This window comes from Cetorhinus maximus, chromosome 18, assembly GCF_964194155.1.
Source record: "Cetorhinus maximus chromosome 18, sCetMax3.hap1.1, whole genome shotgun sequence".
Lineage (NCBI taxonomy): Eukaryota > Metazoa > Chordata > Chondrichthyes > Lamniformes > Cetorhinidae > Cetorhinus > Cetorhinus maximus.
In genome coordinates, this window is record NC_135896.1 from 12,014,964 (window position 1) to 12,159,142 (window position 144,179).

A 144,179-nucleotide genomic window follows, 5' to 3' on the forward strand; every position below is an offset into this window, starting at 1 on the left:
CCTTTTTTGAATTAAACAAAAGTGTTGGGAGGGGGGGACAATAATTCCCTGGTGCATTCTCCATGGCAATGCTTCAACCAATCAGCCACCCTTTTCTCATGCAGTTTAAATTGTTGCAACCTTTGAAATTTGGCATTCTTACATCTATCCTGATGAGTGCAAGATGAAACGCTTCGCCAGCATTTATCTTTTATCAGCAATACTGAAGTTCTCAGCACCTTAATTTTAAAATTCTCATCCTTGTTTTCAAATCCCTTCATGGCCTTGCCACTCCCTATCTCTGTAATCCCTACAACCCTCTCGAGATATCTGTGATCTACTAATTATGGCCTCCTGCATCCCCAATTTTAATTGCTCCACAACTGGTGGTCATGCTTTCATCGTCTAGGCCTTAACCTCTGGAATACCCTCCCTACACCTCTCAACCTAATTTTTCCTCCTTTACAACACTCCATAAGACCTACCTCTTTGACCAAGCTTTTGGCCACCTGACCTAATATTTTCTTATGTGGCTCGGTATCATACTTTGTTTTATTATGCTCCTGCGAAGCGCTTTGGGATGTTTCATTACGTTGAAGGTGCTATATGAATATGTTTTTGTTGTTGTTGTTGATATAAGAAAAAAACTTTTTACATAGTGAATGGTTAGGATCTGGATGCACTGCCAGAGAGTGTGGTTGAGGCAGATTCAATTGTGGCTTTCAAAAGACAATTGGATAAGGATATAAAATATCTGCAGGTCTATGTGGAAAGAGGATTGGGACTAGCTAAATTGCTCTTGCAGAGAGCTGGCATGAACTTGACCGGCCACATGGCCTCCATGTGTGCTGTCACCATCCTATAGTATGATTTTAAATGGGGTGCAGGACAGGGAGATCTGGGCATGTGTGTACACAAAACTTTGAAGGAGGCAGGACAGCATTGTTAAAAGGGAATATGGGCTTTTGAATACAAAAGCAATTAAGTTATGCCAAGACTTTATAAAACACTGGTTAACTTAAGAATATAAGGAGCAAGGAGTAGACCATATGGCCCCTCAATGGCTCTGCCATTCAATACGAGCATGGTTGATCTTCTGCCTCAACTCCACTTACCCACCCACTCCCCATGTCCCTTCATTCCCTGAAAGACCAAAATCTGTCTATCCAAGCCTTAAATATATTCAACGATGTAGCATCCACAACGCTCTGGGGTAGAAAATTCCAAAGATTCACAACCTTTTGAGTGAACAATTTTCTCCTCATCTCAGTCCTAAATAATTAGCCCCTTATCCTGAGGCTATGCCCTCGCGTTCTAGTTTCCCCAGCCAAGGGAAACAACCTCTCAGTGTCTCCCCTGTCAAGCCCCTTCAGAATCTTGTATGCTTCATTGAGATCAGCTTTCATTCTTCTAAACTCCAGAGAGTATAAGCCCAATTTAATAATTTCTCACCCTGGGAACCAATCTCGTGAACTTTTGCTGTACTGCCTCCAATATATCATTCCTTAGATATGGAGACAAAAACTGTGCACAGTATTCCAGGTATGGTCTCATTGTACTATTATATCAAGACTTGCTTATTCATTTACTCCAATTCCCTTGCAATAAAGACCAACATGCCACTTGCCTTTCTAATTACTTGCTGTACTTACATGTTTCTGTGATCCTTGTATGAAGCATCAACGTTTACAAGTTTCACACCTTTTAAAAAATATTCCTTTTTCTATTCTTACTGCCAAAGTGAATAACCTCACACCTCCCCACATTATAGTCCATCTGCCACCTTGTTGCCCACTAATTTTACGTGTCTATATCTCTTGGCGGCCTCTTTGTGTCCTCCCCACAGTTTACATTCCCACATAGATTTGTATCGTCAGCAAATTAGATACATTACTCTTCGTGTCTTTGCCTAAGTCATTAGTATAGACTATAAAAAGCTGATGCTCCAGCACTGATCCTTGTGGCATTCTACTAGTTACAGACTGCCAACTTGAAAATTCCCATTTCTCCCTACTCTTTGCTTCTTGACCATTAATCAAACCTCCATCCATTCAAACAAATTACCCCTTTCTCTATGAACCCTTATCTTTGCAATAACCTTTTGTGTGACACCTTATCAAATGCTTTTGGAAATCCAAGTATACTACATCTACTGGTTCCTTCATCTATCCTACAAGTTAGATCATCAAAAAACTGTAATAAAATTGTCAAACATCATTTCCTTTTTGTAAAACCATGTTGATTTTGGTTAGGCCACAGCCTCGAGTATTGTGGACAATTATGGGCACCACACTTTAGGAAGAATGTATAGGCCTTGGAGAGGGTACAGAGATTTACTAGAATGGTACAAAGGATGAGGGACGTCAGTTGTCTGGAGAAACTAGAGAAGTCGGGATTGCTCTCCTTAGAGCAGGGAAAGTTAAGGGGAGATTTAATTGAGGCGTTCAAAATCATAAAGGGTTTTGATAGAGTAAATACGTTGAAACTCTTTCCAGTGACAGAAGGGTTGGTAATCAGACACACAGCTTTAAGGCAATTGGTAAAAGAACCATAAACAAAATGGAAAAAAAATATTGCAATAAACATTTGAGTGTCATCATTGGGAGCGGTAAAACCAAATCTGGAATTCACATCATGGACACTCACGCACAGGGATGAATGGTTAATGATGAGAAACAGGATTCCCCTGGTGCTAAATCCAATGACACTGAAGCTAATTGCGGTGTCCTTACTGCTGTCTCAGACAAGATCAACCAACTGAGCATAGATCAAGCAGCATTTCCAACAGGTTTGTGATCTGTATGACACACGGCACAGGTTGATCATTCACATTTATCCACCAAATCACTAACAGGGTTAAAATTGATTGTATAATTATTAACAAATTGCCCATGCCATTACTCACTCTGAGGAAGAGGATATGCTGTTTTATAACTAGGTGTGTTACTAACATGGTTTCACATGGAAAGTGTGGCAGAATATAGGTGTGATACATTAAGGAATCTCGCTATGTGCAAAATGGCTGGCACATTTGTCTACATCACAAAAATCAATGCACATCGAAAACTTTGCAATGTTTCTAAGTGACTGTATACAAAGCTTGAAATAAATAAGTAATTCTTTGCTGCTTATATCTCTTACATATATCACAATGATTAACAAGCTTTGACAAATCACAAGTATTAGAGCAATACTAATATTAACAGGTTCCCATTTGATTTATTGCATTTATTGTTAAAGTTCTTTGTGGACTAAAGTTGAGCAATCTCAAAATTATTCGCACTTAAAGAGATCATTAGGAAAGCTGCTGTGAGGTAAAAAAAATTATGCTGGTGTAATATGAGTAGTTTTCTGAGGTTATGGTTAAGAATTTAGGGCAGCTTTAAGGATAGGGGCAGCTTGATTCAGTGCCTGTGGTCTTGCTAATGATTCAGAAAGCTTTGAGTTCAGACCCAACAGCAGAGAACAAAACCTAGGCTGACACTTCAATGTAGTAGTGAGGGAATGCTGCTTTGCCACAGACCTGCTCTCATGAATGCCTAGTCTAGGTGAATGTAAAAGATCCCATGGCACTATGTTAAGGACACTGAGCTCTCGAGATATTCTGGTTGTCATCGTTCCCTCGACTAATACAATGCTGAGGATGTGAATGGCATAGTCTTTCTTTACTGAGAGAATACTACATTCTCAGAGGACCATCTCTCAGATGTGCAATGGAAGCAAGAACCACCTGCCAGTAATGTCGAATATTAAAGCTCCATGATACTATTCTCCTGTATATTGGCCAACATTCCTCCCACAACCAATCAGAGGGTATGGTAGCCTAATGGTTATGACACTGGAATAATTACCACAGAACTTGAGTTCAAATCTCACCATGACAAGTTGGACAATAGAATTCAATAAATTTGGTAATTTGTGGTCCATCACCAGAAAATGACCATGAAAGCTGCTTTTGGTATGTATGGTAATATTCTAAGAACAAGGAGTAGGCCATTTAGGACTGAGATGAAGAGGAATTTCTTCATTCAGAGGGTGGTGAATCTTTGGAATTCACTATCCCAGTGGGCTGTGGAAGCTCAATCATTGAGCATGTTCAAGACAGAATTTGATAGATTTCTGGATACTAAAGACACCAAGGGATATGGGAATAGAGGGGAAAAATGGCATAGAGGTAGATGATCAGCCATGGTCTGTTTGAATAACGGAGCAGGCTCCATGGGCCAAATAGTCTACTCCTATGTTCCTAGCTATAGTCCACAGAAAACCATTGGCATGTCCTTCCATTAGAGAGAGACAAGTAGTTATATAGCTTGAGGGCATCACTCATCATTAAGCCACAAGTAAGGCAAGGAGTCAACCCTCCATGAACTACCACAGCCAGTACAGAGATTGAACCCATGCTGTTGGCATTATTCTGCACCACACTATAGCAATCTAGCCAACTGAGCTAACCAACACCCCACTAAAGTTGCTTTAATATTATAGAAAGGAAGATTTGCAAGGACATAACACCTTTCATAATCTCAGAGCATCCCATTGGCTGTCCAGCCAATTAAGTATCTATGAAGTGTAGTCACTGTTGTAATGTAGGAAATACAGCAGCCCAATTTCTGCACAGCAAACTCCCACGAACATCAATGTGATAATAACCAGATAATCTGTTTTAGTGATGTTGATTAAGGGATAAATGTTGGACAGAGTAATGGGGATAACCCCAACCTCACCCCGGCTCTTTTTCATAATAGTAGCCATGGAGTTTTTTACATTCACCTGAGAGGGCAGTCACCTTTGTCCTGAGCTGGTTTGTCAGTCTAGATCAGGGGTGTCCGCCTCTTCACTCACTAAATATTTTTCTCACTCAAGGGGCCCGGTGAGCAAAATTTTGGAAAGGTCAGGCATTGGAAATTTATCTCACTACTAATCAAAACAACAAAAAAAATGTGCATTTTTAGGAACAAGCTTCAAATGGGAAGACTAATTTATCAGCTTACTTTCTCGTCACTTTATTGAACACTGATTTAATGAGATATCTGGGATCATTTTTGCTTGCACCAGTAGTCAATGCCTGCCAGCAAACCTGATGCAGCAATCCAAAATATTCCGGATACATGTCCGTCTGTCAGGAGTGATCTTGATTTTGTTTTCATATTTTTTCATTCTTGAAAACAGCTGTTTGCAGCCTAATGCGCTGCCAAACAGTGCAATGAGTCCAAGGGCATGTTTCGATAGATTTGGATAGCACTCTGAGGGAACATATTGACTATAAAATGTCAGAAGGTCATGGTCTGCGAAAGCTCTCTTCATGTCACTGTCATTTTGGGTCTCAATTAATTCCAGTTGGAACATGTCGTAAGAATCAGTGGCATCGGTTCTAAATGGATCTGCAAACAGCTTCAGTTCATCACAGTGTTTCCTGAAATCTGCAAATATTCTTAGGCTGCCGATCAGTGAAGAATAATTTTCATGGTTTACTATCTCAACATAACTTATGAATCCTCCTCCTATTTCAGCTACCATGCCCTAAGAGGGTGTTGGCGACCATGGACTTCAATTGGATTGGTCCATGATTGCACTTGGTAAAGTGCTAGAGTGGTTTGCTGTTGCCTAGTGTAATATAGCTGATCAAGAAACTCTACCACTCTTCCCATCTGCTATCAGGCGTATTGGAAGGATTTAATCAATCTGTTTTGCTATGTTATGAATGCTTCCACAGCCATGGAGTTCTGAAGTGGGGCTTGAATCCAGAGCTTCTGGCCCAGAGGAGGGAAGGTAGGAAGGCTACCACTGCACCTCAAGGCCTCTAACCTTGTTGATAGCATTACGGAATGGACAACTTTCTTCATAATCAACTGTTTTGGAGTCAATTCTAACTTCTGAATGAACGCTTGGACATGCTCATACAGAATGTTGACAAATTGTTCCTTTCCTTGTAGTTTCACGTTCAAGTCTGCAAGATACTTGGTGATGTCAACTAGGAATGCCAAGTCATTAAACCACTCATCATCATCCATGAAGCTCACATCTTTTCCTTTGTTTATCATGAAGGTTTTTATTTCTTCAAGCAATGACCAGAATCTGGCTAATGTGGCTGCCCTGGTGAGCCAGCGAACATGGCATCATAATCTGACCCTATCAAAGGCTAAGATAGGCTTGGAGCTGTCTGTGATTGAGACCCTTGAACCTTATGAAATTGACTGTAGAAGCAACCTTTTCGATCATATGTTTCATCTCCAGGGTCTTTGAACACAGCTGTTCTTGGTGAATGAAGCAATGGTGTGTGATGACTTCATGAGACGGTGATTTGAGCATTAGGCTAACGAATCCATGGTGCTTGTCTGTCGTCACAGGAGCTCCATCAGTTGTTAAGCCACAAAGTTTGTCCTCTGGAAGATTGAATTTCACCAAGACACTTAATTAAAAATGTCCTGTCCCGTTGTTGTAACTTTCATTGGACGTAGGTCCAGCAGTTCCTCAACAACTTCAAATGTTCGTGAAAAGATTGCCAGTTCAGCTGTCTCATTCACATCTGTTTTTTCATCTAGCCCTAAACTGTAAAACTGACATGCATTGAGTCTTTTGATCACAGAATTTTGAATGCTAGGTCATCTAATCTTCTAGCAATAGTTGATGTGAAAGGCTGGTTTCCCTGATGTAAATATGCCCAAGCAGACTTTCACAAATTCCCCATCAGGCAATGGTTTCCCTCTCTCGGCTATTGTTATAGATGTTGCCCTATTGATTCTGCTCAATAAAAAAAAAAATTGGTCCAAGAGCCTTTGGAGTCTCGACATTCAGCATTAATTTTCCTTCTCTTGCCTCTAATCAAGGGAGTTGCCATCTTTGTTTTGATTTGTACTTTGGGTGGCTGTTATTTTAGATAGATATTTGAAAGATTTTGAAGTCGATCGAGTGAAAAACTCAGGTGAAGAAGAAAAGTCTGAAACTCACTTGGCCTACATTCTTCAGTACCCGTCGGCACAAGTTATGAGAGGTTGGCAGACCAGATAGAAACCTTTGGCTGATCGGACCCTGGGATAGGGCGTATGTTGAACAACCCTAATTTATGTTATGCGTTATGTGCCTGTCTCCAGAACCAGGGTAAGCAACCGTCCCTTATTTTACAGCATTGCCCCATATTTGAGGCCACGGTCCTGTCTCCCGGGCTGCCCGGACACCGCTTCCCATTTAAGGTGGTCCTTTAAATCTTGCACATGCACAGTACCTGCTCTCCTCAGTTCTACAACCACCCACCCCCATCAGCTCTCACAGCTTTGGCAGTCCCTCCCTGCTCTCATAGCTCTGGTAGCAGTCCCCCCACTCTAACAAACTCCCAAACCAGAGTGTCTCTTAATCTTCTCTGCGAGAGTTGGTCACCTTGTACAGAACAGGATAAAAGCAAAATACTGCAGATGCTGGAAATCTGAAACAAAAACTTAAAATGCTGGAAAAACTCAGCAGGTCTAGCAGCATCTGTGAAGAGAGAAACAGAGTTAACGTTTTGAGTCCATATGATCCTTCTTCAGAGCTGAAGAGAAGTGGAAATGTGTTCAAATTTATACTATTTAAGGGGGGTGGGGCAGATGGAGCTGGATAGAAGGCCAGCGATAGGTGGGGACAAAGGAGGGATTGACAAAGATGTCAGGAACTGAGGAACAAAGGGACTGTTGATAGTGGTGGTTAGTGCTAAAAAAGGTGCTAATAGTGGCATAAAGATAAAGCAGAATGTGATTATAGCAGGGGTAGCATTGTGTGAAAGAACAACATGGAACAAGTGACAGATGACCCTGTGGGGGATGGCGGGGAAGAGGGGGCAGTGGCGGAGAAAGAAAAGGATAGAAAAGGGAATAAAACCACAGATAAATGAATAAAGATAAGTGGATAAAAAATAAAATGAATGTAGAAAAAAGGGGGTGAGGATGGAGGAGAGAGTTCATGCTCTGAAGTTGTTGAACTCAATGTTAACTCCAGAAGGCTATAAGGTGCTGTTCCTTCAGTTTGTGTCGGGCTTCACTGGAACATTGCAGCAGGCCTAGGACAGACATGTGGGCAAGAGAGCAGGATGGTGTGTTGAAATGGCAAGCGACAGGAAGGTCTGGGTCAAGCTTGCGGATAGACTGGAGGTGATCTGCAAAGCAGCCACCCAGTCTGCGTTTGGTCTCTCCAATGTAGAGACCGCATTGGCCTTTCCTCTTCCTTACAGATGCTAAGGAATGCAAGCTCCAACAACTTATTGATACCAACGCCCATCCAGGACCCTCCAACCCTTCCCGTCCCTCTGACCCCATCCCGTCTTCTAATCCCAGCGCTTGCCATGTATTCACCATACCCTCTGACCTTCCCCTCTCTGATGCTGAATGTTCTGTACTCAGCTAAGGACTCAGTTTCATACTCTTGCGTCCTCATCTCAATGAATTTCGGGCTCGGCACGATGCTGAACTCTTCTTCCGCTGCCTTCGTCACCACGCTCACTTCTTTGGGCAGGAGTCCTCCCTCCGTTCCACGGATCTTTTCATTTGCCTCCAGTATTCTCCCTCTGGCCTCTTACCTGCTCTCGCTCTTTTCTTTGAGAACTGTCGGCATGACATCGGCAGCCTCAATTTTTCTGCCCCTCTCACCCACTCTAACCTGTCTCCTTCTGAACTTGCTGAACATATCCGGTCTGTCTGCAAGCATAACCCAAACCTTCCTGTCGCTAGCCATTTCAACACACCATCCTGCTCTCAAGCCCACATGTCTGTCCTTGGCCTGCTGCAATGTTCCAGTGAAGCCCAACGCAAATTGAAGGAACAGCACCTCATCTTCCGAATAGGCTCCTTTACAGCCTTGACATTGAGTTTTCTATCCTTTTTTTTCCCCGCCACTGCCCCATCCATCCACAACAGGGCCATCTGTTACTTGCTCCATGTTGTCCTTTCACACAATGCTACCCCCTGCTGTAAACACATTCTGTTTTCTTACTTATATGCCATTCTTAGCACCTTTTTTTTAGCACTAACCACCACCATCAACACTCCCTTTGTTCTTCAGTTCATGACATCACAATCCCTCCCTCCTTTGTCCCCGCCTTCGCTCCAGCTCCACCTGTCCCACACACCTCCCCCCCCCCAAATAAATTTTAATCACATTGCCACTTCTCTTCAGCTCTGAAGAAGTGTCATATGGATTCGAAACTTTAACTGTTTCTCTCTCCACAGATGCTGCTAGACCTGCTGAGTTTCCCTCCACCCACCCAGCATTTTCTGTTTTTGTACAGAGCAGGGTTTGAACCCACAACCTTCTGACTCAGAGACAAGAGTACAACCAATGACCTAAAGCTGACACTCTAGGAACTAAACAGTAGGGACTTTCAAAACTAAAGCAGAACCCCAGTTAAAGCAGCGAGTTCCGCCGGAAGGATTTGTAAGGAGCTCTTTCCGGAAAGGTTTGACACGATGACGTCCGTTTTTCTAGCATTTCCTAAACGGGCGATGGCCCAGGGAAGCAAAAAAAAAAATCATGACCAGCGTCTTAGATCACGGATCAGTCAATTACTGCTTAAAAGCAGAAAAAAGATAAATCCTTCAGCCAACCAATTAAAAGAAAGAAATGGAAAATAAAACTTCTTGGTGCGCGTTCAGTCAGCCAGTGATTAACATCTCGCAGGCACCGGAAGTAGGGGAGGGACAGGAGTGAGGTCCGATCAGCAGCGGGGCGGAAGTGCTTAAACGTCATGTCAATCGGAGGGCGGAAGCGTTGAAACGTCATGGCCGTGAGAGAAGGACAAGAGACAGCGTGCGGGGCGGAAGTGCCGAAACGTCATGGCGAGGAGATGGAGGGGTGAAGATAGAGACAGCGGGGCGGAAGTTCTCTTGACGTCATCGGCGAGTAGCGTGCGGTGCGGATAAAGGGGAAGGAGGAGGGGGGGGAGGGGATGGGGCAAAAGCGGCAACGACGTCACGGTTTTCTAGCATGTTCTGACGGCGACCGGATAAAGACTTGAGGAGACCGGCTGCGGGACGCTTTGGTGAAGAGGAGCCTCTGTGGCCGGGGTCTGTGATCTGTGGCCTAGCTGTCGAGCTTCCATCCCCCCCAACCTCCACCCTCTCCCTCCTCAGACAGAGCGGGATCGCCCCCCTCCCCGCTTTAATTCATTGCTTCTGCTTCCACCTTCACCACCACCACCACCCCCCCCACCGACCCCTCCCCCGGAGCCCAGCCGCACCGACTCATCTCACTGTCACTATGGCCAAGTGGGGACAGGGAGACCCGCGGTGGATCGTGGAGGAGCGGGCCGATGCCACGAATGTCAATAACTGGCATTGGTAAGGGCAGAAATAACCCATCTGTGGCTCTCCTTATCTTTGTCTCTCTCGCTTCCTATTTATCCTTTTCTACATTGCCTCTATCTACCTTTATCTCTCTTTCTGTCTCCCTTTTTCTCTTTCCCTTTCTCCCACCTGCAGAAGCCCTTTCTCCCTCGTTCTCTTGTTCCCTTTCTCTCTCTCTCTCGTACCCTCCATTATATAATGCGTGTATTTTTATACATGTTATTTTTTTATGTAAGTATACATTACATTTTACACTTTTCATTGAAGTTTTTAGCATTTCTTTGCTAAGGAGGCACTTTAAGGTGGCGGGGGAGTTGAGAATGCTTTGTCTCAATGCATTTTCTTTTTTTGTTGCTTTGGTTTAAATAATTTGGATGGTCTGCAGGGGACTTATCGCTGTCATATTTTCTATTTATAAAACTTTCTGGGCCCTCTGCCACCTTTTTTTTGTTTAAATATAACACGAGTTCTGTGGTTGGCATGTACATTTTATCATCTTTCTCTCCTCGCCCCTCAGTGCTTTGAGGGGTTACATTTTTTTTTTGCAAAGGTTTGATTTTTCTTTTTTGCAACACTTCTCTCAAAACTTGGGAAACCTGGGCTTAAATGTGGAAGATCTTAAGCAGAAGAGATAAGTCTGGTATTTTTTTTCAATTAGTCTGTTGAAAGTAGAACAGGCGTTGGATGTTGAAACGGAAAATAAACTTAGGGCTGATTCTGGATGTGCTTCTTCATGCTGTCCTTCACAATAACTTGGAACTAGCTCCCAGTTAGATTAGTGTAGGTGAACATGTCTGAATCATTTCAGAAGCATGATTGAATGTTACAGTAGGGAGAGTTGTATGCAGTTTTTGGATAGGAGAATCAAGATAGGTATGGACACCCTTTCTCAGTTGTACTGTTAATTTTCCTTCTTTCTTTTCCCTTTTGTGTCCCCACTAGTCATCCTGGTTGTTGAAGTGGGGCAGGGAAATAATGTGAATGGAGAATATGCATTTAATAGCAGGAGGAGGAGGTAAACCATGCATATTCAGAAGCAAAATACTGTGGGTGCTGGAAATCTGAGCTAAAATAGAAAATGCTGGAAATAACTCAGCAGGCATGGCAGCATCAGTGGAGAGAGAAACAGAAGGTCAGTGATCTTTCATCAGTTGCTCTTCTGGCATTCTCTGTTTTTATTATATACCACACATATACCTGACAAGAGTTTCCCTGTGATGTCCTTAGTGTTGTATATATTTTTCTCTTGCAAATAGTGATCTAGTTTTTGTTTTGAGATAGTATGGCAATTGAAGGAACTGGAAGTGTTTTCTGTCCTGAAAAAATGCCTTGAATGGTTTAGTTGGTAAGAATATCGTTGGCTAATGTCAAGGGAAATTTAAGGCACTGTAAAGGAAGCTAGGTGCCTCTTGAGTTTGGGGAATCATAATTACTTGGGACTCCTGATGGTTATCCATCTGAGATTGGGTGTACCTAATGACTTGGCATTGATCCTGTTCACTGCCAACACTCTGCTGTGTGACATGCTTGGCCCAGGTTTCTGTGACAAATGGCACTCTTGAATAAAGCAGTAGATGTCAGCATGTGGGTCCTCTCTGTTGGGAGAGGGGCAAAGGAGAAGATTTGATGAGAAGGAGTTAAGTTTAGAATGGGGAGGATTGTACTGTTACTCTGCATGAATCAGAAGGTTACCTTTTTAAAGTTATTGAGTTGCAGTATTGATTTTCACATGTGCTGCAAGGGGTGCCTGTCTTGATTTCTTCATTTTTATATTGGAAGTTCTGAGAGATAACATTGTTTAGTTGAGGGAAAAGGGGATGCCTGTTTTCTTGCCTCTTTCTAATGCGAGTCAAAGCTTCATGAAGCGTAGGGGTTCTGAGACCACAGAACTTAGCTTCTGTGCTGGTTCTTTTGTTAGATCCATCTCAAACTAACCCTATTGCCCTGCTCTTTCCTCACATCCTTGTATCTTTTATCTGTTTCAAATATTTATCCAGCGTCACTGTTATCAGGAAGGTGTAATTATGATAGCCAATTTTATGTACTGTTTACATTCTGTCACTTAGTAGTACAGAACTTGAATATTGCTGAAAAGCGAGACAAGTTGCTGAAGCTTTTTGTCTTCAAGACAAATGTAGGAATACCAAATTTCAAACAATCGCAACAATTTATACTGCAGGAGCAAAGGGTATTGATTGGCTGAAATGTTGTCATGGAGAATTATAGGCTCCGCAATCTCCCAGGTAATTCAAAAAAAGGTGCAAGGATTGAACATTTTTTTGTAGAGAGCAGGTCCTTCTGTATAAATGTATTTTGCTTCTAGCAAGTATAAATTAACCATGTTGCGAGCTCAATTGATTTATCTTAAATTACTTGTTAATGTAGCTATTATTACAATCAGGATTGTTATACAAATACTGCCCCATCACGAAATTGCATCTATCAGTTGAGGTTTTGCAATCACAGGCCAGTTGGGTACGGGTCTGTACTCTGCCTATGACAAACAACCAAAAGAACCTGCTGTTTGACTCGATCAGCCAGTTGTTGGGCCGTATGTGGCACATGCCTGGCATCACACCAGTGTGAAATACATACACAATGTTACTCAATTGTATGGTAGGCAGAATCCTTTTAGTGAAAAATCCCATTTGCCACTACATTGTAGCTGTGTGAAGCTGCTTGCTTAACCTGTTATTCAAATTTGAGATACTTTGCCTTTCCAGGGTCATTTGAGATAGTTGGGAACTTTTCAGGTCTGAATTTTAAAAAATTCATTCATGGGCATTGCTGGTTAGGCCAGCATTTATTTCCCGTCCCTATTTGCCCTTGAAGGTGGTGGTGAGTGGCCTTCTTGAACTGCTGCAGTCCATGTGGTTTCAGTGGTGGTGGTGTTCCCATGTGTCTGCTGCCCTTGTCCTTCTAGCTGGTAGTGGTCATGTGTTTGGAACATAACAAACAATGATCTGATCAGGATAGCTTTGCACTCTATTTCTGTGTCAAGTGTGCGAGGTGAGTAAATGGCTAGGGCCCTGAAATGCAAATTGTTGTGATTGTTTGAAATTTGGCATTCTTGCATTTGTCCTGATGAGTGTAAGATGAAAAGCTTCGACATGTCTCTTTTTAGCAATATTACAGTATCATTATAAATGGAGAAGGTTAATACAAGTGCACATAGAAATAAGATTTAATATAAGGGCACTTCATTTTAACCTACATTGGCCGAGTAGTGGATAGTGCAGAGGATAGCCATAATCTCCAAAATGAAATAGATGGGTTGATGGAGTGGGCGGTTAAGTGGCAGATGAATTTTAACATAGAGAAGTGTGGGGTCATACATTTAGGGAGGTCAAACAGTTACAGGGATTACACAATAAATGGGAATATACTAAGAGGGGTAGATGAAGTGAGGGATCTTGGCGTACAAGTACACAGGTCCCTGAAGGCAGCAGTTCAAGTAGACAAGGTTGTAAAGAAGGCATATGGAATGCTGTCCTTCATTGGCAGAGGTATAGAATATAAAAGTAAGGATATAATGTTGAAATTGTATAAAACACTGGTGAGGCCACAACTGGAGTATTGTGTGCAGTTCTGGTCACCACATTACAGGAAGGACGTAATAGCTCTGGAGACAGTGCAGAGGAGGTTTACAAGAATGTTGCCAGGGTTAGAAAAGTGTAGCTACGAGGAGAGATTTGGATAGGTTGGGGTTATTTTCCTTAGAACAAAGAAGGCTGAGAGGTGACTTGATTGAGGTGTACAAAATTATGAGGGGAATAGTTAGAGTGGACAGGATAACATTGTTTCCCTTGATGGAGAATTCTAGAACCAGGTAGATTCAAGATAAGTGGCAGAAGGTGTAGGGGGCACATGAGGAAGAACTTTTTTACGCAGAGGGTAGTGGGTGTCTGGAATTCGCTGCCCAAGTTGGTGGTAGAGGCAGAAACTCTAAACTCTTTTTAAAAAGTACCTGGATCTGCACCTTAAGTGCTGTAAGCTGCAGGGCTATGGGCTGGGTGCGGGAAGGTGGGATTAGAAAGGGCACCTGGGTGTCCTTGGGCTGGCATGGACAAGAATGGCCTCCTTCTGTGCTGTAACTTTTCTATGGTTCTAAATGAGAGTTTTTATATATTTAAAAAAAACTCTTGTCCTGGATAGATCTGCTGAAATCAGGACAAAGCTGAGCAAAGCAATACTCCGCTTATAGTGGAATGCTGTGTTATTGGAAACATTCTTTCATTTGCTGCAGTAGATGACAGTTTTGAATGATGAAAACAGCTTGTATAAACTTTGACAGATTGAAGTTTTTTCAGAATGTCAAGTTCTGTTCTCTTCTGTACTTGAGTTATGTAGGATAAAGTGTCATATTTACTGGCAAAATATTGCACACTCTCAGTTGTACTTGGTGAAAGCTTCAAAACTAGCATGTATAGATTGATTCCAAGCTTCAGACTCTAGTAATTAGGGATGATCTTAACCTTTTCGTAGTAAAGTTGATCTTCAAATTCATCTACAGGACAGAAAGAGATGCCTCGAATTGGTCCATAGACAAACTTAAGTCACTGTTGCTGGCAGTCGATGTAGAAAATGAAGAGGGAGTGTGCAAAGTGACAGAAGTGAGCAAGATTGATGGTGAAGCTTCAATTAACAACAGAAAAGGAAAACTGATTTTCTTCTTTGAGTGGAACATCCAACTGTCATGGATAGGTGAGTGTGCAAAACCACACTTACTTTGAAACTTTGACCAAAACAGCTCATCCTGCTTATACAGTCTGTAGTACAGCACTGCAGACCAGAAATGTTTGACTCCTACCTGTTAACTGACCTCAGCCAGGGCAGTGAGGATGTTGCAGTATCCTTGGGAGGGATAGAAAACAGTAAGCATTCCCCATTCTTAATCACTTTTCAGTGACTTTGCATGTGTGTGAATATCAGTGAAGACATAGTTCACCTAATATATGGCCATTCTGACAGTGGAATAACATACTGACTTGTGGCTCTTGAGTAATAGCCATGTGGGCATGGTACCATCAGATGACCAAGACCTGTAGAGCAATGTCCAAATAAAGAACTAAAGTTGTGTGCAGAGGAGAAATTAGTGACTTGGAAGAGGGCAGGGAAAAGAGATTTGTGCTTTCACCTGCATTCCAGTCAAGACTGTTGGCCCATTTCTTGCAGTAATGCATGTTATTGGGACATAGGTTTAACCTGCCTGTTGTCTGTAAGTGTGTTTAATGCTGCCCCTACATGCCCAAATTATTTCCTTTTCCCAGTACTGACATTTTCACCTTGATCTTAGTTTGTAAAATTAATTTTTTTCACCCAAGAAGAATGTAAACAAGGTCAATGTCTTTCTAATTTTATAGCTGAATTTGCATCTTTATTTAATATGGTTTAGGTTAACCCACCCCCACCCCCAACTTCATCAAGTATTGTGTTGCTTATGCTGAGGCATGGGTGCTGACAGCTATTTGGTATATTGATCAAGTTGTCATACAGTAAAGACTGATTCAGTGTACCTGTGCAGAACTACCAATTAAATCTATTGGATAGCATTCCAGCTGTTAATATATTCAATTGCCATTCAGAAACAAACCTATGGTGGAAAGGTGATGAATTCGGTCAGAAAATTCCACGACAGCAAGATCCATCAGGGACAAGTTGGACCTGAGCAGGAGATAGGGGGATGACATGAGGTGTTGTATGGGGGGGGGATGAGGTTAGAAATAAGGAGGTAAATATAGGGCTTAGCTGATCTATGTTGTGTACACCTTGACGAGAACTGTATTGACGGACCTAATTTAAGAATAGAGTGGAAAAAATAGCCAGATTACTTCCCCCTCTCTCACCTTCTGAACTTGATACAGTTTCTGCCTGCATACACTTCCTATTCTTCTATTATAGGAACTTCAAAGACTGGAATTAAATATAAAGGAACTGTGGAGATACCAAACCTCTCGGATGAAAATGATATTGATGACATAGATGTAAGTTTTAATATAGTTGTTATTCCTATTCTAGACCATTTTGAATAGTTCTTTCAAGAGTCAACACAGACAATGGGTCAAATGGTCACCTGTGTTGTAAGCTTCAGTTAGCTTTGCTTGAATGAGGCATGTGTCAGAGTATGCTTCAAACTTTTCCCAATGCTCCTGAAAAGCATGTTACCATCTTTCCTGGCTTTCCTCATCTATTCCATTTTTATTCTTCTCTCTTGCCCCCCTCCCCCATTTGGGATAATCAGGATTGGAACCAAAGAATGGGAAGTTGAACCAATCCTTTGTGCATTGGAATCATTGTTGTCCAACATACTGCTGCAGATTTTCTGAAACTTGACTCTGTGTTTAATACATCAGGATCTCCTAGGTGCATTCAGCTTTATTAAATGTAAACTATAACATAACCTAAAAATAGAATTCAAATTGTGCACGAAAAGAGCCCTTTGGGACTTTTTAAGAAGCATTTTAATTGTATGAAACTAGGTTATTTCTGCTCTCCAGTTGTAGCTCTAAGCTTGAAGAGGCTAGGTGCTGTTTTACATTCTATTTTTAGTATTTTTTTTAAAAAAAAGATGAGCCCCAAGTCCATTTGATTTTTAAATCTAAACTTGACCTCTTTTAACTTTAATAAAATGAGCATTGATAAGATTTTTTTTAAATGTTTTTAAAAAATGTCTAGCTGCAGTATCTTTCCGTTGTGCGGCCTGGTAAAGTTCGTGGCATTTATTCAGGTCAAGATTATGAGGGGCATGGACAGGGTGGATAGGGAGCAGCTGTTCCCCTTAGTTGAAGGGTCAGTCACAAGGAGACATAAGTTCAAGGCGAGGGGCAGGAGGTTTGGGGGGACATGAGGAAAAACATCTTTACCCAGAGGGTGGTGATGGTCTGGAATGCGCTGCCTGGGAGGGTGGTGGAGGCAGGTTGCCTCTCATCCTTTAAAAAGTACCTGGATGAGCACTTGGCACGTCATAACATTCAAGGCTATGGGCCAAGTGCTGGTAAATGGGATTAGTTAGGTAGGTCAGGTGTTTTTCACGTGTCGGTGCACACTCGATGGGCCGAAGGGCTTCTTCTGCTCTGTGATTCTGTGAAGTTTTTCTCTTAACTATTCTTTTCTTGCCCAAAAATAATTGCCTTAAAGTGCAACTGGGAACATTAAAGGTTGCAATAAAACATTGTAGTACATTCGTTCTGTGGCAGGGGTCATCCTTCTGAAGTAATGACATAATGAATGTTGAGATTTGTGGTAGTGTTAATGCAGGAAAAAAGTATTTGCAAGGAGTTGGCAATAAATGCGATTCTATATAAAGGATTTAGTATGGGTAAATGCTTTTGGACTCTTGTAGGTAATTGTAGAGTGTTTGTTTTCGAGTCTGTCTGAATGAATGAATATTTGAAATTTTTCCTCCAGGTTATTGTTGGGCTAGCAAAAGATGAGCCTGACACAAAGTTGTTGGCTCTAATGAAAAATGATGGTGCAAAAAAGATCAGGGAGGCACTTCTCAACTACATTGATACACTAAAATTAGGTAAGTATAGAATGAAACATGTTGGAAACCTTTCACTCCAGTAAAAGCATAATCAACACTCCAATTAACCTGGGTTTGAAACACATCAAATGTTGCACGTTAATGTTTATTGGTCAAACTAAACATGCTTCTTTAAATTGCATTTTTCTCAATCTGAAGCATTTTTACACATCCTTCTCAAGCTGTGTGAAACCCATCGTTGGTTCAATTCTAGAACTTGGGCTTGAATCCAGCTCAAGATGTAACTTTCTTTGTGTACGTAGGTGCTAATCCGTTTACCTGCTATTGAATACCACTGCAAAATATAATTATACTCATCCGAGGGGAGAAAAAAATTGTCTATCTTTTAAACTAGGGGAGATTACAGTTGTTGGCATGATTACTACCACTGGGGTTTATTAACACAGAGTTATGCATCATCTAATTTTGTGCTTATATAGCACCTTCAACATAATAAATGTTCCAAGGTGCTTAAATATTTTAGGGATAAGGTATTGTAGATGTATGGGTAGTGGGATTGGGTTAACTTTGAGTGTAAGTAGTAGGATTAGAAATAACCAGTGCTATACATAGTCTCCTGTCATGTAGAAGACTCCCAGGGGTATAGTGGAAAAACTTCAGGGATGTCCTCAAAGCGTCCTTGAAGAGGTCAAACATCCCTGCCAACTCATGGAATCCCTGGATTGTTACTGACCGAAATGGAGGAGGCTCGTCCAGGAAGGCATCAAAATAATTGAGAGACTTCGGGAATGTACAGAGGCAACGTTGACGCATTAGAGAGCGCACAAACCTCCATGCAGCCCATCTATCCAATCCCTCAAGCACTACCTGGCCCACATGTGGCAGAGTCTGCAGAACACATATTGAACTTATCTGACATCTCAGCACCCATCAAACTGGAATGGAAGCAAGTCATCCTTGATCCTAAGAGACTGCTGAAGAAAAAGAAGCATAAAGACTTAAGTTTTGAAATGCTTTTCAAAAATGGAGCAGGGAGAAAGATGGCAGGATTAGAAAAATGTTGTAGGACTAAAACAGTAAGGCCACATCGCTGTACATGAGGGTGTATAAAAGATACGTAGGTGACCATAGTTGGGATGTAGAGCAGGAGGAGGTCACAAAAGCAGTAAGAGGTTAAGCCGTCAGACATTTAAAAGACTATTTTTGATTCATTTGTTTTAGGAGATGGAGAGTTAATGAATCATGATGGATGAATATAAAATAGAAATGTGTCGTGTTTGTAATGAGTAAGTTATTGGATTTGAAGCCAGTTCCATGATCAAACAGGCAACAATGGTTGGCTCTGTCTGAATAAAGACATAGGATGCATTTAAGCTAGGAGTTTTGACAGGGATGAAATGGGGTAGTTTAATTTTGGATCTTAATCCAAGATCATTTGGAAAAGCTTCCCCACCAGCAAGGTTAAACCAACCAGCCTGTAGTTGCTGGGTTTCCCCTTACACCCTTGTCCAAAAAAAGGTGCAACATTTTACAATTTTCAGGTCCTCTTGCTCCTCCATATCTGAGGACCACTGGGAGATTATGGCCAGTACCTCCTGAAATTTCTACCCTTGCTTCCCTCAGTAACTTGGGTTGCATCCCATCTGGGCCTGGTGACCTTTGCTTTTAAGTACATCCTGCCTATGCAGTACTTTCTCTTTATCAATTCTGAGCCCACATTTCAACTACCAATATAAGGGGAAAGCAATTTACACTGAGAGTAGAGAGTGCTGATTGGCTGGCAAGTGGACTCTGGTAGAGGTGTTGCCATGGAGGATGCACCAATTGATGGTGACTGATAGTTGACTGCCAAGCATTGTTTGAAACATAAACCAGGCAGCTTGACCCTAATTGATCAGGGCATTGCCCTGAGGAATGAATTTGCGAAGGGCTCTCAACTATTTTGTGTACACATTACACCTGTTTCGGCTAAACATGTTCCTTCTTTCTGCAAAGAACAGGGCCTTGTGTATTAACATAGCTTCCAGTACACACCAATGTGCCACATTGTGAGCCCGACTGACCATCTTAAATTGGTTGTCAGCTTAATTCTCAGTACCGAGGATTACTTAGTAAATGTTGTCCAATCGTGGAATTACATCTAATGATGGACACTGTTTTGAGTTTTGCAAGCATGGGCTGGTGGGTATGGTCTGTACCTTGCCTGTTGCAAACAGCGGCTGGGACATGCTGTTTGATATGATTGGCCAGCCTTTGGGATGTCCAGCCTACATACCTAGCATCACTTTTTTTGGCACTGAAATTCATTTACCACACTACTGATTTGTGTGATAGGCAGAACTTCTTTTTGACTTGAAGGCAGCATCCTATTAGTGGCGAATGCCACACATTTCTGCTGCGTTGTAGGAGTGTGAAACAGCTAGCTTCACCTGTTGTTCAGCTCTTTGTGATATCTTGCCCTTTCAGGTAATCTGAGGTAGACTGGGCACTTAAGCCCATTAATGAGTTTGTGAGATATGCAGCACATGATGGTCTGATCAAGGTAGCCATTATCCCTTGGCACCCTATTTCAGCATCAAGCTTGCATGGTGAGCAAATGGCTCAGACCCTATTTACAAGGTTGCTGATGAGACCAACCTTATAGGGTGTGGAACTGTAAGACTCCCAATGTGTATATTGACCAGTGAAGGTAGGCTTGCAGTAGACAGTGGTAGAGAATCCCCAAGCAGATTTCTCAACTAACATGTCAAGGAAGGGGAGTTAATCTGACTGCTCCTTTTCATAGGATGGAGCCCATTATGACATATAAGGAAATTATTACATGCAGCTGCAGATTTAAATATAGCAAACGTATCATCCACATATCGGAGTAATGCGAGGGGTAGCAGGTTAGATGTCATTCCATCAAAGATGCGTTTTTCATGGAACCCAACAAAGATGTTTGCAAGAGCTGGGACTAGAGGAGATCCCATGGCAACACATCTATTTGGGCTTACATGTCTTCATTAAAACTGAACTCTCAACTGCTGGGGTCGCTGAGTTCATAAGTTCAATGAATACTGTATGGGCTGCCCAAGACACTCACCAGTGTTCCACTTAAGAAAGCCATAACTTACTCACTACATCTATCTTTACCAAGAAAGAATATTCTGCAGCGCTACATCAAGGCGATCTCTAGACCTGCCACCATTGCATGAATCAGTATTCATTGAGCTTATGAATTCGGCAGCTCACGCAGCTGAGTTTAATTTGCAGACAACATGTTTAGCTGAAACAAGTGCAATGTGTACAAAAGAATGGCACTCATTGGTCAAGGCATTGCCCTGAGGAATCAGGGTCAAGCTGCCTGGTTTAAATTTCAAACAATGCTTGGCAGTTAACTGTAGGTCACCATCAATTAGTGCTTTCTCCCTGGTAACGCCTCTACCAATTGGTTCTCTTCTCATACAGTATAAATTGTTGTTTTTCCCCTTATTGGTATTCTTGCAAAGAGTCCTGATGAGTGCAAGATGAAAATATTTGCTATGTGTCTCTTTTTCAGCAATACTCAAGTTCTGTACTTTCAAATGACTATTTCAACTTTTTTTTTCATTCATTCATGGGATGTGGGCTTCACTGGCTGGGCCAGCATTTATAGCTCATCCTTAGTTGTCCTTGAGAAGGTGGTAGTGAGCTGCCTTCTTGAACTGCTGCAGTCCATGTGGTGTAGGTACATCCACAGTGCTGTTAGGAAGGGAGTTCCAGGATTTTGACCCAGTGACAATGAAGGAATGGTGATGTATTTCCAAGTCAAGGTGGTGAGTAACTTGGAGAGGAACGGCCAGGTTGTGGTGTTCCCATCTATCTGCTGCCCTTGTCCTTCTAGCTGGTAGTGGTCATGGGTTTGGAAGGTGCTGTCTAAGAGCCTTGGTGAGTTTCTGCACTCCACCTTGTAGATGGTACACTGCTGCCACTGTGCGTTGGTAGTGGAAATAGTGAATGGCACCACACCCACAAACAATCGAGCAGGCTGCTTTGTCCAGGACAGTGTCAAGCTTCTTGTGTTGTGGGAGCTGCACTCACCCAGGCGCTCTTAATGTGATTTTGGCGGCAGCATGTTTCTTGGTAAAGGTAGATGAAAATTCATTGAGTACCTCAGCTATGCTTTGCCTCCTTGCATTAGTCTCCCTTTTTGTTCCCTGATCAACTCCACCCTTTCTTTTACTAGCCATCCACCATATGCTTATTAGAATATATTTTTGGATTCCTTTTGTTAGCTGCTAGTTTGTTTTCCATAAAGAGGCAGAGATTTGTTGTTGATAAAATACTGAGGGGGAAAACTCATTCTTTTTTTAAAATCTTACTTTTATTTTGAAAATGCTAGCTTCCCCCCAGTAGCTTGGGTTTGATGATGGGGGCTTTCACTTAAATGCTATTGACATCAGTTTTGGTGTTAACAGACTAGTTGGCACTTTGAGCAATAGTTTATGTATAGGTTTAAGCAGGTGTCAGGATAATGACTGCGAGTGGAAATTTTGATCAGAATTTTACTGGCTCTGTGGCAGCTGGAATGGAGGTGGGGAGTCCAGTAAATTGGTATGTCTGCTTACAGCTGACTCATCATTTTCCTGCCACCAACTAATGTTTACAGATGGAAGCGGTGGGATGGATAAGTAGCGGACACATAGGTGGGCAGTTAATTAAGTTGTTTAAACAGCCAATTGTCAGGTACTTTCTGACTTTTTTTTTTACACTTTTTTACCAATGGTGCATGGGATACTCAAAGTTTTGCCTTCTCAAATGAGGCATGATCTCAGCAGCAGCTGAGTTGTGGACAGAACTGGCAACCATGTGAAGTTGCATTGCTATCAGATTTGGAGGGTAGGGTCAAATAAAGCCCTAGTGGAAGGGTGTCTCCCAGGTCCACAGGAGCCACTAATTGGGACAATGTTCATTAGAGGCTTATTGTAGTAGAGGTTTCATTTGGCTATGGGGCTAATGCTTTCAAACTTTGACTCTTCCAATGAGGAGGAGAGCATCAATGTTGCAGCCACATAGAGCACCTGTGCAGTGGCTAGGGGAGCCCCATTGGTTTGAGGAAGCCATTGGATGTGGAAGAGGTGGGGTCAAGAGGGCATCCTCATGGTCACAGTGCCCAACTCAAAGGGTGGACCATCGGTCTCGGTGCATCGTGATGTCAGAGCACTAATATCTATAAAGAAGGTGATGGGAGAGGTGTCAGAGCTGTGCAGTACGCTGGAGAGAGAAGTTGATTTCGATGGGAAGTGGCAGATACCCAAAGCCTATCGGGCTAAAGGTTCGCTCCAGGGATCATCTGGAGATCTCATGTGGCATCTGTCAGCAGCTCATTGCTTCTTAAAGGAGGTTATGGATGATATGAAGTGTCATGTTGGACAATATATCAAGTTCAAAGCGATCAGGCCAGGCCAAGAGAACAGTTTACTTTGGGACAATTGATTTCCCCTGGTGCAAGGGTTCATTGACTGTACTAGTAGCCATCAAGATGCCTTTGTGAACAGGAAGTTCACTCCCTGAATGTTGTAAGTTGGTTGCAACCACTATAAGCAGATCATGCGGGTGTGCAAGTTTTCCAGGAAGCTGTCACAACTCTTACATCCTCGTATAATCCCAGTTGCCTCATCTCTTCAAGCCACTTGAATGCGTTCATGGCTGGACACTGGGGAACAAAATGTACCCACTAAAGACATGGCTTCTGTATTACGTACACAACCCTAACACATGGCAGAGCACACACCACTGCTATATGAATAGAGCGGCCACCATTAAGCAGGCCATTGGCCTTTTGATAACGAGGCTTAGATGTCTCGATAGATCTGTCGGAGCCCTTCATTAAGCAATCAAAGATGTCCTGCATTGTCGTCTGTGCATTTCACAAACTGGCGCTGTAGAGGGGAGCAGCACCCGAGCCAGAGGAAGACGTTCAAGCCACACCCTCTGAGGAGGGTGAGCATGAGGGTATTGAGGTGCCAGCTGAAGGTGGCACTGCAGGGCCATCTTACTGGGCAGTGATATGTATGGCAGGGTGACTCAAGACTCTGATCAGCAGACGATTCACATGGGGATAAGTGTAAGGGGCCACCAAACCAAGAAATTATCTCCCCAGAGACAGCCTTACTTGACCCTTCAAGAGAGGCACTTTCCATCCCTCTGTACCTGTCAACATTGCCTGTATTGACAGCCACACTTACCTTTACAGAGCATCCATCTATTTGATTCCACATCTGGTCGCTGTGAACTGGTGCATTAAAATAAATATGTTCATTATGCATTGAATGTCAAGACCTTTAACTCTCGTTAAACATTAAAGATATCAATTTAATTAATTATCACCCAATGAAACCAAAGTGCTAGTCTATGAATTTACATGCTTACAGTCACCTCTAGAGCGCCTGGAGTTGATGTGGGGCCAGTCTGCTGTTTGTCTTGCTCCAGTGCATGAGATGGCAGTGGCTTGTGTCGTTTTGGGTGCCTTAACCTACTGGAGCCTGGCACATTTGTGGCCACCTATATCTGTGAGGGGCCATCTCAGTCACCAGATCAGCAAGTAGCATTGGTGTCACTGCCAAAGGAACTGAGGATCTGCCTTCATCTTTTGTAGTTCCTTGAGAACCATTTCCTTCAACTTGCCTCCTCTCAGCTCTTTCAGGCCCCACATGCACTCCTGTGGGTTGCTTGGAGTTGTTTAGCTCCTGGCTGGCAACTGAGGTGCTTGGCTGGCCCTCTTGCCCATCCATCACTCCATTGATCTCAAGGATGAGTTCATCCTGTAGAGGTCTGTACATAAATTCTGCATCCACATGGTGCTATGCTCCATGTGTCTCCATGAGGGTTGCCACTCTCAATGGTGGATGCCATGTCATTTCAAGAATGGTGCCACTCATGGCATGGTTGGAGTCTTCGGCACAGACAACTCCAGCATTTGCACAAGAGACTGCTTTGCCTCTGGACACCGTGCTGCTGCTAAAGCATCTGCTTTGCTGATGACACCCAAGGTTTGCCATCTGCTTGGAGCTGAGCTTTGCTGGATGCCTCTTCACTTCACTTCAAGGTGAAGTGCCCCAAGCTGTCACTGCCACCATTACCACCTCGCCATCTGCAGTGCTCCCCAGGTTGTGCATGTCGAATGGGTGGCATAAAGCTCACCCATGTGAGTTTATCTGTGCTGCTGGAAGGTGCGCTTTAATAAAGTGATGCAGCGTCTTGAGATGGTGTTGCATTCTCTGAGCTTTCCAGTGTAGTAGGAGCCCTCATCTCTTTCTCGTCTTTATCTGTTGGAGAGAAATGATTTGAGTGAAACAGCAGCTCGTTCAACCAACTCCTGGAGCCTCTCCTTGATCAGGAGCTTCCAGTGGCATTAAAGGCCCACAGAGGTGCCACAGTCAACTTGTGGTCTAGGGACTGAAGGATGCAACCAACGTTTCATTCATTGTCCAAAGCTTCCACACCTGCCTTGCCCTCAGTGACGGGCTTTCCTGCTGTAACCCATCTGATGTCCATGGCTGTCCCTCTGCATTGATGTCACTGCAGTAATGAAAGGCTCTCCACCTGCTGTGCATTGAGTGTGATTTTTTTTCATGAGGACACAAAGCAGTCAATGCTGCTCGTGCCCATCTGTGTTGATCACTAAAGTGGCACTGTGCTGCTGGAATGGCATGATTACATCGCTGTTCAGCCATCTCCATATAGTGATGGGGGAATCCTGACCATGGAGCATGGAGGCACATGAACTGAGCACCTCAGCAGGGATGTCAGTGCCTGGTGTTTCCCTGTACATGGGTCTACCATCTCACCTCCCTTTTTTCATGGGTGCTTTTTTAAATTCGTGCTGGGCTTCCAGTTTGCAATTCTAAACACCACTCTCCTTTCCAGACCACCACAAGTCATTAAATCTCTTCCTGCAAAGGACCCAGATTCTTGAAACAACCTCTCGGTATGTCTGCCACCTCCAGCCATATCAATCTTGGTTCGGCTTGCTGGTGTCCACCTGCCTGCTTGAAACAGGGCATCATTCTGCCTCTTTCTCTTATTGCTTGCATATGCCTCCAGGGAGGCATTACAGAATCTTGGAGAACCTTTCTATGTGTTGAAGCCATCCCTCTGCTGTAGACCTTCAGGTCTGCAGCCTGCCCAAATGATGCATATGTGCCTTTTAAAAATGGTGCCTCAGTGAACTGCCAGCCTTGCGCTCCTCCTCAAAATCGCCAAGGAAATCTGGCAACCTGTCTGTGTGTGCTGCTGACCTGACATTGTCCTCTAGCCAGTCGGTAAAATTCAGGCCTTAGGCAGTAGAAACAGCTACCAATCTCGAAGACACTCTTCTGCGTCTTAAACACATTCAGCCACCGAAGTGCCAGTCATGGCTCGATGGTACCATCTCAAGTTTGAATTAGGTTATGTGTTTTTCCCATTCGAGTCTGAGCACAACATGTAGGCTGACACTTCAGGAGGTACCAAAGGATTGCTACATCGATGGTTCATCATTCAGGTCAAACGTTAAACCAAGACCTCATCTATCCCCTTGGGTGAAAATAAAAGATCCCATGACACCTGAAGTAGTTCTCCTTGGTGTTGTGGCCAATATTTATCCCACAAATGGATTATCTGGTCATAAATCTCATTGCCATTTGTAGGAGTTTGCAAATTGGCTGTCATGTATCCTACATTACAACGACCATTAAATTTAAAATGACTGACTGAAAGGCACTATATACATGCAAGTTTGTTCTTCCTCTTTGTATGCTAGAATTCACCATCACTTTTGGATTTTATTCTAGAATTCACTCAGGGAATGATTTTGCCAACAGTTAATGGCGTTGAGAAGGAACCATCACAGTCCAAGCCCAAGGTTGATCTGCAGGCCAAGGTAAAGAAACGTTAACTACTGTTGATCTTCAAACTTGAACTTGTAGCTGACCGATAATATTTTAAGTATTCTTCAGTCTCTGTGTCCTTCATGTATCACAGTGATGCTAGCTGGAAAGATTAGTTAGGCGGAATTAAAATGTACTTCTATTATTCGTTCACGGGATGTGTCGCCAGCAAGGACAGCATTTATTACCCATCCCCAATTGCCCTTGATAAGGTGACTGAGCTGCCTTCTTGTATAACTGCAGCCAGTGTGGGTATACCACAGGGCTGTTGGATAGGGAGTTCTAGGATTTTGACCCAGCAAGAGAGGGCAGGTGATGGTCCCATGCACCTCCTGCCCTTGTTCTTCTAGGTGGTCAAGGTCACTGACTTGAAAAGCCTGTTGAAGCTTTGGTGAGTTGCTGCAGTGTATCTTGATGATGCACGCTACTGCCAATGTGCTTTGATGGCAGAGGGAGTGAATGTTTGATTGTAGATGGGATGCCGATCAAGTCGGATCCTGTTCGAGCTTCTTGTGTTGGAGCTGCATTTATCCCAGAAAGTGGAGCGCGTTTACATCATGGTTTGATTTGGGCCTTGTAGATGGTAGGCAGGCTTTTGGAGAACAGGAGGTGCGATACTTGCTGAATTCCCAGCCTTTTGAATTGTTCTTGTAAGCACAGTAATTATGTAGCAGGTCCAGTTCAGTGACACCCAGGATTTTGATGATAGGAGATTCTATTTCTATTTTTTTATGGGATGTGAGTGTTGCTAGCAAGGCCAGCATTTGTTGCTCATTCCTAATTCCTCTTGAGAAGATGCTGGTGCACCACCACCTTGAACTGCCACAATCCATGCTGTGTATGCTCACTTAGGGTGTTAGTAATGGTAATGCCATTAACTGCCAAGGATGCATCTTTCAGGCAAGGAAACTCCAATATCATTCCTATTCTGTTACCACTGGCTAGCTATATTGTAGGGTCTTAATGGAGAAAGCTGGATGTAGTATAACATTAATTCAGCTAGAGTGGCCCAAAGAACTTAAAGAATTTAAATTGCCATTCATGTGCTCAGGGCCCATACATCACTGAGATGTATGCGCAAGACTTCAGAATTGCCCAGCAGCCAACACGTGTTTTGGTCCTATTTTAAAAGCCGGGGTCTGAGGTCAGTGCTACCTAAAGCTGGCTTTATTTGATATTCAGTTTGTTCAACTTTAATAGTTTATTATTGGTTAGTTGCATTGATTACTAATAGGCGATAGGTGACTGCATAGTCGATTACTTTGCATAGAAGCCTGGACAACTTTCTCCCATCACCATATGCTCTATTTTAATTTAATTAATTTCTCTTCAGATCCATACAGGACAGTCACCCAGTCAGCGTACGTCAGTTGGGGTTAAGATTCCAACTTGCAAAATTAACTTAAAGGACTATTTCATGACATCACCGGAAGAGCTATACAGGATCTTTATCACACAAGAGGTAAGTGTCAAACAGCAATGGGAGTCGGAGTGAAGAGATTCACTGTTCGAGTATTACTCAATGTTGGTTCCTCTTGTGCACCACCAAGTGGCTTGTGATGGTGCTGTGGCTCAGTTCATAGCACCCTCGCCTTTGAGTCAGAAGGTAGTGGGTTCATGTCCCACTCCTGGAAAAAAAAAAGTCAAGAACTGTGAATGTACTCAGAGTTACATAGTTGTTGGGAAAGATTTATTCCAGACCACACCAAGTGGCTTGTGATGGAGGAGCATGTAAAGATTTTAAGAGCAGCTGTCTGGTCTGTCACCTTGGTCAGGAAGAATCATAGAACAGCATACAAAAGGTGAAGGCCATTGAGTTTGTGCCAGATCTTTAAAAAACGATCCAGTCAATCCCACTCCATACTTTCACTTTCCAAGTGTTTAATTCTCTCTTTAAAGGCTTCTACTGAATGTGCATCTAGCACCCTATTGGACAGTGGATTCCAAAGCCTGACCAGTTGTTGCATGAAGTCTTTTCCTCATGTCATTTTCCTGATTCATTTTTGTTTTGCCCATTGCCCAAAATCTGTGTCCTCTAGTTATCAACTCTTCAACCATTGGAAACGTTTTCTTATTTACTGTGGCTGAACCCTTCTTGATCTTAAACACCTATTAAATCTTCTCATGTTCTAAGGAGACCAACCCCAGCTTCTTCAGTCTATCCACATAACTGTATTTCCTCATCTCTGGATCTGTTCTAGTAAATCTCTTCTGTACCCTCTCTGAAGTTGTCTTGTCCTCAAGTGCAGTGCCCAGAATTGGACACAGTACTCCAACTGGAGCTGAACAAATGTTTCATATTAATTTATCATAACTACTTTGCTCTTGTATTCTATGTCTCTAATTACAAAACTCAAGATTCCATTATACTTACTGCCACCTTCAAAGGTTTGTGCACATATACCCTTGGGTCTCTGTGTCCTTGCAACTGCTTTTAAAAATTATACCAATTACATTTTGGTAAGAAACAATAAATGTTATCACCTTTTTTGAGTTGAAATTTATCTGCCATGTTTCCACCCATTTCACCATTCTGTCTGGCCTCTTCCTCACTATTTACTGTACTTCCAAGTTCCACGTCGTCTACAAATTTTGATATTGTGCCCCTGGGTTTTATTCCAGAATTCACTTGGGGATTGATTTTGCCAACGGTTAATGGAGTTCAGAAGGAACCGTCACAGTCCAAGCCCAAGGTTGATCTGCAGGTTGATCTCTCTTCCTGCCCATCACCAATTCCAAATCATTAATGTATATGAAAAATAGTGGTGGTCTGCGTACAGAACTCTGGGGATTTTCACTGTATATTTTCTTCCAGTTCAAGAAAAATGCTATTTACCACAACCTTTCTATCCCTTAGTCAATTTTGTGCTAATGTTGACCTTTTCTGTCCAAAAGACTACAATTTTGCAAAAAGCCTAATATGTGATACTTTTATCAAATACCTTTTTAAAGGCAATATGAACTACACCGCCCTCACTATCCTCTTGTTTCATCAAAAGTTAATCAAACACTATTTACCCTTAACAAATCCATGCTGGCTCTCCTTTATGGTCTATGCTTGTCTGTGGCTGTTAATTTTCTCCCGATGGAGTTTAAAGATTCTCAAATATCTGGAGTGGGTCCAGAACCCCCACCCACTGACCCACAGGTGAGAGCACTACCACCAAGCCATGGACAGAAGTTTGATTTGTTGCATCCTTACCTGCCTCCTCCCGCTCCCTCCCAGCACCAGGGAAATCTCTCCTCTCCTTAAGCAAGTTTATCTGTCCTTGGGTAAGGAGACCAAAACTGTCCACAGTACTCCGTGTGGTCCCACTAAAGCCCTGTAATAATACTCTTGCACTTCAATCCCCTTGCAATAAAAGTCAAAATACCATTTGCCTTCCTAATTGCTTGCTGTCACAGAATCACAGTGCAGAAGAAGCCCTTCGGCCCATCGAGTCTGCACCGACACGTGAGAAACACCTGACCTACCTACCTAATCCCATTTACCAGCACTTGGCCCGTAGCCTTGAATGTTGTGACGTGCCAAGTGCTCGTCCAGGTACTTTTTAAAGGATGTGAGGCAACCCACCTCCTCCACCCTCCCAGGCAGAGCATTCCAGACCGTCACCACCCTCTGGGTTAAAAAAAAGTTTTTTTCCTCACATCCTCCCTAAACCTCCTGCCCCTCATCTTGAACTTATGCCCCCTTGTGACTGACCCTTCAACTAAGGGGAACAGCTGCTCCCTGTCCACCCTGTCCATGCCCTCATAATCTTGTACACCCTCGATCAGGTCGCCACTCAGTCTTCTCTGCTCCAATGAAAACAACCCAAGCCTATCCGACCTCTCTTCATAACTTAAATGTTTCATCCCAGGCAACATCCTGGTGAATCTCCTCTGCACCCCCTCCAGTGTAATCACATCCTTCCTATAATGTGGCGACCAGAACTGCACACAGTACTCCAGCTGTGGCCTCACCAAGGCTCCATACAACTCCAACATGACCTCCCTACTTTTGTAATCTGTCCCTGCATTTAATTGTTTTTTTTTAAATAAGACCATAAGATGATCTTATTAAATGGTGAGAAACTTTTGTTTTTTTCTCTTCCTACCAAAGTAGAAGAATAGCTTCACATTTCCTCACATCATGCCTCCATCTGCTGCTGCTTTTCCCATTGACTTAGCATATCTGTATTACTTTGCAGACACTGTTCTCTCAGTTTACTTTCCCGCCTAGCTTTGGGTTGTTGACAAACTTGGTTACATTTATGCCCGGTACCTTCATTTAAGTCATTAATGTAGATTGTAAATAGCTGGGACTCCAGCACTGATCCTTGCAGCATCCCCCTAGTATAAGCCTGTCAAACTGAAAATAACTGGTTTCTTATTCTTCAACTGATCCTCCATCCCTGCTAATATATTACCCCAACCCCATAAGTCCTTTGAAACAAAAACTGAAAATGCTGGAAAAACTCAGCAGGTCTAACAGCATCTGTGGAGAGAAAAACTAATAGTCATACGGACTCGAAACATTAACTCTGTTAACTCTGTTTTCTTTCCACAAACACTTAGATCTGCTGAGTTTTTCCTGCATTTTCTGTTTTTGTTTCAGATTTCCAGCATCTGCAGTATTTTGCTTTGACCCATAAGTCCTTTCTTGTGCAATAGCCATTTCATGTGACACTTTATCAAACGTCTTTTGAAAATCTAAATATACTACATCCACTGATTTCCCCTTTATGTACTGTTACTTAGATTATCGCAAAACTCTTATTAGGTTTGTTGAACACAATTTTCCCTTTCATAAGATCATGTTGACTCTGCCTAATTATGCTATGATTTTCTAAGTACCCCGGTTACCATTTCCTTAATAGATTCCAGCATTTTCCCAATGACCATCAAGCTAACTGGCTTGTAATCCATGTTGCATCTAAACTGCGTGGATGCATAGCAATCTGTAACACAGCACACAGGGAACAAATGGGCTGCACACAACCAATATTTCTTTTTAAAATGCATTTATGCATGGCTGCATGGAACAAAAAAATTAGAGGGAATATTGCCTGTAGTCCCCTGTTTTTCTGTGTCTCCTGTTAAATTTGCTACCTTTCAATCCATTTCGACCATTCCAGAATTTTAGTAGCAAATATTGTTCTGAATTAAATTTGAAATTATGGACAAAATATTTGGGTCAACTTTCTGGTAGATAATTGAGATTTCAAAAATTTGGAAAATGAACTTGTTCCTCTCTGATATTCTAATTCATTCACTCTCTGAGCTATATCCATTACACACTTGCTGATTACAATGTGCGAGGGGAGCTAGACACTCGTTCCTAAGCTGGATAAATTGTTCTAAGGCTTAAAAACTCTATTGTCCATTTTCTAATTTTAGCTTATTCAAGCTTTCACACATGCACCAGCAGTTGTTGAGGCTACTAAAGGAGGAAAATTCCGACTGCTTGATGGAAATGTCAGTGGAGAATTCTTGGAACTGGTGAGTATGTGTATTTAAAACCTTGCGTTACAGTTTTGAGGCTTTCTAAATGTGTGGGGCCTAGAATAGAAGTTGAACTTTCCATGCATCATGACACTTAAAATCTAAGCTGCAGTTACACATCTGGCAGCATGTGCTAGTGACCACCATGATGAGTGATGCTGTCTAATTTTATGTTCCCAAACTGATGCAAGGATCATGAGGTAACATTGAATAGATTCGATAGGTAAGCAGTGTAATTTTCTACAGTCACATTCATAAATTCAAATTCATGGATGGAATAAATTCAAATTCATGGATGAAATACTCTTCAATCAAAAATATAATTGAATTGCTTTTCCTCACATCCAAGAACCTCATTTCCTTTATTTACAAGGCATAGGATCTTCCCAGGCTCCTGTTACCTGGATGAGCTATTGCAACAAATGTTTTTGTTTGTGGGCTGCAATAGTGGGGAAATTTGGGTCTACTACATCTGCTAATGAACCCTTCACATCATGCCACCAGACAGTTTGCAATAAATTGCATCTAACTTGCTTACAAAGGCAATAGTGGATTGTATCCTAAGAAGGGAAGTAACTTGTGCTTGAATGATCTCAATAACACCTTGACTTTATGTACAATTGTAATAGTGGAATCCTTAGACATAGTCTGACCAGTTTTCTCTCTCTTTCGCATGAATGAGGAGTTTGTCCAGCTTAGTTGTCAATATTTTTATTAGGGGGAAATTTAAAGAGTGTACCTGACCTAGGCATGTTAATTCACAGTAAAACTGGCATTGCTTAAACCTGAAGAATAAAACTTTGGTTGCTGTGGTTTAGTGATTTTTGTTTTTGTGTTTTTGTTCCAGTGTGAAGGATATTCAAAGTAAGTACTTGCTATTACTGGTAGCATGTTATCAAAATACTTACGATCTAATTTTATTTACCAGGTTTCTGAGCAACGGATTGTTATGAAGTGGAGATACAAGTCATGGCCAACTGGTGTGTTTCTCTCTGCATAGTTAATTGTTGAATGTAGCTATATCCTAAAATGCAACGATTAGATTGAAGTTTCTACTGGCTAAAATAAGTCTTCAATGCATTAAGAATTCTGTGCCCTCTAACTTTTATACTGATTCTATTCCAGTTAATATTAGGGTAGTTGAAATTCCCTGCTATTACTGCCCTAATTGTTTTAGCATTTCTTCAATTTACCCACATATTTCCCTTTGACTGAAACTCTATAGTACATTCCCAACAGTGTGATTTCCCCCCCATCTTGTGACCTCATCTTCATGCTTAAACCTCCTGTGACTCTCTTTTCCCCCCCTGACCCAGGAGGACCTTCTTTTAAAATGCATTGCTCTAGAATCGTCTGGCCACCCCTCACAAGTTAAATTCGGATATATTTGAAATGTATGGTGTAAATGTGGATTCCTTTAATTTGTTTCATTTGACTATTTAAAACGGTGTCTTGAAAAATCTCTCTTCAGTTTTGTCTGTTTAATGAAAACCTTCCTAATTGCCACTGCCTTATTTCCAGAACATTATGCAACTATAAAACTAGTCTTCTGCAGCAAGAACGATGGAACAGAACTTCAGGTGGAGTGCAAAGGTGTTCCAGTGGGCGAGGAAGATCAGACAAAATCAGGCTGGCAGCGTTACTACTTTGAAGGCATTAAGCAGACTTTTGGATACAATGTACGACTGTTTTAATGGGATGATCTCTCTGAAAACTCCTAGCTAACTTATGAAATATGGAAAAGCTTTAGACCTTTTTTCATTTCACTGTTCTGTTCATTCTCTTTTGTTAGCCCAGCCAACCTGCAACTATGACAATGGATACTTTCAATGGAATGTCTTTTTTCCAGCAGCCAAAAAACTCATTCAGTTAAGTACAGCCTTAGAGTGGGAAAGACCTTTTTTCCCAATCCATCTTGAAGAATGAGAACATTGAACATATTAATTGTGAAATTCTAAATGAGACCAACATGAGAATTTCCCACTGTATGTTGTACAGATGTGTAAAATACTAGTTCTCGTCACCAGTGTGACTTTTTCAGCACTAACTGCAGTATACTGTAAAGTATGGGGTTTTTATGGATTGAGCAAAATGAAGAGTGAATGAAAGAAGATTGGAGAAGTTTCTTGCCTTCCCTTAAGCCTATTTCTCTCCCCCTGCCCCCCCCACCTCAAACCCACACTCCCAAACAATAAACCTTTCACTCTATCTGCAGTGTTTACCTACATCTGCAGTATATGCCTACCCCAGACTCTGAAATGGACACTTTGTTTAATTTTTACAGCTGTTCAGGGAAAGCAGACCTCAGATCAGCCATCTGTTTGCATCTTATGCTTATCCACTGATATTGAACTCAGTATAGCAATGTGACAGTGAAGGGATCAAATAAAAGCTAGGAGTGGAAGAAAAACTTTACTGATGGTTGCAGTTTTTTCAAATGTGATTATTATAAATGATGGGTGGATTGGGTGCAATGCATTCTACTGATATGTAACTGTTGTAACACTGTGGCTAAGGTTGTTTTCCAGTGAGTTAAGAATTCACTGTATATAAGAGATTGAGCCACATGAAAGTTGGTCAGATAGCAAAATGGGTCAATTTATTCATCTATCCTGGTCCATAAAAAGCAATACTGCATCCTTCTAAGGAACTGCAAGGGAATAAATGCACTGTAATTTCCTAATGTAACAATTTCTAAAAATTGGCTTTTTATAATGGTAGAACACAGGGCAGTCCGAAGATTGGCACTGGAAATAATGCCTCAGAATTTGCTGGAGCAGAGCACCTTGTGTGCCACATTAAACTTTTTTTGTCGCCCTACAACTCAAATTTTTTAGGCTGAAAGTTGCCAGAAGTGAGGGTTAATAGTGATAGGCTGAGGGCAATGCAGCATCTGGGATTTGGCGAACAACAGTATCTCTTTAAACCAGTGAGGATTGAGAAAGAAATGGAAGCAACTCAAGGGAATTTGGTGAATTAATAAATCAAGGAGGGGAGAAAGATTGGATTAAAGGCAGGGTGGAGGAAGACAAAGGAAAATCAATCATTTACTACCTGTAGGAATGAGATTTCACAGTTTAAATTGTTCCCTATGTGGACTAGAGCAGTTGATTAATGTTGCAGGAATATGTGTCTCAGCATTAAATTATTTGGGCTGTACTAGCTCACACTTCCTGTGGAGAGTTTAATTGGCAGTGAATGCACAAAATTCAACTTCTGTTGAGTTGAGGGTGAAAACTAAGTGCCATATGTATAAGCTAGTCATCAACAAATCCAATAGGGAGTTCAGGAGAAACCTCTTGTGGATCTTTGCACAAGTAGTTGAGGCATATGGCATTGACTCATTTTAAGGAAAGCTAGATAAACACTTGAGAGTAAGGAATAGAATGTTCTGGAAATATTCAGCAGGTCTGGCAGCATATGTGGAGAGAAGCCATTAAAACTTTCAAATCAACTGGAAAAAGTTAGATACAACTGGTTTTAATCAAGTGCAGAGGCTGGGGAGAGGGGGTGGGGGGGAGAACAAAGTCTGATAGGTTGAAGACAAGATTAAATGACGAGGGATAATGATGGAAAGCGATTAGGCACTTTACAGCCTTCTGGACTCAACATTGAGTTTAGCTATTTTGGGTTGTAACCTCTGATCTGCCTTTTTGCTTTTGGACAGCAGCTGTTGGTAATGATTTACCTCTTCCATTTACATTTTCTCTAGACTCACCTTCTTGCTTCTTGTGGAGGGGGGAAAACCTATTGCCTTGCACCATTATCCCTTTTTGTCATTTAATCCCTCCTGTCTTCAACCCTATCACAGATCTTTCCTTTGTTCCCCAACCCATGCCCTGTTGAGCTAATGAAACTGAGGTTAGGGTGAGCTTCCATTTTCTTGAGGCTAACAGCAAAGTGATCAGCAACTAATGGCCATTCATAACAGATGAGAGATTTCTTCCTCTCCACATGTTGCTGACTAGGGTGAGCACTGTTCAACTCATTATTGTATCAGCAAATTCTTGGTTAATTTCATTGTAAATTAACAGCTGATCTGCTCAGACTATAAGATTTCATTTGATAAGTGACTTGCGCGTGTGCTTTTTGTGAAATTAAAGTTCTAAGCCTGATCTTTTGCAGTTTGCAACAATGCATTGGCAGATACTGGGTTAAGTATCCGTGCTGAATTGTATGTGTACCAGAACAATAGGTGTAGGCTGGTTGTCCATCCCCATGTACATATTGCACTTGTCACAAGTTACTTTATTAAATACAATTTCTACTTAAACATTTGTGTGCCTTAGATTTCCAGTGTCTCAAATGTGCCAATTATGTTGAAGTGTAGCCTTCATATTAACTATAAATTTAGTGTTAAAGGACAGGGGGGGCCCCTGATGATAAAGGATAACATGAGAACAGTTGTGAGGAGTCTTGGCTCAAAAGAGCGGGAAGTAGAGTCAGTATGGGTGAAGGTGAGAAATGTCAAGATCAAAAAATGCTGGTGGGATTTTATAGCTACTGTTAGAGGGAACCTATGCTGTATGACAGTATTAGTTTAAAGACAAGAGGAATTTATGAAGAAGACAATGTGTTGATTGTGAGAAACTCAAATTGTCTAATGGACATAAAATTGGCAAAGGTAGTTTGGAGGGTGAGTTCATGAAATGCATTTGAGACTGTTTGCTAAATCAAAGTCATGGGGACAAAGTCATTTTCAATTTTGCTTTTCAACATTGTGTATTGTGATAGTTAAGGGATCCTCTGGGAAAGAGTGATCATATAAAATTTCACACTGGTTTTAGATTTGCATACATCACTCAAACTCGGCACTGAACTTGGCTAATTGCATAAGTATGTGTTCGATAAAGTAGTATGGGAAACTAGAATAAAAAGTATGGTAGATAAGGAATGGTGAACATTTAAAGAAATATTTCATAATTCTCTAAACTACATTCCATGAAGAAATAAACACAGGATTCACTCAGTTAACTAGAGGTCAAGAATAGTATTAGATTAAAATAAGCTTAATACTGCAAGGAGAGCAGTAAATCTGAAGATTGGGGGAGTTAATGGTGAGAGAAAATCTAATGAGAAAATTAGCCAGAAATATCAAAAAAATAATTTAAGAGCTTCTATAAGTATGTTTTAAAACAAAAGTCAAGCAGTGAAAGTAAATGGGGGCCCTTAGAGGCTGAGACAGAAGAAATTGAGGAACATGGAAATGGCAGAGATGTTAAATATTTTGCGCCTGTCTTCACAGTAGAAGATACATAAAAACATACCAGAAATAGTGGAGAATCAAGGTTCTAATGGGAGGAACTTGAAAGTAATTATTAGTAAAGGGGAAAAATACTGAAGAAACTAATGGAACTGAAAGCTGACAAATCCCCTGGACCTGATGGCTTATATCCTAGGGCTCTAAAAGAGGTGGCTGCAGAGATGGTGGATGTATTAGTTGTGATCTTCCAAAATTCCCCAGGTTCTGGAACAATCCCAATGGATTGGAAGACAGCTAATGTAGTACTGCTATTTAAGAAAGAAAGGAGTGCAAAACCATGACCATAGCCACTTAACAGCCTTTAAATCTAATCATTGACTTCCCAGCCCCATGGAGGTGGGATTGCCCCCAGCTTTCCGGCAAGGGGCTATCAACCATGCTTCAGCCCAAGTCAATTCTTGGGAGAAGGATACTGAGTGTACTGAAATCTCACTTGCCATATCATAGTCAAGGCCTCTGCAATTCAGTACAACCCCAGCTAAATTCTGCAACGTGAGCAGATTCTTTTGTCCAGGACAAAATAAAAACAGAATTACCTGGATTTCCAGCATCTGCAGTAGCTTTTAGCTTTTTGTTTTTATTCTTTTGTCCAGGGTTTGGGGATGCCTTAATATAATTTTAAATCACTTGATCGTGTTTTACATTTATGCTGCAGCATAAATGTAAAACAAGTTTTGGTTTAGCGTTAACATTTCCTACATAAATGGTCAGTATTGCTCAATTTAATGTCACAGTCGGAAACTTTAGCTAGTAAATTTTTAAGTTATGTTTAGGCTTACCCACTAGATGGCAGTGGGGAACTTTTTAAGTGTCTTAGTTTATCCATATTTTTAAGGTAGCTTTTTAATAACTACAGATTTTTCAATTTTCTTGTACCCTAATTTTCCACTGGTTGAAGGAGAGCAACTACAACTCCCTCTGACTGACAAATTAAGGGTGATTGCAATAATAAATTTGTCACCATCAGGAGTAGGCATTGTCTACTTAGGCTCACCCTGTGCCAGTAACTAACAAGTCGAATCAAAAAGATGTTTACATGAAAGCATTCCAACAAAAAAGTAACCTTAGCTCATGATAGTTTAGTTTTTAATGTGGCAGGGCATCTGCCTTTAGTGAGAAAAGCAAGGGCATCTGCCGTTAGTGAGAAAAGCAAAATACTGTGGATGCTGGAAATCTGAAATAAAACCAAAGTGCTGGAAATACTAATCCGGTCTGGCAGCATTTGTGGAAAAACCCTTTTTGCCTTTTGTTCCATGAGATTTTTGTCCCACCCTCTACCCTATCCCCGACCATCCTTCCTTTCTCTCCCTCCCCTCTTTCAGCAGCATAAAACGCATCACGTTTCTACCTTTCAGTTCTGAAGTGTCATATTCGACTCAACATTAACTGTTTCTCTCACCACAGATGCTGCCAGGCCTGCTGAGTTTCACAGCACACTTTAAATGAGATTTGTGTTTTAGTTTTTAAAATTTATTTGTGGCAAGTTGCTGGAAGTGTAAGTTGATACTGGCCTCTGGGACCTAAGTAAACAGGGCAACCAATTGGTGTGGAAGGAAGCCTAATTTAGAGTGGGTGAATTCAGTGTCAAATCAGCTGCTGAAGAGAGAAAATAATTAATTCCTGAGGGAATGAGCCTCCACACTGTAACAGTTAATTTTGAGTACCAGAGAGGTTAATTGGTAGCAGTTAAATATTTTGTTAAAAGGGTATGCTCATAATCATGACTACTTTCAGTGGCAAGTTTAGTTTGTATTCATTGCGCAAATGCAGCAATTTTAAAACATTCAATGCATTTTAACAAAAAGCTACTTTTATTAACCTAGTGGTAGAGTGGCACAATGCATACAGCAACTTATGGATATAGTCATTTAACAGTGCATCATCCCACCTGGAGTTGCTGTACATTTATGCAGAAATAATGGTAAGTAGCATTAACCTCACTTATTTTGACAGCAAAAGCTGGACCAATGTTATTACTAGTGTCTGCTCCATGTCAACTGTCTGCTCCGTGTCAACTCATTATACGCATGCTAGCATACTGCTTTTCAAGCCCAACTGGTCACAGACAATATCAATGAAGAAAGGCAGACCACTCGGACAGTTGCACATTTTCCTGTACTTCTGAATGGTTGACCTCCAAGAAGGTCCTCTGACTTACCAATTGGTGGCCAAAGATTTGATGTATAGAGCTGAGTGCAATTTAGAAGTTTTGCCTACCGATTGTGGCAGGCAAACCCCATTGCACCTGGTATTTCCAGGCAGCCTTCCATCCTGGGACTAACCAGGCCTGACTCTGTCTACCTTGAGATCAAACAGGGCTGGACTGTTTTCAAGTATACGTGTTTCACCCTGAATATTGCATCCTTCCTGCTCCTCTTACCATTCCATCTCTTACTTACCCAGCTTCCACCCACCAGTGCAATCTCATCTTTCGTATGGTGCAGTGACTATTATTGCAGCACTCCCAGCTGTACCCTACCTAGTATTTTGTACAGTTCTATATAGGGTTGCATTCACTGCTAATCACCAGAGCCTGTGCCTTTAGGATGTACACACACATGTACACCCCCTGAGACTGGGAGTGAGCCAGATATATGCCTGCCGCAACCCCCCCCCCCCCCCAAAACCTATCCATAGACGGGGTCAAGTGAGGAGTAAAACCAAGGCTGAAAGGCAACTTGCTTCTGACCCCCACTTGTGTATGAATTCCGACAAGGCCAGCTGGGAGTGTCCACCAACAATGGCGGACACATGGTCAGTGTTAGTTAAACTCAATTCCTTACCTTGACCCCGGTGTTCTCCCCCTTCCCTGGTGATCAGGACTTGGGGCCTCATCTGTCTGTATGTCTCTATTGCTGCTTCTTAAGTGAAAAGGTGAAATGATTTTATTAGTTAGCTCTGCTGATTGGCACTTTTTAATGGTCATTTGAATTTTAAAAAGTGTAATTAATAAAATTTATTGCTTTGACATTGTTTTCTTCATACCTTAACGTTTTTTGAAATTCATGTTTAATATTGTGGCAAACCAGATCTCGGGCAGCTGCTGCTGGGTTTCTTGCTGAAGGGGATTAAGAGGCTCACAAGTCAGATTGCCTTTTGGAGGGTTGGCAATAGAAATGGGGAATGCTCAGCACGCCTGGTGACATCTGTGCAAAGAGAAACAGAGGTCAGTGATCCTTCATCCAAACTAGTACAGATAATGGACTTGAAGCATTGACTCTGTTTCTCTCTCCTCAGATGCTGCCTGGCCTGCTGCGTATTTCCAACATTTTCTGTTTATATCTCCAGCATCTGCAGTGCTTTCCTCTCCCATTATATGCTCCATGCAGAGCATTTATAAGTGTGGTTAGTTTCAGTTTAAAATGAGAAAATATTTATCACTCAATGCAAAGTGCATTTTTTCCTGTTAACAAAACCTGCTTGTGTGGATAGAAATAGCACATTATTGCAGGCAAGTTGGTTGGTGCTAATTTACTGGAAGGTTTTGCCATTTTTAAACTTGGAAGTGAAACCAGGAATCATGCGCCAATAGAACGTCACTGTTAGTTCAAGATATTCTCATTTGTACATAGGATTGTTGTTTGAAGTGCTTGAGTATCAAGTCTTTTGGATTTTGGTGCCTGGATATTGCACAGGGCCAGGTTTAAAGAAGTGGAACTGGTTGCATAATAAACTGTGGTTGTAAAGTAAAACACACTGAAACCTAAGATTTTGATGGGCTTTATAAATAGAGACATAGAGTACAAACGTCAAGAAGTTTTACTAAACATTTGTAAAACAGTTCGACACCAATTCTGGGCACCCAAAGGATATGAGGGGGGAAAGAGTTAAAAGGGAGACTAAGGGTGGGATAAGGGACCCAGAAACACGAGAAGCACTGGGGCCCATGATTTCTCTCCCTGGCCTTGGTTCTGGGATCACCTCCCAGCTTATACTCTATGCATCGACTATTAAAGGCAAGTATCCTGTATGCCTTCTTAACCACTTTATCTACCTGTCCAGATTCATTCAGGGATCTGTGCACAAGGACCCTCTGTTCTTCTAAATGGTAGGATACCGAGAAGCGTATTGTGTATTCCCTTGCCTTAGCCAAATGCATTATGTTATGGACAGGAGGGGAGTTGAATTTAAACGGTTGACTTCTCTCTCCGCCGGTCCATAAAGAGAAAGGTGTATTTGATTTTGATTTCCCCCTTTATAAAGTGGTGGCATATTTCCTAACCCCTCAATTTTGGTATGATTGAGTGTTAGTTTATTTACACACACTCAAACGCAAGAGGAAGATCACGACATAGGGTCCTTGTCACTCATAGAATAAAGAGGGGGATACGGAAAGGAAGATTACACTGTAGTCTTTGCCCTGTGAATGAATTATTGTTTCACAAGTCTGGAAGCAAAGTCCAATGCTGTATTCCTTCAGCGGTCACCAGGCTGAAAACTGATGCTGGGATAATTCACTTTCACAGTAGAAATGACATCCTTGATGAGATAGGTACGCAGAGATGAATTGGTTTTGTAGATGAAGTTTAGAAGTTCCAGTGGAAACAGTGTAGATGAGGGCCAGGCATTCAAACCTGGACAGAGCCCTCTTTTTGTGCTGCTGCTTAGTAGATAGAAATATGGCAGACTGAGCTTTGCAGCTTCATAAGGCAATATTACAGGTCCCTCCAGGTAAGGGGTTATGTCACATGACTCTTAACACTCTATTTTGGCTTTAATGAAAAGGTATATAGTCCTATATCTGGTTTCCTGGGGGTTGTTAATGTTCCCAGCATTTAGAATTTGAATGGAGGCTGCAGGGTCCTTTGTCCTAACGGACTAGGAGACTCAGGTGGCCAGGCCTGGCTTATGAAATATAGATGGTCTTTATCATTCCCTTTGAATTTGGTCTCTGCAGCCCACAGGGTCATTAGTGTCTCTTCAGAGATAACGAGGTATCAGCTTCTCCAATAGTGCCATAAAGTTCCTTTTTGTTCAGGGTTACTGGGAGACATAGCTTCAGCCATGTTGTTTTAAAAATTAGCCAGGGTATCTATATATTTTTTAAAAATATAGTGCGAGGTCTTAGCCCCAGACTAATTTTTGTATCATCCGCAAACTCCTTATTCATGCGCCCTATATTCAAGTCTAAGTCATTGATATATACACCACAAAATGCAAGGAACCTAGTATGAAGGGCTGCAGAACACCACTGGAAACTGTCTTCCAATCATACACAACACCAAACATTACCCTTTGCTTCCTGTCTGAGCCAATTTTAGATCCAGCTTACCATTTTACCTCGGCAGACTGGTCACAAAATAAAAGATCCATGTTAGAGCTCATCAGAAGGCTTGCTAAAATAAATGTAATCCACTTTAATCTCTCGTCCTGCACTTAACATATAGGTGCTGCTTAAAGTTTGAAGTTGCACGAGGCTTTGAGACTCATGGCCAAAATATCAGCGAGGACTTCCAGTTGGGTTGTGCTAGATCCTTACGGACAGTATGTGGAGTATTCCAAACACGAGACTAGGATTAATGCACACTGGAGGTAGGTATCAACCTTGACTTTGGTTACATTTTCATTTCCGAAGTTAAAAGTCTAGGCTAACACTCCATATAATAGAGGGAGTGCTACCCTCAAGTCATGTGAGGTGTTAGAGACCCGCTATCCCAACATTTTCCTTCAACCGTTCGTCTAAATAGACCATTTTATCATGGAACATTGCTCTGTACAAGACTGCTTTTCATGCATTACAACCATGACTATATATCAAAAGTTCCTCATTGGGATTTGGGCCATCTTGGGGTCGTGCATGATGCCATAGAAATGCAAGCTTTTTTAAAATATAGCATGGAAAGGCTTTGGCTTGGAACTTGGCAGGCACTGCTAGTGTTTCATAGAGCAGTCATCCAGTGAAATGAAGACAAGAGCAGCAGTTGACTTAAGGCAGTATTTTTTAATATTTTAATCCCAGATATGGGACAGAATATTTATACATAAAAAGGTACAATCAAGCACTCCAATTAAAGAATGCCAGCCATTGCTTCCAAAAGATTTAGACAAGGCTCTCACAAACCAGCATTAAAGATCTTGGTTACAGTTATCCAAGCAAGCTCAGTGAGGACTATACATTGTAAGTTCCACTGTTCTAACTCTGTTTCCAAATAGAATACCAGGGATTGAAAGAATTTCTCTGTCTCTCTTTCACACACACTCTCTCACACTCAAGTGTCTGATCCTTAACACAGCAGTTTAAGCTTCTAAATTGCTACAATTGCAAGTCAGCTGAACGAGTTTATTTTTCAGAACAAAAATCCAGAAATCAGTATTTTCATGAAACCTAATGAAAATCTTCCCACACACTGATCAGTAATTGGGAGGGGGAGGAAAGAGAAGTAGAGAGAAAGGGGATGAAAGTTTTTATTAATTTGGAAGAGCTGGATCTATAAATTGTCAATATGTAAAAGATTGTTGTTAGCACCTCCACCTCCCTTTAAAACTTTAGTAATTTTATATATTTGCAGTTTTAATATGTGAATCAGTCCCTCTTCATACGCAAAGTCTACAACACTGCATGAAATATGCAAAAATGCATTGGATCTAAACACTGACAAAAAGGTGTAGAGTGTTTAAAGGGGTTTCTATATTTTGGTACTTTGTTCTATCCATATAGCTCTGAAGAAGCTAAGCAGTCAAAAAGAATGAATCCTTTTATCCATCTTGAAAGACTAGTTTAAGCAACTAACTTTGTACTGGATATTATTGACTAAACACAGTAAATATTAAATTAGAGGTATGGTCAGAGGACTGCTTTATGCCTTTCCTCAAACAAGGAAGGAAGCTTCCTTTTAAGTGAAGTTTAGAATTAATTAAGAGAGATCAGGTGTTGGAGGAAGAAAAAGTCCACATCAAAATAAATCACATGTGGGCCCTGGAGTGGAGAAGAACTTGGATGGGTCAAACTGTCTTTTCCCATTCTGCTTTTGATGTAGATGGATCAGCACCCTTACATCATCAATCTCAGTAACTCCAAGTCAGGATCCCAATGCCATCAGCTGCTACTCAAAATATTTTACCAAAAAAGGGCAAACAGCCAATAAAGGACAAACTTCTCATGTAAATGTTTTTCTGTGACAGTCATTTTCTTTCGTATAGGAAGAACCTCTCCAAACATTTGACCTTAGTAAGCTGTTTCTAATGGGCTAAAGACTGGCCAGTCACCTACTATCCAATCCTTAAGCCTAGTTTTGAAAGAGGTTACACTGTCCCAAAAGTCAAGACCAGTTTTTGTAAGATGTATACTAGTGGGGAAACAAAATCAATGTGCATTGAAACTCATTCTTCTAAAGCATAATGATATAAAACTTAACGTTGAAAAAAGTAACATTGAAGAAGTAATCACTGAAGGCTTTGCATCTCCCATAAGTGGATTCATGTTATATTTACCCAGGGTAGTGGAGAGGGAGAACAATAACCTTGTAGTCTAAGTAAAAAAACAAAATAGCATTAACACAGGGTTTTTCCAATTACCCATAAGATTTGGAATCATGTGCATCTTGGTCTAAGGGCATAAATTGTGTAGAATTAAGTAATTACCAAGGATTCATAGATCAGTCTCCTTATCTAATCTTTATACAAGCCGTAAAAAAAGGCACCCCATTACACTCACACTGGGAAAAAAAAACTATGCTCAATTTCATGCTGTTGCTTTTCTTGTTAGTAAATGACAACTATCTGGGGCAGTTCCAAATTGAAACAATATCCTTCACATAAAACTCAGTTCTTGTAGATTTATACAGGACAGCAGAGAATTTCCTGAATTAAGCTACTGGATGATGTTTGATGAAGGTTTCACATTTGTCTTTCCATCAACAAAATTAAACAGCGCATAAAATTTGTAAGCATCATCTCGTGCAAGTTACCAGTCTCGTGTGTGTGTATAGGCTTAATGCATTTATTGGTACTGGTGTAGAGCCTTGCAAACAGTGACCATTTATCTTCCCTAACCCCCAATAATGAACTAGAAGTTAGAAGGAGCGGTTATCACACTTTCCAGGAAGCTCCTTATGCACTAATTCACACAAGCTGGCAAAGGCTCAAAAGATTTGTACAGCTACAGTACAAAAGGATGCTTACTTCAGCAGTGGATAACCAAGAGTCTCTTCACACATCTACCTAGAATATTACTGGAAATCAGATAAAATGGCAATAACCCTGTTCTCAACAAAGCTCAACAATTAACAGTAACTTGTAAAAACAAAACTGGATACTTAAAAGCTAGACTAACCTTTTCCAATAATTAGCTTAATCTTAAAATATTTACCCTTGCAGCCCCCCTCCTGTACAGTCCAAACAGCAGCCTTTCAATATTAAAGCTGCACGATGAAATTTAAAAATGAAAAATTTGTTTTGAATACAATCAGAAATCAAGATAATTTTCTATTTTAGCAAAAATTCTAACCTATACAAAAGGAGCCAAACATCCATCATTACATCCCCACTTAAGAGCAATGCTATATTTATATATAATTTGTACAATTCACAGGCCAGTGTGTTGCAAGACAGTGAAACGTCTCGGGGTTAAGGAAAAGTTAAGTTGTCGCTTGGTAGTACAGAACTTGAATATTGCTAAAAAGAGGAGACATGTTGCTGAAGCTTTTTATCTTGCACTCATCAGGACAAACACAAGAATGTCAAATTTCAGGCGACCACAACAACTTATACTATAGGAGGTGACGGTGCTGGGTTGGCTGGCAAGTTGACTCTGATTGGCCAAAAGCGGCCAATGTGACATCCTTCTTGATGAGCGCATAATGAAAAGCTTCGGCAACATGTCTCTTGTCAGCAATAGACGTTAAGTTGTTTGAGCTACAGTGTTACAGCATGCTGTGAACCATTGTCACAATGTATACATCTTACAGCACCATCCAATTTACAAAAGCTCTGATTACATGGAGAAGGGAATAAAGGGAATGAAGTAGCACTGCTGGCCATGCTAGAACAGGCCGAATGGTCGCCTACCTTATTGAAATTTGTACAATTCGGATGATAACTTTGGGACAAAGTGATTGGTGTATGGACTTCCCAGTGGAGGCAAAGTCTGGAATCATTAAGGAATCACGTGGATGCTGCATTCCGGCGTTGGTGGTGGCAAGGAAATGAATTTTAGGGTCTTTCCTCTGGCTAGGAGAATGGCTTTCCTCATCTGTAGACATCACCCTCTAATGCATCTTTAGTCCCCCAATGTAAACAGCATATCTGCCCAGCTCTCTTCCTCACCATTTCAGCCCATATAATGCAACACTAGCACAATTTCAAAAACACCACAATTCCAACAAGATACTGCTTTTCTGGTCACTGCAGCTTATTTTAAAACAATGATGACAATCACAAACCTTAAGCCAAATTAAGTTGAACAAATTTCGGGATTTTAAAACGACGGCAAGAGAACCTTCCATTTAAAGTTACATAACATAGCCCCAGTTTGATGCTCATTGTAATTTTTTTTTAAAAAAAGGAGGGTCCTTAATCTCTAATTTCATTAAAAAGTTTAAGATTGATAATTGGAATGATAAAGTTTTTACACACAAACCATATACCCACTCACTTTATTCTCATGCATTAAAGCCAACTCATCATCAGCTCAATAATACATTTGTGAGCTCATTAGAGTTTGTAGGCTTTATTCAGCATAGCGTGCTTCAGCTGCCTCCTGCTGAGACAAAGTTTCCAAAGTTATGTTCTTTTTAAATATATAAAATACAACTTGTACTCTCCCCATTTCTGATCTGTCTGCAATGCCCCTACAACAAAATCAATCATGGAAAAAGAACACGTAGAATGTCAGTTTTTAAAAACAGTATAAAAGGAAGCCCCCTATGCACATTCTTCATCCCAGTCTCAAACAAGGGTCTATATGTCTTTGTTGGAACGAGGTGTATATTCTACTCTCCTTCCCTCAACCCTTTAGGTGGCTGTAACCCCCTTTACCAAAGAAAGCAAAATCAGGGAAATTCTTTTCTACCTGTTTTTCCCTATACACTTCCACCACACCCACCCCAAACAAGCAGCAAAAGAAAATTGAAGGGTGACAAGTAACCAAAAAAAAACGGTCCAAACCGATCCAGTATTACACTGCAGAAGCATGAAAGGCTGGTAAAATGCAAGCCTGTATAAGTTGAAAACTACAGCATCTATCAGAGAGAGAGAGAAAATCACATAGCTAGTGATATATTTTGGTGTAAAAAAAAACTCAAGAAGTGCACACAAAAACACACTCAACCACACACACCCTTCTCAAAGTCAACCACAGTGGCACACTGTTTTAAAGAAAAGTTTAAAAAACATTGAGGTTCTTTTGTGTTTAGGCGACTCCTCATGGAGGAAAACTGAATAGTTTAAAAACAAAAAGCGGCAGAATATACATTGAGCAATCACGGGTTAGAGTACAAGTCAGTTTTAAAACAAAAATACAAGATACACTGCACGACACAAACTCATCAGTAACCACCATCTAAATTTAACTAAAATCTTATTTTAAAAAATTAACATTTCTATTCTAGGCATCTTAATTACAAGCTGTACAGTTTTTTTTTGTAGTAAACTGAGGGAGGTACTTGACTATAGCAGGAGGTTGCAGGCTACTTGTATTTTCCTGCTACAAATGCTGCCAAATAAAACATTTCTAATACAGTGTAATACAGTTAAATTACACAGATTCTTAACAAGACTTTCTGTACAAGTATTGAAAAGGCAACAGACCATAATCACCTCCTCAAAGCATTAAACATAAACAGATGACACACACAGGAGAACCGAATGTGTGCGCACGCACACACACACAAAGTTTGCAACGCCATCTCACTGTATGCTCGTGTACAACACATTGCAAGTAAAACCAAGAGAGCTCATGTTCCTGTGACTGTCAATATACACAAAATTAATCCCCCTCTCTCCACTGGCACATCTTGATTTGAGACAGGACATGGGGCGGTGCTTTAAAACAAAAACATCCATCATCTGTTTTCCTCTCGGGCAGGCCCATACAAAATGAAAAGCCATGTCCCAATCGATTGTCTGATTAATTGAGATTGAAAGGCTTATTCACAAAAGTACTAAAATACAAAAATGGCTTGCATGTCATTGCATGCCAACACAGAACTGCTGTAGAAATTCCAGGGCTAATAAAAAAAATACAATTGGAGGTTATGGAATAAAACTGAGAGAAGAGGGTACATGCGTTTAACGTGAACCTAGTTTCATTGCATTGAGCATCTGAACAACAAAAAAGTTACTCCTAATTTTTGACGACAGGCAAGGATACCGGACTTATTAGATTTACTGTCCACTCACACAGCCACATATACAGAAGCGCCACAGAATATTTTGAATGGTACATTAAAAAATGCATTGCTTCCATTCTGTGCATCTATAACCAATGGTGTGGGAAAACCTTCCGATTTGTGGGTATACCACAGTTGAAATATCTTTACTAGCAAGCTGTGAAGTATCCAGTGAAATAATGACTTTATCCAAACCACTGAGGTCATGGGAGATGGGATCCGGAAGGGGGTGGGGGTGTAGTATAACGATTTTTTTAAAAAAAAATCAGTCATGCAACAGCCTCCCCAAAAGGATCACAATTATGCTAATTCCGTGACATCAGGTGTTCATTCCATGCGCATCGAGCAGCAGTTGGGAGTATTGCATGAACCGCTTGGGCCACATTAGCAAGCACAAGACTGTCTTCCCCTCCCCCCCACTCAACAACTCGCACCTTAACATTATGTACCATTTAGAAATGCTGTCGTGAAAATAGAACACACAAACTGAGCCTCCCTTTCATCTACTTTTTTTGGGGAGTTGGAGCTGAAGGAAAGAGCGAGGCAACTAATTCTGAACAAAGTGGAATGATTGCATGCAGTGGTTACAATGATTCTGGGGTGAAGCAGTGGAGGGATGTGTGGCCTGTGTGGACAATTAAATCGTTTGTGTGGTCTTAAGGTTGCCAGCCCGCCAGGATAGGCCTGGAGTCTCCAGGAATTGAAGATCAATCTCCAGGACACAGCTGTGCGCAACCCTGGAGAAAAATCATAGGTGCATTCAAAAAAGATAGTCTCATTCTGACTTTTATTTTAATCATTCCGCTTCACCAAATAAAAATATTGAAAGTGGGGTGGGGACAAAGGGTGTTTGGTTAACAGTCAGCAGATCCAATTGGGTAATGAGTCTTTTTGCTTTCCAATTGGTGGAGGAAGGCAGTGCGTCACAAGGATGGATGTGTTGGCCAATGAATGGCTAGAGCCCGGGGGGGGGGGGGGGGGGGGGTGGCGGCGCGCGGGGGTCATGTGATGAAGCCTCCAGGAATACATTAATTTCAATTGGCAACTCTAGCTGCTTTGGTTCTTCAGAATAAATCTTCCCTCAACCCGTCTTTCTCTGTCACCTCGTCTCCCACAACCCCCCAACCCGACCACCCCACCTCACAATTAAAATCTTTGCTCAACAATTCAGGGTCACACGTTGCAAAAAAAATCTGACAATATCAAAGCAAGAGTGTGGGTGATTGAAACTTGTCAGTTTGATTTGTCAGTTAAAAAGGCAAAAAATACTGCGGATGCTGGAAATCTGAAACAAAAACAAAAAAAATGCTGGAAAAGCTTGGCAGGTCTGACAGCATCTGTGGAGAGAAAGACAGAGTTAACGTTTTGAGTCCGTATGACTCTTCTTCAGACTCGAAACATTAACTGTCTTTCTCTCCACAGATGCTGTCAGACCTGCTGAGCTTTTCCAGCATTTTGCGATTTGTCAGTTAGTTCGGTTTGTGTGTTCTATCTGGTTGGGGGAAGCAAAAACCTCCCCATTCCATCCCTGTGACCCTCTTTAGCCTAATTAACCTATTAAACCAGTAGTTTAACATTAAGACGGCAGAAAAGTAAAATTGTGAACTAGCTGAATCTGCAACCCGTCTTTCAAATCCAGATGCGTTTTCCCTCTTCTCCTAACCCTCATTGCTTGGTCACTAGCAACCATAAAGGTTCCAGTTAGAATGATTAACCTCCCTGCTCCCCCTTCAAACAAAACGGCATTCATATCCAAAAAAAAGAAAACTCCTGGTTAGCAAAGTGAAATCACATGTATGGTTTAAACAGAACAAGGCAAAATGTCTTTTTTGGGAGTGTACACACATGTACGTGGGGGTGGGGGGGGGGAGAGACAGAGGAAGAAGAGAGGTGAAGAAGAGTGATGACAGTCAGTTAAAAAGCTTTATTCAAAATATTTATTTATGATCTCTGGATTTCTTACAAGTCAAATCTGTACAAGAACAGGGAGCTCCCTAGTGTGAACTCGAGCAATGTTGCTTGGGGAACGTTGGGGCTGGGGGTGGGGGGGAGCAAAGAGAGCAAACACATCATGCTTCAGGGGGTGAGCTATAAAGCAAGACCATCAGTCTTGCTGCAAGATCAAAACCGTCTACGCTCATTGATTACACAGTTGGACTCGTGTCTTCCCTGATAGCTGAATGGATAAGTGCCCTAAATACTGTATATATATATTTATATACACACACACACGCGGACGCGCACACACACACACACACACACACACACAGACAGCAAGACCACCCACACTTCTGGCATCAAAAGAAGAAACTTTCCTTTGAAAATTGGAGGGTTAACACTCATTAAAAAAAACTTTCCAAATCTCCCCTGCCGCCAGAACAGAATGTTTTCGTACCAGTGAACTGCAGCGTCCATTGCTTCCTGTGACCTGCCTCCTTTACAAATTTCTGCACAACACAAAGCTGCAGTGAACTTGGCCAAGAGACTGGGGGAACGAGGGGAAGGAACCGTTTGCAGCTCAGCAAATTTCAGGGAATTTCACGGCATAAATCGTTAGCACGGTCAGATTATCAAGAGTGGGCACCTCAGCCTCTCTTCCCCACACGTTCACTCACGTCAACGGAAAACGTTGCACAAGCAACCGACCAGGTTTTAAAAATCATTCTCAGCACGCGAAAACAGAGGTCTTTCACCTCCCACAGCTTTTCTTCTACATAAAATGGTTCTCCTGGTTCGGTCAAATTGTGTGTTTCGTCTCCCCCTTTGCAAAACACTGCGACTTAAAAACATTCTGAAGAGACCATGTTTGTCAAGCCAACCAGGCTGGGTTTAATATAAAACCCAACTGTACAATGTGTTGAAAGGTTCTCCAATATAGTTTTAAGTTGTTTAAATAGCTCAAACTGTACAACACCACACAGCCCAAATAAAAGGAACAATGGCTGCAGGTTTAGCTGTCGACATGTTCACAGTTCATAAACACAATTTCAACCCAGGGAGAAAATAATAATGAAGCTTTTTGCGATTAAAAAAAACTTCCCTCTCGTGACCAACGGCAAGGAAAGAAAACTGGAATTTCAATTTTAAAAAGTCCCGTCACATCAGACCAATGAAGGATTTGTCCCATTCGCTATCCCTTTCATACCCATTCACTCGCTGTCCTTTCTTCTTCATTCATTTCTCCTCCCTCCATCCCTTCCCATCCCTTTCTTTCGGTAACACGTGGTTTGTTCAGTCACACATCTCTTCCGCTATTTCGTGGGGGTTTAAAATCCCAGGAACGGTCATCTGAAGCTTTCTCTTCTCTTCCTGGGCCTGGCGCAGGGCTGTCTCCCTCTCCTCCAGAAACAGATCCGAAGTGTCTTCACCACCGAATTCCTAGTAATGAGAAGAAAAGGAAAGATCAGGACAGTTGCTGTTCCAATGAGAGCTCCAGTACCAAAGCTTAAAAAGGAATGCAATCAGCACCGCTCCCTCCCATCTCATTTTCTTTCCTGAAAAAGATTCCTGGTGAATGTTTGGTGCCAGATTGAGTGAGGGATTATTGAAGCACTGCTTGAACCCAATAATCACCAGCAGTGACGGTTATAAAGGCATTTAAGGTAGTGAAACTTCAACAACTTATATTTATATAGCACCTTTTAAATGTAATGAAACATCCCAGGGCATTTCACAAGAGCATTATAAAACAAATTAGGACACCGAGCCACATAAAGAGATATTAGGTCAGATGACTAAAAGCTTGGTCAAAGAGTTTTGGTATTAAGGAGTTTCTTAAAAGGAGGAAAGTGAGGTGGAGAGGTTCAGGGAGAGAATTCAGAGCTAGGGCGCTAGGCAACTGAAGGCCCAGGCACCGATGGTGGAGCATGTATAATTGGGGATGGTCAGTGAGGCCAGAATTAGAGGAGTGCAGTCATCTCAGAGGATTGTGAGGTTGGAGATTACAGGAGGTACGTAAGGGCACGGACATGGGAGGGATTTGAAAACAAGGATCAGAATTCTAAAATGAAGATCTTGCTTGACTGGGACACTTCCAAGACTGTGCTAGGCATACACTAGAAACAAAAACACTGGTGGGGCTGGTGGTGGATGAGGAGAGTAGGGGGATAGGGAGAAAAGAAAATACAGATGAGGAGAGCGCAAAAAGGAATACTGAAATCAAAAAGGAGAATGGCAGAGGGTTTTTTTTTTGCCCTCCCTTCTGCCCTTGAAATCTCAACTCCTGCTGGGTTGCTAGTTCATTAGGGGCTGGGCACCCACCAGTTATCTGCCCACACTCGCCGAGTACATCTATTCAAAAACATGAAAAGGAGCAGGAAAAATTAAAAGAAAACAAGTCCAATTGTACAAGCGGTGCATGACATGGCTTTGGCTTAAAATAGTGTCCCCCTTCAGGCAAATATGGATTGAACATCTGACAAATTTACATTTATACAGGGCATCATACAGTGAGGTCTATGAGTGCTTCAAACAATGAATGGATGTGTTTTGGTTGCAACAAACCAATTTGAGTGTGGAAGCAAAACGCTTAGAAGTGCTGAAGGTTGCAGCTTGTGTCGTATGCTGGGAGCAGCATAACAAAACACATTCTGGTTTACAAAATGCTTTACGTTGCTTAGCTACAAGACAATTTGTTAAAAAGAGGTGTTTTTGTTATATTTCCCCCATCAGAAGTGGAACTTGCTCCATTCAATTCTTACCTTGATCTGCACAAGGAAATCTCTCAGATGCTCTTTGAAAGATGGAATGTCTTGATTTAGGCTGAACAGACCAGTCACAAAAACCTTGATCTGTGCGCTGGAGGAGGAGGAGGAGGAAACAAGAAGCAGTATCAAACATAAATTTTTTATACCTCCACTTCTCTTGCAAATCCAAATACCACAATTAACATTAAAATTAAAGCAAAATACTGCAGATGCTGGAAACGTGGAATAGAAACAAAAAGCACTGAAAAAACTCAGGCAGGTCTGGCAGCATCTGTGGAGAGAGAAACAGTTAACGTTTCGAGACCAACGTGGCTCTAAGAGTTCTGAAGAAATCATATCGGGATCGAAACACTAACTCTTTCTCTCTCCACAGACGCTGCCAGACCTGCTGAGTTTTTCCCTTTTGTTTTGATTACCACAATTAACATTTTTGACCAAACTAAAAACAGGGGTACACTGGGAGAAATTCAGCAGCGACTGAGGCCAAGGTTGCACTGTGGGTGGGACAAACAAACACCTCATTAAGTGCAGAAATCTGAAAAAAGGTACAAGTCAACAGGCATGCTGTTTCTCAAAAGAGAAACATTAACACCGATTTTAAAAAAAATCAACAAATCACAGCATAAAACCCAGCAGGTTCCATAGTCTGTTTTCTCTGACAAGGGAAAAGGGAAGGAATATTAAAAAAAAAGACCATCAGGAAAAGCAAAAATGGGGAATAAAGAGAGGGGAAAGAAACAAAAAGAATGAGATAATGAAAGATGAAACAGAACACAAAGTTAGGAGAAAGCCAGATACAGCTGCAGTTTCTTCAATCAGTTGGTGATTCCAATGCTGCCTCAATTCAGTTTCAGAACAGGACAATTCGCTCTGGTCTAATTAAAGAGGGAACAATTCCCCGAAATAAATGATGATAATATCTACAACATTGTTGTTTGCATCAGTTCGAGTAAGTAACAATACCTCGGTGGTCATGTGCCTTAGCTGCATCTATCGAGCGCACACTGCAAGGACTCCAGACAATAGGACCGCTTCATTTACCCCTGCACAACTCGACATGTTGTCCAAAACTCCTAGGTAACCTTAATTCAGCCCCATCGTCATTAACCCAATTATTTAAATTCGAAGCCCCTTTTCTACAGAAGGGCCTTGGTGTGGCTTCACAAATGAGGGACAGTGAACGTGGGTGGGGTGGGGGGAGATGGGAAGAGGAGAGGGGGACTTAACTGATAGCAACAGACCACAAACAGACAGATAGAGAGAGAGAGACCCCTGTCCATTTTTTCACCCTGCCTAACCCATAGATTCATGACAGCACCTCTACTGCCACCACCATCCACAACCATGATTTGCTAACTCATTATAGAACAGGGAATAAGGCCCAGAATTTTCTTGGCTGGATGGCCAAACTAATCACATCTGTCTGATCAGTACTCACTCTTGGAGGTGAGGGAAGGCAGTTTTCAACAGGTTGGCCACAAATTCCTGCACAAAGATCTGATTGTTGATATTGGGAGTAGCTGGACTCAAAGACAAAGTGATCTTGCCATCCTCCACTAGGCTGAACATGTATGCCAAGATGGTAGCGTGCATCGTCAACCCTAGAAAGATGGAATTAATTTTCAAAAAAGTTAACACAATTGGAGCAGTCAGATCCAAATTGTACACCCTCAATAAAATACATTCCTCCTGTATCCTCCAGCCTCTTCTCCTTAGACACAGTTCGAAAGACATTGACAATTTCTCAATACCTTTCCCTGATTGCGTCCTTCAATCAGTTTCAGCCACAGCTCTGTAGTAACACTCTGAGCCACAAGGTTCCCCACTAAGGACTTGAGCGCAAAATCTAGGCTGACACACTAGTACAGTAGAGGGAGTGCATTTCCTACATCGCAACAGTGACTACAATTGAAAAGTACTTCACTGGGCTGTAAAGCACTTTGGGATTTGCCAAGATCATGAAGGGTGCTATTTAAATGCAGGTACTTTCTCCCTCCCCTCCTTCCACCTGCTCCATGAGTCTCAAGCATGGAGGGATTCACATTTAGACCCAATCCTACCTTCGTGTGAGCTTTCCAGTGCAAGTCACCCAATGGGAAATCAAAAGCAAGGAGCCCCCGCCAATTCTCACACCCACCCATTCTCTACTCTGCCTATACATAACTCCAGCACACTCTACACCATTACATTGAGCTCATATCAGTTAACTTAGCCAAGAATGGGCAGAGGTGGGGGGGATGGGAAATAAATCCACTGCGTCACCTTCCTGGTCAGGGCCAAACAAAAGACAAAGTGACAAGAACAAAAGTCTGACTTACCAGCAGTGTGCGAAGTATCTGTCACCACTGAGAATATGTGTTGGAGAATGTCACAGAAATAAGTTTGGTAAAAGCTCTGGGCAGCTGCCTCTTCCTGTGCAACGTTCTGCAGTAGAGTATAAAGAATAGACAACCCTGCAAACACACGCATCACAAAATCCAGTTAAAACACTGATACAGTCCAAAACCTGTGGGGAGACCAAAAAACTCGGGGCCATAAATATTCAATTTACTAGCAGTTGTCTCAAAGAATTCAGGAGAAACTTTATTATCCAGAGAGTGATCAGAACGTGGAACTTGCTACCACAAGGGGTTGAGGCAAACAGGGGGCAAGTCAGATAAATATGAGGAAGTAGTAAACAGCAGGGCATGCAGACAGGACAAGAGCAATGTGGGAGGAGGCTCATTTGAAGTATAAACATCTAGCTGGGGCCAAAAGGCCAGCTTCTGTGCTGAACACTAACTCAAGTCTTTGAAGTTAGACTCCGTGCAGGAGAGACCACACAGTACATCGGGTGAGGTGGGGGATAGGAATACAAGGTTCACAGCACAACCTACCTGTGTCGGCCACGTTCCTCATGGTGTGTTTGAAAGCCCAGATAATGGAGTCAAGGACCAATTTGAACTGGGCTGGAGGTATGTTCAGGAAGGCAGGGAAACAATGACTATTGACTGCTTGAAGAAGCAGAAAGAAGTTAGTCCTGTGCTCTGGATACTCTTCAAAATCCTGGAGAGGAAGACAAAAAAATTAAGTACTTGAAATTTTATTATAATTTAAATCTTTGTACAGTCTGCAAGTAATATTTTATCGCCACAATTTTAAGTTTTAAATTAGACCTCTAATTAATTGGTAGCCTGTTCCTGTTAAATCAAATCCGAATTAATTTGAATTACAGTACATTTTGAACTTCTTAGTGCGGAAATTATTTGGACTAACAGAAGTAGCTGGCAGACAGGAGAGCTTCCAGTCTGGTCTCGTACTTAATACAGAGACAGGCACTCCAGTGGTATACGAGTATTAAACTAGGATTCTAAAATTGTATAAATAAATATGTGCGATGCTGAGCTTCCGGTTTCATCAAAGGAGCAAGGATGAAAACTAGTTAGCACCGGAAGGTGGTGAATGTTTGGAACAGACTGGTGAAGTAGTGGTTACAGATAGTATCCAAGACAATGAACTGGATAGATATTTGACACAAAGTAAAGTAATGAGAGGATGAGAGAGGTGGAGTGCATTACACTTTTCCAGCTTTGGGATTGGACCACCACGAGCACTTCCAGCCCTCCACTTCCCCATGTTCCATGCTAGACCCTACTGATGGGACCTGTGACTAGCGACGGCTGCGCAGCAAGTACGACAACCCAAGTACCCAAGATACCGAGGAGGCCAGACATCTGGAATAAAAGCAGAAAATGCTGGAAAAGCTCGGCAGGTCCAGCCGCAACGGTGGGGAGAGAAACAGAGTTAGCGTTTCGATGACTCTTCTTCCGAAGAAAGGAGGGTCACAAATGGACTTGAAACGTCAACTCTGTTTCTCTCTCCACAGATGCTGCCGGACCTGCCGAGGTTCTCTAGCATTTTCTGTTTTTATTACCCAAGGAGGATTAAACAGGTTTAAATCTCAGTACCACAATGGCAGGGAGGTGGGGAGCATTTTAAAAACTTTAATTACTCAACAGATCATCTTTGAGACAGTACTAGTCACAAAAAGATGGGACTACTAACCCTTACTCCTCAAGTGCAAGGTCATGCATTTCCTACACTCATTATAGCTCTTGGCTCTTCGAACTAAAGCGACACTGTTCACCATGTTATGAGATGTTTCATGCAGCGAGTCCACAGCTGCCAGAAACAGGTATTGAAATTATCCAAACCTGTTTCATGTAGGAAAAGGTGGAGAGGCTCAACTCGCCAGGCTAGGCTGGGCTGGACTCAGAATACAGATTCCAGGCTGGGAGGGTAGTGTGCTAATCCATCGGTACCATCACATTTCTCCCAACAAATATTTTATTTTGCAACACCCATTTAGAAGGGAAAATTATAAAAACAAAAAAAGTTACTTCAAACAGTTGGGCAAAATGAAGTTACATGGTAAGGTTTGTGATGAGACAGAGCAGCGAGAACATGTTAAAAGTGCTATGAAACCATAAAAATGAGGAAATGCAAAGCAATATACCCAGAGGGTTATTATATAATCACAGGATCCGACTCCACACTTGCAGCAAATTTATGCAATAAAACAGCTCATTGGAGATTTTTTTTTTTAAAATGCATTCATGGGATGTGGGCTTTGCTGGCTGGGCCAGCATTTATTGCCCACCCCTAATTGCTCTTCAGAAGGTGGCGGTGAGCTGCCTTCTTGAACCGCTGCAGTCCATGCGGTGTACGTACACCCATAGTGCTGTTAGGGAGTTCCAGGATTTTGACACAGCGACAGTGAAGGAACGGCGATATATTTCCAAGTCAGGATGGTGAGTGACTTGGAGGGGAACTTCCAGGTGGCGGTGTTCCCATCTCTCTGCTGTCCTTATCCTTCTAGATGGTAGTGGTTGTGGGTTTGGAAGGTGCTGTCTTAGGAGCCTTGGTGAATTCCTGCAATGCATCTTGTAGATGGTACACACTGCTGCTACTGTGCGTCTGTGGTAGAGGGAGCAAATGTTTGTGGATGTGATGCCAATCAAATGGGTTGCTGTGTCCTGGATGGTATTAAGCTTCGAGTGTTGTGGGAGCTGCACTCATCCAGGCAAGTGGAGAGAGTATTCCATCACACTCCTGACTTGTGCCTTGTAGACGGTGGATAGGCTTTGGGGAGTCAGGTGGGGAGTTACTCATCGCACGATTCTTAGCCTCTGACCTGCTCTTGTAGCCACTGTATTTATGTGGCTAGTTTCTGGTCAATGGTAACCCTCAGGATGTTGATAGTGGGGGGATTCAGTGATGGTAATGCCATTGAATGTCAAGGGGTGATGGTTAGATTCTCTCTTGTTGGAGATGGTCATTGTCTGGCACTTGATGACGCGAATGTTACTTGCCACTTGTCAGCCCAAGCCTGGATATTGTCCAGGTCTTCCTGCATTTGGACACAGACTGCTTCATCCGAGGAGTCGCGAATGGTGCTGAACATTGTGCATCAGCGAACATCCCCCTTCTGACCTTATGATGGAAGGAAGGTCAATGACGAAGCAGCTGAAGGTGGTTGGGCCGAGGACACTACCCTGAGGAACTCCTGCAATGATGCCCTGGAGTTGAGATGACTAACCTCCAACATCCATAACCATCTTCCTTTGTGTTAGGTATGACTCCAACCAGTGGAGAGTTTTCCCCCTGATTCCCATTGACTCCAGTTTTGCTAGGGCTCCTTCATGCCACACTTGGTCAAATGCAGCCTTTATGTCAAGGGCAGTCACTCTCGCCTCACCTCGGGAGTTCAGCTCCTTTGTCCATGTTTGAACTAAGGCTGTAGTGAGGTCAGGAGCTGAGTGGCCCTGGCAGAACCCAAACTGAGCGTCAGTTTGATAGCACTGTCAATGACCCCTTCCATTACTTTACTGATGATCGAAAGTAGACAGATGGGGCGATAATTGGCCGGGTTGGATTTGTCCTGCTTTTTGTGTACAGGACATACTGGGCAATTTACCACATAGCCGGGTAGATGCCAGTGTTGTAGCTGCAATGAAACAGCTTGGCTCGGGGCGCGGCAAGTTCTGGAGCACAAGTCTTCAGTACTATTGCCGGAATATTGTCAGGGCCCATAGCCTTTGCAGTATCCAGTGCCTTCAGCTGTTTCTTGATATCACATGGAGTGAATCGAATTGGCTGAAGTCTGGCATCTGTGATTTGGGGGACCTCAGGAGGAGGCCGAGATGGATCATCCACTTGGCATTTGTGGCTGAAGATTGTAGCAAATGCTTCAGCCTTATCTTTTGCACTGATGTACTGGGCTCCTCCATCATTGAGGATGGGGATATTTGTGGAACCTCCTCCTCCAGCGAGTTGTTTCAATTGCCCACCACCATTCACGACCGGATGTGGCAGGACTGCAGAGCTGAGATCTGATCCATTGGTTGTGGGATCGCTTAGCTCTGTCTATCACTTGCTGCTTATGCTGTTTGGCGTGCAAGTAGTCCTGTATTATAGCTTCACCATGTTGACACCTCATTTTTAGGTATGCTGGTGCTGCTCCTGGCATGCCCTCCTGCACTCTTTGAACAGGGTTGAACCCCTGGCTTGACGGTAATGGTGGAGTGGGGGATATGCTGGGCCATGAGGTTATGTTCGAGTACAATTCTGCTGCTGCTGACAGGCCCAAAGCATCTCATGAATGCCCAGCCTGGAGCTGCTAGATCGATTCAAAATCTATCCCATTTAGCACGGTGCTTGTGCCACACAATACAATGGAGGGTATCCTCAATGTGAAGGCGGGACTTTGTCTCCACAACTGTGCGATACTGATACGGACAGATACATCTGCAGCAGGCAGGATGGTGAGGATGGGGTTAAGTGTGTTTTTCCCTCTTGTTGGTTCCCTCGCCACCTGCCGCAGACCCAGTCTAGCAGCTATGACCTTTAGGACTTGGCCAGTAGTGGTGATGGACATTGAAGTCCCACATCCAGAGTACATTCTGCACCCTTGCCACCCTCAATTCTTCTTCCAAGTGGTGTTCAACACGGAAGAGCACCGATTTATCAGCTGAGGGAGGGCTGTATGTGGTAATTGGCAGGAGGTTTTCTTGTCCATGTTTGACCTGGTGCCATGAGACTGGAGTCGATGTTAAGGACTCCCAGGGCAACTCTCTCCCGACTGTATACCACTGTGCCGCCACCTCTGCTGGGTCTGTCTTGCCAGTGGGACAGGACATACCCAGGGATAGTGATGGTGGTGTCTGGGACATTATCTGTAAGATATGATTCCTTGAGGATGACTATGTCAGACTATTGCTTGACTAGCCTGTGAGACAGTTCTCCCAATTTTGGCACTAGCCCCAGATGGAGGCAGGGTTGACAGGGCCGAGTTTGCCGTTGTCGTTTCTGGTGTCTCGGTCGATGCCGGGTGGTCCGTCCAGTTCCATTACTTTTTTCAGACTTTGTAGCGGTTTGATGCAACTGAGCAGCCATTTCAGAGGGTATTTAAGAGTCAACCACACATGTAAGCCAGACCAGGTAAGGATAGCAGATTTCCACCCTTAAAAGGGACATTAGTGAACCAGATGGGTTCGACTATCGTTTCATGGTCATCATTAGGCTTTTAATTCCAGATTTTTATTGAATTTAAATTTCACCATCTGCCGAGTCAGGATTTGAACTTGGGTCCCTAGAGCATTACCCTGGGTCTCTGGATTACTAGTCCAGCGACAATACCACATCGCCTTCACTCAGATAAATATTCTTTCAATACGGCCCTGTAAATATTTTGTTTATATTATAAAAAGTATAAAATATTTTCTTCGGTGTCATAATTCAACGGTACTTGATACAATGAACATCAGCGGTGACAATTTAACACATTTCCCCCTCCCCCTTTGCTCATTATCTCTTGAGGGCAGTGACTCAATGGGGATAAGGTTCCAGTGTTGGGAAACACATGGGACAGATCCCATAAGGCCATCCTCCACCGCTCAGGCTAGATAGCGGACTGGGCTACCGGAGGCTTTTGCTTTTTTAAAAACCAGTCGAGCCCAACCCTGCCCCGGCCTAATGTTCATGAAGATTCACATCCCGTGCAGGTAAAGGGATCACGGAATCAGAATCAGAATCAAAAATTCTAGCCAGCACAGACAAGAGATTGAACAGATATCCTTGTGCAAACTGAATCTCTCTTCTCTTTACAGGATTGCCTCTGTCATCTTGAAAACCACGTTATGAGAGATTATAAACTAGAAACTATGGGAAAATACAACTTTAGTGAACTTCATATTTTACTTGTTAAGTGAGACCTAATTGCTGGTCAAACCTGCCAATCCAAATTGATTTTGCTTTTGAATCGACGCCCGGATCAGAACTGTTAATTTAACATACTTATACATACAAAGAGACACAGGCAGCCTTCAACTAGCAGAGAGACAGACCATTAAAACATGCTATTTAAAAAAGGATTGACAGAGGCTACACTGGAAACTGAGCAGGGCAGGAAATTAGTCCCAGCCCCTGAACTAACACTATGCTGGGGAGACTATTACTTTCCTTCAACTCTGAAAATGATGTAGACTATACACGACAGGCAGTTAAACCCCCTACAATCAGACCGAAAATTACCTTGTTGATCATATCCAGAGTGCACTCAAACAAGGCGTCGAAGATCTGGGGGACCTCTGCAGTAATGTGATTCTCCAGTTTGTTCACTATGGTGGCCATTGTACTCAAAACTTCTGGCTCACGGGCTGCAGGGACATTCCTCTGGTAGTCGATCAGCACTGCGTCAAGCAGCGGGGGGACAAAGTTTTCTGCAACCTGAAAAAAAGTCACGAGGCAGGAGTGAGGGCAGAGCTATTGTGCTTGGGTAACTTGGCAGGGTGTCTCCATTTCCTTTTCTTTGTTGAAAAGGATAAGAAAACTAAATCCCAGGGTCACAACAGTGGGAAATGAGACTAGGTATAAGTGCAGCATATCCTTGGCACCAGAGCGTGAGAAAGAAGAAAGGGGGAAAAGGTCAAGTTTGGTGTTCCTTTTAGCGCCTGATGCTGACTGTAAGTGGACTGCCATACCTTCTCACCAGAGTGGCATCAACCTCCGATATGTCAAAACTTCTTCAGCCCACCATAAGACTAAAGCCATCATCTTCAGTACCCACCCAAAAACTCTACTTCAACAACCATCAACACCCCTTTGTCCTTTTGTCTATGACATCTTTGGCAATTTCTTCTTTGCCTCCACCTATTAGTAGCCCTCTATCCAGCTCTACCTGTCCAACCCCCCTCAACCAGCTAATATTTCATCTCATTTCTATTTTTCCTTAGTTCTGAAGACGAGTCATACGGACTCGATACGTTAACTGTGTTCCTCTCTGCAGATGCTGTCAGACCTGCTGAGTTTTTCCAGCTATTTTTGTTTGTGTTTCAGATTTCCAGCATCCGCAGTATTTTGCTTTTACTAAAAACTCTACTTCTTGGACGCAGATTCCATCTCCCTCTTTGTTTAATGTCTCCAGTTCAGTCATGTTATTTGTAACTCAGTGTTGTATTCAGCCCAGATCACACATCACAAAGGCCATAACTTCCATAACATTCCTATTGCTACTTCTTAGCTCAGCCCTGTTGCTGCCGAATCACTTCATAACACGTCTTTGTCACTTCCAAGCTCCACTATAATGCTATCCTGCCCCCTTCCTCCTCAAACTCCAACTCACCCAAAAACTATCACAACAGGTTCTGCTTGGTAAATACTCCCGACCTTGCTGAACTTCACTAGCTCCCCGACACCCACAAATTAAAATAAAGGCATTTTCAAACCTCTAAACTGCCTTAACATTGAAATCTCCTTCAGCCCTATATCCCAACAGAGCAAACTATTCCTCTGACTCTTGTACAATGGTTTCCCCCCCCCTGCCCCAAACCCACCCGAGAGCCTAGAATTGCTTGGGTACCCTCCTGAAATTTTCTTCCTTAACTCGCTCTCCTCCGTTAAAAACAAATGCTCTCAAAATCCACCTCCGTGACCAAGCTCCCAGGTATTCCTCCTAACTTCTCTCTTGCTTCCTTCACGGCCACCAGTGAAGTGTTTCTGGGACATTCCTTGACGGTTTCTTTATCGAAATGCAAGTTGCTTTTGTAAAAGAAAGTTAAAAGTGAAAGCAGATACCAGTTCAAGTAGGGCAAGGAGGCACGAGTCTAAACGCGAGGCCAACAAGTATAGCTTAAAGATGGGAAACTCTTCACGCAATAAAAGAACATGTTCAAAACGGGCTGCGAGTAGGGCAACAGAAACAAACCCTTTTAAAAATAAAAGGAGTTCAAATGGAAGAGGAGCGTAGGGTTGTTCTGGATACATGAGCACAGTTGTGCTAATTGTACTCACCAGCTGTGGATCTGAGGACCGGCTCACCCAGCCAGATATCAGCTTCAAAGTCTCTCTCTTTACTGTTCTCATGCTTTTGATTAATGGTTGCTTGGTAACAACTTCGCCTAATGGGTAAAATAAATATACAAGTAGATTACAAGTAGTCATTAGGGTCATTCACTAGACTATACAAAGCATGGACAGTGATGTTGCCCATTTTTGTCTTTTTTGCATGGCCTCTCTCTTTGCTACACTGCAAGAGACGACTGTGGGATGGGAGAGAAAAGAGTGAGAAGGGGGTCATTTTATCCAGCAATTTGATTTGCTCCTCTTGGGCTCTCAAATGTGACCCATCTTCCCTGGTTGGAAAGGAACCCAGCTTCAGACCGAGCTGCGCCACAGACACCGCGAGATGTGCCACAGAGTTCTTTGCCCATCACCGCCTTACAGCAACAATTCATTGTACAGCACAACAGGCTGCAACCCGTTGATGAGACCTAAAGATGACAAGTGTCATGCAGCTTTGATTCAGGTGGCTGCTGGGAGCAGACAAAACATGTGAGGGAATACCAGCTGCTTTGAGATAAAGGCCTCATTACACAGGAAACCACAGGCACGAAAATATCACACACTGGCCTCATTTCTGAGGATCCTAATGCACTGCAGTGCATTAGCGATAGGACATCAGAGATTTAAAAACCTCTCTCCTCTCTTACTTCTGACACTAGGGGTGCAATGGGAAGGGGGAAAAACAGGAGAAATAAAGGCACGGTACACCTTATGTGCAACATTTCAAATGCATAACCTATCATGCTCAACTCCAAGTCTACGTAAACATGAAAAGTGGCTGATTGCTAAAGAATTCTTATAGCAAACTCCATTATATGGCTTCCCAAACCAGTCCATTCCAAGCTTATAATCATAAGCTTGTTGGATATCAAAGCTTTTCTTTCCCAACTGGACAAGCCTCCAATTTTTGGTAAAGCAATGAAATACAGATTTTTTTTAAAATATAGAAGTTATTGAAGGAAACATAGGGTCAGCGGTAGGCCATTCTGCCCCTCAAACGTGTGCTGCCACTCAATTAGATCAATTCTGATCTGCATCTTAATTCCATCTACTTTGGTTCGGTAAACTTTAGATTTTTGAGGTATGCGCACTACCAATCTCAGTTTCGAAATACCCTGTATTGAATTGACCCTCAACAGCCTTCTGGGGGAAGCCTTCTGCTCTGGAAAGAAGAAAATCTTGGAAAAACCTGTTTAAACATTCAATCCCTCCTTCTCCACGCACCACCCCCGCCCCCCCGGAAAAAAATGACTAGTTACCATTTGCCTGGATGGCAGCCGAGATGTTCTCACTCAAACACTTGTACACGTTGAGCATGTCCAGGTATATTCGTCCTAGTTGAATAACAAACGGGTGTCCAACTGCCTTGCAAGCCCTCACGTTGGTCTTCAGGATACTCCCGAGCTGTTTCACTGTCTCCGCATCCTTCAGAATGTCCACGTTCTTTGTAAAATATGATGTGCATAAATGGAATTTGTATCTATCAAGGTGACAAAATGCTCTAAACACTTCTCATTGCACCTTAAAACGCTCTGTATTTCCCGCTTCCCCCCTCCCCACACTTTCTACTGCAGCTGAACGGAGGAGGGCAGACAGCATGTACTGTGTGCGACTCTCTGCTCATGGCACTCATGCTGGACACTGCTAAATTGATGTCCTTTCACTCTCAATACGCATACAAGGAAGCACCTATCCTCCATCTGCCTTACTTATACAACAAGCTTGAGATCACAAGGAGCTCAGGTCAAAAGGAAAAAGGGAAGGAAACTTAGTATCCCCACCAGAATTTACAATTATTGACTTCCGAAGATGCTACTCTCTTTTCTCCCATGACCACAGGAGAAATGACACCCAATCTGCCAATAATGCCCAGTCATACATTAACTGATGCAGGAGTGCAACATTCAAAGGGCTTTGTTCTCTCTCCCACCCATGAGGTGAGACATGGCAGAACATGGAGTTCTCAGAACCAAGGCTCTGAAATAGATGGTCTCAGTCTTGGTGATAAACAAGTCCATGTCAACTGTTTGGAGATGAGATTGGAGTTTTAAGGTTGGAGGGAATGGGGAAAATGAGCCACAACTTATAAATCACCCCTGGTTGATAACTGTGGAGATAAAGGAAACAAAAAAAAAAAGGATATTTACTGCCTTATCATAACTTTTTTTAAAATGTCTCAGGGATTAGAATTGTTTACCCTGCTAAAACCAAATATTTGAATTTTGATTTGATGCTCATTTCCAATTTCAGACATTTACATCCTCAAATCTTTTATGGAAAAATATTATAACAGAGCGTTCCCTTAAATTATTTAAATGAACTCAATGACCCAACATAAAGGAAGACAACCCAATAAGAAGTGCAGGTTGCTAATTAAATGAATAATGAATTGACCTATCCATCAGTTATATAACTCACCTTTGTTGCTTGCTGAATAATGCTGTCCCACACCTGGTTAGGCAAAAGCATGTATTTCTCAATCAGATGCTCCTGGACAGTTTGATCAGTTTGAGCTCCAATCATGTAACCAACTGCTTCATAGAACGTGTGCACCTGAAATTTGAAAGAAATTCTTAATTTTCCTTCGGAGTTAATGAGCTGGAGGCCGAGCTTCAGACACTACGATGTATCGGGAGGGGACACTTTGTTCCAGAAGACAGTCGAACCCTTTAGGCTAGAGTCTTCTGATTTGGTCCATGGTCAGGGGCAGGAGGGTGTGACTGAGTGAAGCAGGCATGGGGGATCAAGGAGGTGAGAAGCGGAAGAACTTCAGCTCTTGCAATTGTCCAACAGGGGGAAGGAAGCAAGGGCTGCAGGGTGGATAAGTGAACTGACCATGATATAGGAAGCCATTCAAGTGGGTGGGTGGGTTGGGGGTGGGGGAGTAAATAGGAACATAGTGGTAGTAAGGGACAGCATAGTTACAGGGACAGCATAGTTACAGGGATGTTTTCTGCAGCCAAGAGCAGGAGTCCAGACAGCTGTGCTGCCTGCCTGGTGCCAGGTGGGGGGTCCGGGACATCAGCTCTGGGCTGGAGAGGAACTTGCAATGGGAGGAGGAGGATCCAGTCGCCTTGGTCCACATGGGTACCAACAACATAGACAGGACTGGGAAAGAGGTTCTGCTTCGGGATTGAGCAGCTAGGGGCTAAATTTTAAAAAGTTACTTTTTGCTGTTCTGCCATAAGCGAATTGGTGTAGGATAAATAAAATGAGAGAGAGTTGAATGTGTGGCTCAAAGACTGGTGTGGGAGAAATGGGTTTCAATTCATGAGACAGTGGCACCAGTACTGGGGAAAGAAAGAGTTGTACTGTTGGAATGGTCTTCACCTGAACCCTGCTGGGACCAGTGTTCTGGCGAGTCATAACTAGGGCAGTAGAAATGGCTTAAATTAAAGTTATTTTTTTGGGAGGGGCGCTGGTGATGGTGGTGTAGAAAGGGGAAATGTGATAAGTTAAAGAGAAAGGACAAGGCAATACAGCAGGGTAGCAATACAGGTAATGATAACCAGAGTGTGGCAGAAAGGGACAGGGTGTATAAACTTAAGAGTGCACCAACAGCGAAGACCAGAATTTGTGAGTATGGTAAAAAGTCAGAATTAAAGGCTCTGTATCCGAATGCACGCAGTAATCTAACAAAACAGATGAATTGATGCCACAAATGGAAATAAATATGCATGACCGACAGCCATTTCAGAGACGTGGATGCAATGTGATCAAGACTAAAGCCTAAATATTCAAGGGCATTTGACATTTTGACAAGGACAGGAAGCTAGGAAAAAGGTGGTGGCGTAGCCATGTATGAAAATAGAGATTTATAGCGACAGAGTATGAAGTTAGAACAACTCAGAATGATTAAGTGGAAATTAGAACAGTTTAAAATGGCACAGATAGTTTAACAATAGGAGACGGGAAAAAGATGATTCGAAATGGCTGTTTGCATTTTTGATTGCACTGCTAAACTCCGATTATAATTAGTGTTACCAAAGGTATTTCCAAGGAACAATTCAAGCTCCAAATTTCCTGCAAGCCTTAGACCTCAATGTGTCAATTGGCTATTGACGTAGTTGTGAATGATGTATTAAATCACATTGATCATGTTACGAACGGTGCGAGTCAATTGCTTTTACCAAATATGGTAGGAGAAATCCTGGATAATAGAATTAGAGGGGGATAATAAGGGCTGTCTGAAAAAGGTCCGGTATATAGTTGCACAGGTTCACAGAAGAAAGGTAGAAGAGAGGAGAAACAGAAGAAAGTCATCAGCCCAGACCAGAAACGGCATCGACTCGTGTCCAAGCTGCTCCAGAGAGTAAGGGCCTTGCGAGATTCGTAATATATCGGCTGGTTGTAAAGTGTTGCTTTATCACTTAATACATCCTCTTTAAGGGAGAGCTGGCCAGCTAGAAAACTTGCTTCACTTGAATTATAACCACACTTACTTGATGAGGCTGCAGGTCACAAATGATGGTGTTGATGTTAGTCAAGATCTCATCAATGAAAGGCATCACCTCTCCCACTTGAACTTGTACAAAGTGACGTCGGCACTTTTGTGCTATCTTAATAAACGTGTCACAAGCCATGTCCTGGACACCGTCATGCGTTTCTGTGAAGCAAAAAAGTGGGTTAAACCTTTTTTTTTTAAACACAATTTAACCTCAATTTAAATTAAGAACCCCTTCAAATGTTTAGTTACATATTCCTTTTAAAATCTGAATCCATCAGCTTTAAAACTTGGTTTAAATTTGTAGATCACCTCTCCACACTCAATTTTGATTCAATGGAATTTGCAGAAGGCTCATTCCCTCCCCCGCCCTTTAAGGCTATTGTTAATCAGTCCCAGGAACAGTTGAAAGATTTTATTCCAACAACCAAGAGGTCCATGTACCCTTTTTAAGAGAAAAATAACGCCCTATAAAATCAGGCAATATTAAACCAATTCTTCCCACAGGGAGTAGTACTTCTGCACTGTATTATTTCGGAGATGCATCAGCAAAAAAATACAATAACTTTAAATTCATTATAATGCACTGGTCGAGTAGAATTCAATAAAAAATTCCCAGCTTTTAAAAAAATTCTCACAGGACATGGGCATCACTGGCTAGGCCAGCATTTTTATTGCCCATCCCTAACTGTCCTCGAGAATGTGGTGAGCTGCCTTCTTGAACCGCTGCAGTTCATGTGGTGTAGGTGCACCCACAGTGCTGTTAGCAAGGGAGTTCCAGGATTTTGACCCAGTGACAGTGAAGGAACGGTGATAAAGTTCCAAGTCAGGCTGGTGCGTGACTCAGAGGGGAACTTGCAGGTGGGGGTGTTCCCATGCATCTACAACCCTTGTCCTTCTAGGTGGTAGAGGTCACGGGTTTGGAAAGTGCTGTCGAAGGAGTCTTGATGAGTTGCTGCAGTGCATATTGTAGATGGTGCACACTGCTGTCGTTGTGCATCAGTATCATAAAGTAGTTCTTAGGTCAGATTTAACATATACATTATTTTGTACCCAAAGACATTCATAGCCTGTGCAATGTCAAAACAGTAAGCAAACCTATACAGCAGCAAATAGCTCCATATTGAATACAAGCTGGCTTTATGACCAGCCTCCTTACCATGCATAAACTCGAACAGCTTGTTCACCACCGTCTTTAGGAACTTCCAATGAGCTCGCAGGAATCGGGGATATTGTCCCACCACGTACATTATATTAGAGGCAATAATAGCCTTATTATCCTTCCCACGTTTTTGTTCACAAAGACCTAGCAAATCCTTCAAAGCCAGAAGATTCAACAGTAAGTAAAATGAGCAAAGTGAATCAAGGCATTACATCGTATTTATTTTGTGTTCAAGGTATTAACAAACCCTAAATTTCCAAGGGAACAGATATGGTTACTCCCTCTCCGAAGCTGGATTTGGGGGTGAGATCTCTGCCCAAGTGAGAGCGAAATGGAGCAGCATTACTACTCATCAACAACAACAACTTATATTTATATAGCAACTTTGATGTAATGAAACGTTCCGAGGCACTTCACAGGAGCATTATAAAATAAAGTACAACACCGAGCCATAAAGGAGGTATTAGGTCAGATGACCAAAAGCTTGGAGTGGTGTAGGGAGGAAATTCCAGTGTTTGGGGAGGGGACGGGTGGATCAAGGCAACTGAAGGCATGACTATCAATGGTGGAGCAATGATGATTGCGAATGCACCACAGGCCAGAATTAGAGGAGCGCAGATATCTGTGAGGGTTGGAGGAGATTACAGGAATTCAACCAGCTGACCTTGATGACTGTGACAAGGAAACGTTTCTCGTCCTCTTCGTGCATTGCACCACTGATGGAGCCGATAGCCCAGCAAAGAGTGTTGAGGTTCTTCCACGACCACTCCGTACCATTCACTTGGTTGTGTAGCTTCTCGGTCATTATGCATTCTGTGTCAGCATAGTCTAAATGTGTGAGGTACACTGAAACGGGAAAACAAAGAAGCCTATTTAAATTTGGGTTTCACATTTATCAATTCCTTCCAACAGATGCGACCACTAAGGAAAGCAGATCAAGGGGTCCACATCCTCCCTCTTCTATATTTTGGCCAATGTTATATACCCTTCTTGTAAAATGCTCTTTCTGGAACTGCTCTTCATATCATTCTCAACTCTTTACAATTGGCTGCACCATGATGCACTTTAATGAAGTGGGAAATGTTAGGCTGGAACAAGTATTTCCTAAGTAAAGCACCACATTGCCTAAAATGAGACTAGCTGGAGACTGGGTGGTGTATAAAGAATTAAGGACCTGGGTGGATAGGATGAAACTATCCTCAACATCCTACACGGGATGAATTTGGGCATGGACCCAGAGCATAAATTATCCCTAATCTGGCAAACTTCACAGGACAGAGAATATAGAAAACATTATGTTGATGCATTGTTCTGAGGTTGGGGCTGAGGAACATTGTTGGAGTAGTGGGAGCATTACTCTGAACCCAACCACACAATAGCTGACCAGGAATTGCTTTATGATCATTATGGCTCCTCAAAGCAGAAAACATTCCATTCTTTGACAGAGAGATATAAGAAAATGAAACAACTGCAAATACACAATGCCCGTCAGCATCTGATAAGAGAAAACACATGAATATTTTTGGTCGGGGTTGGTCAGAAATGGGAAGAGACATTTGTAGGTCCTTTGTAGAGCTCATCAAAGCATCAAGAATGGATAAAATAGATAATGAACTTTAATGGGGGTTAACCATAATTCAGAAAGAGATATTTCTTTCCACACATCATTCAACTGCCTCCCCCAGAGTCACGTTATGCCACAACTTGAAAGGAAAGGCTGCAGATTAACTCCCAGGCCGTCTCTAACCCTGTACAATAACACCAGCAGTAATTCATGGCGTGGTAGGGAAGGACGAGAAATACACACAAACTGCAATCTGGAACTGGCCATCCTGCCCAACTACAGTGCTGGCATTTTCTTTCCAGGTCTAATCACATCAGCCCCAGTCCCATATCTCTTTACCCCACTATTGTTCAACCACTTATCCAACCTAAGCTTGAAAACCAACATGCTTTTCACAACAACCAACAATCCTGGAAGACAATTAGACAACACTGTAAATAAGTTTCTACTGCAGTGTGTCCTTGCATCAATGCCCCTTTGTTCTGGATTCCTGAACGGAAAACCATCTGCTTCTATCTAACCTACCCTATTCTTCCACAATTTGAAATATCGTTTTTGTCCTGTAATAACAGGAAAATCCCCAACTGTCCCAAGTCTTTCTTCACATCTGCATTTCCTACAGTTCCACAGAATGAGCTACATGACTGATATCAGGATACGCGTAAGAATCTCAGGCAAAAACCTAGATTACTGAAATTTTGCCTGCATAAGCTCCCATTCCCCACTAGTTTTAATTATCCTGCTGAAAGCCTCAGGTAATCCCCCATGTTTCTCACTTTGATTCACCGTGCCTGATACAGCTACAATCCAACCAGCATAGGGCACTCCCCAATGGGCCAAAGAGCTTGGCAGCTGATGTGCTTATAGCACAAATCGGGAATAACTTATTTTTGGGTGGTGTTCAAGTTTTGTGCAATTGCACTCAAGAGGACTGAAGCAACTTTTACCCAATTTCCATTCAATCGCAGCATCAAGCCCTCCACTTGGTTGTGTTTCAGAACTCTATTAGATTGCCTTTAAGACACCCAGCTGATTTAAGAGCAATGATCATTTTCTCTAGATGCACATAGCATTACATAAAAGCGGGCCAGCATTTTACACAGCCCATTTTTCAATCTGGAACCTACGGACAAATAAACCAATTCCATTAATGTGAACAGAGTAATGCCACCCACGGGAGCTTAATCTTCCCCTTCATTATGACCAGGGTTTGAGGAACAGGCAGAGCAGTGGCACAGGCTGTTGATACACCAGTGATACTTCTTCATCTGCGATTGAACTTGTACCCATTTTGTTTCGAGAAGCTGCATAGAGGCCAGGTATTATTCCACCCACCCCCCACCCACCCCCAATTCATTCTTGGGATGCAGACGTAGCTGGCAAGGTTAGTATTTATTACCGTTGTGAGCAAGGGACATTAATGAACTAAACAGCCTGATAGTTACTTGGTCACTATTACTGATACTAGCTTTTTAAAAAAAAAATTGGAGATCCATTTAATTAATTGATTTTAAATTGTGGTTGGATTTGAACACAAGTTTATTAGTCAGGGTTTATTTAGTCTTTCATTGGTTGTGGGTGTCACTGGCAAGGCCAGCATTTGTTGCCCATCCCTAACTGCCCTTGAACCACTTGGCTTGCTAGGCCATAGCGGTAAAGAGTCAACCACATTGCTGTGGATCTGGAATCACATGTAAACCAGACCAGGCAAGGACGGCAGATTTCCTTCCCTAAAGGACATTAGTGAACCAGTTGGGTTTTTACGACAAACTGATGATTGCTTCATGGTCATCATTACTCAGACCAGCTCTCAATTCCAGGTTTATTAATTAAATTTGAATTCCAGCAGCTGCCATGGTGAGATTTGAAGCCATGACCCCAGAGCATTAACCTGGGCCTCTGCATTACTAGTCCACTCACAATCACTAGGCCAGCATTCCCTAGAAGTTACCTCCACAAGGAGGAAAGAAAGAAACATATTTAGGGAACAGCTAAAGTTAAAGCTCCCGAGCCACTCCCTCCAAAGACAGTACCTTAACCGTGGGAATATTCCCACAGCCCTCTGGTATCTCACACGGCCTTCAGGAGACCCAGCAAAGTGAGCAAGAGGAGGCTATCTAACTGGACTCTGACCACCTTCATCAGCCAACCACACACATTTCCCAGCACACATCAATGGATAGCAATCTGGTACAGAAACCCTGGTTATAAGTGCTCCTCCCTCCCTAACCTTCTAAAAGTCACTGAAGTCAACTGCAGTATCTCAATGGCTGCACACAGCCAAGGTCACCTCATTCAGCAAAACCATCAGATCGAGTAGAGGGCCTTCCAAGTCTACAAGACTTTTGTACAAACTGTTAAACTAAAAAAAGCCTCAAACTTACCAAGTGTCTCCCTCATAGTTTTGTACAGATTGATGGAGTCTGTGTCTTTCATGAATTCCCGAACTACTTCTCCCTGCTCATTCTCCACCACAAGAACCTCTTCTGGTTTTGCCATTCGGCTGATCATTATAAGCCTCACCTGAAAAAAGAAAAATCCATAAATTTATTACGTTTTAGTCAAAAGACAATTCATGCAAAGACATTTCAGTTGATTGGTTTATGCGTGTGATTGCTTTGGTGAATGCCTTAGATTTTATGGAAACTCAACAAGCTATTGTCCAGAATGGTAGAAAATGTGCATTTTACAGTTTGTAAGAGTGAAATGTGACATTGAGATCGTGGTGGTGGCGGTGGCTTTGAATGACTGATCAGAAACTGATGCTGGTACCTGGTCAACTGACTGCCCTCTTGCAATCATATAGCTTAGGTAGATTCAAGGGCAAAACATAAATAACTTGAGGGCACTTCTGAAAGATGAGGGAAGGCTTATAAAAAAAAAAGATAGATTTCGCCTAAAGTTTTAAAAATGGAACCTTTACCATTATAATTTAGTTTTTATTTTATTATGGTGAGGGGTTTCTGAATCAGTGAGGTCAGTGGTCATCAGTGGACGCAGTCAGTAACCCAGGCTGCCTTAACTTCAATACCACCATGCAATGCATTAATGCAATGCTATATACACTTGGAACCCTACTACCCCAAAGACAGTGAAGGGCATGGGTACCAGCAAGGAGGGAAGCAAAACAACAAACAGGCAAATTAATCAGATGGGTGGTCAGTGAGTCATGTGTGCACACGTTCCTGGTGATGGGACAGAACCTGAGAACAGGTCATGCATGTGCAGAAGTGGAGAGGAGGCAAAAGGGGGAGGGAATTTAACTAAATTCAGTGCCAACATCCCCTCACAGCCTCCCAATCCACACCCAGGAGTGCCTTATTCTAATGCAAGAAAAATAGAGGGATAATATTTAAGTTGAAACCATTGTTGGCGAAACAGTATATACGCTTTGAGTACAGGATCATTTAAAAATTGTATAGAGTCTTTGTTAAAGCGAGAATTATAGATTAAGACTCTATTAGCATTCAGTAACTAATAATTTGGGAACACAAGAACTGCCATGTCAAGGAATGCATGAGGATGCAAGGTTATATTTTTCCGTCTCTTTCCCAGAAAGGAAATGAAGTCTGGAGAGTGCCCAGGTTGAGATAATCCAATACTGGCTCTTTGAAATGTGGAAGGAGCCATTTCGTCACCTGTTCAAATGATGCACACCTTTGACAGCACTGGTAGGTAGATCTGCCTCCTAGGAGGAACATCACTGTGAGGATTCCCCAGAGCAGGAGAGGCACTAATGGAAAAGGGATTTTCACGATAAAGTTCTCCTGCCAGATGATTCCAGTATTCCAAACAGATTTTAAAAATCTCTATCTCTTCCACTTCCGATATCAAAATCATGTAGTGTAGGCCCTGCCGTGTCAAACAAGCAAAAGAAAAAAATTAGCGTACATACGAATTAGGGCACGTAGGCCGCTTGGCCCCTCGAGCCTGCTCCACCAATCCCAAGATCATGGCTGATTGGATTGTAACCTCCTGCCTATCCCTGATAACCTTTCACCCCATTGTTCATCAAGAATCTATCTACCTCGGCCTTAAAAACATTCAAAGATTCTGCTTGTATCTACTTGGGTTCGATAATTACACTTAACTTCAATAACTACATTTCAAAACTTTAGCTGTAGGTCACTGGGATAGCTTGAGATTGTGAAAGGCACCATATAAATTCAAGCCTATTAAACATTGTTGATAATATACATTCCCGCAGCATCCCTTCATGAAAATATATTTACATTTCCTTCTTTTCCTTTAATGAGCTTGCACTATATGCCATTACTTATTGCATGGGAAGGTTAAAAAGAATTATTCCATGGGACAATTTTATCCCCATAGGAGATTAACATTGACTACGGTTATGGAATATTGTTTAAAAAAAAAGCCCAATAACAACAGTTGCCAGGATCGCCAGCACTGATTTTAAGCTAGTATGTTCTTTTCACAAGAATCATTTTCCACATTAGCCATCTGCCCTTCTCCCTGGCACGGCCATGCATTTGCTGTTCTGTACATAACCACTGGACTCATTTTAGAATCCAGCATTCTCACAGCCACCAATGCTCACTATGCTAATACTGTGGTGTTTGGTTGGCATATCACCCTGCACAACTGTTAATACTCATGGGATACTGCATCACGCCAAACTCATTTACCCCACTGAAGTCCCTGCGCTCGAAAATGCATGCAGGAATGCCCTCCATGAGTAATCATCCTTTCAATATTCACCATCTAGTCTTTTGACAACAAGGACAGTGCACTGGCTTAGGTTCCAGAAGGCTAACAGCATCTGTAGAACCATAATGCCAGCACGAGTTACCAGAAGGAAGGAAAAGGCTGACACCCCAGAGAGCCAACAGAGTGTCGCTGGAAGAAGGGGGGGGGGGAAGAAATGTTATCATAGCACCCCATCATTCCATTCATACTCACATCCAAGAGAGCCTCTCTGAGCTCCAGTGTCCTTTCTACCAGTGTACCATGCTCCTTCAAGAAAGTGCACAAGAAGAGACTCAGGTTCTGAATAAAGTTCTGCTCATCATCCTTTCCATTTGCATATGCAAGCCGAATGTTAGTATTCACAGGTAGCATCTGAAAGAGATTAAAGCTTGGAGATTGAATTGGAATATCACAGTATGTCACAATTCAGACTCTAAATGAATGAGCACTGGTGGAAACAGATAAAAGCCAGTGATCAGATTTTTTTTAAAAAAAATCAATCAATCAATGAAGCTCTTTGTTGATGGCCCCAAGTGGGATGTGTCAGTAGTTGCAAATGGCTAAACCTACAGTGTCATTACAGGACAGGCCCTTGGGGATCAAGTCTAACCAACAATGCCAAGTCTTGGTTTGGGCATAACATGCCGAGCAAAATTTGTTCTTCAAGTCCTGGAAGCTGTACCATTTGGCTGGTTATTCAACCAAAAGGTGAAAGCAGGGTTGCAAGAAAACCTAATCAAATTATGGCACTGGGGTTAGCAGAAAGCACAGCAACTATAGGAATAAAGGCTTAATAGCACTTCATACCTAAAGGGCTCCATTTTCACCAAAATTAAAATGGTCCAAAAATACACATTCTCCCTGCTTGGAGGGTGCATCATCATTCTACATCATCAATCGTCACATCTTGACCCATCTATTTCAGAGCATCCTCTGCAATGCGCTATTCTGATCTGGGAGTCGAGGGTGGGGGCAGGAGTGAAAGGGACAACTACAGACACGTCAAGGAGTGGGCTCCAAACCAAATCCTGGGGTTCGCATCTGGGCTTTTTTCCAGGCTTTTGATGACAAACAGAAACGAAAGCACGGACTGGAGCGTTGGCACACAATCAAGTGAGTTCCGAGATTTCTCTGATCAGGCAATCCCTGGGCAGCAACCAGAGTGCAAGAAGTCCAACTTACCTGTTTGAGCTGAATGAGTGTTAATGTAAACAACGAGATGAATTGCTCATCATATTGACTGACGCTAACGCCAGCAATTTCCGTCAAACATTTCAACGTCACGTTTCGAAACATGGGCACATTCAGAAACTAGGCAAAGAGGGAAAAAAATCCAAGTTAAAATAGGCAGTTCACTTGACGTGTGCAAGTTTTACATCTGAGGCGCTTGCGGTATAAATTCCAATATCTAATTTATAAACAGAACACCGGGTTCCTTGTGCAACTTCACAAACTTTAATAATTCTGGACGTACACATGATAGAACCAAACTGTAAACAACACTTGAAAACATAGCTCATTAGGATTTTATATTGATGTTGTTATTAACAACGATGTGTTAATGGTCATGAAATCCCTCAGTATCAACTGCAGAATTTTCCAAACTCATTAGAAAACTCTTCAGTTGATGCTGAGGGATTTCGTCAACATTAACACTTTAAAAAAAACCGTATGAATTACACTGTCAGGTGCAGTTTTTTTGCTTTGCTATCACATACACAAAATGATAAAAGTTGCACAAATACTTCCTAAGTGACCTGTACAAACTTGTGATAAAATAATTCTAAATGCCCTGTATAATAAAATAATTACAACAACTTCCCACCAGTGGAGATGCTGCATCACCAATAGATGAGTCTAGCTATAGCATGAAGAATTTCTATGTACTGTTGCCATTTATAATGGAAATACAAGTAAGGGCAGAACATATATGACTTTCAAAAGGGAGCTGAATTATAATTGATAAGGAAACGCAAATATCTCCACCATCTAACCCCATTTCACCTGAAGAGTACACTTGGTCCCGACCTGCTATATGCGATGCTTCAGACAGGCATCAAATAGAACTACACAGTGCAGTTTGCCATGTGGACAAATGTTAAAAAATTATAGCATCATAAAATAAAATTTACCAGGCTTCACACATATCACATACAGGAGTTGTGTGTCAGCCTTGCTCAGTTCTCTCCTCAGGGATGGAAGACTGGGATAAATACCACACATAGGCCAATAAAATCCACCTCCACTTCTTCACGTCGCTTATCCTCAGCGTTGTCAGACTACTCATCCAACATCTAGACTTTTTAGCCACAATATCCTCCAGTTAAATACTGAAAGATCAAAGCCACTGTCTTCAACTGCAAACGGTCTTGGAAAGTTTTTTTCTCCATTAGAAGTACTATGTAGAATCATAGAATGGTTACAGCACAGAAGGAGGCGGCCATTCAGCCACTGGTGTCTGTGCTGGCCCTCTGCAGAAGCAATTCAACTCGTGCCATTCCCCTGCTTTTTCCACCCCCCCAATAATGATTAGATTCCCTTTTGAAAGCCTCAACTGATGCTACCTCCACCACACCCTCAAGCAGTGCATTCCGGATCCTAACCATCACTGCATGAAAAGGTTTCTCCTCGTGTCACCATTGCTTCTTTTGCCAGTTACCTTAAATCTGTGCCCTCTGGTTCCCAATCTTTCCACCAATGGGAACAGTTTCTCCCTATTTACCCTGCCCAGATCCCTCATGATTTTGAATACCTCTATCAAATCTCCTCTCAACCATCTCTTCTCCAAGGAGAACAGTCCCAGCTTCTCCAATCTTGCCACATAATTGAAGTTCCTCATTTCTCGAACCAATCTCGTGAATCTATTCCATACCCTCCCTAATGCCTTCACACCCTTCCTTAAGGGTGGTGGCCAGAACTGGACACAATACTCCAGTTGAGGCCAAACCAGGTTTCTACAGATTTTTCTTGCTTTTGTACTCTATGCCCCAAATGAAGCAGCCCAGGATGCTGAATGTTTTATTAACTGCACTTTCAACCAGTCCTGCGACCTTCAATGATTTATGTACATATACATAAAAATGCAAGTTAGTGATATTGAGCGCATAGTCTCAGCAGAGTCATCAGAAAGCCATTGAGACCAGGAGTCAAAATCCCCAGAATTTTCCTTCAAAAGATCACTAGAAATCTCTCTTTTCTCAGCAGCTACACTTAGCCTATGCCGACAAGTTAGATGTTTGTGACAGTAAGAGCGCAGTTATTTTGATCCTACTCAGTAACCAATTTACAGGATAGGTTAGGAGCTCTTCAAAAAAAAGGTTCAGGAGTTTGAGGGGAAAAAAATATATAATCGAATCACCTCATGCTGTTCTCCAATATTCCTGATTTTATTGCCCCCCCACCCCCCCCATTTAATAGAAGTTACCGGGAGCCAAAAAAAAAGAAACTTCTTCAAACACAAGACTGGTTAAAACAAAAGACATCTCGTTACATTATGGAGACTTGGCTAGGCAAAGTAAATTTCACCTTGTACACCAAACTGGAGATGAGTTTCGTTTCAAAGATGTAACCTAAAGGGATCCAGTTCAGAAACCGCAGCAATGTCTCCAGTGTTGCGTGGACTAAAGGGGCGTTCTGAGAGTTCTCCTGCAAATATTTAAAAACATACAGAGTATTATTGTCAAACACACTAATGTGGGATTGCAAAGAGAAAAAAAATTCCATCCCATGAAGAATCCTGCTTCGGACACCATGAAGCAGGCGCTCAGTCTGGAGTATTTTAATCAGCTCAGCAGGTCTTTGTTAACAACTCATAATTAAGGTACATATTTACAGTAGAGGGTACAGACATGAAGCTGACCTCATTTTAGGTCTTACCCCAGCTGTGTCCATCTCCAGACTGACCCTGGCTCTCGGTCAGGTTCCTTCTTACATCACTGTGGGCAGTACAGTCTCACATTAACCCTTCATGCACCCGACCCTTTCACTACATACAAAAATGCTAGAAATCTCAATTTAAAAGAGAAATAAACAGAAAACGGGCAGATGACTCAGCATCCGAAAGAGAAGGATAATTAGATGTTTCAAGAGGGGCGGATCTGATGAAAGGCTACTTTCCACTTTACTTGATCCAGTAATGTTTACTCACCATCACAAACTGACAGAGCTGAAATATCTGCGAGAATTCATTGCACATACTGTGGGGAAAAAAAAGAAAAAAAAAATTAAATACAAATTTCCACATGAAAGGAACTGGAAGAAAAGAAAAAAGTGCTGCCAAACAAAGTCAGGAAGCAGGTTTTTTCTTACTAGTACTGAAGGTACAGGAAGCCAGACTTTGCTCCATTAGTTGGCAAAATTCAGGCACAGGAACACCCATAAGTGCTTCGAGACTTGGGTTGAGAAAGAGGAATGCAAAAATAGCTCAGCCAGAGTTCCCATTCCCAAGTGTTGGTCCAGTGACTTCCAATGGCAATTGTCCACATACATGGACAGATTCAGGCTGGGTCCCTGGTTAGACAGGGTGACCTACTCGGTCATTAATGAATCTACTGAGCAAATACCCACACTTTCACGAGCCTAACCCACGCCTCCATTTTCTGTTAAATCAAGAATAGCCATGTACAGAATCTCACAGCACAGAAAATTAGGCCATTCAGTCCATCATGGCTATGCCACCATTTAGAAAGTTATCTAGTTAACCCCGCTTTGCTCTTTTCCTATGGCCTTGCAAACGTTTCCTCTAAGCACATATTTAATTACTTTTTAAAAGTTAACTACAGAGTCTGCTTCCACCACTCTTTCAAGCAATGCATTCCATAGCTCAGTACAAATCCTGCTACATACCCTGGCCAGGCCAGATCTCTAGTTCTAGTTATGCCTCCCCCCCCCACCGCCCCGGCCACAGTCAAACAGCCTGCTGATGCTCACTGCACAAGCCTGCAGCAGAGGAGTGACTGACTGCTTAAGGAAAGATGCAGGTCAATGGCAGAGTATATCACCCTCCCAACTCCCAGCCTGAGCTACCACTTTCAGCTAAGGAAGGGACAAACATTGGGAACATTTGACTCAGTGCACCCACCTGTCTTTTAAATGCTTGGCTTTCACCTGTGTCATCTGCCCACTTGAGAAATCAAACACTTCTTCGCTGAGCAGTTTTAAAATGACCATGTTGTTCTGACACAGGGACTCGCTTGTTTTGCTGGCTCCTACTATATCACTTATGAATGTGGGCCAGTTTTTGGGCCATTCATGTTTAAGGATCTGCAATTTAAAAATTTAAAAAAAAGAGGAATTAGGTTAAATTAAAATCACAGAAGAAATTCCACATTCCTTACCTTCCAGTGATATTTGCAGTACAACTCCCAGGGAATATCAAACTCCATGTAGCCATTCATCACTTTCACCAGTAACAAGTTTAATTCTGATGACAATGGAAGTCAGGTGGCAGGAGCTAAACTGGTGGAAATAAGTTTCCTGCTACACTGAGCAATTGTAGTTGAAGGGCCACATCCACAGTGCAAAGCAACAAAGAGCACGAAAATCACTAAGTACCATACATGGCTTCTAGCAAGTCTGGCAGGTGGAAAAGCCATGTACAGGGCTGCCACTTGTATCATCAGTTGTGTTTGATAAGACGGGGGCTGTTACTATGGTGGTCTGAAGGGAGCCCCAACACCCACTCTGCCGCCCCCATCCTAGAATATGAAAAACAATGACATACCTATTGGAAATTTGATGTCTCTTAGCCCAGCCTACTCCTCAAGAGCCATTTGAGGCAGACAGGTAGAGCTTGGTGGTGGTGGTGGTTTGGGGGGTGTGTGTGTGTGTGTGTGTGTGTGTGTGTGTGTGTGTGTCCCACATTAGCCTGTAAGTGACTGTGCTTCTGCTGGCAAAGTAGACCTAAAAGCAGGTCCTGCTGAAAATCTGCAGTTCAGGGATTGGATGAGGACTAGACATGTTTACGCTCATGTGCACTTAATTCAAATTTGGACCCGATGCAGTCTGCTTCCACCACTCTTTCAAGCAATGCATTCCATAGCTCAATACAAATCCTGCTACATACCCTGGCCAGGCCAGATGTCTAGTTCTAGTTATGCCTCCTGCAGAGGAAGCTGTAGCCAGCATTTACAGGATTACCTGTTGAAACCTTTGGTATAAAATATTCAACGCAAGTATACGCAAATCAGCATTGCAACTGGGTACTTGAGCTTAATGCCACTAAGTGTGCACAAGTAACACCTCAGCTCATTCAGTAGCACTCTTGAGCAAGAAGCACAAGGATAGTGGTTCAAGTCTCTTACAGATTGGAGCAGATAATCTAGGCTGGCAGTCCAGTCCATAGCTACTCAAGAAATGCTGCCTTCCAGATGAGACGCAAAACCAAAGCCCCCTTTGCCTGTCCAGATGGATGTAAACAATTCCATGCCACAATCCCAGAGAAGCAGAGCATTCTCCAATGGTTTCACCAATATTCTTTCCCCCAAAACCATATTTGTGGTTATTCATTCATCTGCAGTTTGTGGGATCTTGCTGTGAGAGAAATGGCCACAGCAGTTGCGTACATGGCGGCAATTACATTTCAAAAGCAATCTGCTGGTTGCAAGGTCCAGCGGATCCCAAAGATACTATTCAGATGCAAGTTTGGTCTTTGTTTGCGACTATAGCCTGCACTAAACACCAACAGCTCAAATTTAAAAATAATATCCCAAGAAGCTTTATAGATTCTTGGAAATTAACACAACAGCAAAGGAGAGGTCTTAGGTTACGTCCTAAAAAAGGTTAGCTAAAATAAGATGGTGGATTTTGAGAAGATCTTTCAAAAGGTTAAAAGATGGATGGAGGCAGAGAGATTTAGGGAGGGCATTCCAGAGAACAGATCAGCGCATACAAAACATATGAAGTAGGAGGAGTGGACCATTCAGCCCCTCAATCTGCTCCATTTGGTAAGATCATGGCTGATCCAATCGTGGCCTCCCACTTTCCTGCCTACCCACTATACCCTTTCCTCCTAGTTCATCAATAATTTCTCTGCCTTCATTGACCCTGCCTCCACCGCTCTCTGACTCATGACCCTCAGAACAAAATTCTCCTCATCCCAGTCTTACATGGGAGACCCCTTATTTTTAAACTGTATTCCCTAGTTCTAGTCTCTCCCACAAGGATGAGACATCCTTTCAGCATCCACCCTATCAAGTATCCTTAGGATCTTATGTTTCAAAAAGATCACCTCTCAATCTTGTAAACTCCAATGGATACAGGCCCAACTGTCCAACCTTTCCTCAAGATAACCCCCTCACACCAGGAATCACTCAAGTGAGCCTTCTCTGAAATGCTTCTAATGCAATTATATCCTTTAAGGAGATCAAACTTACACAGTACGCTAGATGTGGTCTCACCAATACAACTGTAGCAAAATATCCCTCCTTTTGTATTCCATTCCCCATGCATTAAATGACAATATTCCGTTTGCCTTACTAATCATTTGCTGTACCTGGAAATTAACTTTGTGATTTGTGTCATTGGACACCCAGGTCCCTCTGTACTGCAGAGTTTTGTAATTTCTCTCCATCTAGATAATATACTGTTTTTCTATTCTTCCTGTCAAAATGGACAAGTTCACATTGTCCCACATTATACTCCATCTGCCAAATTTTCGCCCACTCACTTAACCTGTCCGTACACCTTTGCAGACTCTTTGGCCTCTTCACAACTTACTTTTCAACCTATTTTTGCCTCATCAGCAAATTTAGCTTTCATACATTCAATTCCATCACTGATATAGATTGTAAATAGTTGAGGCTCCAACACGGCTCTCATTGGCCCTCCACTCATTACATCATGCCAGCCTAAAAACGGCCCATTTATTCCTACTGTTTCCCGTTAGCTAACCAACCCTCTATCCATGCTAATGTGTATATGAAGGCACTACACAGCTATTGGGTGTGTTGAATGATGGACCAAAATCCAAGGAGTTGGCTATTTGGGAGAGGTATTAGGGCTAGAGGAGCTTGTAGAGACAAGAGAGGGCAAGGCCGAGAGGGATTTATTGATACAATACAATATATTAAGCATATTAAGAGATAGAAGGCACTGGAGCGTCAGCAAGGATGGGGAGAGGGTAGCTGGATATTGAAACAATGGGTAAAAAAAGAACAAAGGAGTAGAGTTTTGGACAAGTTGGAATTTACGATGGCAGGAGAATGAGGCAATGGTTTCATTAAGGAGATGACAAAGGAATATACAAAGATTTCAGCAGTGGAGGGCATGCGATAAGGGAAGAAAGAGGAAATTGATCACTTCTCATCTGCAGTTAAATTACAATCAACTAAAAAAAAAAGTGGCTTCATGTGCAAAAAAAAACTTCAAATAGATTTTGAAATAGATGAATTTTGTTTAATCAAAAGTGGTTTGGCCAGGAGCAAATCAGTACTGCCATAACAGTGTACTAATAGGTCAAGTTGCAAAATGGTTATGATGTGGGTCCAGACTTGCAAACAAAGCCACAGGAAAATCTGAACCCACATCAATGATCAGTTTTTTGGTGGTAGGGATAAAATAGACAGTGCAACAGCAGATATTAACTACATCGGTTTACCAATAAGAATAGGTCACCCTTTTACCCTCTTTGATTGCGAAATGAAGCAACTACCCCATAGGATTAAAAAAAATACAAACAACTTTCTTGTACGACTTGATACTTGGTCCAAATCTGGCTCGTGAACATGCGGCAGGCCAACTGGAGACCAGAAGGACTGTTGCTCCCAACATGGCCAATTCCCTCCCCACTACTCCCACCCCCAGCACTCTTAGTCCCATCCCCGAGAGTGGTGATTATGTGGAACAAACACCAAAGTAAAACATTGCATATCAAGCAATTGGTGGGAAGAAAGCATCTGTTTCAGATCAGTCTCATTAAGTTAGTGAATACTGTGTTGGCACACCCAAAGAATGGCTATTGAAAGAAAACTTTGTCAGGGGTGGACAGTGGAGGCTGTACATAGATTGATATTCTGAAGTTTGGTTATCTTTGGGAGATGGGGGGGGGAGGCGGGGAATCTGGGGAAGACTTTTGGTAGAACTTTACTTTAAAAATTAAATAAATTGGGCAGAGTTCACAGTAAGGAAGGTTAGATATGGCCTATAGAAGGAAGCCATCACATTCTTTCTTACGAGACTTAACCTCGATTAATGTTGAAATTCCTTGCTTTTTATAGCTGCAGTTTCTGAAATTTATATAAAAAAAACACAAAAAAACTGTACATTGTCAAATCATATTCCTTCAGTAAGAATTATATACGAGAAAATAAACAAAACGTTCACATCACCAACAAAGTCATGCAACACTTAATTGTGCATGGAGATTCAAAATGATGAAACCAAGTTGCCATTTTCTTCCCCCAGTCCATCTTATCTTCTGTCCACAACCACTCCCTGACCATCTCTCAAAGGTGCCAAGGCCTCACTCTGGTGTCATTCCACCAGCAACTCACCCAAGTGGCTCTTCATCGTACATGAATGTAGACGTTTGAGCAATGACCACGAGTGGTGGCGCAGCCCAGCCTGAACCTGCTCTAATCAGATGAGCACATGCAAAAACATATAGTGATATGTAGTGAATAAAAACAAAGTCAAGTCGTAAAAATTGAGAATCTATCTTTAAGGTTTGTACTTAAACCAGATTACAAGGAGCAATGCAAATAAAGCTAATTGGGTACACCTGCATACAACACAGCTCCTTAAGAGTTTAAAATTCTCAATTTTTAAGCGACTCTTATGCACCCCCTCCCCATTTCCATCCTTACCTATTTTCTCCCTTCAACTCCTGAAGACTGTGATGGGGTCTAGTTCCCCAGCTTGGAGCTGTCCCCACAATATGTTGCCCATGTAGCCATTCTTTGCATATTGCCATAAAGGAGTGTCATAGTCAAGCCCAGAAGAACATTCCTGCAGCAAGACTCATCGTACAGCCACGAGGGGGGAGATCCAGGCTGTTTACCCCTCATAAGCCCAGGTAAATTGTAGCATCCCCATCAAAGCTGACTGATACTAATTAAAATCAACAGACCAGAAATCAAATTTGATATTTCCTGATTATGGCTCCTTCGCATATTGAACAGTGCCATGACCAACTGATTGGAGAGCATATTCACAGGTTCTTATTTTTATAGTTTTAAAAAAAGTGTTTATTAGTGGCACCCTGGATGTAGGGAAAGACATCAATCCCCCCATCGTCCACAGGAAGGAGTCTAAACATTCACAGAAGTCAGACCTTTCTCGCACCCTCCCCCCACCCCACCCCCTAAACCCCAAACCAGGGTGCAAGGCAGAAACAGCAGTTCAGGCAGCTAGTCAAGACTGACCCAGCTCAGTCTTGGGGGATCAGCCAGGAGGATAAGGGGAAAACCAGTCAGCCCTGACCTGAAGATAAAACATACTGAAGCAATATCTCAACCCACTCCTCAAAGGGTCGGCTTAAGTTCCATCAAACTTGCACACTGTTCAGAAATAGAACAAAAAGGGTTTTATTTTTTTCCCAGTTTGCAATATCACACTTTACCTACCTGGACAAGAATCATATTCAGTTTTCCAAGATAAACTTTATCTTTCTAGAAAAGAAAAAGAGACAGAAACAAGTTAAATAATGCCTGAAAACAAACCTACTTAGCCTCAGTGCCCATTTTTAAATTAAAATGGACATCCCAATAAAACACACATGGGCAAGATGACTTGCGCTCTAAGCCACAGTTCTTGCCCTGTACTGTCATACATGGATGTGAATGCCAGGCAAGGACAGGGTCCAATCTGGTTATGGCGCATCGCTGTTGTAGCTTTGTGCACTCAGCACTTGGTAGCCATATTGTGAAACAATGAAAACTTCAAGGATTAATGAAGAACAACATGGAACAGAAAAATCCAGGATTAAAAGGATGAGGAATGAATATGCAAAAATACCATATTGAAATAATAAATCACAGAAAGGAAATAGGACATAAATTTTAAATTTACCTCCAAGGTCTCTGAAGATGTTTTAATGATTAAGCCAACAACATATTTTTTTATTCCTGAAATGGAGAAAAAAGGGAAATGTTGAAGAGCGACTTTTTAAAAAAAAAACAAATATATGATGGAGGTGGTAGGAAAACTGTGCAACTTACCTTCACACTGATTTCTTGGAAGTATTTTCCAACGGGTTTTGATCACATTTTCTAGTATCTGCAAGGCATAGTACTGAAAAGAGAGATTAAAAACCATCAGTGTTGCTTTAACGTCCTTTAGGGAAGGAAATCTACCTTCATACCTGGCCTGGTCCACATGTGGATCCAGATCTACAAAAATGTGGTTGACTCTTAACTGCCCTCTGAAATAGCCTAGCAAGCCACTTGGTTCAAGGGCAATTAGGGATGGGCAACCAATGCCGGCCTTGCCAGCGACATCTGCAGCCCATGAACAAATGAACAATATGGAAGAGTGCAAAAGCTAACAGTGCCACTTTTGATCCACAACCCACCGACCCTCAACAAAAGTGAGGTCTACCTGAATTGCTACCGCTGACCAGATGATGCGCCAAGTGGTGACATCAAGTCAGCGCTGCCATGGGTGGGAAAACAGAACTACGATAATTCAGGTGGTGGTAAATAACACATTATGGAGAGCGACAGGAGGGAAATTCCTTGGTTATCAAAACCTACCATCAGGTTCTTTTAGCACACAAGTCAAATAACTACGATTTATCAATAGCCTATGCAAGACAAGGCCACATTTCTCCTCTCTTCCTCTCTCACTTTGCCATCTCTACTATCCCAAGTTCTTTGGGTAATAACCAGCAAAAAGTCATCCCAGCAGCAGTTGCCCATACTGACAGGCATTTTACAAACATACAAATTAGGAGGTGGTGGTCACTTGGCCACTCGAGCCTGCACTGCCATTCAATATCATAGCTAATCTGATTGTAACTTCAAATCCACATTCCCACCTACCCCCAATAGCCTTTCACCTTGTTCATCATCAAGATAAGGTAAACCAGAGTTCTGTACGTTTAAAAGTTAAAGATTACAGATGATCATTGTTTTGTTCCCAAGACCATTCCTTATCCAGCAGTATGTGGAAGTGACCAGCACCATAGACTCTCAACATTAGCACTTTGATTATCAAAGGCTGGACAAGTGACCCCAGGAGAGAGGTATGATCAAATTATCCGTCAGGCTACTGCTATGATCCCCAGCCGAGGTTACCACTGAGTCTGATCCCAGGGTGGAACCCAGCTAGATAGATTCTAACTTTTGTTTGTTTGTTTAGATACATGGAAGGGGCTACTGAAGAGAGTCACTGGAGTCAGCTAATGCACATTTAACAAAAGCATAAAACATTAATCAAGAAGAGATGAACTATATTACAATACTCCTTCACCCACAACTATACCTTTACAGGTGTATACAGATTCATAAGGATAACACAAGTTACAAAAGCTCTTATACTCTACTGTTCACGGTAAGTACACAGTCCACGTAAACCAATAGGCAACCTGTGGTCAGGCACACCATCCTGAAACCAAGTGACAGATGCCATCTCAACCAGGTGCGATGGATCTCTCATCACTTTCCTCCAGCTGCCTGTTACACTGTGAGCCAACCAGTCTCTGGTGCCTTTCTCTGCCCCTCACTTTTAACTTCACTTAACAGGGCCTTTTCTAGGTTCCTGTTCTTCCTTTGACTAGATGGTGTGCTTGGGGCTTTCCCCTGTTCCACTCTCCTGGATTCTTGTGGAGTTTCTTCTTTAGCTTGGGACTTGCTATCTGTCTCCTTTGCTCCAGTCTCTCATGGCAGCTACTTTCAACCAACTTTAGCTTGGAACTGGCTATCTGCCCCTTCTAGGTTGCTTCTGCTTGGCAGCTGTCTTCAAAACCAACTGAACTCAAACAGCTTCCAAATCAAACTGCTGTTTCTAGTTTCTTGTGTGTGTGTCTCTGTTGGAAGGTCCTACCTCTCTGGACCACTGTTGCTCAGCAATAGCCCAATTTTTCTACTCTTTGTTTAACTTCTCTTACAGTCGTAAACTCTCATTAGAAACACGGGCACCTTTTAAAGTGAAACTAAAACTCAACTTGACCTTTTCTTAACACAGATATAGAAATACAAATCAAACTTAAACACTAAAGCTAAAATGCATTCCTAACACACAAATAGCAATATAATTTACTTAAACTATTTCCTAACACTATTCTTCAGCTTTAGCTGAAATCCAAGAGAGAGAAAGAGGTGGCAGATATTGGGCTAGTGCTCCCAAGTATAGAAGAATCAGGGGATGACCTAACTGCAGCATTTACAATGATTGACGGGATCGGTGGCACAAGCTCAAGCAACAGCACCTCATCTTTTGTTTATACAGTCTTCTAGACTCAGTGTAGAGCTCAACAACTTTAGATCATAACCTCTGCCTCCATCTTGTTGTATGTGCTTTTTAAAAAATACTTTTTGCTGGCCTGTTTCTTTTCCTTTTTAAAAAGTCCCTTCATGTTGTATTAAGATGGCTGCTATATAGCCATTTATGCCTCATTTGGGTGTAACCTTGGTTTCTGTACTATAACCATGATCACATTTTGGGTTTTGTTTAAATCTCTCCACCGTATCACAGAGCTCTCCTTTTGTTCTCCCTGCCCCTCTTCCTTGCACTGGCTTAAGGACGCATTTCTATTTCTCTGATGAAAGGTCATCGACCTGAAACATCAACTCTCTCTTTCTCCACAGTTACTGCTTAATCTAAGTATTTACAGAAATTTTTTTGTTTCAGATTTCCAACATCCGCAGTATTTCTTCCCCTGGTGGGGGAGCTCAGAACCTGAGGGCATAACCTTAAAATTAGAACTCGGCTCATCAGGGTGCTGTCAGTAAGTGCCCTTTAAAAAGGCAGTCAGGGTTGGGCAATAAATGCTGGCTGTGCCAGCAATGCTCACATCCCACAAATGAATTTAAGAAAGGATAATTTCTTACATGGCAGCAGCTACACTTCAAAAGTAGCTCAATGGCTATAAAGCTCCTTGGGCTATCACAGAAGGCATTCTCTCTCTGTTTAGTTGAAATCTGGACTTCTGTCTGCCCCCAAAAGCAGAGATGGTGGTTGGTAAACTGAAAACAACAAAATTCTACCGACGTCAGTTTTGACAAGAGGAGCTTTAAAGGGTTACAGAACCAAGGGTAGGATCAGCCACGATGTAACTGAATGGCTGAACAGCTCGGGAGTCTGAAAGGCCTCCTACTGTTCCTGGACTGAAGACTTTGCTCCCCTCTCAATATTCCCATATAAACATATCTAAAACGTTAAAGTCAAAAGCTGTAACTGAACTTTTAATAATAGCAACCACATAACTGGAGTTATCTGGAAACAGTGCAAGCTTGGCTGCTATTTGGCAGCTCACCTCAGTATTCCCTTTTGCATCCTTCTGAAGGCATCACTTGCAAAAGAAATGAAGCATTGAGCTACCTTTTTAAGGAAAGAAAAATGGTCATAGGCCATCTTTTGCTTTCCCTTTGGAATGTTTCATAACCAATACAGTTTCATTATGGAATCTTGCTTACCTTTGTATTCATATTCTGGGAAAATTCTAGGATGGTATCTACCCTGGTCCAAGCATCCGGATGTTCTTTTAAGTGAGTTAATATTTCTTGTGCCATTCGTTGCTGGAGAACAGAAAAGCACCGAATTTGGTGCAGTATATTTATATCTTTAAAGCCAAGAAAGAATACACAAACGTATTGCTTATGAAATAAGTGCCAAGAGAAAGGTCACCACTTTGGTCACCCAAGGGTGTTATTCTTACCTGTGGGCCCTCCCCATGATACAAGCAATTTACAACATTATCCAGCAGATTAATGTCTAGCTTCTGATTGAAGTCCAGAAGCTGACGTGCAGGGTGGTCGGTTGTCATGATTGTTGGCATGGGGTCCTGCTAAAGAAAAAGTGAAAAGAAACAGATCAGACAACAGTGTCAAAAACTTCCCAACTTAGAGATTATTTCCATTACCCCATTTTATTTCCTCCTCTCCCAAAGTCAGAGATGAATGCTTGGGTACTATACAACAGTCGCTACACCTCAGAAGTACTTAATTGGCTTTAGGATCACACAAGGTCATCGAAGATGCTACATAAATGCATTTTTCTTCTTTTTTCTGCTCTACAGGCATAGGTTTAGACAGGAGTAATGAGCAGCCTCCATGAGTGTTACTCCTATCCCAGGCCAGTTGGTGAAGAACCGAAACTAGACAGTAATACTTTTCTGATAACTGGTTTATTCCCAGAATGCAGCACTACATATGTCTGCTTTCTACCTATCCACCCAGTGTCCCAATTCTTTTGAGTACACCAGTAAAGTAACCATTAATAAATCTAATTAGATAGCCAATTAGCTCCTTAAAAGGCAAAAATACAAAATTAAATGAACTAAATTTTAAAATGTTGTTTTCTGGGTTGAGGAAGCACTCCAGCCCCCGCAGTGCCCACTGGTCACAGAAGGCCTCAGGAGTACCAGCAGACACAGCACGCTCCTGCCCCATAGATACCTGGCCATGAACATAGCCATAGGAAGGGGGGGCAGACGGCCAGGCTGGATGACGTCTTTTATACTTGAATATATCAATTAAACAAATTAACAGATAAGTTATAGTGATAGCCCCTTAAAGAGGCATTGTAACGAAATACAAAAATCTTAAAGAAAATTAGCAAAATCAAAATTTCACTTTGGGGGCTAATGATGCACACCAGTCCCTGCAGTGCCCACTGGTCAGTCACAAAAGGCCTTAAGTGTGTCAGTGGACACCGCGTACTCCCTCTCCCAGGACACCTGGTCATGAGCATGGCCACGGAAGAGGGGAAGACAGTCGGGCCGGACAAAGTACTTCTAAGTGCTCCAAGTACTTAATTAAACAATGTCCTTCAATTGTGTATCTTAAACAATATACCATAAACAATGAACACTGCTGAGGTTACAAAGCAACATAGGTCCTCAACAGATCAGCATCGAGTATGAGCACCACTACTTTGCATTTGGCTATGCTACACCTACAACTTGAATGTGCTGCCTCGCTTACTAAGAGCTATGCAGGGCTGATAGATCCTAGGTTTTTGGTGAATTATTTGATCTTAGGTCATGGCGGGTATTGGGGGAGGGGGCATGGGGAAAAAGGAGAAAAGGAAGGAAACAAATTTCCCTGCTTTTCCATGACAAGGAGGATAGCCTGGAAAACAACTTCACTTCAAAAATCGCTATCAGGTCATCGCTGCTGGAAATCACATCTATGCTCATCCAGCAAGAACAGGGACTTGTGCACCTAATCTGCCTTCTACCATGTCAAGAAACACAGCAGCATCACCCCTGCCCCCACCTTCCTGCCCCAAGCAGCAATGTTCAGATCATTTGTTTTAATGATGGTGGTTGAGGGGTAAATATTGACCAGGACACCTTGAAAGAGTGGTGTGGGATCTTTTGAGAGGAGAGGTGGAGGTGGGGGGGGGATAAAGAGACCAGGGCCTTCAAATTCCAACAGTGCAGCATTCATCGAGTGGTGCAATGTTCATTGAGTGCTGCACTGAATTGTCAGCCTCAATTATGTGCTTAAATATCTGGAATGGGACTTGAACCCACAACCTTGATTCAGAGGCAAGAGTGTTACCAACTATGCCAAGGCTGACACATTTGATAGCTAACATGTGGTACAGCCAAGAAAAACAATGGAGTACAGAGAAAACAAAACTAAACCTGGGTTAGATTAATCACTCATGTTTAGATTTGCAAGTTACATGTCTCAGCCATTCTACTGTAATATTAAAACATAGCTGCCACCTCACAAATTCAGTCTGGAGCAGATAAACTGAGGCCGCCAATCAGCTGGAAATGCAAATACTTTTTGGACAAGTACACAGAAATTCAGCCATTACAAAACTTAAAGACACAAATCTACAAAGTCACCCAAGGTCCAGTGAGGCAACAACTTGAAATGGTTCTCAGACATTATATTCCTTTATTCCACCCTCTCCTCTCCCTTTGTGTTACACTTCCACTTAATAAACTGTTGCATTTTGCTGCCTCTATTTGTGTTTTAGAAAAAGGCGACCACATCACAATCAAGGCAGTGCTCTAGACTGGAGCCAGAATGAAAGGTAGCTGGCAACCACCAACCCTCCAAGAATGGGGGCACCACAGTTCAGACAGACAATGGATGATTCACCCACTGAGAAGCAAGTTATCATTGGACATCTCTGAATGTGCCAGTTACCCACAGCGGTCCCAAGAGCAAGTTGAAAAATTAGTTATCGGGAGCAACACTGTGGCCTTCTTTACTGGAGTGTACAGCAGTCAAGCAAGCAGCCAAGCCCCTCCGACTAGAGGAGAACACAAAAGAAAATCAACATATAATGTTGGGGTTGCCAAAATTACTCACTATTGTGATGGGAAGGCTTCTTTTGCACTTTTGTTTTTCAAGTAGATAGGCAAGTCCAAACAGATAAGCAAAGAGGTCAGAGGCTGAGAACTCTATGGCAAGTAACTCACCTCCTGACTCCTCAAAGCCTGTCTACCATCTACAAGGCACAAGTCAGGAGTGTGATGAAATACTCTTCACTTGCCTGGGTGAGTGCAGCTCCAACAACACTCAAGAAGCTCGACACAATCCAGGGTAAAGCAGCCCACTTGATTGGTACCCCATCCACCACTTAAAACATTTACTCCCTCCACCACTGACACACAGGGGCAGCAGGGTGTACCATCTGCAAGATGTGCTGCAGCTTAACTCACCAGGGCCTCTTCAACAGTGCCTTCCAAACCTGTGACCTCTGCCACCTAGAAGATCAAGGGCAGCAGATGAGAGGAAACACCACCCCTCCGAACCGTACACCATCCAGGCTTGGAACTATAATCGCCATTTCTCCACTATGGCTGGGTCAAAAATCTTGCAGCTCCCTTTCCAAAAGCACTCTGGGTGTACCTACACAACATGGACTGTGACGATTCAATAAGGCGGCTCACCACCACCTTCAAGGGCAATTAGGAATGGACAACAAATGATGACCTTGCTAGCAATGCCCACGTTCTGTGAAAGAATTTTAAAAAGTACCATCCAAAAAAAGGGAGAATGTCACTGAGTTTCATCATGTTATAGAATACTGGCATGAATATAATTTTCTTGCAGCTTAGAGCCAGATAAACCAATGGATGAGAATTGTACAATTTTACACATCAGGAGTGCAATCGATCCATTGTGCCTCTGCCAGGTTGCTCAAAACAATACATTTGTTGGTCCTGTGCCAGTACCGCTCTGCACCCCATACCTTTTAAATTTCTATTTGAAATATTTATCTGTTTCCCTTTTAAAAGGGATTATGGATTCTCCATCTCTGCAGTCCCTCGCAGGAGATTCCAAGTCCTAACAATGCTGTGCACTAAAAATGTCCCGCTACTTCATTGCTTTGCATTAACGTCCAACTACTACATTTTTTTTCATAGCAGTAAACTTACTTCCCAGTTTATCTGCACACAGCCAACTTATAAAGTTGATTCAAAATGAAGTTTATCATAACTCTTCTTTATCCTCTCTCAACATTTCTCCAATTCCTATCCATTGCTTAAGCCTCACATTGCTGAAACCATATTCCATCTCTTCTCTACCCTCTCCAGTCCTGACACCAATGTACCCAAAACTGGACTCAATATTCTGATTGCAAACCAATCAATGATTTGTATAGGTTTAAGCATAGTTTTGTTACTCCCTTTGCATAGTGTCACTGACTTATATTGGCTCCCAGTCAGACAACGCTTCTACTTTAAGGTTCCCAGGCTGGTTTTCAAATCCATCCATTTGGGGGAGCCAGTGGCATAATGGTATTGTCACTGGGCTGATATTCCAGAGACCCAGGGTAATTCTCTGGGGACCTGGGTTCAAATTCCAACACAACAAATGGTGAAATTTGAATTCAATAGAAATCTGGAATTAAAAGTGCGATGATGACCATAAAACCATTGCTGATTGTTGTAAAAACCCATCTGGTTCACCAATGTCCTTTAGGGATGGAAATCTGCCATCCTTACATGGTCTGGCCTACATGTGACCAGACCCACAGCAATGTGGTTGACTCTTAACAAAAAAAAAATGGTCTCTGAACAAGGGCAATTAGGGATAGGCAATAAATGCTGGTCTAGTCAGCGACACCCACATCCCATGAATGAATAAAAAAAATTCCTCACCCCTCCACATCTCTAACCATCTCTTCCAGTGCTATTCTCCTGCCACCACAACCCAAACACTTCCAATTCTGGACTCTTGCACATCCCTGATTTTTACCACTCCATCATTGGTGGCCACACCTACAGCTATCTGGGCCCCAAGCTCTGGGCCCAAATCTCTCCCTCCATTTAAGGTGCTCCATTGCCTATCTTACTGTCCTAACAGCTCCTTGTGTGGCTCAGTATCAAATTTTGTTTGATAATGTTCCTGTGAAGCACCTTGAACACTTTACTATATTGGAACGTTTTACTATATTCAAGGCAAAATACAATACTAAATACAAATTGTTGTTTTCCATGCCCTGATTTATAAAACCATTATCCCATATTATGTTAAAATGTCAACAACTTTAGCAGCCGGCCCTCTTTTTGAAAGATTTGTATTTCTAATCCCCCAAGTTCCTCTGCTCCAAGCTTTACAATGTAGTATACATTGCATCCCAAAATACATTATCTCATTTCTCCACCATTATAACCTCAGTAGGAGAGGTACATAGGGCTTTAAAATGGGACACGGGTCAGTATACAGTGTAACAGAAGCAGCCAGCTCCAAGTGACACATTAAATAGTACTTAGTACAGAAACAGGCCATTTGGGTTAACTGGTCTATTCCAGTGTTTCTGCTCCATGTGGGTCTTCCCCCTCTTCATCCAACCCCATCTATATTTCCTTAGATTCCTTTCCCCTTCATGAGTTTATCTAGCTTTCCCTTAAATGCACCTTTTTAATCCCACACTGTTCAATTTTTCCTGGCAGATATGACCTCCAAGTTCAATATCATTCTACCTATGCAATAGTGGTTGGAGGGGGTCTTTCATGCAGCCAGCAATGACCATTTCAGAATTTGGCTGATTTAAGGACCATTCCTGTAAGTTCAGGATAGTATTGAGAATGCCGAGCGACATTTCTGAGAGCAACTCGATTCCAAGCCAGCAGTATTAGTGAATTGCCAGCAGAAACACACACCTTAAGGAGGCAGGCGCCCTTTCCACAAACCCAGTTGTCTGAAGGGAAGATGCAGTCCAAATATTGTGCATGCATGTCCTTCCCCCACATTTGAAACTAAAACAAGAAACCTTCATATAATGTCAAGTCAGAAAATGTGGAACATGCACCTCATATTGATGCCAGTTTCATCAAGGTATCCAAATCCTCAAGACAATGGCACCTATCCATGTACTTGTTTTCCCAAAGGCTTACCAAATAAGTCAATAATGTACTTGTTTTCCCAAAGGCTTACCAAATAAGTCAATAACTTTTAATCAATACTTGAAACATTAATCTCAATTTTGCTCGCTCTCTCTCTCTCCGAAGATGCTGGCCGGTTTTTTCCAGCACTTCTTTCCCCCTCTATTTTTGATCCATTGCTCCACATGTGTGAAGCACAAAAAGCAGGGTCAATTGAAAGCAATGTGTCCTCCCTAGCCTGAGGCTAATCAGCAATGTTTACCTATTCAAAATGTAACATGAAATAAAACTAAACTGGTTTCACACAAAGAGCCTGCCGATAAACATTTAAAAAAAACACAAGGACTAAATTGGTTGCATTACGCAACATGAAATCCAAACAATCTTTAAAAATATTTGAGACGACAAGGAGAAAGATCTCGGGCTGCAACATGCATAGTCAAGAACATTTCAGCAATGCAATTTCCCAATTAAAGTTGTTCATACAATCATCGGTCACAAATTAAATTCTCAGGCGTTATAATTCCATTCCTTCTTGCCCCATTCCCAAGTCCCCCACTTACCAATACACATGGCAGCCCCATGGCTTTGTTCAATCACTCCCCAACATGTTCATCTTAATATCTGGTTCATTTATAACTGCTGTCTTTCTTTCCCTCCACTTCAAGAGGAAAAAGAATTTGCACTTGTATCATGCCTTTCTGATGAAAGGTCATCGATTTGCAACATTAACTCTGTTTCTCCCCACAGGTGCTGTCAAGACTTTTTTCTCTATTTGTTCTTCGGATGGGAGCTTTGCCAGCAAAGAATAAAGAAACAGTATTGAGGGAGCACTACATTGTCAGATGTGCCATCTTTCGGATAAGAGGTTAAACTGAGGCTCCATCTGCCTGCTCGGGAGATGTAAAAGATCCCATTTTAAAGCAGAACAGGGAAGTTATCATTGGTGTCCTGGCTAATATTTATCCCTCAATCAACATCAAACAAAAAAAATTATCCAGACATTATCAGATTGCTGTTTGTGGAGCACATTTCCTATATTACAATAGTAACTACACTTCAAAAAGTGCTTCATTGGCTGTAAAGCACTTGGAGATCTGGTGGCCTCCTTTTACAGACAAAGAGACCATAAGTTATTTGTTAGCATGTTGTGTTGTGCAGAATTTTAAAAAATAATTAATTTGCATGGAAAGATTAACTGTTGGATTTCTCCAAAATACAATGTTTTAACTGTTTAGCAGGTTGATCAGATTCTGAAAAAAAAGCAAGTGAAAATAGAGTGCAACTCATCACCAGTTGATGCAATTGCTATTTGAGATTCAGACTCAAAACATAACTCACCACCTCCTCCAGACAACAATCACCCTGCTGGACACTTACCTCAGCCTGTTTTCATTCCAGATTTTCAGCATTTGTAGCCATTTTTTCCACCACTACTTGTTTCTATCCATCGTAAGTCCCTAACCACTTCCTGCATTAATCCAACGGATGCATTCACTTATCAAAGTCTTTGGTGCATAATCAAACAGAGGTGGTCTTTTAGCCACTATCAACATCACTTGCCTAGAAGTTGACAGGATTTCTTTTATTGTTCTAAATAGCTACTTGCAGATATAGAACACAGCAGGACCTGGACAATATTCAGGCTGGGGCTCACATGCAGCATGAAAAGTGCCAGGCAATGACCATCTCCAACGTGAGAGAGAGAGAATCTAACCATCTCCCCATGACATTTAATGGCATTCCCAGCACCGAAACCTCACGATCAATATACTGGGGGCTACTATTGACTGTAAACTGAACTGACCAGCCATATAAATACTGTGGTCACAAGGGCAGATCAGAGGCTGAGAATTCAGCTGTTTCCTCACAGGCATTACCCTGCTGAATCATCCCACCATAAAGATTTTTTTTAAAAAAGTCATTCACAGGATGTGGGCTTTGCTGGCTGGACCAGCATTTATTGTCCATCCCCTAGTTGCCCTTGAGAAGGTGGTGGTGAGCTGCCTTCTTGAACTGCTGCAGTCCCATGATTGTTGTAGGAGGAGTTTATTTTTTATATATATTCCCTGAAGAATGTTTGGTTTCATTTGTCCTGAAGTTGTTACTGGCTTCATATGAGGTGCATGTTCCACATTTTCTGACTTGACATTTTATGAAGGTTTCTTGTTTTAGTTTCAGTTTCAAATGTGGGGAAGGGCATGCTTGCACAATATTTGGACTGCATCTTCCCTGCAGACAAATGGGTTTGTGGAATGAGTGCCTGTCTCCCTAGGGGCGTTTCTCTGCTGGCAATTCAGTAGTACTACTGGTTTGGACTGGAGTTGCTCCCAGAAATGTCACTCAGCATTTTCAATACTATCCTGAACTTACAGGAATGGTCCTTAGATCAGCCAAACTCAAATGGTCATTGCTGGCTGCGTGAAAGACCCCTCCAGCCACTATTGCATCAGTAGAATGACACTGAACTTGGAGGTCATACCTGTCAGCCTGGGATGAATATTAAAAATGCATTTAAGGGAAAGCTAGATAAACTCATGAGGGGGGGGGGGGGGGAAGAGAAGAGAAAAGGAATCTAAGGAAATGTAGATGGGGTTAGATGAAGATGGAGAAGGCCCATTTGGAGCAGAAATACCAGAACAGACCAGATAACCCTGTGGTCCTTCTAGATGGTAGTGGTCGTGGGTCTGGAAGGTGCTGTCCAAGGAGCCTTGGTGAATTCCTGCAGTGCATCTTGTAGATGGTACACACTGCTGCTGCTGTGCATTGGTGGTGGAGGGAGTGAGTGCTCGTGGATGCGGTGCCAACCGGGCTGCTTTGTCTTGGATGGTGTCAAGCTTCTCAAGTGTTGCAGGAGCTGCACTCATCCAGGTAACTGGGGAGTATTCCATCACACTCTTGACTTGTGCCTTGTAGATGGCGGACAGGCTTTGGGGAGTCAGGAGTGAGTTACTCGCAGGATTCCTAGCCTTTGACCTGCTTTTGTAGCCAGGGTATTTACATGTCTAGTCCAGTTTAGTTTCTGGTCAATGGTAACCCCCAGGATATTGATAGTGGGGGAATTCAGTGATGGTAATGCCGTCGAACGTCATGGGGCGATGGTTAGATTCTCTCTCTCGTTGGAGATGGTCATTGCCCAGCACCTGTGTGGTGCAAATGTTATTTGCCACTTGTCAGCCCAAGCCTGGATATTGTCCAGGTCTCGCTGCATTTGGACATTGATTGCTTCAGTATGAGGAATCACAAATGGTCCTGAACCTTGTGCAATCATCAGCGAATATCCCCACTTCTGACCTTATGGTGGAAGGAAGGTCATTAATGAAGCAGCTGAAGATGGTTGAGCTGAGGACACTACCCTGAAGAACTCCTGCAGTGATGTCCTGAAGCTGAGATGACTGACCTCCAACAACCACAACCATCTTCCCTTGTGCTAAGTATGACTCCAACCAGTGGAGAGTTTTCCCCTCTCCGATTCCCATTGGCTCCAGTTTTGCTGGGGCTCCTTGATGTCACACTCGATCAAATGCAGCCTTGGGGGTCACCACCGACCAGAAATTATACTAGACCAGCCATATTAATACTGCGTTTTTAAGAATGGGTCAGAGGCTGGGAATTATGCAGTAAGTGACTTACCTGCTGACTCCTCAAAGCCTGTCCACCATCTACAAGGCTTAAGTCAGGAGCGTGATGGAATGATCTCCACTTGCCCCGATGAGTGAAACTCCAATAACACAAGAAGCTTGACACTATCCATGACAAAACAGCCTGCTTGATTGGCATCCCAACCACCACCCTAAATATTCACTCCCTCCACCACTAACAGAGTGGCAGGAATGTGTACCACCCACAAGATGCACTGTAGCAACTCACCAAGGCTCCTTCAACACCTTCCAAACCCACAACCTCTACCACCTAGAAGGACAAGGGCAGCAGACGCATAGGAACACCACCACCTGCAAGTTCCCCTTCAAGCCACACAACATCCTGACCTGGAACTATTTCACTGTTCCTTCACTGTCGTTGGGTCAAAATCCTGGAACTCCCTTCCTAACAGCACTTATGGGTGTAATTACACCACATGGACTGCAGCAGCTCAAGAAAGCAACTCACCACCACCACCTTCTCAAGGGCAGTTAGGAATGGGCAAATACTGGCCCAGCCAGCGACACCCGCATTCCTTGAACAAAAAAAAAACTATACAATGTTACAGCATGGTAAAGTATTCAGCTCATGCTGAGTCTGTGTCTGCTCTTTTGAAGAGCAATTCGGTTAATCTCACACCCAGCTCTTTCCCCATAATCCCCGTAATTCTTTTCGCCAAGTATTTACTGATTCCCTTCTGAAAATTACTGTCGAAGCAGTATTCGCCAACTTATCAGGCTGTACATTTCAAATCCTAACCACTCTTTGCTTCAGGTTGTCTCCAGTCCTTTTGTTCTCACTTTAAACCTGTGCCCTCTGGCTATCAAATCTTCAAAATAATTTGCAAGTTTCTGTATCAAAACCCTTCATGATTTAAAACTCCTAACGTATGAACATAAGAATTAGGAGCAGAGATAGGCTATTCAGCCCCTTCGAGCCTTCTCGGCTATTTAATAAGATCATGGCTGATCCGATCGTGGCCCCAAATCCACATTCCCACCTATCCCCCTTTGACTCCCTTGTTGGTCAAGAATTTAACTACCTCGGTCTTAAAAATATTCAATGGCCCTGCCCCCACTGCTCTCTGGGGAACAGAATTCCAAAGACGTTAACTCTCAAGGGAAAAACATCTCTTCTCACCTCGGTCTTAAATGGGCGACCCCTTATTTTTAAATTGTGTACCCTAGTTCTAGTCTCTCCGACGAGTGAGAACATCCTTTCAGCGTCCACTCTGTCAAGCCCCCTCAGGATCTTATATATGTTTCATCTATCCATCTCCTCTTAGCCTTCTCTGCTCTAAGGAGAACACGAGGTGGGAAAAAGGTATTCTGAATTTGGCAGAAAAAAAATCTGTATCCACCCCCCTGCAGCCGATGGAAGTTCATTTGGCAAAATGCCACCTCAATTTATGTGGGAATCAATGCATGCCATTAGGGATGAAGGAAAAAGCTCACCATCTCACGTGGTTCAACTGAAAAGTGCAACTATTCTTGTGGTGAATCATGCAGATTAGCAAGATTCCTGCTTCAATTCCCACCATTTTGTAGGTTCATCTCAAATCGGGACAGCATATGAAGGGCAGCACAAATTAAGCTAACTGTGCTCATACTAGATAAGTGTAAAAAAATGCAACAGCAATTACACTCTGCATTACTATGCAGTGGCCTCCTCTGGAAACTATGCATTGTATCCTAGTGGTTATGGCACAGGACTAGCAATCCACAGATTACAAGTTCAAAATCCACCATGGGAAATTGAATTAATTAAATATGGCAATTTGTGGGCTGGCACTAGATTAAAGAAAAATACCATGAAAGCTGCTGGATAGCTCTTAAAAACCCAAATGATCTGTCACCCTTACTATCTCCTCTGGCCCAAGTGCGACTTCAGTCCAACACTTAATACCTTCAAGGCAACTAGAAATGAACCATAAAGAGGAATTTTGCCAGGGCAGTTTAAAGTGGAACAGTTGAGTCAGGCAAGGGTATAATTTGACCAACTGGGAAGCTTCCCAAAACTGAACCATACTGGAATGGGAAAATGCTCCGCTCCAGTGGTACACTGCCGCTCAACTCCATGATCAAGGAACTAGCATGTCAACATGTTTTGCTCTTCTCACGTATTGCAGCAATAAATTAGGCATCTCAGTTTAGGATTTTCCTCAATTGTAACATCAACAGTAACCTGTTCTTTTTAATGAAGTTGCCATCAGCTTCAAGAACTGAAAATCTAAGTCCTCATTTTCCAAGCAAACAGGTTGGCTTTTAATGAAGGGGTAACCTTCATTGAGAGTTTGGTGTTCAAAAAAAAAATCTATCTGCAAAGAAATGTAATCACAGGCAATGCTCAGTTTTATCACAGTTCCGTTTACTGGAGTAGAATATTATATCAAGAGAGAGGGGGACAAATTATTCCAGTCCCAATTACTTTCACCACAGGGATGGTGTGATTTGCATCAAAAGTACAATTCCACCTCAGGTACAGCTAGTGAAAAATTACCAACCCCACACCCCAGATTACACTTTGCCATCTCAGAGTTAAGCACTATATTTTAGTACATTCATTAATATCAGAGAGGTAATTTATCTCATCACATCTCTTGGCATTTTTTTCTCCATGTAAACTAGCTAGTCTAATACCACTCTTGCTCATTTAAGTACTTCTATTTTTTTTTTGCAAACAACTAATTCCCTTTTACAAGGAAATTATGAACTCTGCTTCAAGAATAGTTGTGGCAGAGAATTCCTCATTCTAACTACCTTTAAAAAAAAATCCAGTGTCTCGTTCAATTCTTTTTGAGCATTGCTGAAAAAAAGACATGCTGTCAAAGCTTTTCATCTTGTACTCACCAGAGCAATTTGCAAAAATACTAAATGTAAAGGGAACCTATAGTTTATACTGCACAAGAAGAGTGATCAGTTGGCAAGTGGATTCTGATTGGTAGAGGTGTTGCCGTGAAGAATGCACCAGTTAACCAATGACTGAGTTTTTAAAAAAAAAAGAATGACCTTAAATTTTTACCCTCATTATAATCTCATTGATCAGTCACAATAATCCTTCATAATCCCCAAGATCGCCATCGGATTGAGTTTACCTTCTACGCTGTAGTGAAAAAACACATTAACCTCTCCAGTCTTTCAGAACAGCAACAGCCCCTTGGTTCCTGACAAACGTCCATGTGAACAGACACTGCATCTTTTCTATTATTTTTAATAATTCCAATAATTTGGTGCCAAAAACCATATGTTATATTTCACCATATAAAACACAGGAAATACAACACCTGCCCTTCCCACCACCCAGGGATCTCAACATTCCTGGATAAATCAGCCATTTAGTGTACTACTTCCAAATTTGCCTAACTAAAGCTCAAGTATAGTAGTCTCTAGCTATAAAAGCGAGAATTTTATTCACCTTTTTACACTTAATGATTTATGCTGCCACTTTTAATGGATGTGTCTAAATACTGTAGCACCTCTGTTTGTCTATTCCATTAAGGTACATTTCCTATCTTCATCTACCCATTCTGCTCTATTATAGCCTTTCACAATTCTAACCCAAAATTTTATTATACCCTCCCAATTTGCAACAATTGTAGATTTTTTTCAGTACCCAAATCCAGTTATTTACATTTACAGTAAACAAGAGCAGCTACAACATACACCCACTGGAACACTACAAATTACTCTGCCATTCTGACAAACTTCCCTTTGGCCTCAATCTTCTTTCCTTCAGTCATCCCTCTATCAGTCATAATCCAGAGGTCTGGATTAATGATCTGGAGATGCAAGTTCAAATTCCACAACAACAGCTGAGGAATTTAAGTCTGGTTAATAAATAAATCGGGAATAAAAAGCCAGAAACAGTAATGGTGGTCATGTAACTAAAGGACTGGTGTAAAAACCAATCAGTTCACTTCAATCCTTTAGAGAAGAAAATGTTCAGTCTTTACTTGGTTTGGCCAACATATGACTTAAGACCTGTGACAATGTGGTGGACTCTTAAATGTCCTCCTTCGTGGCCTAGCAAGCCACTCAGTTAAGGGCAACTAGGGATGGCAATAAATCACCTTGCCAGCAATACCTACATTGTGAATGAATTTTATTTTTAAAAACTGTCCTTAATCCAATTGCCACTTCCTTTGCAAATAGCATACATGATACCTTATCAAATTTTAAGAATCAATAACAGCCAGTTCCAACTTTTTTCCAAGGAATTCTATCATCACACAAAAACAAGATTATAATCACCTTTATAAACTTTTACAGTGTTGAGATATAAACAAAGTGTCAGAGGTAGTTGCACTCTCACATGAGAGAAGGAAATATGTTCAGGGTCCACTTCAAGTGCTTGATCAGATAATCTAGACCGATACGCACTGAGGGCATTGTTACACTGCTGGAGCTGCCAATCCTTCAAACGAGACATTAAGCCAAGGCCCTACGTCCCCCTTATTTCAGCATAAAAGATCCCGTGGCACCATGCAGATGCCCTGGGCAACATTTACCCCTCAACCAATACCAGCAAAAACAGCTCATCTGGTTATCATTCTCACTGCAACATGTTGAACCTTGTAAAATACAAATTGGTTGAGGTTCCCTACATTACAAAATGTGACCAAATGTCAATTGGGACTTCAGTGACTGCATAACGCTTTGCAACGTCCTTTGCAAGTTATGAACTTTTTTTTGGCTCACATGAATTTTGGAAATTGGTTTCCATAACACCGAGTGCCCTGTTGGCTCAGCTGGTAGCCTCAGATTTTTTTCTCCTCCTTTATCACACAAATGTATACACATGCAAGCACTTGAACAAGCACACACTTATTTTCCAACATCTGATTCTCCCTTTCCCTAGCTCAAAGGTCTCAAGCCTAATTAGAGTTCCCAAACTATCCCCCAGCCCAAAGCTCAAGTTAGCTAACTTAACATGTCAATGTCTTGCGATCTATGCTGCTCAGTACAACACCAGGCATGTATTAACACCTTCAACTGTCAGGGAACTCCTGTCATTTAGATTCAATGACTTGCAGATGAGATTATTTCCATTGTAACTAGGCCTGGAGTACAGTTCAGGAGTGTGATTTATTATTAAAAATAGACTACTCCACTGCCATATTTTGACTTCCACCAGGCTGCCCACTGGCTTGTTACTTCTGCCCAAAGCCAGAAGCACTATCACAACTCTCCAATATCCTCACGCATAATGCCATGGCACAGACCCACAATTAGTAAAGCAACAAACTAGCTCCCATCAGGAACACTCACAGATATACTGATCAGCCTCAACCCTATCCAGATTGCATTATTTCAGATACAAAGCTTTGTGAATCTTGACCAGTGCTAAATAAACAAGTTTCAGGAACTGCACCTTCATTTCTCCTGTATCAGTCCTGTAGATGCCTTGGCTATTTGAGCTCCCAGCAATAACTTAACCTCTCCTAAACATAGGGTGGTCCAAAAGACAGTAATAAAGTGACTTGAAGAACTTCTACCTAAGGATGATCTTAGCTTTACATCAAGTTGAGGACATGATTGTTTATTTAGATCTTTTTCTGAAATGTTCTGTGCCAGATACCTCATGTTTAACAAAGTATCATCTTCTCTGGAGTTGGCAAATTATCATTGGTACAGAAAATGTCTATTGTTCCTTCTCAATACAGAATTGCTATTAGGGTCTTTTATCATCAATTTCTTACCATCTCCTCATTGCCTTAACATAATGCAAAGCTAGTTAAGCGAGGATGAGCTAAACCAAGACAGATAAGGACCATGGAATTCAACTCATCATGGACACATCCAGAAGTGAGACCCTGGTATTACAGAGGAAGGCAATAAATGGCCCTTGTCACAACAGCCAACTTACAAAAGGTGGAGATTGTATATCATATGGTCATGTCCGAGGGATGGTCTGGGGTCCCAGCAGTACGTTGAATGGAGTGTAAACTTAACCTTAGTAAATCTGTACTGCAGTCTTGAGCACCAAATACAACTTAATACCATCACTAAGCAAAACTCAGCTTCTGAGTTTTTCAGAGTTTCTCCGATTCTGCAAGACCATGATAATTCAGTCGTTCCTGTGCCATAATAATGTTGGCTGCTTTTACTTTTTGTAATTCACAATAAATTAAAACTCTGTGTTGACTAATCAGGTGTTAAACCTATTAAGTAGCATTAGTTAACATATGAATGCCCAGCTGTATAATTGGTAACTTTGTAAATAGTAAGCAATTTACATTTCACGCAAATGTTGTATGGAGTAAATGATTTGCATTCGTCAACTATCAATAAGTTGATAAAAACAAAAAAACTACTGCGGATGCTGGAAATCCAAAACAAAAACAGAATTACCTGGAAAAACTCAGGTCTGGCAGCATCGGCGGAGAAGAAAAGAGTAGAAAAGAAGAAAAGTTCTGTTGAAGGGTCATGAGGACTCGAAACGTCAGTTCTGTTGAAGGGTCAAGAGGACTCGAAACGTCAACTCTTTTCTTCTCCGCCGATGCTGCCAGACCTGCTGAGTTTTTCCAGGTAAATCAATAAGTTGAACTGGGATATGTGGGCAATTAAGAATATTGTAAACCCAAAGCAAGTGTTAGGATTCAATTACTTATAATCAATATTTATTTGCTTAATAAGGGGAAAGACTATTTGCTGGATAAGGGGAAAGATTCAACTTGTCACTTTAATGTGTACATAATCCTTCTGATTTTGGGCACATTTTATATCTATTTCATAGCATCTAGCATTAATCTAATGAACATCCCTACTAATTGAAAGGCTGACACTGAAACCCTATGAAAATCCAACAGAGGTTTATAGGATTTCAGGACTAAATCATTGAATTCTATTAAACTAATTTGAGAAAAGTGTTCCTATTAAACAAAACTTTTTTTTAAAAACTATTTAAACCATCCTCATTTCTTATCCGTCACTGCAACTCTCTATTCTAGAGTCTCAAGTGATTGTTAGATTGTAGTTTAATTTCAGCTAATTGGCTGTCATAAATTCATTACCAAAATGGATCACATCAGTTAAATGCTGCTCCAGAGTCAATGGCCCAGATCTTCCGGTCTCCAGATCATCAGGGCCCCGTAGAAGTCCTGATGTCTTCATGGCACTCACTCAGGAAGTTTGGGGCAATTGCCTTGCTCTCTGAAAAAGTGTCTGATTCGGAGTTAAATTCAGAGACTTCAGACAGTTCCGACTTACTTAGCTGGATAGCTATCCAAGAAATGTTGGAAAAATCCTAGTCCAACTCCTGGAGAACAATACAACTGAGACCCCTGACTCCCCCCGCAAACCACCCGATTATCCCCACGACCCAACTCCCCCCCCAACCTGACTGCCCCTCTCATCCTGACCCAAGATAGAGAAGTTTGTGGACCTTTAAATGTTTACTAGAATACAGCAGCTAGTGCCGTAAAAAAAAGGGGGGGGGAATGGTGGCAGGGTGGGGTAGCTTTGGCGCAGATTCTCTTTGCTGCTCTCCACAAGGATTCCTGCACTGAGGGAGTTCTGCAGGATCCTCCATTGGGAGTTAGAGCCTTTTCAACACGTGCAAGTGGGTAATTCTCTGTCCATCAGAGTCTGCACAGGGGTTCTGACTCTGATCGGAAGGTTTGGGCCAACAGTGAGTGAAAAATGACCGAACATCAAATTAATTGATTTCACTTCCAGGCCCGAGGATATTACATCTGGAACCCCCACTCCCAGAAATTCCCAGGTAAGGACTGCACAGCGATTTCCCACTTCCCACCCCCGCTAGGCATAACTTCTCCCTCCCACCAACCCCCTGCCACTTCCAGCTAAGCCCATCTTTCCACTCTTCCCCCCCCCCCCCCCCCCACCGCCTAGAAACCTGGGCTAGGCCCAATTTCTCCCACTCCCTGAGCTTGGCCCAACTCCCCCCCAGCCAAAATCCTACCCACTTACCTAATATACTTACCTTTTTCCTAGGCTGGTCAAAGACCTTTAAAAACTTACCTGATTTACAGCAGCCAGTGCCGAAAGAGGGGGCATGGCTGATCTGCCACTGAGCTGCCCTCGAGAGCAAACTAAACTACACAGATCTCATCCGACCCAAGTCAGAAGGGGGGACAAGATAGGATTGCCAGGATTTCCAGCCAAATACTTTCGAGCAGAGCGGCAATCCAACCCAATTGCCACTCCATCGGAAGTTAGGATCCATCATGTCTCAATAACACAAAAGACCGGATGCAACGCCATTTTCTGATCACTTTTGCTCTACAACAACTTGCATTTATAAAGCACCTTGAACATTGTCAAATGTCCCACGGCACTTCACAGGAGAGTCATCAAACAAAAGGACCAAGCCACTTAGAGATATTTGAACCAATGATCAAAACTTGGTAAAAGAGACAGACTTCAGACAGCACCTTCAAAGAGAGAGAGGTAGAAATGTTTAAGGTGGGAATTTCATATCTTAGGGTCTAGATAACATATCAGTGTATAGCTTTGAATACTTAAGTAGAGGTATAGTTATAGTGGAAGCAGTTCAGAGAAGGTTCACTCAGCCGATTCCCGGGATGAGGGGTTGTCTTATGAAGAAAGGTTGAGCAAGTTGGGCCTATGCTCACTGTAGTTCAGAAGAATGAGAGGTGATCTTATTGAACAGATTCCAAGGGGACTTGACAGTGTAGATGCTGAGAGGATGCTTCCCCTCGTGAGGGAAATCGAGAACTAGGGGGGCATTGTTTAAAAAAAGGGGTCTCTCCTTTAAGACTGAGGTGAAGAGGAATTTCTTCTCTAAAAGGGTTGTTAAACTTTGGAATTCTCTTCCCCAGAAAGTAGTGGAGGCTGGGTCATTGAACATATTCAAGGCCGAGTTAGACAGGATTTTGATTGACAAGGTAGTCAAGGGTTGGGGGGGGTGGAAAGAAGGCAGACAGGAAAGTGGAGTTGAGGCCACAATCAGATCAGCCATGATGGTATTGAATGGCAGACCAGGCTTAAGGCTGCTCCTAATTATGATCTCATAATCTTATCAAAAATTGATAAGGGGATATTAAGGCAGGTGAGCGAAGGCTTGGTCAAATAGTATGCTTTAAAGGAGCATCTTAAAGGAAGAGGGGTGAAGAGATTTATGAGGTAATTCAAGAGATTAGGGCTTTGGTAGGTGAAGGCACAGCCACCAACGGTGCAGTGATTAAAACAGGGGATGCACAAGAGGCTAGTATTAGAGGAGTGCAAATATCTTGGAGGGGAATAGGACAGGATGAGATTAGAGGTAGGGAAGAGCAAGGCCACGGAGGGATTTGAAAACACACAGCAGAGCTTTGAATGACAAATTAGTGGAGGGTGGAATGTGGAGGCCCGCCAGGAGCACATCATAATGGTCAAGAGGTAACAATGGTACTAATAAGGGTTTCAACAGATGACCTGAGGCAGGGATGGGGTCAGGGATGTTACAGAAGTAGAAAGAGGTGGCCTTAGTGGTGGCAGGGTTATGTGGTTGGCAGCTAATCTAGGGGTTAAATATGAAACTAAGTTTGCAGATGGTCTGATTCAGCCTCAGTTGCCAGGGTGTGATAGAATTGGTAGATGGGAATGGAGTTTGTCACGGGGACAAAAGACTTATGGGGAGATGGTGGTGTAATGATAATGTCACTGAGCTAGTAATCTCAGGAGGCATGGGTTTAAATCCCACCACAGCAGCTGGTGGAATTTAAATTCAATATGTAAATCTGGAATTGAACATTAGTTTCATGATAGTCTCAGTATCATTAATTGTTTTAAAAAGCCGTCTGGTTCACTAATGTCCTTCAGGGAAGGAAATCTGCCATCCTTATTTGGTCTGACCTACATCTGACTGCAGACCAACAGCAATGTGGCTGACTCTTAACTGCCCTCTGCAATTGCCTAGCAAGCCACTCAGCTCAAGGGAAATTAGGGATGGGCAACAAATACTGGCCTTGCCAGCAATGCCTACATAGCCAAAGAAATCAAAACAATGACTTTGGTTTTCCCAATATTTTATTTAATTAGAGGACATTTCTTCTCATCCAGTACTAGATGCAGTCTGCCAATTGACAGTGGAGTGGTGGAGGGATGCCGATACATAAACATTGACCGAGACATTGCAGAGAACTCCCCTGGTCTTCTTGGAGTACTGTCATAAGATCTTTCAGCGCTGCTCGAGTGGGCAGATGGGATTTTGGTTCAACGTCTCACTTGTAAAACAGCACCTCCAATAGTGCAGCTTATCTTTTGGTCCTTTTGCAATACAATAAATATATTAAATGTCTGTGTTTATCATGCAGGAGCAGAGAAAACTGCAAAACTTTGGCCTTCTATTTTCTTCTGGTACCAAGTACAGCTTAAAAACATTTCTTAGTGTCAATTTTCACTTACATGGCCGTATGGGCTTGAAAGGCCCAAATGGTTTTAATTGGTTCAATTTGTGTCACAATTCTGATCTTGATTTTTCACCAAGTACTCATTTTTCAGGTTTCTTTGCTAGTGTAGCTCAGACTGTCAATTTGAATAGGCAGAAGTATGCACTGGTAATATTCATCAGTCTAAAAAGATGCTGAGCTCTTTTTCAAACTCCCAACAAAAAAAATGCAGCATTTTAACCAGAATTTCAGTAATAATAGGCATCTGAAATTTGGATCCACTTGAATTGTGAAAAACCCTGAGGAATATAATTACAGATTTTGTCTTTTGAAATTTGGGTTGTACCTGTATCTGGAAAAAAAACCTTCTGAGCTATAAAACAAATAAAGTGAAGTGATGGTTCTTGCAAATCCATTACCAGTGCAGGTAATTTTTGGAGCAACTTAAATTAATAAAAAAATGAAAGCATATCGTTTTAAGTATTATTTCGCTCATCGGTAACAATCTTCTCAAGAAGCAAAGCGACAACACCGATGTGCACAGAACTCTTCCAGCTGATGGAGTAAAAGCAGAATCAGAAGGTCACAGGCTCCAGCTCCACTCAAGACAGCAGTGCATCATTTCAGTTGACAGTTAGTGGAGGGGCTACTGCATTGTTGGAGCTGCCATCGTTTAGACAAGGTCTCTACTGCCTGTTGTCAGTAAATCCCCATCTATTTGGAGAAAGGAATTCTCCCAACAGCCTAGCCAGCAGCTCAATAGCCAACACCAAAAAAAAACCTGTCCAGTCACCTCACTTTGTTGTATGCAAAATGGCTTCTGTCTTTGCCTGCATCAACAGGAGTAATTCTATTCCATGAGTGCTCTGCCTGCATCTTACAGGGTTGAATTTAGTCGAGCTTCTGACCAAATGTCCTCTAATTAAATCAAATATTGGGAAAACCAAAGTCATTTTTTGTGTCAGTGGTGGTTTTGCCATTGCCTTCTACTCTGAGGCAGGGCAAGGAGGCAGGCCCCAAGTCTACCCCTCAGCCGCAATGGGAATCAAATACGTTGGCGTTATTCTGAACTACAACTGCACTTCAAAAATATACTGGGAGGACTTTCAACACAAAATGCTTTATAAAAATGTATAAATGTATTTATCCGTTGAGCAATCTCCACAATTTCAGAACTGGTCACTTACTCTCACCATGTCAGAGGAATTAAGGCAAGCCAGAAGCGCGACTAAATTCAACCCTGTAAAGATGCAAAATGGAAAAGTACCAGTGTAGCCCTATTCCGTTCATGGTTTTGGTCCTCAATGAAGTACTTAAATGACAAAATGTATATTTACTTCGGTGCCTGTAATGTAGGAACAGTGTATTGGTTTGTAATTTCAATAATTTTAATTTAACATTACCTCTCCTTTAATACTTGGTCCACCACTCCCTTGTTACCTGCTGAATTTGTTTTCTGTTTTTGTTATACGAATATACAAACAAGGAGCAGGAGCAGGCCATTCAGCCCCTCAAGTCTGCTCCACCATTTAATAAGATTATGGCTGATCCAATATAAATCAGGAGTCTGCATCGCAAACCTACCCCCTATAACCTATCACCCTCTTGCTTACCAAGTATCTATCCACCTCTGCCTTAAAAATATTCAAAGACACTGCTTCCACCACCCTTTCAGGAAGAGTGTTCCAAAGACTCAGGGCCCTCAGTGAAAAAAATTCACCTCACCTCTATTTTAAATGGATGACCCTTATTTTTAAACAGTGACCCCTAGCTCTAAATTTTTCCACAAGAGGAAACATCCTCTCCACATCCACCCTGTCAAGACCCCTCAGGGTCTTATATGTTTCAATCAAGTTATCTCTTACTCTAAAACTCCAGCGGATACAAGCCTAGCTTGAACACTACCACCTGGAAGTTCCATCACCATCCTGATTTGGAAATATATTGCCGTTCCTTCACTGTTGCTGGGTCAAAATCCTGGAACTCTCTCCCTAACAGCACTGTGGATATACCTACACTACCACATGGACTGCAGTGGTTCAAGGCAGCAGCTCACCACCACCTTCACAAGGGCAACTAGGGATGTGCGATAAGTGCTGGCCCAGCCAGCGAAGCCCACATCCCATGAATGAATTCTTTAAAAACCCTTTCCTAATAAGGCAACCAGCCCATTCCAGGCATTAATCTGGTAAGTCTTCTCTGAACTACTTCCAACACATTTACATCCTTCCTTAAATTATATTACTACATGGTTATGTGTTTGTCTTATTTTAACCTGATTACCTGGCCCATGTAGAAATTTTTCAATGCAAGGCACACTGCAATTCAGCTTTTGGGTTGCGAGTGTGTTTCTTGAATAAAATACTATTGTTATGAATACAATTTGGCTCGTTCTTGCATTCATTCAGACCATACCAACTTTACACTGGATATGCTCCGAGTTAACTTTCACACACATACAGTCCAAAAATTACCATTTGAGCAAGGTGCTATAGGGCACAAAGGCTTGGGTTGCTGCATGTTGGTTTAAGAGTATGAGGGAAGCTATTATAAATATCAGAATTATTGCACGCAGTTACAGTAAATCATAAAACGGGCTGCCCTAAAGTTTAATGGCAATTTTAGCAATCCTTGAGTTTTTATTTTATAATTTAACAGATCTTAGTATTTCACGTACGCAGACACAGCACGTTGGGATTGCACACTGTAAGGACCTTAAACAAGATTAGGTAGCGCAACTTTAAAGTTTTTCAATATACCCGCGGTGGGGGAGGTGGTGGGGGGGGAATCTGCTCGGATCCAACCTACTTGAGAGACCGACAGCTGCTGGGCCAGCCAGAGAGAGAACACAAGTAAGCACTGTTAATAAAGACCCAATAGACAAGGGCCCGGAAGGCGGGAACTCAACTACTCCCGAGTTTGGTTCGTCTTGTGCATAACGTTCAAAACGTGGTTTTAAACACTTTTCACAATACCTCCAGGGAGCGTCACCAAAACCGCGCAATCCAAGTCCCACACGATGGACAAAAAGACACGAGTCTCAAAAACAGCACAAAAACAAAGATCAACTCAAAAACACAAACAAGGGTAAATAAATCAGAACCAAATCATCTCCGCCCTCCTCCCTGGATGTGTCTTTTTTTAAAAAAAAATAAAGTATTTTCAGGACACGATTCTTTTAACAGGAAACAAATTACCATTTCTTCAAAAAAAAGGAACAGGAGACCCCCAACAGCACCACAATTGCCGAATTACATAAAATAACTATAGTCTGCAAAGAACATGCATTTAATTAGTGTTTATGTAGTGTAAGTTTCTATAACCGTGCTAACGGCCCATGTGGAAAACGGCAAGAAAAAGTGCAAGTTTAAGCGAATCTGACACTGCAAAGTTGCCTTAAGCTGTTTTTTTTTCTCCGTGAAAAATGAGGAGAGAAAATACTTTGTTAAAACAGTTTATACAGCCCACCCAAAATTAGGTTAATACATATAGGAGCTGCCAGCTTCAGGCTCATCCTGGCAGGATTTTCCAAAAAACGTAAGAAAATATAAATAAATTAAAAGGTGAGTTTTAAACTATTAATCATTCCTAGAATCAATTACAATCCTATTTCGCATATTTAATAAACCCCTTTTTTTTTGATAAACACCACTGGTTGTACATACAAAATTCCAATCAAGTCCTTTTTCTCGTCAAGAGAGAGAAAGGATTGAACAGATTATCACCAGAATAAAACAAAAATGGTATTTTGCAATTAATAAGGGAAACAGCCTACACACAAATAAAAAAAGAGACAAGACTCGTGCTCCTTTGAGCGCATTTACCTCCCTCCAAAACAAACGTTAGCGAAAACGAAAGACACTCCCCTAAACGTGTCGAATGCCAAAATACAGGCCCCATTCCCCCTTAAAAAACCCCCATGGCCGTTAGAAAGCAAAGTGCTCCACTTACCTAATGGTTGCAAATCCCTCCTCGAGATTCTCCTGAATTGAGCTACAATTTATCCCCGAAGAGGAATAGAATTTTTTTTTTAAAAAAAAGCTGCCCTCCAATTCTGGAACAATATAGAAAGTCTCTTTGGTCTTCAATAAGAAGTGCTCTCTTGGCAAGTTATCCCAATAATGATGATTATAATATATATATATATATATATTCTCTCCTCTCGTGTCTCGCGTGCTGTTTTTTTCTTTCTCTTCTCTCTCTTACAAAGCTGGAGTTGAAAATAAATTAATCTTTAGATGTGCACAAACTTAAGAGAATGGATTCTCTCTCTCTCTCTTTTAATCTCCCAGTGAATCTGAAAGCTTTTTTTTTTAAAATAAAAAACGTAGCAGGATGCTTTATTAAATAAAAACGTAGCTGTAGCTCCTGGAGTGACTGGGAAGCTGCTCGTCTTTTCCCTCACACAAAAAATCTAACAACCGGTTGCAACCAGTTCTCACTGGGAGATTCCATCTTCATGTAGCCAGCCGGAAAAAGACGGAAATACACGAACCGCCACCGCAAGCTTCGCCACTTAAATCCTTTTATTTTTTTCAGAAAACAAAATCCTGCCCGCTAAACATGTTTATTATTATTGTCCAACGTTGGGATGATTTCATTTATTTTATCCATCCCCCAAAAACTGATTTGTTACAATTTATGAGTTAGGTGTTTTTTTTAAAACAAAATCCACACCCCCCGCCCCCCCCACATTTCACAACCAACGCCTGCTGAAAATACATTTTTGCATCTATTGTAATACGAATATGTATTTTTATTACACAAGGGTACAAATCACTTCATATATCCCTACATGATGCATTTGGATACAACTGATTCTGTGGATGGGAGTTAATTTGTTATTTTTCAGTCACAGGTTTAGTTACATTTTTACCCGCGCTGCTGGCGGATACATTGTAGCAATCGCCTCACAATTTCACAGATACAGACTATGTTTTTCAGTAATTCTTGCTGGGGCGGGATTACTTGGCTTTTTTAAAAACATATATATAATTATATACGTATATCTAGTCTGTTCCAGTTTCATCCACTCTTCACTATCTCTTGCTCCACCCGCGCAATCTATATAAGGTAACCCCCCCGCCCTCTCCGAGTCTTACTCATGAATGGGACTCACGTCACGAATAACGCATAAAATGATTTTATAATGTAACTTCATTGCAAGGTTTGGGTGGGAGGGAGGGGAGGGAGGGGGTGATTGGCCACCCAACCTATTGTGAAAGCCTTTCTTTCTGCTTTCCTTCACCCCACGCAGGCGTTTGTTTGCCATTGATCAGAAGTTTGTGCAGATCGAGAAAAGGACGTCCACTCTCACCTGCTGCAGTGGAAAAGGAGCGTTTGATTGTGGGTTATTTTGTGTGGAGTTACTTCTTGTTGCTCAAACACAGTCACACACACACAAACCGGGCACGCCCCCAGAGATACCAACCGTCCCAGATTGTCCTGGAGGTTTCAGGAATTGATCCCGTTGCAGAATGCTTCGAGCAAACAGAGGCATTAATTTTTAAAAATGTTTTTTCATTTTCTTTGACTACTTTTAGTTATAAAAAATATTGGCAATGACTGACTGGGTGGGGTTGGGCACCATGAGCCACACAACCAGACGCACAGACAACCCTTCACCACGTGTGCTGGGATGAAAATATTGTACTAAGTACAACTTTTGCCTTTTTTGTGCATCCTTGTCTTCGTTCAAATATGTTTTGATACGTTAATGTACCAGTTTTTTTTAAACGCACGCATTCAAGAACAATGTTTTCTTTATGCATCAATCAAAATTACCCCTCTGATGGAAATGAAATGAGAGATCTATATTTTTGCATAGAATGTATTGTTTATTTAAACTGAACCCGTGATATTGATTTATATATTCAATTGCAATCAAAATTAGCTAGCATATGAGATCTTTTCAGTAAAGTATCTTACTTCCACCTCGCATTAAACCTGTGCCGGAGTCCCAAAACATAAACTTGCCCTTCTAGTCCCTGAACTTGCCCCAATTTTAACTCAGTGGGTAGTACTCGTCCCTCTGAGTCACAAAGTTGTGTGTTCATTCTCAGGACTTGACCACAAAATCTAGGCTGACACTCCAGTGCCAGTATTGAGTGAGTGCTGCCCAGTTGGAGTTGCTATCTTTCGGATGAGACATTAAAGCAAGGCCTTGTCAAAAACCCATAGCTATTTGCAAGAAGAACAGGAGAGCTCTTCCCAGCCTCGTGACCAATATTTATTCATCAACCAAACCTAAAAACAGATGATGCAGTTCTTATTCAACTGATATACGTGGGACCTTACTGTCTGTAAGTGCTTTGAGAGCTCCTGAGGTAATGGAAACCATTATATATACGCAAGTCTTTCTTACTTGCCTGCTGACCTGGTTCACTAATTAATCAAATATATCTCTTTAAAGCATCCTCTGAGGCAAGTTGAGAAGCCCCAGTTAATCTATTTTTCTATAACTCCTCCCTTTAACATTGGGAGCTCCTCTACCCCCTCTAGGCATAGGTTGGGTAGAAAGAAAGAACTGATTTATATATATTTTGTTATTCATTCGTGGAATGTGGGCAAGGCCAGCATTCAATGCCCATTCCTAAATTACCCTTCAGAAAGTGCTGAACTAGCTTCTTGGAGTGCTGCAATCCATCACTCCCAGACTGCCATTAGGTAAGGAGTTCCAGGGTTTTGACTCAGCGACGGTGAAGGAATGGTGCTATATTTCCAAATCAGGATGGCGTGTGACATGCAGATAAACTTGCTGCTGATGGTGTTCCCAAGTGCCTGCTGCCCTGTTCTTATGGGTGGTAAAGATTGGGGATTTGGAATGTGCTGTTGAAGGATCCTTAGTGAATTGCTGCAGTGCACCTTGTATACGGTAAGTCCTGCTGCCACTTTGCGCCAGTGGTTAACTGCTTTGTCCCGGATAGTGTCAAGTTTCTTGAGTATTGTTGGAGCTGCACTCATCCAGGCAAGTGGATAGTATTCCATCACTTGTGCCTTGCAGGTTGAGGAAAGGTTTTGGGGAGTCAGGAGGCGAGTTACTCACCACAGAATTCCCAACCTCTTTCCTGCTCTTGTAGCCACAGCGTTTATGTGGCTTGTCCAGTAAAGTTCCAGACAATGGTGATCTCCAGAATGATGAAGATCTTAGAGTTAGCGATGGTAATGCCATTGAATGTTAAGGGAGATGGTTAGACACTTGTTTCTTGGAGATTGTCATTGCCTGGCACTAGTATGGCATAAATGTTACTTCTCATTTATCAGCCCAAGCCTCTCTCAAGACCTCTGTCCAGGTCTTACTGCATGTGGGCATGGACTGCTTCAGTGTCTGAGGAGTTCCAAATGGAACTGACATTGTGCAATCATCAGCGAACATCCCTATGTCTGACTATATGATGGAGGAGAAAGTTATTGATGAAGCAGCTGAAGATGGTTGGATCTAAGACAATGCCCAGCGGAACTCCTGCAAAAATGTCCTGGGGCTGAGATGATTACCTTCCAACAACCTCAAACATCTTTCTTTGAGTTAGTTTTCCCCCTGATTCCCATTGACTTCAATGTTGCTGTGGCTCTTTGATACCACATTTTGTCAAATGTTGCCCTGATGTCAAGGGCAGTCATTCTCAACTCTTAAGTTCAGCTTTTTAGTTCATGTTTGGTCCAAGGCTGTAATAAGGTCTGGAAGCAAGTGTCCTGGCAGAACCCAAATTGATTCTTGGTGAGCAGGTTGTTGACAAGTGCGTTGATGACCCTTTCCATTACCTTGTGGATGATTGAGAATAGGCTGAGGGGTGGTAACTGACCAGATTGGACCTATCCTGCTTTTTGTGGACAGGACATACCAGAGTAATTTTCCACCTTCTTAGGTAGGTGCCAGTTTTGTAGCTGTATTGGAATAGCTTGGCTAGAGGTGCAGCTAATTCCGGAGCACAAGTCTTCAGCACTACAATCGGGATGCTACTGGGGCTCATAGCCTTTGCTGTATCCAGTGCCTTCAGCCTTTTTTCTGTGATGCTGGGGTCCTCAGCAAGAGGCCGAGATGGATCATCCACTTGGCACTTCTGGCTGAACATGGTTACCGATGCTTCAACTTGCCTTTGGCACTTTAGCAGTCAAGTACTGGGATCTGCCATCATTGAGAACAGGAATGCTCATTGAGTCTCATCCTCCCATTAGTTGCTTAGTTGTCTACCATTATTCATGATTGAGTGTGGCAGAACTGCAAATCTTTGATCTGATCCATTGCTTGAGAGATCACAAGCCGCTTCTGCTGTTTAGCATGCATGTAGTTCTGTGTTGTAGCTTCATCAGATTCGTACCTCATTTTTAGTACACCCTCGGCATTGAACCAGGGTTGATCACCTGACTTGATGGTAATGGTAGATTGAGGGATACGATGGATCATGAGTGCACGGGTTGTGGCAGAAGACAATTCTGCTCCTGCTGACAACCCACAGCACATCATGGTTGCTCAGTTTTGAGTTGCTAGATCTGTTCTGAATCTATCCTATTTAACATAGTCATATTTCCACACAACACAATGGAGGTGTGCTCAGCATGAAGATGGTACTCTGTCTCTACAAGGACTGTGTGGTCGTCAGCCCTACCAATATTGTCATGGGTAGATATATCTGCAACAGGTAGTTGGTAAGGATGAGATCAAGTAAGTTTTTTCCTTCAAATTGGTTCTCTCACCACTGGCTGCAGGCCCAGTCTGGCAGATATGTCCTTCAGGTCTCAGTCAGTGGTGGTGGTATCGAATGCTCTTGGTGATGGGCATTGAAGTATCTCACCGAGAGTGCATTCTGTGCCCTTGCTACCCTTAGTGCTTCTTTCAATTGGTGTTCAACATGGAAGGCTACTGATTCATTACCTTAGGGAGGGCAGTATGTGATAATCAGCAGAAGGTTTCCTTGCCCATGTTCGACTTGATGCCATGCGGACATATAAGTTAGGAGCAGGAGTAGGCCACTCGGCCCTTCGAGCCTGCTCTGCCATTCAATAAGGTCATGACTGTCCTAATTGTAACCTCCCGCCTACACCCGATAACCTTTCACTCCCTTGTTTATCAAGAATCTATCTACCTCTGCCTTGAAAACACTTAAAGGCTTTGTTTCTGCTACCTTTTGAGGAAAGGAGTTCCAAAGACTCACTACCCTTTGAGAGAAAAACATTCTTGCCATCTCTGTCTTAAATGGCCAACCCCTTATTTTTAAACAGTGCCCCCCAGTTCTAAGTTCTTGAATGAGGAACCATCCTCTCCACATCCATCCTTCAGGATCTTAAAGGTTTTAATCAAGTCACCTCTTACTCTTCTAAGCTCCAGCGAATACAAGCCTAGCCTGTCCAATCTTTCCTCATAAGGCAACCCGCCCATTCTTGGTATTAGTTTAGTAAACCTTCTCTAAACAGCTTCTACTGCATTTATATCTTCCTTAAATAAGGAGACCAATACTGTATATAGCACTCCAGATGTAGTCTCACCATTATCCTGTACAACTGAAGCATAACCTCCTACGAGATTTCAATGTTGAGGACTCCCAGGGCAGCTGCCTCCCAACTGTATGCCACTATGCTGCCACCTTCGGTGGGTCTGCCCTGCTGTTGGGGTAGGACATGCCCAGGGATGGTGATGGAGGAGTCTAGGATATTGGCTGTAAAGTATGATTCGGTGAGTCAGTCTGTTGTTTGATTAGTCTATGGGACAGCTCTCCCAATTTTGATCCCAAAGTGGATTTTACAGGGTTGATTGGTTCTGCCTTTGTTGTTGCTGATGCCTTAGTTGATGCCTGGTGTTCCTTCCAGTGTTGTTCTTACTCAACTTTTTCATAGTGACTAGATACAACTGAGTGGCTTGCTAGGACATTTCAGAAGGCAGTTAAGAATCAACCACATTGCTGTGGGTTTGAGTCACATCTAGGCCAAACCAGGCAACTCACCAAATCTCCTTTGAAAGCACCTTCCAAACCCGTAAGTTCTACCACATAGAAGGACAAGGGTAGCAGATGCATAGCAGCACCAACACCTGCAAGTTCCCCTCCAAGCCACACGCCATCCTGACTTGGAACTATATCACCATTCCCTCACTGTCACTGAGTCAAAATTCTGGAACTCCCTCCCTAATAGCATTTGGGTGTACCTACACCACATGGACTGCAGCGATTCAAGAAGGAGGCTCACCACCACCTTCTTAAGTCAATTAGGGATGGGCAATAAAAATGCTGGCCTAGCCAGCGACGCCCACATCCCATGAATGAATAAATAAAAAACAGGTGAGGATGGCAGATTTTCTTCCTAAAGCATGTTAGTGAACTCAATCAGTTTTTAACAACAATCTGGTAGTTTCATCTTTATTCCAGATTATATTTAATTAACTAAATTTAAATTTCTAGCTGCTGTGAACTCATGTCTCTGGATTAGTCCAGTAACATAGCCACACAGTGATAATGAACAAACAATCTGTTTTAAATAGATTATTGTGGGATAAATATTGGCCATAGCACCCAGGAGAACTCCCCTGCTCTTCTTCAAATAGTGTCATAGTATCTTTTAAATCCATCTGAAAAAGCAGGTGGGGCCTTGGTTTAATATCAAATCCAAAAGATGGCATCTCCAACAGTGTAGCTCTTCCTCAGTACTGAACCCACTTCTTTGACCAAACTTTTGGTCATCTGCTTTAATATCTTTATCTGACTTTGTTATCAGGTTTTGGTTGATAAAGCTTCTATGCAAAATTTTATTATTTCATTAAAGGCACTATATAAATCAAAGTTGTTGTTATAAATGTTAAAATTCCTTTTAAGAAGTTTGCCACTTTTCTCGTACCCTCTGCTAAAGTTTCGACTTCTTGCTGAGATCAGTTTCCAATGGCACTGATTGTCTTCAGAGTCCCTAGCTTGAGCAACTAGCTATTTGCACGAAGTCATACAATTAAATATTTGGTCACCAGATAGGGAATGTATCAGATGTAAAACTGGGGATCACCTATTTGAGCAGCGGAACTGATAGTTACACACACTCCTAGTAGGAGTCACAAACAAATAAGCAGGAGTGAGAAGTGTGGTCAATTTACCCCTTTCATCAAAGGAATGCTCAAATTTGTAGCTGTTTAACTGGAAAAATACAGTGTGCATGAAAATATTGTATCTATCATTTATATATTTTAACAACGATGTAAAATCATTTAGAATCAAACAGCACAGGAGGCTCATCTTACTTAATGATGGATACAAAATTTTCATGCACTGTATATTTTTTGAATTAAACAGCTACAAAGTCTAATATTCAGTTAGCTGACAGTTACCAGCCTGTCAGAAGTGGTGATTTCAGCATTTTTTGGATGATGGGGGGGGGTCGAAATTAGCCAGACTTGGAAGAGCTATTCGAATAGTCCCCACCCCCCTGCGCTCTTTCCCCATAGCCCTGTTTGTTTTGAGCAGTTATCCAAGTTACAATTGAATCTGCGTCCACCACCCTTTCAGGGCAGTGCATAGCTCGCAGCAAAGAAAGGTGAGGTCGGTGGGAGTGCGGTCAGAAGGAAACGCGTTTCGACAGGGCTCTAGCGGCGTGCGGTTTGTGCTGCTGGGCTGGCCGTAGGGGCGGGTACCGGAGTGTAGCAATGTGCGGGCGGCGTGGGGGGGCGGGGCCGAGGCTGACGCAGGCGCAACGCAGAGCAGACACATCTGCCCTGTTAGCGCCAGGGGGAAGGCTTGGCATTGAAAATTGCGCGTAACTAGGGGGCAATGGGTGGGTAAAAGGCCCTGATCCAGGAACCTTGGCCACCCACCTTTTTTGGTGCGTTCATGTCTGTAAGTCTGTCATGACCGTCTCTATTGGCTTTTAATCCACTCAGTGAGAAGGAGCAATTGTTATTTTGTATATCTGTATCATTGTTTTCATTAGAAACCATGTTTCGAATGCAATTCGTCATTTTGATGTTTATGTTTCCCTTCCTCGACTAATCCTCTCCTCCCCACCTGCACTTTTTTTTTTGTACAGCCGGGAATTCGGAACCTTGTTAGTTAATGTCCCGCCTGGGAAGGTAGTACCAAGTGTGATCTTCAAGTGAAACGGGGTTAAGAGCAGAGGACGTGTACCAGGGACTTGAGTTTTGTGCAAAGACTAGATAGAGAATGTGGGTTTGTTCTCCTTAAGGCAAGATTTAATGCAGGTACACACAGTTTACGGGTGTTCAAATGTTTCGATTAAGTAAATAAGGAGAAACTGTTCTCCCACTGACAGGTAGAGCAATAAACAGAGGACAGTGATGTAAGATAATTGGCAAGGGGGGGGGGCGGGGTGGAATTTATTTATTTTTGTTTAAGGAATGTAATGTTATGATCTCCAAGAAAGGGTGAGGGAAACAGATTCACGAGGAACTTACGAAAAGGGGAAAGATCAGGGTTCTGGGGCCAACTAAAGAGCTCTTTGAAAGGGCCAGCATAGAGACAATGGGTCAAATAGCCTCTTGTTGCAATGTTAGATTCTATAAAGGGGGGGAGATTTTTTTTTTGTTTATAGGGTATTGTGTCTCTGACAATACGTGTCAGCACGTATTGTCCGCCCCTAATTGCTGCCTTCTTGAACCACTGAAGTTTATGTGGTGTAGGTACTCTCAATGATGTTGGGGAGGGAGCTGCAGAATATTGACCCAGCGACAGTGAAGGTGTTTTCAGTGCCTAGGTCAATACTGGGTGGTTTGTCCAGTTTTTTCTCTTTGACTTTTTTGTAGCAGTTTGATACAGCTGAGTGGCTAGTAAGCCATTTCAGAGGGCAGTTAAAAGTCAGCTGCATCACTGTGGGCCTGGAGTCACATGTAGTCCAGACCGGGTAAGAATGGCAGATTTTCTTTCCTGAAGGATATTTGTGAACCCGATGGATTTTTTTTACCACAATTGATGATAGTTGTCATGGTCACTATTTTATGATCCTTATTACTGGGATTAGCTTTATATTAGAGTTATTGATTAATTGAATTTAAATTCCTAAAGCTGCTGCGATGGGATTTGAACTCATGTCTCTGGAGCATTAAATAATTTAGATGAAAATGTCGAATAGGAGAAGACCAGCTTGTCCATGTGGCCTTTTCTGGACATCCTTATGTCAAGACAAGTAACTCCTCATACCCTTAGGTGCAATGTCCTCCCCTGCATCCACCAGCAAGGGCAGACAGACCCTGGTTTAACATCTCATCTGAGAGACAGCACAGCAACAGTCCTTCAGTATTGCACTGGTAATGTCAACCTGGGTTATGCACTAAAGAATCTGGAGTGGGGCTTGAACCCACAACCTTCCGATTCAGAGGCAAGAGTGCTACCAACTGAACCGCGGCTGATGCCATTGTTTGGGATGGTTGGTTTGGGGGAAAGTGCCACAGCAATGAAGTAGAGTGGGTGTTTTTCTGAGAGAGGAGCTCAGCTATGTTATTTTGGTTCAGAGTACAGGGGCTACGCTACACCTGACCTGTGAGTAGAGTGTTTGATGCTGACATTGGGTGTCTGAAATAGCAACTGTTCTTATTCCCTGGTGCTGACTACTTTCCCTTTAATGAGCACAAAACCTCAATTTAGTTAAATTTTGTTTGAGATTTCTGATTTTTCTGATTTCAGCGAGGGCATACCTTGAAGATCAGTAAAGAGTGTTAATGCAAAGAAGCCTCACCAAAGAAAACATCTTCTCATATAATTGAGGTAAGAGTTGCTTTTGAAAAGATTGTCTGAATCCCAAAAGATGTGGTTGAGATGGCACAGAACAGGCAGTGTGTTAATCTGATGCAATGGGATAAAGATTCTAAAACATTGTAGTAGGGCTATGCGAAAGAGCAGGGGGAGTGAGACTCATTATGTAGCTCTTTTACCAGGCTGGCACAGGCACGATGGGCCAATGGCTTCCTTGTACAATTCTATGGTCCTGTGTGTGAATTTGGTAAGACTTATATTTTACTGCTTTGAGACATTGTACTAAATTAAATATGCTTTATTGGTGCATGTCATTGTCTCGACACACTAAGAATCCACAAATTTGCCAACCATTTCTTTGTAGGGAACATCAGCTTATGGAACGTAGAAGTGAAAATCCTAGGAGTCTACCAGAGAACGGACAAACTGTTACAATCCAGTTAGGGACCAGTGTCTTTTTGTTTAAAATAGACGCAGTTTGAAAACCCAGTTACCTGCTGTTTTATGGCTCCATCTCTTTCAGCTGTTAACCCCTCTAGTCAATATAGTCCCAACCTTTTAAGTGTAATAGACTCCAAACTGCTTTAGTTGCATTTATCCCATTTTCTACTGTTATAAAACTTTAATCTTCCCTGAAATGAACATTACCTCTAAAATATTAACATGAACCATAAACTAGATATTTGTCACACAGCTCCTTACCAGGTATAAGACTGGCCTGTGAGGTGCAGCATGTGGGATCACATTCAGTGTCACAAAGCAGTGTCGTACAGGCTGACCCTTGGAAATATTCCCTTTTAATCACAGCGCTGAGTGTTTACAATGGAGTAAAGTGCTCCAAGACGTTTCACAGGAGCGTTATCAGACAGCATTTGGCACTGAGCCACATAAGGAGAGGGAAGGTAACCAAAAGCTGGGTCAAAGAGGACGGTTTGAAGGAGTGTGTTTAAGGAGGAATGTGAGGTAGAGAGGTGCAGAGGTTCAGGGAAGGAATTCCAGAGCTTAGTGCCCAGCTGTTGGGGAGGGGAAAGTAGAGAGGGGCAAACATACAGCAGAAAAGTGGTTGCTTGGGGTTCCTTCTTCACAGTTCCAAGAGGCTGGCATTATGTGCAGAGACTGTAAACCATTGAACCACTGCTGGCAACTATCCTTAGTGGATGCAGTTACCTTCTGCACTCCCTTTCACAAGAGGTCGTTATGCTCATGTGTGCCTTGTTGGTGATTTTGTCATGCCTTTCAAGCAAGGGCACCTCGATTACATCCTTCCAGCTACACCACACTTCAAGCAGGGGTAAGGATTGGGAGCAAGAGTGTCCCAGTTTGTTTTTATTCACCTCTCTTCCTCCCGCTCTTCCCTTATTTGGGATGCCAAGGTTAATTAACGTGCTCCCCTGCTGAGATCAATTAACCTGGCGTAGACCAGGAATTAAACCAGTCAGCTGCCTGTGACACAGAACTCAGCGATTGAAAGCGCTGACCCATCAGAGGAACCATAATTTTTTATTGTTAAAACTTGAAAATAAATTGTGTGCTTTTCTTTACAGAAATCCGAGGCTGAATCTATGTTGTCAGATGAACTAGAATCCAGACCCGAGGTAAGTTGCAACACTTTTAAAAAATTTATTGTGATTCAAGGTCCCAGTTTACATTTCTTAGGTTGTTCAGTTAAAACCCCTCAGCGTCCACGACCTCTGAATGTCCCAAAGCACTTAACAGTCAATGAAGTGCTTTTGAGCTACAGTCACTGTTGTAGCCGCAGCAATAAATTTGCACACAGCAAGCTCCCACAAATCGCCTTGAGACAGTGGCCAGATAATCTGTTCAATTGGCGTTGATTGAGGAATAAATATTGGTTGGAACAACGGGGAAAACTTCCCCTGCTCTTGATCAAATAATGCCGTGGGATCTTTTACATCCACCCAAAGGAGCAGTACCTCTTCCAAAGGATGGCACCTCTGACAGTGTAGCACTCCCTTGGTACTGCACAGGAGTGTCAGCCTGGATTGTGTGCAAATCGTTGGAGTGGGACTTGAATCCATGATCCTCTGACTCTGAAGTGAAAATGCTGCTCACTGAGACATCGTCAAACACAAGTAGCACACAACTGATCTAATTGTTCTTTGGCAGATTTGGCCTTCCCATGTCAAGCATTATCATGACCACTGTCCTCGGATGATTCCTCCTAATACTCCAGGATTGCTCTGGAATTTTGATTAATGCCTCTGCGAAGTGGGTTGGGGTGCTTTTGCTTCATTAAAGGCACTATATAAATGCAAGTATTTTTCTTGTTGGAGGAAGGCAATGAGTATCCGCTTCTTCATCCCCTTTCTGGTACCCACTCCATGGTGAACTGCACTACCAAGAGCTCATGGATATCTTTGTAAGCTTGAGACCATGTGTCTGCTGCTAGTTGCCGTTCCTTACCCCAACCTCGAGCTCCTCAGTACCTCACTCACAAGATCAGGACTGACCTTGCCAAAGTCACAATTGATATCTCTTAACTTCTGGTTGTCCTCAACTTCCCTGCAGTGTTTGATATCATTGAATTGTACAGCACAGATGAAGGCCATTCAGCCCACCCTGCCTCTGTTGGCTCTTTATAGTGAACCACTGTTCCACTGTCCAACTCTGGAGATTAGCACTTGAATTCACAACCTTCTGACTCTGGGGGGACACATTGCTGACACTATCATGTAATGAGACCTAAAAGAACCTTGAGAGTAAATGAGATGTGGCTTCAGATATTTTCATGGCTACAACATTCATGATTTAATGTAACCTTTGAATCGTTTACTCAGTCTTGTCCTAATTTTATTTTTATTACACCACCGGTTATCAGTAACATTGAAGTGTGTTTAGGTCTAGCAGCTCATGTCCTGACCTGTTTTATTTACAGTTGCTGGTACAGTTTGTCCAGAATACTTTTATACCCTTAGGCAAAGGGTTTGAGGAACCAGAACAGGGTGCTGCCCAACATCTGCCTCTAAGCAAAGCCAGTGAGAGCACGTTAGACAACCAAGCCCCAGTCTCGGGTAAGTGGAACACAGTCCTCTCAGAAGTTGGAATGAGAGGCTCTATAAAGAAGCAGGGTATATTTACATAATTTTTTTATACAAGATATGCTTATGACAGTGATGATGCCAGTCAAGGACCATGGGTTGGTGTTTGACTTTGAATGACCACTGCTGGCTTTGAGCCAATGCTTCCCATATTCCAAACCAACAATGGGCCAAACACCCCTTATTCCACATGACCTTCTGTGGCCTCTCTGATCAAAAAGGTCAGTTTGCGAGAACTGAAGGAGCAGAAGTGGAGAGGAGGCGGACAAACAAGTTAAAGAAGAGGGGGCAAGGGATGAAAGTGAGAGCACGCAAGAGACAGGAGGAGTTAGTTGTGTAGTCCAAGGATTGAAAGCAATGCAAAGTAGATTTGGAGTTGGATGTTTAATCTCAATTCAACCCCATTCAAAATCTACTTTTTCAAACTCTTATCTCCTGACTTCTAACCATCGCCCCATTTTCTTGGTTGAGTCACAGAGATGTGTTTGGGTGTGCTGACCTAGCTCAACAGGGATTTATGATTTGGATACGGATACTGGAAGCCACTCAATGGAAGTGGCCATTCTTCAGATGTGAGAGCAAAGAGAGTGTGGGAGCAGGGTATTTAATGGTGAGGCCTGGAGCTATATATTGTCCGATGTCTTCTCTGGTGTACTTTGCAGCAGGAGTCATTAAAGGTGCCCAAATACTTAAGTTATTTTTAAAGCTTATTGAGAAAAGGTGAAAAGCATTCTCCATATTTAATAAGCAGCAAAAGAAAGTGAGCAACAAGCCTTTGATAAGGTACCGCCTTGTAGATTCTTGACTAAGTTCAGAACATGTGGGGTCGGGACAAGTGGCAGATGGATAGCAAGCTGGCCGAAACAGAAAAACAGAGCATAGGGGATAAAGATAGTTACTGAGTCTGGCCAAAGGTAAGAAATTATGTTCCGCCGAGATCGGTGCTGGGACCTCTGTTGTTCACATTTACGTAAACGAGATGGACTCTGGAATCGGAAGTATCTTTTCAAAGTTTGCAGGATGTAGTTAATACAGAGAAGGACTGTGACAAAATCCAGGAAGACATTAATAAATTTGTAGAATGCATGTGTAATTAGCAAATGAACTTTAATACAGATAAGTGTGAGGGTCAGGTGGTACATTTCGATTGGAAGAATGAGGAGGCCATGTACTCCTAGGAAAATAAGTGTCGAAATCTGGGGGATACAGATACACACATCAGTAAATGGAGTGACATGGGCTAATAAGCTTATTTTTAAAAACGTGAACAAAAAACTGGCGTTCTTTCCTAGAGGGAAAGAGTTGAAAAGCATAGAAGTTACATTAAACTTGTATCAACACTGGTTAGAGCACACTTGGGGTGCTCTGAACAGCCTGGTCGCTACATTATATATATATTTTGAAAAAAAGATATAGAGGCACTACAAAAGGAAAGGTTTTACTAGAATGACACCAGAAATGAGAAGTTAATCCTGTCAGGAAAGATTGAACAGAATACATACAATTTTTTTTTTCTATAATAGCTTATTATTCAAGCTTATTGAGAAAGCTTAAATATTGAAGTGCAGTCATTGTTCTAATGTATTCTAGAATAAAGAAGATTACAAAGTGACCTGATATAAGTCTTTAAGGTTATGGAAGGGTTTGACCGGTTAGATGCAGGGATGTTTTCATTTGTGGAGGAGACCAGAACTAGGGGACATGAATATAAGATAGTCCCTAATAAATCCAATAGGGAATTGAGAAACTTTTATTTCTTTATCCAGAGAATGGTGAGAATATGGCACTCGCTACCACAAGGAATAATTGAGGTGAATAATATAGGTGCATTCAGGGGGAAGCTAGATAAACAAGTGAAGAAGAAAGGAATAGAAGGACGTGTTGATGGGCTTGGATGAAAGAATCTTCACTATTTGTTCCACAAACATGTGCTATGCTATCTATCCCTCTGTGTTCAGCACAGTGTCTCCAATTACAATCAGCTTATTCTTACCCAGTTTTATTGCCAGGATGTGAAGTCCAATTCTGCCCCATGTTAATATAAAGGCCTGTTTGTTTCAATTAGCCGCTGTGTAGTTTTCAAGCTCACTTGCATAATAAGATCACAACAAACGCATGCAGCTGGGCTGGAAATGATTTTTGTATAAACCAGACTTTCATTATACCTTCCTTTTAATTATCAAATGCTTGGAGTGTTTGAGACATTTAAAACAGGGAAACTTGCAATTAGTAAGTTGCCAATTTTTTTTTTTAAAGAAGAAAATATGATTTTAATATTCCACCTCTCCACCCCGCTATTTTCTCCGTCTCCTGATGATACTAGTTCTTGCTGGACTGTTTAGCCCTCTGCTACCTCAGCCCAGTTAGGCCTTGACAGTGATCCTCAGCAGGCTTTTTGATTGTAGCCTGCCTGATTCCCCAATGTGGACTTTGCACTGGTGTCGGTGGTGAGGGGAGGTGGTGACCCTGATCAGGAGCAGGACCCCTGGATGATGTTCTATCTCCAGTAACAAACCCCCCCCCCCCCCCCACCGCCCCTTGCACTCAACCTATTTCCCCTCATTGCACAACACAGTGCGCTGGGCACTTAAGTGCCAACCCTGCTGCCGTGCCACATTCCCACCTGACCCCCCCAACTCCTGGGATTGGAGCTGAAGATCCAGTCTGATACTCCAGTGCCGTGCGGGGGGAGGGCTAGACTCTTGAAACAGAGCCTCTCTTGAATGAGTTGTTGAACTGAGGGCCCCATCTGCTCTCTCTGATAGATGACACAAAAATCTCATGGTGCTACTTTGAAGAAGATCAGGGGAGTTCTCCCCGGTGTCCTGGCCGTTGTTTATCCCTCCAGCAACATCACAAAAAAAAAAACCAGACCATCTGGCTGTTATCGCACTGCTGTTTGTGGGAGCTCGTTGTGCGTGAACTGGCTACTACATTTCCTATGTTACAACAGTGACTGCACTTCAATAAGCACTTCATTGGCTGTAAAGCGCTTTGAGGAGCCCTGAGGTTGTGGCAGGTGCTTATAAATATGAGTTTTTATTTTTTTCCAGGTGACCCCTCTGCCTCTGATCCTGCAGTGCTAATTCGAGCCGAGGCATCTGATGCCAGGAGCGCAACTGCTTCCAGTGAAAACGCGGATGGGAGCACTCCATGGTACCTCCGTGTACAGGAGTTGGCGCATGATAGTCTCGTAGCTGCGACCAGGGCAGAACTGGTGAAGGATTCAAAAGGTATCAACTGTATTGTCTTTTTTGCTTCTGACATATGCTGGTACTTAATGCCCCCCCACCCCACCCCAATGATGCAGCCAGTGTTCTAGAAATTACATTTCGCACGAGCACCATGAATTTGGATTGGTTTTTTAAACTTCAGATTTTCGGATCATATTTTTGCGTCGCTCACGATAAATAATTTTTAACACTCTGTTCCCTCTCAATTCATCTCCTCCTGTTTCTGCCGTCACTCGGTTGGTCTGTTCAAACCCCCCCTGCATCCCATCGGTCCTGAAGATGCTGACTTGCTCCAGGTGTGGGCTGCCCTCAAGTATCTCCCTCGAAGGGGCAGTCCTCTGTGCCTGAGCCTAGAGGCCGATTCCATGTGGGATGGCATTGCTGCTGTGCCCTACCACCTCATTGCTCACTGTCCATGGGCACTCCCCCATTTCCGGCAGGGTCATCTAGGTATTTTGTCAGCAGTGAGACCTTAGGTTTGGTTTCTTTCACCGTCTCCCTGAAAAATTTATTATTATTATTTTATTTCTTTCTTTTACATTTTGGAGGGGAAAGTTTTAAAAGAACTTGCATTTCTATAGTGTCTTTCACCGCCTCAGGACATCCCAAAGTGCATTACTGCCAATGAATTCCTTTTTTTTTTTGGCTGCTGCTCACAATCCGGTCTAGCGGCATTGAGACCCGACTGTTGCGATTTCCACGACCTTTCCGTTACATTTGCAGCCCTCTGCTCACCCGCCCCCTCCTGGCCGAGTGCAGGTATCCTAGGCTCCGGTTGTGACGTGAGATTTTCGCCCGCAGGAGAGTCCGCAAACAACAGTAACTCATCTAGCTGTAAGGAAGACTTGACGCCCGACCTGCAGCACGCCCCTCCACGGAATGAGAAGACCCTGAAGTGCTGTTACGATGGATGTAGCAGGACTTTCCTCTGGCACGCGCACCTGAAATATCACCTGAAGACACATAAGTGAGTTCAAAAGCTTATTTCTTGACCGCACGCCATGGCTTTGTGTGTGATTGGGAGCAGGGGTCAAAATATATATATATTTTTCTCTCTCCGGCGGGGGCTGTTTTGTGATTTTTCAGGGGCTCCTCGAATGTAAAGTGGAGCTGAAAGATTTAAGCTAGAAACCAAACTGTTTCTCAAACAGGAAACCTCGTTCTAGGCCTCCACTGAAGGATTTTAAGGAAACGAGAGACTTGGTGCTGGGTATACGGCCAAGAATCCAACAACAACTAAACGCTTTTTCTTCACTCCGCACCAACCCCGTCTTCACACCTCCGTCGTCCTCCAGTGGCTGATATGAAAGGAAACTCAAGGTCTGGAAAGTCAGGCTCTTCTGAACTGACTGGACTCCCAACTTTTTCTACACTATCAAAATTTATTTTTTTACAAACAGAAAACACGCGCATGACAGCCAAACAAAAGCTTGTATACAGACGTATAGCAAAAACACAAAGAAAAACCTAAGAGGAACAAGAAAATAGATTTCTCCCACAATATTTTTTCTCATTCTACCCCAGATCTCTCTACATTAAACTTCACTCTCAAAATAGTTTATTGGGCAAGTATCAAGGAGGGAGAAGCCGTTGGAAAGGATTGAATATTTTTCTGTTTTGTTTGGTGGTGGTTGTTCCAGCAGTAGTTTGTAAAACTTGAAAGCCAAGTCCAGCACGAGTGTTTTAGAAGGAAAACTAAAGATACTTCTTAAAAAGAAGCTGGAAAATCGTACGTAAATTTAAAAAAATAAGCTGTAAGTTTGAAAGTGAGTAATGCTGCCCGCTGCTCATATCCTCCCTCCCCCTCTCTTGTGTGTGTGTGCGCTCTCTCTCCCACTCCTCCACTCCCCCTCCTCTGTGCGCTTTCTCACACATTCCCTCTCTCTCACGCTCCCTCTCCCCCTCTCTCACCTTAGATTGAAATGGAAGGGTTGGTATAACTGGGAGAGGGGTAGGGGTGGGGGTGGTGGGTAGTTAGGGGGCTATTTATAAATAATTTTTAAAAAGACTCAGCTCAGCGTGTCCGCCCCAAAGTCTGCCAGAGACAGCCTCCCTCCCCCTTTCCCCCCTCAATAAAAATCATTGAACCCTAAAAAGATTCTTAAAAATAAATAATTCCAAAGGGAGGGGAAAAATGTGTCAACTATCCATTGACTCCCAAGTACTGAGGCTCTGCTCTGAAGAGAATTCTCTCTCTCCAACTTCTGGAAAAGTTTTTTTTGGTCTTCATTCTCCTGCCTCTCCCATGCTCGCTGCCCTGGCTCCTCCAATCACAGATTCGTTCCCTCCCTCCTGCCCTGCCCTGTCTCCCCACCTGCCCTTCCTGCTCCTCCGATCATAGATTCTGTCACTGGAGGAGCAGCAAGAGTGGGAGGGAGGGAATCTGTGATTGGAAGAGCTGGAGCAGCGAGCATGGGAAAGACGGAGACTGAGATTGGAGGAGCAAAAACTCAGATTCTGTCTCTCTCATGCTCTCTGCTCCTCCGATCAAACTCTGCATTATTTTCCCACTCTCAACGAGATGCCTGTGCCTCGTTTGGACTCTCTATCCCTACCCCCTCAAACTGCATGGTTAACCTTGCAAACCTGCCAGATAATTTTCTGCATTACCTTTTATATTAGACTTGCCAGTGTGCTGTGCCACCACATCACTCTGTTACGGGCTTCATATAGCTCCTGCTGTCCATTTCCTTCCACCAAGTAAATCCCATCTTTCCACACAGGAACGATCGCTCCTTCACCTGCCCAAAGGATGGATGCGGGAAGAGTTTCTACGTACTGCAGAGGTTAAAGGTCCACATGAGGACTCACAACGGGGAGAAGCCCTACATCTGCCCCGAGACCGACTGTGGGAAGAAGTTTACAACAGCCGGCAACTTAAAGAACCACATGCGAATTCACACTGGTACCAACCGGCATTAGCCTGTCTTCATCTTTTTAATGATTCTGAGCAAGGTTGAGCTGTCGGCCGTGCGTTTGGATGGCAGGTCTTTCTGTCAGAGCTGTCGCTTTCTTGCTCTCCATGAGCCGTCCCACTCTTCTGATCAAGGGACCACTGAGAGTCAAATTGCTGTTCATTCAGTTGGAACTGTTCTAACCAAAGGAAAAGTTGGTTTGAGATTGTAAAGTGTCCCCTGTCGGGGTGGACAGGATGTTAGGGAATGATTAACAATCAACGTGAAATGTGAAACGTATACAAGCAGCTCCAAAGCTGTGTCTCATCACTCTTTGGGAAGAACTTAATTTTTATTCCAGTCAGTGTGGCGACCACAAGTTTGGGCAAAGGTTTATAAAGGCCAGTTTTATAATTTGGTTACCTGTAACACATTGCTGCAATCTCCTTTCTGTTCCCGGCTGCCCTTGTACTGTTTGACCAACCCATCGCTGAGATATAAATTAAATCCTCGTGACCCTTTCTCATAATTCAGCCTGTTTTTTCCAAATCTCCTTTTTGCCCTTTGCCAACTTTATCTTTGCCTTCAGGCTTAATTTCTTTCTGGGATGAGAGTCTAGAGGCACCTGTGCCCTCTGATATCTAGTCCAAGTGGCCAAGCATGGTTCATGGGGAGGGGAAAGCCAGGCTATTCAACTAGAGGAGCCTGAACCTGACATTCACACGCGTACACGTCCAGGGTCACTGGACAACAATCATGGATGGAAAGTCCAACAGATTTTTCACCACTAATCCCTGACAGTCCGCCTTTTCGAATTCAGAGGTGTTGAACCATTGGTCCCGTCTAATTCACCACAGACTAGTTATTCAAAGTTTTAACCAGCTAACAGCACAAAGGGTGTAATGCATCAACTCTGTAGTGTGGAACAGGAGCCATTGGTAGGTGAAATTGGTAGCTGTTTTCATTCCCTGAAGACTTGTAAATCATTTGGGTTCTTATGACAGAACAGTAGATTCAAAACAGCCATCTGGTCATTTATTTCATTGCTGTTTGCGGGAGCCTGCTGATTGTAAATTGGCTGCTTGTTTTCCCCAGTTTACAACATTGATTACACTTCAAAAGCACTTTATTGGCTGTGAAGTGCTTTGAGACATTCTGAGGTTGTGAAAGGCCTGATGTATAAATGCAAGTTTAAATTGTCATTGAGTTCAATTTCATAAATTGCCATGTCGGGATTAGGACTTGTGACCTCTGGATCACTGGCCCAGTACCATAACCACTACATTTACTAGCACCCCCAGGGCTATGGGCCAAGAGCTGGAAAATGGGATTTGAAAAGATAGGTGCTTGATGACCGGCACAGACATGATGGGCCGAAGGGCCTGTTTCTGTGCTGTGTAACTCTGACTCTATAACTACATTAAGGTTCAGTTATTAGGAACCCTCTATTAGTTACCAAGTTTAATCCTGAGTGAACACAGGGGGAGCATTTATGTGGTTCTTACAATCCACCTGTACCATTCACTGGAAACTCTGTAGAAAGTGTGCAAACCACAGTTTACACTGCTTCTCAAGGACTTTTGGCCAGTCCTCAGCTGAAGTGAAGGCAGGAGAACCTACTCCCCTTTCCACTCCTCTATCTTTGTAGAAACTCTTGACATGGGGGAGAGATGGTGGCATAGTGGTAATGTCACTGGGCTAGTAATCCAGAGGACCAGGAGAATGCTTTGAGGACACTGGTTCAAATCCCACCACAGGAGCTGGTGGAATTTAAATACAATTAATGGCCTAGCAAGCCACTCAGTTCTCTGGCCCAGCCAGCAATGCCCCCATCTCATGAACGAATATAGAAAAAAATAAAATCTGGAATTGAAAGCTAGTCTCAGTAATGGTGACCATGAAATTATTGTTGGTTTGTCATAAAAACCCATCTGGTTCAGTAATGTCCTTGAGGGAAGGAAATCTGCTGTCCCTAATTGCCCTTGAACTGATTGGCTTGCTAGGCCATTGCAGTGGGCAGTTAAGAATCCTTAACAAAAACAGAATTACCTGGAAAAACTCAGCAGGTCTGGCAGCATCGGCGGTGAAGAATAAAGTTGACGTTTCGAGTCCTCATGACCCTTCAACAGAACCGAAGAATCCATACCTGGTCTGGTTTACACATGACTCCTGACCAGGTGAGGATTCTTAACTGCTCGCTACAATGGCCTAGCAAGCCAATCAGTTCAAGGGCAATTAGGGATGGGCAACAAATGCTGGCCTTGCCAGCAATGCCCACATCCCGTGAAAGGATAAAGGAAAAAAAAAAATCCTCTTTTGGGGAAGTATGATAATTTGCTGCTGTGTTTTCCTTTTGTTAGGCGAGAAGCCATTTGTTTGTGAAGCAGGAAGCTGCGGGCGCTGTTTTACAGAATACTCCAGTCTTCGTAAGCACATGGTCATACACTCAGGTACAGAGCTCTTGTGCTTGCTGCGAGAACGACAAGAATTTAAACAGAGAAATAATTTTCATGATGTCATTTCCATCTTTTTAGTCCTCCTTCCGTGTCGTTGCTTTTGCTGCTGCTGCTCCTCTCTTGTGCCTGCCTTGTTCTACAGGCCCTCGCAGGCTGTTAGTTCACCTTGCAAAATTGTAAGATAGTTACAGATGTAGGTGCCCGCTCGGTCCACCTTGCTTCATCTGTCCAGAAATATCCCAGCATCTTGGACCAGCTGCAGTTTCCTCCAGTTAAAGATTGGGAAGACCAAAGCTATCCCACTTCAAACTTTCCTCCTCTTGCCACTGATTCCATTTCCTTCCCCAGCCACTGTCTCCAGTTTAACCAGACTGTTGGCAGCCTTAGCATCCTGTTTGACCCCATTTCCGCCATCACCGAGGCCTCCTTATTCACCTGCGTAACATTAGCCACCATCATCTCTACCTCATCCCATCTGCTGCTGAACCTTTCATCCGTGCCTTTGATACCTTTAAACTCGATCACATCAAAGTGTCAACTTGTTACCTTTAACCATTCAACTGTTACAGTGCTCTCCAGCCCAGCACTCCATCCTCCACACTATGTAAGCTTCAGAGTGGCTGAAGCTTACATAATGTCCATGTCCTCATCCACACCAAGTCCTTTCTTGCTCCATGTCCCACTGTTGAGGCTGGGTTGGGGGGGGGTGGGGGGGTGCATGGAGGGTGGGGGGAGGTAGACATTGAATTACATTAAATGTATAGTGCAGGCCTAACTGTCCGTTCTGGCATTATCCTCCACTTGAACCGCCACCTATCCTTCCTCATCTATTCCCTCCATTCCCTTCTCCTTCACATGCCTCTAAGCCTTCCTTTAAATGTATCTCTGCCATTTGCCGCAACAGCTCCGTGGTAGTGAGTTCCGTGTTTTGACCACCGAGTAAAGGGCATAAAAATACTTTTGTATGGAGGGTGCCATGCTCAGTGGAAAGTGCTGTAAATAAATGGCACTAAAACAGAAATGCAGAACAAGATCCTAAAGAGATGTGTAACTGTATTACAGGTGAGAAGCCTTACCGTTGTAGTATCTGCAGCAAGACTTTTTCTCAGAGCGGCAGCAGGAATGTCCACCTGCGGAAATACCACAATGTCCTTGTACCCCTCAGCGACCAAGAAGAAGCCACAGGTGGGTAGTGGTGGAGGGGTGGGTGTGTTTAATGAGGGACCCCAGTGCTGGAAAAGGGAGCTTTTTCCCACTTATTAAACCCTGTTGCCTCCAACCATCAAGCATTCATAGATCATGCACATTTGAAAGTGGAATTTCCCTTTACCCCACCCAGACAATGTGCTTCACCCTCACACTCTCCAACTCAGATGAGCAATCCCTAACTGCACCAGTATGTTTTTTTTAAAAATCTCTTGCTTCAGATACCAGCTGTCTGTATGACCTTTGTAGTGAGGCTGTTGATCCAAGGCCAGTTCATCTTAAGTTACGCTGTTCGAGAAACCAGGTTAACCTAACATAAACTAATTTCCCTAACAAGCATGACATCCAGCAGAGAGATGAGATTTCATCCCATTAGCATGGGAAGGAAGAGGACCCTAGAGCCCAAGATGGTTAATGCAGTACTTCCATTTTTTTATTCATTCATTTATTGGATATGAGCCTTGCTGGCAAGGTCAGCATTTATTACCCATTCCTAATTGCCTTTGAGAAGGTGGTGGTGAGCCGCCGCCTTGAACAACTGCAGTCCATCTGGTTCCACAGTGCAGTAAGGGAGGGATTTTGACCCAGTGACAGTGAAGGAATGGCAGTTATAGTTCCAAGTCAGGACTTTAGGGGAGTCCCTGGAATTAAAAGTCTGATGATGTCATAAAAGCGCATCTGGTTCACGAATGTCCTTTAGGGAAGGAAATCTGGCGTCCTTACCTGGTCTGGCCTACATGTGACTCCAGACACACAGCAGTGTGATTGACTCTTAATTGCCCTTGTTCAGAAGGCATTTAGGGATGGGCAATAAATGCTGGCCTAGACAGTGATGCCTACATTCCATGAACGAATTAAATAAAAAAGCACCCGACCTTAGATGGTACACACTGCTGCCACTGCAGTGCACTTCTTTGCCCTGGATGGTGTCGAACTTCTTGTGTTGTTGGAGCTGTACTCACCCAGGCAAGTGATGAGTACATGTACACGCTCTCAAGACCGGCTATCTGAAAACCAGAATTGTCCGAAAACTGGACATTTGTAGAATGTGCCGTGCATTTTTTTTTACTCAATTTAAATTAACTTACCTGGACAATTTGGCTAGGTACTGCATGGCCCCGGACCTGTCATCCACTTGGCCACTTGCATGCCTGTCTATTCCAGTGCTCCATGCAATCCTTGACCCACCTGACTGAAATCTGGCAAAATCCAGCATGGCCTCTGTCCTGAGTGCACCTGTATTCCATTACTGACCTGTGCTTTGCAGGTGGTGGGCAGGCTTTGGGGAGTTAAGGAGCGTGAATCCCTAGCCTCCGACCTGTTCTTATTTGTCTGGCTGGTCCAGTTAAGTGTCTGGTCAACGGTAACCCTGGGATGTGGTTGGGAAATCCGTGACTGTGATGCTGTTGAATGGGCTATGACCCCCATAGGGACCCGGGCTATGACCCCCATAGGGACCCGGGCTGTGACCCCCAAAGGGACCCGGGCTATGACCCCCAAAGGGACCCGGGCTATGACCCCCAAAGGGACCCGGGCTATGACCCCCATAGGGACCCGGGACATTTTAAAAAGAAATGAATTTCCAAGACACCAACGGAAAGAAAACCGTTTTACAACATTTCACTTTTTAAAACTTCTACTGTGACAAACTCACTAAAATCAACATTATTCAAACATTAATTAACAGGTGAGGGATATTTCAAATGAAGAGGTAAATTTCACTTTAGTCGATACAGAAAGAGACTCCTCATGTAGTTACAAGCATTCTCATTACTTTCCACACAAATGTGGGACCACGTGCAATCTTGTAGTCTTTCCAATTCTGCCTCCGCTATGTAGGATCTCCCACTTCCCATCCAAACATTTCAGTCCTTGAGTCGCATTCACCAGCAGCCATTTCCTCTTTACTAATTCTGTGTTCTGAACTGCCAAACTGAAAACACTGGCTGACCCAACCCCATTGCAGTTAGCTTTCTATTTACTCATTGCTTCGTAGCTGCTCTTCCCCATGGCAATCCCAGGTTGCCTGCACAGTTCTTGGAACCTAATGATGTCAAAATCAGGAAACCTATTAACCCTCTTGCAGACTGCTCCCCAGCCCATTTTGACCTTCAAGGAGCTTCACACAAAAAAAAAGTGTGTCCAAAAACACATGAGTCATCACAAGGGGAGATACTCCATCCTCTGTGTTCTCCTTTATCAAATTGAAAGATTAATGCAGGCCAGAAGATTGGGAAATTTTTCGAGAAATAGAGGGAGAAATTAGACCATGAAGGAGAACTAGCAAGAAAATATGAACCATCAGTTAGATCTTCTACAAGTATCTAAAAAGGAAAAGAATAGCCAAAGTGAGTGTTGGTCCTTTAGAGGATGACACTGGGGAATTAATAATGGGGCACATGGAAATGGCAAGGAAATGAACAAGTATTTTGTATCCACAGAGACAGAACAAGTGGTCCAAGAATACTAGAAAATCAAGAGACAAAAGGGAGGGAAGAACTTAAAATAATCAATATCACAGGAGGAAAAAATACTAGGAAAACTAATGGCACTTGAGGTTGACAAGTTCTTATTTGCATTGGCAGGGGCTGCACACAGGCAGAGATTTTAATACAAGAGTCAGGTTTGGGCACTCTGGCCAAAGCACGTTCCCCCCCACCCCCACAATTGGGACATTTATCTATGTTAAATACACTATATACTTGTCAATTGTCAGTTGATTCCAAATCTAGCACCTTTTAGCCTAGCTGAAATCGTCTTACCCAACAGAGAGTGAGGATTGAATGTGGGAGCTTTATGTGTGGAATGTGGAGCTGAGACCACAACCAGATCGGTCGTGATCTTACTGGATGGTGGAGCAGACTCGAAGGGCCAAATGGCCTACTCCTGCTCCTGTGTTCCTATGTTTGGATAGTCTCAGTGGACCATCAGAGGAGCATCTGTGTCTAACGTCTGAATAATGAAGGGCAAGTTATTGTCCTTCCAGCCAGTTGTCTTTCAATGGGATTGGGAAAATAATGCTATTTCCTGTGGCATAGTGCCCACTATCTTTCAGAAGGTGGTTATATTGTACGCAATAGTTTTTCAAGTGCTAATTTTCCCATTCTCCCTATTGTATCTTCAAAAGCACACCCACTGGCCGACACTGGCGCGGCAAATGAGCCAGAGTTACCTGCTGGACTTCCGGTAGCTACGGCTACTGTGGCACCGCCATCAAGCCTGGAAGCACAGCCTTTGGTGTTACCGCACAGTATACTTGGAGCAGAGGAGGGTATGTGCTCAATCACATTTACTACTCGAGTTCAAAAATTAAGTGTGTACTTTGTTTGTGTCATTTATTTCTTTGTTCGCCCACCCTCTTCCAGTGTCATGCGCCTCTCCTTGCCTCATAGGTGCACTCAGAAACCTGCCCCCGAGTTCCTGATTTGATGGCTACTCTGCAGCTGCCTACCATGGGCTGACCTGCTCTATGATTGTTCCCTTCTCTCCCTCCTGTCGAATGAGCAGTTGATCCATTTTTTTTGAAGGAGTGACAGCGCCTTTGAATGACCCAGTTCTAATTTTAAGGTTATGCCCCTTGGTTCTGAACTTTGCCTCTCAGAGGAGATAGGGTAGCTTGAGAGGACCTATCAACTCTCTTAATCATCTTAAATGCCTCGATTAGATCACCCCTAAATACCTGGCATTGATGAGAATACAAGTCTGTTTTTTTTTAATATATTTGTTCCTGGAATGTGGGCGTTGCTGGCTAGACCAGCATTTATTACCCATCCCTAATTGTCCTTGAGAAGATGGTGGTGAACTGCCTTCTTGAACCGCTGCAGTCCATGTGGTGTCGGTACACCCACAGTGTTGTTAGGGAGGGAGTTCCAGGATTTTGACCCAGCGACAGTGAAGGAACGGCGATATATTTCCAAGTCAGGATGGTGAGTGACTTGGACGGGATATTCCAGCTGGTGGTGGTGTTCCCATGTGTCTGCTGCCCTTGTCCTTTCAGATGATAGTGGCGGTGGGTTTGGAAGGTGCTGTCTAAGGAGTTTTGGTGAGCTCCTGCAGTGCATCTTGTAGATGGTACACACACTGCTGCCACTGTGCGTCGGTGGTGGAGGGAGTGAATCTTTGTGGATGTGGTGCCAATCAAGTGGGCTGCTTTGTCCTGGATGGTGTCAAGCTTCTTGAGTGTTGTTAGAGCTACACTCGTCCAGGCAAGTGTAGAGTATTCCATCACACTCCTGACTTGCACCCTGTGAAATGGTGGTCAGGCTTTGGGGAGTCAGGAGGTGAGTCACTTGCCACAGGATTCCTAGCCTCTGACCTGCTCTTGTAGCAAATAAAAGCAAAATACTGCAGATGCTGCAAAAAATAAATAAAAACAGAAAATGCTGGAAAACCTCAGCAGGTCTGGCAGCATCTGAGAGAGAGAAACAGAGTTAACGTTTCCCTCCAATATAACCCCTTCCGAACTCTATGCAACCTGCCTTCATAATTTAACCCTTTTTGGAGGAAATGTATTGAAAATGTTTACATATTTTCTTTTTTCTCCTACCAGAAGTGTTACCTGAGAATTCTCCTTCGGTTTCTTGCACAGCAACCACAGCATCCGTTGTAGTTCTACCGCAACCGCATCATCTGGTTACCATAGCGACCACAGGACATTCTTTCGAGGAAGTAGTCACCGTGATAATACAGTGAATGCCAATGGGTCCTTTTTTTAAATGGAAGTTGAGAGTTCCACAGTGGCTAAAGAATGTTGCAAAAGTGAAGCTGCTGCCTGAGAGAATCAAACTGTCCCCCTTGATCACAGCTTGACAGCCTCTCTCATTTACTAAAATGACTAACCTGGGCATAGGTTCACCTGTGATTATGTGTGAGAGAGAGAGCAGTAGTGGTGGGTATGTTTTTCTTTATCTTGTTCTTCTTAAGGTATTTGCCCACGAATGCACGATCCTGATGACGTCCTGCGTGAAAGAGATTAAGCATATTCTGACCACTTTTCTCCTTGGAGCAGTCAAGAAAAAGTCGTCCAGTATTTATTTACAATGAGCCATTTAATTTCACATGCTGGGTTACGATGAGCTTCGTTAGCTCAACTTGTAGATCCGGATATAAGTGGGTGCCGGTAGAATCCTTGATATATCCTGTCCTCCATGGCCCATGCTCAAAAAGTTGTCCTCTTAAGGTCTCATTCCTGTGAAGCCACTTGTGCCATCGTCTGAGCTGTGCATCCCCACCGTCCTGAGAGTGACAGCAAGCCTGAAGAAGTGGGTGGCCTGTGGCTACAAGTGACGGAGCTGCCGGCTTTGCCTTCCTGGTGAATGAGTAGGTTTAGTGATGGATTTCAGTGCAGGCTTTGCGTGCGAGTTATTAAAATGTCTTCCCCTTGCCTAGAATCAGGTTTGAATGCTACCCGTGTGCATGCGAAGTACTGGTATGATATGTGCAAGTGACTTTTGCTATACTTGCGTTAAATAAAAGATGGTTATGCCATCAGTCCTGAGACCTGCGTTCAGAATACTTGGAGCCTGACCTTTCAAATGTAGCATGGTAGGGTTGGCACATCAGAGTTCCACTTCACTGCTTCAGGAAGTAGCACAGCTCAGATTTTGTTGCAGTCTCCACTCTGCTGTGATTTCCCGTTTTGCATCAAATTGTTTTGGAGAGGCAGCAAGCAGAAGTAAGCGAACAGAAAATTGAAAAGAAAGCTACTCTCCACTTCCACTTGCGCCTTCTTGACAGCACTGGAAGAGGTCTGGAAAATAAATCTGTGTGGCTCAAGGAGGTGGTTGGTGCCAAGAAGTGGAGAGGAATGTTGAAGAGTAAGATGGAACAGAATATGAAGCTAGGCTTGGTGGATGAATGGTTGTTTGGATAGTGTGCCATACAGAATGAAATGTCCAAGTCTCAATCCTGTTCTTGCCATGATAGGTAGTGGGGTGGTATCAAATGCCAGCTCAGCTGGGGAGGCTTCTCTCGATCATCATTCAGTGACTCCCTGATGAAATGTGAATGCAAGATGACAACCGAATCGGGCTGGGCTGTGATTTTCCTAGTGTTGGAATAGCCTGACTCACGAATGAAGAATGGCCACTCAAGTGAATGGGAGGGTGCCTGGTGTCCATGGAATTGTTCCTTCCCAGCACAGTTGGCACCTTCAGGAGAGAAAATTAGAAATATGAAAATCTTTTGTTTCAGATCTAATGCCCGTGTGACATCTTCAAGTGTTAACAAGAAACATGGTGCTGCAGAATTTAGAAACGTGATTGTGAAATGTGTATGTTATACACCAATAATGGAGGTGTCTAAAAGCCTCCCTAGCCTTGCCTTGTAACTGTGTGGTGGTCATGAGTTTCAAGTTGCGATATTCCATGTTAAGGAATTTTGTACTGCATTTGAATAACCTTTAAAGGTTCATAAAAGTTTGAAACAATCGGGATTCAGAAATCAGGAGTATTGACTGGTAGTAGCACTGAATTTTATTTTGGCCATTGCCAAATCCTGAATTCTCCTAAGTCTTCAATTATTTTTTTGGTTCTATTTGCATTCCTATAATTTTTCCCTTGAGTTTTATTTTAAGAGGCCTGTCACTTCCTCAGTGATGGATGATACAGTGCCCCTGTTCATTGGCAGGTATACGCTTGAAGCAGATGGTTTTGTGTTTTGACAATTTAATGGTACTAATCTCCTTTTTTAATAAATGACTGTAAATCTGAAATGCTTGCCTATGTACGAGTTCTTTTCATATTAATTTTGAGGCTCCCCAACACCTTAACGTTGTGATCCACGTTGGGCCACAGAACAGTTGTGGGAGTGTAGACGTTTGAGTATTGGAAGGCTGTGTCTGTGGAGTTTGACACTCCTTGGCTGACAGCCACAGGAGCATGAGGTCAGGCTGTGTTTTCTTTTCTTCCTCCCTCCAGATTTAACACTCCAGCACAACTCTGGTTATGAAAACTTAACTCTGCTTAGACCAGGGAGCGACAGAAACTGCAATCTGCCTACCCCACTGCTCAACTGTGACCCTTTGCTCTGGAAAATGCTTTGAGGTGTTACTTGGCCTGTAATGAGTACTTTGGAAGTGCACAATCTTTTCCCAGTTTTAGAATTCAGTTTTGGTGACTATTAACTTAAGTCCTGACGAAATTGGGATCAAAATTCAAGCTATTGTCCTCTGTACTTACACCCTTCATAGTTCTGTAACATATGGATAGCACGTTTCAGGAGCTGGTCACCCCACAGCTTGAGAGGGACTGGGTGAACAGCCAGACAGACACTAAAAAGCAGGCGGGTGGGTGGTTCAGGAGACCCATCAGAGCATCTTGGTCTGTAATCATTATAAGGTTCTGAATGCTGATGGGGAAGAGGGCTCCTCCAGTGAGTGCAGCCAGAATCAAGACCATAGTGCCATGGACGGCTCAGCTGTCCAGGATAGGAATAGGAAGATCAAGAGAGCTACAGTTATCAAGGATTCCATAGTTAAGGGAGCAGGTAGGCATTT

At 42.6% G+C, this 144,179-nt stretch overlaps 3 protein-coding genes across 6 annotated transcripts; 2 read left to right on the plus strand and 1 right to left on the minus strand.

The window, feature by feature from the left end:
- The first annotated feature begins 9,832 nt into the window (after window positions 1-9,832).
- Window positions 9,833-37,124, plus strand: LOC144692934 (activator of 90 kDa heat shock protein ATPase homolog 1-like). The gene is made up of 9 exons (XM_078562097.1): window positions 9,833-10,283; window positions 14,803-14,993; window positions 16,191-16,273; window positions 17,697-17,814; window positions 26,571-26,659; window positions 28,000-28,128; window positions 32,046-32,147; window positions 33,079-33,130; window positions 33,672-37,124. Exons 1-9 carry the CDS (start codon window positions 10,204-10,206, stop codon window positions 33,842-33,844), a joined length of 1,017 nt encoding a protein of 338 aa, XP_078418223.1. The 5' UTR covers window positions 9,833-10,203; the 3' UTR covers window positions 33,845-37,124.
- Window positions 37,125-51,545: 14,421 nt separating this feature from the next.
- On the minus strand, window positions 51,546-114,618 carry LOC144692933 (exportin-1-like). 3 transcript variants are annotated; one of them, XM_078562094.1, is made up of 25 exons: window positions 114,112-114,618; window positions 90,522-90,647; window positions 90,280-90,381; window positions 86,863-86,935; window positions 86,714-86,769; window positions 86,269-86,313; window positions 80,787-80,968; window positions 79,854-79,902; window positions 79,232-79,351; window positions 76,889-77,017; window positions 75,920-76,078; window positions 74,654-74,848; window positions 73,381-73,519; window positions 70,097-70,278; window positions 69,430-69,586; window positions 68,269-68,432; window positions 66,245-66,379; window positions 65,086-65,269; window positions 63,776-63,882; window positions 62,018-62,212; window positions 56,323-56,491; window positions 55,765-55,899; window positions 54,885-55,047; window positions 53,441-53,537; window positions 51,546-52,118 (listed from the first exon to the last, which is right to left on the minus strand). In XM_078562094.1, the coding sequence occupies exons 2-25, from the start codon at window positions 90,639-90,641 to the stop codon at window positions 51,972-51,974; spliced, it is 3,204 nt and encodes a 1,067-aa protein (XP_078418220.1). In that variant the 5' UTR covers window positions 90,642-90,647; window positions 114,112-114,618; the 3' UTR covers window positions 51,546-51,971. The 3 variants fall into 3 exon arrangements, with proteins under 3 accessions (XP_078418220.1, XP_078418219.1, XP_078418222.1); XM_078562093.1 differs by having other exon boundaries at window positions 90,522-90,650; XM_078562096.1 differs by lacking the exon at window positions 114,112-114,618 and adding an exon at window positions 102,901-103,009.
- Window positions 114,619-121,815: 7,197 nt separating this feature from the next.
- LOC144692931 (zinc finger protein 410-like) lies at window positions 121,816-143,396 on the plus strand. 2 transcript variants are annotated; one of them, XM_078562090.1, is made up of 11 exons: window positions 121,816-121,967; window positions 123,768-123,848; window positions 125,381-125,431; window positions 126,733-126,868; window positions 129,949-130,128; window positions 130,930-131,095; window positions 132,852-133,033; window positions 135,383-135,472; window positions 136,541-136,663; window positions 139,812-139,955; window positions 141,234-143,396. In XM_078562090.1, exons 3-11 carry the CDS (start codon window positions 125,399-125,401, stop codon window positions 141,374-141,376), a joined length of 1,197 nt encoding a protein of 398 aa, XP_078418216.1. In that variant the 5' UTR covers window positions 121,816-121,967; window positions 123,768-123,848; window positions 125,381-125,398; the 3' UTR covers window positions 141,377-143,396. The 2 variants fall into 2 exon arrangements, with proteins under 2 accessions (XP_078418216.1, XP_078418215.1); XM_078562089.1 differs by lacking the exon at window positions 121,816-121,967 and adding an exon at window positions 122,306-122,329.
- Window positions 143,397-144,179: the final 783 nt, after the last annotated feature.

What these genes read in the sequence shown, in the direction of transcription:
- LOC144692934 (XM_078562097.1), top strand. Translation starts at nt 10,204, where the DNA reads ATGGCCAAGTGGGGACAGGGAGACCCGCGGTGGATCGTGGAGGAGCGG. An exon ending in CATTGATACACTAAAATTAG is followed by an intron (nt 17,815 to 26,570) that starts GTAAGTATAGAA and finishes ATTTTATTCTAG; the next exon opens with AATTCACTCAGGGAATGATT. An exon ending in GGATCTTTATCACACAAGAG is followed by an intron (nt 28,129 to 32,045) that starts GTAAGTGTCAAA and finishes TTCTAATTTTAG; the next exon opens with CTTATTCAAGCTTTCACACA.
- LOC144692933 (XM_078562094.1), bottom strand. Translation starts at nt 90,641, where the DNA reads ATGCCAACAATCATGACAACCGACCACCCTGCACGTCAGCTTCTGGAC. An exon ending in CTCTGGATATGATCAACAAG is followed by an intron (nt 56,492 to 62,017) that starts GTAATTTTCGGT and finishes CTTCCTCTCCAG; the next exon opens with GATTTTGAAGAGTATCCAGA. An exon ending in AGATACTTCGCACACTGCTG is followed by an intron (nt 55,048 to 55,764) that starts GTAAGTCAGACT and finishes CCATCTTTCTAG; the next exon opens with GGTTGACGATGCACGCTACC.
- LOC144692931 (XM_078562090.1), top strand. Translation starts at nt 125,399, where the DNA reads ATGTTGTCAGATGAACTAGAATCCAGACCCGAG. An exon ending in CAACCAAGCCCCAGTCTCGG is followed by an intron (nt 126,869 to 129,948) that starts GTAAGTGGAACA and finishes ATTTTTTTCCAG; the next exon opens with GTGACCCCTCTGCCTCTGAT. An exon ending in CGACCAAGAAGAAGCCACAG is followed by an intron (nt 136,664 to 139,811) that starts GTGGGTAGTGGT and finishes TATCTTCAAAAG; the next exon opens with CACACCCACTGGCCGACACT.